General features: G+C 33.9%; 8 protein-coding genes across 22 annotated transcripts; 4 read left to right on the top strand and 4 right to left on the bottom strand.

Annotated features, from left to right (window-relative positions):
* Positions 1–807: 807 nt before the first annotated feature.
* On the bottom strand, positions 808–32,274 carry LOC134235790 (uncharacterized). 12 transcript variants are annotated; one of them, XM_062717939.1, is made up of 11 exons: positions 32,182–32,274; positions 31,910–32,069; positions 30,829–30,899; positions 30,614–30,697; positions 29,502–29,555; positions 27,029–27,181; positions 26,346–26,384; positions 5,064–5,114; positions 2,229–2,399; positions 2,036–2,147; positions 808–1,944 (listed from the first exon to the last, which is right to left on the bottom strand). In XM_062717939.1, exons 1-11 carry the CDS (start codon positions 32,231–32,233, stop codon positions 1,182–1,184), a joined length of 1,710 nt encoding a protein of 569 aa, XP_062573923.1. In that variant the 5' UTR covers positions 32,234–32,274; the 3' UTR covers positions 808–1,181. The 12 variants fall into 12 exon arrangements, with proteins under 12 accessions (XP_062573923.1, XP_062573924.1, XP_062573929.1 ...); XM_062717940.1 differs by lacking the exon at positions 26,346–26,384 and having other exon boundaries at positions 5,064–5,153; XM_062717945.1 differs by lacking the exon at positions 27,029–27,181.
* A 4,874-nt stretch (positions 32,275–37,148) lies between these two features.
* LOC134235793 (uncharacterized) lies at positions 37,149–38,719 on the top strand. The gene is made up of 2 exons (XM_062717949.1): positions 37,149–37,421; positions 38,121–38,719. The coding sequence occupies exons 1-2, from the start codon at positions 37,309–37,311 to the stop codon at positions 38,575–38,577; spliced, it is 570 nt and encodes a 189-aa protein (XP_062573933.1). The 5' UTR covers positions 37,149–37,308; the 3' UTR covers positions 38,578–38,719.
* A 3,373-nt stretch (positions 38,720–42,092) lies between these two features.
* Positions 42,093–53,861, bottom strand: LOC134235792 (F-box only protein 9-like). Its single transcript, XM_062717948.1, is given in 14 exon segments — positions 42,093–43,487; positions 45,611–45,690; positions 46,250–46,357; positions 46,616–46,734; positions 47,017–47,049; positions 47,052–47,105; positions 48,743–48,890; positions 48,982–49,083; positions 50,044–50,152; positions 50,389–50,419; positions 50,580–50,663; positions 50,945–51,002; positions 51,177–51,365; positions 53,750–53,861. Coding segments are annotated over 14 exon segments (1,230 nt in total). The 5' UTR covers positions 53,753–53,861; the 3' UTR covers positions 42,093–43,375.
* Positions 53,862–59,830: 5,969 nt separating this feature from the next.
* Positions 59,831–73,672, bottom strand: LOC134235789 (uncharacterized). Of its 2 annotated transcripts, none has more exons than XM_062717933.1 (17): positions 73,575–73,672; positions 72,782–72,899; positions 71,451–71,657; positions 71,221–71,327; positions 69,278–69,386; positions 68,977–69,134; positions 66,123–66,245; positions 65,931–66,030; positions 65,575–65,744; positions 65,274–65,369; positions 65,021–65,089; positions 64,568–64,697; positions 64,304–64,413; positions 61,852–62,025; positions 61,025–61,283; positions 60,528–60,821; positions 59,831–60,362 (listed from the first exon to the last, which is right to left on the bottom strand). In XM_062717933.1, the coding sequence occupies exons 2-17, from the start codon at positions 72,888–72,890 to the stop codon at positions 60,199–60,201; spliced, it is 2,379 nt and encodes a 792-aa protein (XP_062573917.1). In that variant the 5' UTR covers positions 72,891–72,899; positions 73,575–73,672; the 3' UTR covers positions 59,831–60,198. The 2 variants fall into 2 exon arrangements, with proteins under 2 accessions (XP_062573917.1, XP_062573918.1); XM_062717934.1 differs by having other exon boundaries at positions 60,528–60,818.
* Positions 73,673–74,195: 523 nt separating this feature from the next.
* Positions 74,196–78,246, bottom strand: LOC134235817 (E3 ubiquitin-protein ligase TRIM71-like). The gene is made up of 7 exons (XM_062717986.1): positions 77,359–78,246; positions 77,049–77,254; positions 75,929–76,109; positions 75,516–75,737; positions 75,328–75,366; positions 75,158–75,214; positions 74,196–75,029 (listed from the first exon to the last, which is right to left on the bottom strand). The coding sequence occupies exons 1-7, from the start codon at positions 78,230–78,232 to the stop codon at positions 74,353–74,355; spliced, it is 2,256 nt and encodes a 751-aa protein (XP_062573970.1). The 5' UTR covers positions 78,233–78,246; the 3' UTR covers positions 74,196–74,352.
* Positions 78,247–78,841: 595 nt separating this feature from the next.
* Positions 78,842–82,886, top strand: LOC134235787 (uncharacterized). Its single transcript, XM_062717932.1, has 6 exons — positions 78,842–79,462; positions 80,536–80,647; positions 80,731–80,847; positions 81,097–81,283; positions 81,706–81,877; positions 82,478–82,886. Exons 1-6 carry the CDS (start codon positions 78,937–78,939, stop codon positions 82,609–82,611), a joined length of 1,248 nt encoding a protein of 415 aa, XP_062573916.1. The 5' UTR covers positions 78,842–78,936; the 3' UTR covers positions 82,612–82,886.
* A 6,369-nt stretch (positions 82,887–89,255) lies between these two features.
* On the top strand, positions 89,256–101,674 carry LOC134235786 (uncharacterized). Of its 3 annotated transcripts, none has more exons than XM_062717929.1 (12): positions 89,256–89,460; positions 90,847–91,053; positions 93,555–93,642; positions 93,827–93,996; positions 94,638–94,947; positions 98,405–98,521; positions 98,754–98,914; positions 99,406–100,235; positions 100,415–100,533; positions 100,653–100,699; positions 101,185–101,279; positions 101,438–101,674. In XM_062717929.1, the coding sequence occupies exons 2-12, from the start codon at positions 90,906–90,908 to the stop codon at positions 101,552–101,554; spliced, it is 2,202 nt and encodes a 733-aa protein (XP_062573913.1). In that variant the 5' UTR covers positions 89,256–89,460; positions 90,847–90,905; the 3' UTR covers positions 101,555–101,674. The 3 variants fall into 3 exon arrangements, with proteins under 3 accessions (XP_062573913.1, XP_062573915.1, XP_062573914.1); XM_062717930.1 differs by lacking the exon at positions 89,256–89,460 and adding an exon at positions 90,443–90,591; XM_062717931.1 differs by lacking the exon at positions 100,653–100,699 and having other exon boundaries at positions 89,257–89,460; positions 101,438–101,571.
* Positions 101,675–107,738: 6,064 nt separating this feature from the next.
* Positions 107,739–116,177, top strand: LOC134235816 (uncharacterized). Its single transcript, XM_062717985.1, has 2 exons — positions 107,739–107,845; positions 113,989–116,177. Exon 2 carries the CDS (start codon positions 113,989–113,991, stop codon positions 115,795–115,797), a length of 1,809 nt encoding a protein of 602 aa, XP_062573969.1. The 5' UTR covers positions 107,739–107,845; the 3' UTR covers positions 115,798–116,177.
* The last annotated feature ends 5,719 nt before the right edge of the window (positions 116,178–121,896 follow it).

The following is a 121,896-nucleotide window of genomic DNA, read 5'->3' as shown; positions in this document are numbered from 1 at the left end:
AAATGTATTGACAGCTTATCATTAGACAGGGCTAATATTGTTGTTCCATGTGTAAATTAAACAGACAGTCTAATGCCTGACAGGGCAGGTTCTAGGAGATAAAAGCAATTACCTACATAAAGAAAAATATCAATTATAAAAGTAAGTTATTGATTAATGTTTTTTTTAATTCTATGGGCAAATTGAACTTTGTTCCAATGCACTGTTATGGTTTGTAAATTGAATTGGTTGAGAGGCATGGGAAAAGTCTGGAACTTCTTGATATCCAACCGAGAGCTCATCCAGTAAAAACCTCACACAAAAATTCATAGACTGTATTAGTACTGAATCTAACATAATTACAGTTAGATTTAGTCTAAAGTTCACGAAAGATTATATCCATTGAAATTAAGTTTGGGCGTCTTTATGCTCTTTTTCCTCTTTTGGAAACTTTTTTTTCTGGTTGCGTTCAATTTCCTAGCGTGCACCCTTACTGGAAAAGAGGAGTTGACCCTGTGTGTTTGTTTTGCTATCTAACATTTCAATTCAGATTTTTTTTTTTATGCAATCCATAAAGTCCATTTTCTGTGCCCTTATTTAATTCTATTAAATGTTACTGTGCAAAGATGCAAAGATATATGTGGCAATTGTCTGGGTAAAAATATGCATCCTATATGTAAAATTTTTGATTTCATAAAATTAAAGAGTTCCTCTGTAGTTTGTTGGGTATGCCAGCTCATTTACACGACACTCCTTGGGACTTGTAACCGGAGTTAACAATATATCCTCCTTCTTGTAGCAACCCCATAAATAAATCACAACAGTAAATGACTTTAAAAACAACCGAATTATATGCTTTATAAATAACAAGTTAATGCCTCAAACAAAAGCAAAATGAAGTATACAGTTTGTAAAATAAATAAAAAATGAAAAATACAATATTATTGTGCATGTACATAAAATCCAGATAAAAGAATAATCTCCTTTCTACTTTTCTTTTTCTTAAAGGGTACTCTTTATAAATTCTTATTTAAATAAAGGATGGCACGTAAAAAATTGAAAGCATTGCACCAATCGTACCAGTAATTATGTTGAGAACAGTATATTTGGCTTATCTCTGGTAGAATCACGTAAACCATTTCATCCTGACCGTAATCCTCTATGTGACCTTTCTTAATAAACCCAAACCGTGCATTGAATCTTCACATGTAAGGGTTCTCCCCCTCCCCCATAGCCTTTATAAACCTTTTCACTTTGGCATCTCCATCAACTGGAAACACGTGATTTATTTCCGCGTAAGGACTGTCTCGTGATGTATCTGTTTCCGGTGGTTTGGATTGAATAGGTCGTTCTTTGTCACATTCTGGAACAGCATAAGGATTTTCTGTTAAATTTTTCTTCTCATTGTTTCTCACTTCACAAACTTTGTTGTTTTTGTCTTTGTCTGGTAATGATTCATAAGGGGAGTCTACCCTTTCTTGTCTCGGAGAGGGTGAACTTAATTTTTGTCTTTCCTGGAGACCACTATTCGGTAAAGTAAATCGAACACCAGTCTCTTTTTTGTCATTATCTCCCCTGCCATTGGATTTTCTGTCAACTTTTGAATATGACGGGTTGCTTAAGGATTTTGTTACATTTAATTTTGTTAAAGGAATCTCCATATATTGGGCCTCTTTACTTTCCATTTGATCCTCCTTTCCTGACACTTTGCTTACGTCACTCTCTAAAAGATCACTAAATCCTGAATCATTTTCACGCCTTCTCCCTCTTGGTCTAGAACTGAATCTCTGACTTAATTTCTTACGAAGTGATACTTTGTTTTTACCCGCTCCCTTGGTTTTAGTAGTTACCTTGACTACCCTATTTCTCGCTTTACATGTGTCATACGGCGTGGAATATTCCGCTCCACTACTGGATGCAATGACGTCACTAGGGTCTGCGTATTCCACCTTATACGAAGGACGCCTATACACACAAAAGTGAGCATATTTAAATCTAAACATCATTATTAAATTAGTTATCTGAAGATAATGAAACAGAACGAAGTAAAACAAACCGTTTTGGGGTGCAGCAAATTTTACAGCACAGGAAAAAAAGACATAAGACAGCGAAAATGGCACCAATGAATATTAGCAATATTGTAATGGCGTAGCCTGCTCTTGAATTGTCTGGAAAAAATGGAACAAAATGACAATCTTAATAACTAGTTTTAATTTTCAATCTTGTATTTGTGTTAGAGGTGTGGTTACCTGTTGATTTGGTGGTGGTTATAACTGTAGGTGGGTGGAGTTTACCTTGGGGAGTGGTGCCCGGGTCAATTGGTGTAGAATCAGTGGTAGACGGCCTTTCACAGCAAGACTTGATTTGAACCGAATAGTTTTGGTATTTCATGACACGAATTGTCTTGTGTAGGAGCGAATCTGAAAATGAATGAAACCTTGATGCAATTTTTAAAAGATCTGAGTTATTTAACTCTCCCTCTTCTCTCTCTCTCTCTCTCTCTCTCTCTCTCTCTCATCTAAGTCATTCTCCATTGAAATGTGCTCCAGTGCATTTCACTAGCTTTTTTTGGATAAATATACTTTGGTTTAATTGTTCTTCTTTGAAAAGTTTTAAGAAAGAAGTTTCCAAATTTATTTTCATGACATTTTGACGATATATTGTTTTCCAACACACCTCAAAAGAGTGTATGGTTTAAAGGTATTTTGACCTCGATTTTAGCTCTATCCTGATTTCTGGGCTCACTTTTGCAAATTTAATTCCACACAGCTATGTAAGGAATATTTTGCATATTGGTATGATTACCGTATGAATAAGTGTTGTCCAGTTGTTTTCTGATTATATATAAAAAATGAAATTCTGATTTTTTGGGTCATACTTTTATACTTTCGTGGCAACACCCTACCCCGGGACATGATTGGAGCAAAATTGAATCTACACTATCTAAGAATGCTTGAAAATTTACATACAATGTACCGATATTACCGGTACTTTGTTCAAAGGATTCTGACTCTATCGTGCCATCAGGGGCCAGAAATTGAACAGCTTTAAACTATACTGTGTCTTCCAATACAGTATCATTTTTTCTGGCTTTATAGCCCTAAAAAGGTTTGAAAATCCCTTCTTTTGCCTGATCTAGATAACCCCTCCCCCAACCCCTGCCCTTTAAGAAAAGGTGATCATTAATTTGAACAAGCTAAAATTTCCTTTACTTAATGATGCTTTCTTCCGTTGATATTGGATAAGTGGGTCTCTAGAGAGAAAAAAGTTGAAAATGATAAAGATTAAGAGTTGGAAAGACAGACGGACTGACAAACAAGCAGGACAGGATCCGTGTAAATAGAAGAACTCAACTGAGAAAGATATTTAAACCAAGGCAAGTAGTGGAACTCTTAAAAAAATCATAAACATAATCAGTTGTGGTATACCACTTACTCCAAATATCAAACAAATTTTCAGCCAGATTTATAAATTAATGACGAATAAATTAATGAGAATATTGATTTAATTTAATAAAAATGATGAGAAATACGATTTAAGTGATTATACTGAGTTTAATGATAATATGGAGTCAGAAAATTTCATCTTAAGATCAACGAGTCGTACATTAAGTCTGATTTTTTGACACAATATTAGCCGGATTGTACGAAGGCTCTTCAATAAAAAAAATGTCATGAGCTCTATGACATACAAAATATAAATAATACGACACTAAGCTTGACTTTCTCTCATGAATGAATCTTTAATGAATTGATTACAGTTTATTTGACCACTTTTCACCACAAAGTTTCATTGTGAGAAGCTGGAAAACAATGCTATTCGAGACACTGCATTATAAATGAATGGTAAAGAATCAGTACACTAGAGTGAAATTAAACGCTTCATGAAAACTGCTGTTAAACTCGTTAGGAATCCCAAAGAAATATTTACTAAATTATGTGACATTAACAACAATCATTGTTTGCTTTAAAGACACATGAGCAGGTGGATTTCAATGAACAAAATTAATTTAATGGGCATTAAAATTGGGTACTGTCCTTGGCGACAAAAACTTACCACAACCTATGTACGTTAGCCAAAATTCAACAAATAACATGGATGATGTTTGACTGCCTTTAGTACATATAGCAAAATTGATAGGCATCATTTTGGGGTTGTTTACACTGTTTTAAAGAAACATGTGACAGTAAAATAGCTTAGTACTCAATGGCCACCCTATGTTTTGAAAACTGAGTGAAAACGACAGCGTGTAAGCATATCTAATCAATTATTTTAAAAAATCAAAAATTGTGGGTATCCAGTTTTTTTTGGAATTCAAACAGATAGTGAAACTAGAATCTATTACTTTAATTTAAACCCTCAAAACAACTTTACAATAAGATGCACTTGACAAAAAAAAAAAAAAGCCAAGGTCTGAGAAGAGCAAAGAACTGCAAAAGCATAAAAATAGTTTTATATGCAATTTTTCTAAAAATGAGTGGTCTTGTTGGTGAAATTCTTATTCATGAAGGCAATGCAATTTCTGAATAAGTCTAGCAAGAAAATGTTGGCAAAAAAAAAGAAACCCAAAGGTTTATGAGACGATGGAACCAGAATCAGGAATCCACTACATTAAATTTCAACTTAACAGAGTCAAAACCAATATGCCATAAAGAGTAAAGGAGTTTTGGAGATAAACAGAAAGTTAATGAATTGTTACACCGACAATATTAATAGATCTTTCATCTTTTGACTTGTTTCATTTTCTTAACTTGAAAAAAAAACACCTTTTAGAAAGAAGAAGCAAGTCCAGGAAATCAGAGGATTTGCCATAATCCAGTATACGAAGTGTCATACTCAAAAATGTGTTCTAAAAACGATCAGAAATTGGTTAAAAATGTTACGAACATGTGCTTTAATTAAAAGAGAATATATAAGTCAAATCATTAAGGATACATAATTGAAAATCATTTTTTGTTTCTTTTCGAGCACCAAGGACATTATTTATTGAACAGCCCTCGAATGATAATATTGAGTCCTATATTATGACAATACTGAGGTATATTTTATAGCAATATGGAGTTTGATTTAATATGGACACCCACCTGTAGCAGCCATTGTTGTCTTTTCGTTGCGGTCTATTCTATAACATGAACCTTCATTTGTTCTCATCTCATAATTGTAGAAAAGTGCCACTGTCAAGTAACAGAATAATTTATATAAAGAACAGGTTATCATGTTGTGCTTTAAAATACATTCATCCCAAAATATTTACATTTCCAATGTCTTTGTTCGAGATAAAATTACAAATTGTTAATGCACTTTATTTCTCCATCAATGTACTGGTTCATCGATAGGCGCGTTTTAAACAAATCACGTGCGGGGCGGGACAAATAGAGACAAGAAGCGGGGCTTCTAGCACGTGGATTGGCGGAATCAATACCATGTAAATATAAGGAATAATTCAGATTTTTCGATTTCATGACGATGATCAATCGATTGGCTTGCGTGATAATTTTATGCATGAACGCGTTTGTGCAAATTATCACGCAAGCCAATCGATTGATCACATCATGAAATAAAAAAATAAGTCGGTTAGTCCTTGAATAAAGGAGAGTGAATATCTTTAAAGTTTTTTGTTATATGTCTATACATTTTCTAAAAAGAAAAATACGAATTAACTACCGCGTATTAAAAAATTATGACAAAATTACTACAGGCTGTCCTGTTGGCCATGTAATCAACAGTACAAAAGTTTCAAAAGTTGTTTATTGTGAAATACATTTTATTTGAACTCTTACTTTTTTGATGAAGGATATGGAGATAAACGAATAGTATTCAATATCAAAGTCCATAAAAAAATACAAAATAGGAGCAGAGCAAACACGGATCTCCGAAACATCAGACGGGATCAGGCGCCATAGAGTGAGCATCCCCTGCTGACCGGTCAAATCCGCCGTGTGCTCCTTGCCAGGATCGGGAAATAACGGAAAAATCCGTCGTCACTTCAGTGTTTAAATAATAGACTTACAATTAATATGAAAAACGTCATTCAGCATTTGACTTCTTTTCACGCATAAGATTTTGCACAAATTCTGCTTCAGATGAATACAAAAATATGTCTGCTAATAACGGTGCGCAAATGTTACCCATGGGAATTCCAATAGATTGTTGGAATGCATGGTCTCCAAAAACCACATAGATATTGTCAATCGGAAACTCAAGGTCTCTTTGATGTAAACTTCAGAGTACTTCACTACATACAATGTAGTTATAATTAGTGAATTCTGTAACTCTGTTGATTGGAACGCATAATCCGTAACATACCTGGCTTGCACTTGTTTGTGCAATCAGAATGTTTTAACAAAATAATTTTGGAAATGACCAATTACCAGGTAAGTAAATTTACGAGTTCCATTTTTATTGAAAAAGCAGCTGTCAATGATACCAAAAAGCCTGGACTTTAATTTATCGTGGGGAATGGTTGTGTATAAAGTTGATATCTGTTACTGCTTGAAAAGCTAAATTATGCTTACAAATCATTGATGTTTTAATCATAAGATATTTTTTTTAAAAAACCCACATAATTTGTAATATCGTCATTAAATTGGAAAAAAAAATATATTAAAGATTAATTTGATAATGATTGATTTATCACATCTTAAGCAATAAACTGTACCTCCTTTTAAATACTCCATCAAAGGGACTGTACGAATGTATGCGAATGTAGGTTGTAGAAAGGATTACAAATTAAGAACCAGATTCTGATTAGTGTTATGGACAAATGAAACATTAAATTACAACGCATGCTCAAGGACAATCAGCTGCTAATCTTAATATGTATAGGAGGGATGTAAACGTATAATCGAGTACTCGACTATCTTTCAATCATACCGACTATGGACTTAATTTGTCCACTCGGTTGGTTGTTTTAAAAAAAGTTACTTAATGAAATATATGGAGAACACAAACAGTATTCAAACTCAAAAGTCTATTAAATAATACAAAATTGGAGCAAGCGAACACGGACACCCAAAAGAGCAGAGATGGGATCAGGTGCCATGAATGAGTGAGCATCTCCTGCCGACCGGTCACACCTGCCGTGTGCTCCTCTTCATGATCGGGAAATTACGGAAAAATCCGTCGACAATTCGGTGAGTATATAATGGTCTAACAATTAGTATGAAAAATGATAAATTGTATATGCTGACAATGTTATTTGTATCGAACAAAGAACTTATGAAATGATGACTTTAAATGAGACTGCTGATAGTCTTGTTTCAGCTATTTATCTTTCAGTAACCTACCTCATTTATAAATTGTTTATACGTAGAGCATGCTCTTGCGTATCGAATCAACTGAGATATATTAAAAACATGTGCAAGTGATGAAAGTATATTGCTGCATAAGTAAGGGAAGATAGAAAAATTAAAGTCATCATGTTTATCATAAAACCTTGCTGTCAGATAACTATTGCCGTTTTTACCCAGTAAAAATACTAGTATCCAAATATGAAACAGATGTGTCAGACCCTGTGGTATCTTTTATCTCAAGCACACCAGGATATATCATATCGAATTCTGCTTCATATGAATTATTCTGCTAATAACGGGAGTAACAGGTACCCGAGGGAATTCCTATAGATTGTTGGACCATAATGACCGATCACATTTATAATTGTTCAAAGGAAATTATTTGCCTAAGCTAGTCAATTTTTATTTGCCAAACGTGCCTACTAATTCTACTAATTCTACAGTTTTGTCGTTTTTTAAAAAATGTCAGGATGGAGAAAAACTGTTAAATGTATTTATATAGTCACGGTTATGTGAAACTGAACTTGCATTCTTGCAGTGAAAAATCAGTTCATCGATTTCAAATAAATCATGGTGGTCAGCAGCTTTTATACTTTTTTAATTTACCTGATCATTCTATTGTGTCAATAAAAGTTAGAATTCTCGAAAAAATTTATCACCACACAAATAGTCCGTCGCAGTACACCTTTCCGTAGACAACGAAAAGAAATTTTGGAGTAGAAAACTAGGGACAGCCTTTCCCTATAGATGTAATGACAATGTTGATAGTGTTGAAATCATTCCAGTCCAAAGTGTAACAATGTAAATGTGGTGGGACTTTTTAACCATACACAGAGACGTAAGCGTAGTCATAGACATCGATCTTACAATAAACCTGCAATACACAACGTCTCTTTCGATTCATTACTACCTTATGTAAATCAACATTTAGGTCTTCATCATATTCGCACCAAACTTTACTCTGTTCCTTTACACTGTTTACTCTGTTCCTTTGAAACTTTTAAATACAGTAGTCTTCTTGAAAACGCCAAGAAAAGTCCAATTTTTGATTCTTTGATACCAGAAAATAGGCTCGGATCTGTGATTATGGACTATCTGAAACATAATCCTCCATCATGTTCATCTTCGCCCTTTAGCTATAGTCCTGCAGGACACGTTATTGCAGGTGACGTAAATATACTGTAGAAGCACAAATTTTTGTGGGGATAAAATTTCGTTGATTTGTCATCAAAAATAGTTTCGTGGGCATTTAATTTCGTTGTTTTGAGAGGAACCCTATTTAATATATAGTCATATAAAATTTATTATTTAATAACGAGGACCATAGATCACTTATTTTAAAAGGTCCTAAATATAGGGAACCCCGATCCTTCAATTTCATAAATATATATTCTGTTGAAAATTACGCCAGACGATGGGTCAGATATGAAAAAGAAGACGTTGACACTTTGTCAGAATGGATTAAATGTATATATCTGATCCATGTAAGAGTCGCTTATTAAAAGATTGAGGGGCAATATGAAAACCATATATATCCTTCTGTGTTCAATAATCCAGAAGTGAAAAAAAGAATTAGATGATTATTACATGATCAGTTCGTACTGGTCCCTGCCGATAAAGCAGGTAACAACATTGTCTTCGTTTGCAAGGCTCATTATATAAATTGTATTTCAGAAGAACTTGGATTTAATTCTACAAGTGGTATCCTACTTATACTCATACTTCCCTTTCTAAGGAAGAAATTATTCAAAATCATGTCAGTTTTAAATATTCCACAGAGCCAAAATAAATTTGAACTACCCTATATATATATATTGGAATCCGAAACTTCATAAGAATCCTTACAAACAAAGATACATTGCGGGTTCCAGTAAATGTTCGACCAAGACTCTTTCGATATTGACAGTAGTGAAGTAAAAACTCCAGGAGAACTGTGCAACAATATATTCAAGAAGTGGTGTGAATCAGATGTGGATACTCTTAAATTCCAAAGAACTTTTGGCCAATTTGAAACCACAAGATTTTAACGAAATCAACAGCTTAAAAACTTTTCAACTTTATACACAACCATTCCCCACGATTAAGTAAAGTCCAGGCTTTTTTTTATATCATTGACAGCTGCTTTTTCAATAAAAATGGAACTTGTAAACTGGCCACTGGTCATTTGCAAAATAATTTTGTTTAAACACATTCTGATTGCACACACAAGTACATATACTCTGAATTTGACATCAAAAAGATGCTTGAGTTTCTGATTGAAAATATCAATGTGGTTTTTGGAGACAAGATCTTCCAATACTAATAATCTATTAGAATTCCCATGGGTACCAATTGCGCTCGGTTATTAGCAGACCTATTTTTGTATTCATATGAAGCAGACTTTGAGCAAAATCTTATGCGTGAAAAGAAGAAAGCACTTGCTGTGGCCTTCAACTCGACATTTAGATATATCGGCGACGTATTATCAATTAACAATTTTAATTTCCATCCCTACGTCGATACGATATATTCTGGTGAGCTTGAGATAAAAAATACCATAGAGTCCTAAAAAGAGGTAAATTATTTACAAGCAAGTTGATGAAACAAGAATATCAACAGTGTCGTTTAAAATCATTTCGTAAGTTCTATGGTCGATACAATGACCTTGTCAGCAAATATAATTTAGCATTAAATCAAAAGCTGACTGCCGTTTTTCATTCTAATTGTTAGTCCATTATTTGCACATTGAATTGACGTCGGATTTTCCCGTTATATCCCGACCATGACAAGGAGAACACGGCGGGTGTGACCAGTCAGCAGGGGATGCTCACTCCTCCATGGCACCTGATCCCACCTCTGATGTTTCGGAGATCCGTGCTTGCTCTGCTCCTATTTTGTATTGTTTTATGGACTTTGATGTAGAATACTCTTCGTTATCTCTATATCCATTCATACGTGTATCATATACAATAAACTGACACCTCTCAAACATATTAAAACCTTAAGCCCTAACAAGTACGTGAACCAGCGTATAGATTTATTGATGAAATAGATTGTTCGTCCAGAATAAGAAAGTTTCAGACCTTCTCTATCTATGGTCTCGTTCTGTATCCAGCAAGGCTCTCCTATGCTGATATTGCTTAAGTAACCACTATTCACTGTTGTAATGTTTCGAAGGGAACACGATTTCGCAGCGGACGAGAAGTTAGCAGGATCAGCAGAAAGTGTTCCATTTGCTAAAATGAAGAAAAAAAACAAAATCATTTTACTAAATTTTTCAACAACTATTCCAGTTTGTTTTGATCTTAACTTTTCTTAAATGTTTAGATCCTTTACTAGTATTTGTTTACAAATATACATATTATACCAAGTGTACATACAGTCATGGAACATAAATATTCGCCACTTTCAAAATGGCCAACAAAAACGCACGTCCGCTTTATGAAGTTTCTTCACTGTTTGTAATCAATAAAATCAAGATCTTACCTCAGTATATCAGTATTTAGTCAAATTTATTTTGATAACTTCCCTTACTCGTCCTGGAATGGAGTTGTAAGGGTCTTTAATGTAGTTTATCGGAATGTTTTCTCACACGGTCTGAATTTCAGCCATCAGATCTTATTGCGAGTGTACGACATGAATAATGCTCTTTTCACACGTAACCAAATATTCTCTATAATGTTCAAATCTGGTGATTGTGCTGGCCATTTTGATGTATTAACATTGTTATTTACCACGTAATCTTTAACACTTTTTGCCCGATTGTCGTCCATGAAAACGTAATCGTTGTTTGGGAAATGCCTCGCAATAACTGGCAAAATATTGTTTTCAATAATATGTAAGTATTTTTGAGCATTAATATTACCTTATATTTACATTTCCAATGTCTTTGTCCGAGATAAAATTACCAAATGTAAATGTACTTTATTTCTTCATCAATGTATTGGTGCGGTTCCAAAAAAAAAACACGTGCACGGCGGAACAAATAGCTAGACATATAAGCAGGCCTTGGAGCACGTGGATTGGCGGAATCAAAGCATGTAAATATAAGGAATAACTGTCAGATTTTTCAATTTCATGAAGATGATCAATCGATTGGCTTGCATGATAATTTTATGCATAAACGCCTTCGGCGTTTATGCAAATCATCACGCAAGCCAATCGATTGATCACTTCATCAAGTATATACATCAGTTAATGTGCCCACACCTTAATAACATACACATCCCCAGATCATGATACTAAGCCTGCACCGCGGGGCAGGGCACACGAGCTGTGGGTTATCCTTCCCGTCCGCTTTTCTCCACACATACACTGTAAACATTCTTGTTGTTCCCAACAACGATTTGATAAATCGCTAAATATCCATTTACACTATTTTTGCTGAACTGTCCAATTTTTTTCTATCCTTAAACTATTTAACACGTTCTTTCTTGTTTACTTCACGAACTTCTACCTTCTTCTTTGAAACTCCGTACATATCCCAACTGTCTGATGTTTCTCTCCACAGTCTTTGTACAGAATTTACGATCCCTGTTTTCATTAACTATGCCTGTAATATCTTTGTAAGTCCTTTATAACCCGAGAAAGCTTGTTAGTGTCTCTATCCGTGAATAAAGACTTCGTCTTCCAGGACGATTTTTTACATCAAGATAATTATTAAATTTCTTAATAACACTTCTCGCAGTAGATCTGGGTATTCCTAAAGTACAGTACTTGATAAATTTGACACATTTCTGTTAACTTTGTACGAGTTTATGATCAGTTCCCTTACTTCAGTACCGAATTCTTTTCCCTAACGACCCATTTTTAAACACCGGTGTTTACATTAACTATTCTGACAGCAGACGAAAAAAAAATGTGTATACGTACGTCATTATTTTAGTTGTTTGACACGGTAACTTTTATAAGAAGGGAAAATCTTTTTTTCTATTTATAGCGCGGAACCCCCACTTTCGTTTTGTAAGCGAAAACACGGCGCCATTTGCATACAAGGTGGCGAATAATTATGTCCCATGACTGTACATGTATATAATTCGAAGTATATACACATCTTTCTATGACATAAACACAGCAATAACAGAACAAAAGATATGGAATAACATGATATAAAATCGAAAGATTCAGATGAAATATATATAGAAACAAATGTAAGTGTTGATAGCCTTGGTAGTAATTTTCTGACCATTAAAACGTCTTTGCACAATAATTCACCTTATCTAAATGTATTTATCATAGTTATGAACATATCAGTTTGAGAATTCCAACGCTTGTGAATTAATGCAAATGACAGAAGATCAAGCTGACCATTTAATACAAAAACTTTTGTTCTAAGAAAAAGTTGCAAGATTTCATAGATAAAGACACAAAGTGACTAAAAAATTTCTGAATTTACTAAAGATTCTACCGTTTTATCCAAGAATTATAACTATATGTATTCAATATAGTAAGAATGACAGTAGACACATACCACACAGATACCGCAAGGATTCGTTGATAGGATAACTCTGTATAATGATGATCACTGTGAAATAAAGCAACAAAGACGGCTGTCAATATGTCGTTAATCCGAAAACGACTGATACGAGTTTTAACGAATTAAAATACGTTTGAGTTGAAATATGAAGATAAAAACAGTATAATCAAACTCCAATGTTAATTGTAACTATACAAAGTAGGTCAGAGCAAACATGGTCTCCAAAAGCATCAAAGACAGGATCAGTTGCCATGAAGGAGTATATATCCCCCAGCTATAGATAACACCTGTCATGTTTTCCTTGTTATGTTCGGTAAATGGGGATAAATCCGTCAACGATTTGGTTAGTAAATAATGGCCTAACAATATGGTCGAAAGGTCAGTCGTCATTCGATTTAATATTGATAGATTAAATTTGCTGACAAGGTCATTGTATCGACCATAGAATTATCAAGAAAGTAATTGACTTTAACTGAGATTGTTGATATCCTTGTGTCATCAACTTTTTCCTCCATAGCTTTCCTTGATTCAAAAATTGTTCGTACGTAGAGCATACTCTTGCGTATCAACTGGGAAATTCTGACACAAACTCCATACATATGCTGATGATAGTGGTATATTGTTATTTGTTATTTAAATAAGGGAAGGTTCACGAAAGAAAATTTGAAGCCAATATAAAATTTAAGTCGCTGTCTGTATGCTTGTTCAATAGCTATTTAATTTTTTGTGAGCTTTACTTATATTATATAATCCAATAAAGTAAAAATAAATAAATGAATTAATAAAAATCCTCACCGTTTTCTGGCAAAATGGCCAGACTAAATGTTGGTGCTCCTTTGATAGACATATCTCCTATCTCCTTCAAAAACTTACACTCATCTACAAAACAGAAACAGACAATTATTAAACCCCCAACGAATACAGAAGTCATTGAATTGCTTCTACTTTTTGCACCTTTATGGTTGCATCAAAGTTACAGTGACATATTTAGTCAATTTAAAGGGTCATTCACGGTAATTGACGTCACATTGATACCTTCAGCTGACCTCTCCTGAATGGCGTTGGGATGACCTTCTTTGACCTTTTTTGACGTTACCGGAAGTTCACTTGAAACAAATAAAAATATCATTCTTTGAAACATGAAAAAAGTCAATGAGTAATTTACAAAACATGTTCCCTGTGTGAGTATATGATCTTGTTTTATGAATAAAACAAACTGATACAGTACGACAGAGCAAGGAGTGTAGTGCTGACTGTTAATTTCCGGAGTGAAAATGCAAACAACTTACTGAACAGCTAGTGGAAGGAAGACTATTTTCGCGGATAAGATATAATGTACTTTATTTTCTAAGAAGAAGAAAGACGCTTTAGTGAGGCTATCAGTATTCTATCACAATTTTACCTTTTCCTTTTTAGAAAATGATTAATTCCTTAAGTGAAAAGGAAATTTTCAATACAATACAACAGTATACAATTACATGTTGTTTAATAAACAAAAGTTGCACAATGTTTCAGTTTTTAATTTCAAATATATCTTTTTTAAACGTGGAAAAAATGGTGGATGGTTTTTACCATGATGGTGATGCACAGAGGGTAAAACTGTGTTATAAGAAGATATTGATACCACAATACAAAAGTCTTTGTGTTAAAAATCCCTCAAAGCCAAGTTTAATTTTTATATTTGTCCAAGTGTTTTTGTCTTTATCTTTTTAAGTTTTAAAGCTTTCTAGTTTGGTAGAATATCCATGACTGAATTAAAATGTATACGAATTAAAACATAGTGTTAAGAACATACACATACTAGTATTTCTTGGCTATGCTCAGTATATTTATGTTTGCTAATGAACTTAGAATTCTCACATTTTCTTTGACTGGAACAGGTTCCTCCCCAATGTGACCTCTGGGGCTTCTGACTCCCCATGTCTTTCATCCCAAGGAGTCTGAATTTCCACCTCGACTGAACCATTTAACAAAAATAATTGAGTGGGTCTTTGTGTTGGAGCGGCAGCTGAAATATGTGTCACCGTAAACAATTACTAGTAATTATACTAGACTATACAAGTACATAACTATTATGCCTGTATTTATCTGTATTCATTTCTCACTACAACCCTTTGTCAACACCATTATAAAGAGCTACACATATAAACAAGGTGCCATTTACATGGGTGGTTCCTTTTTTTGGCCTTTACCGTATTTTCCTCGTATCGACAATTCTCTCTGACTCATTTATCTGCACATGTACAGGGATTGAACAATTTGACTGTTTGATGAAATAGAATGACAGAAAATGTCTACGTATGATGAAGGCTAGTTTTCTGTTTGATATGTTTCTGTGTACAATTACAATGAGCACAGTAAAGTCTTACCTATCAGGAGACTCCTGTACGGCCCATTGAAACGCAGAAAATATAAAAACACAAATAGAATCTCCTCAATAAACAGCACAAAAGTAAATATGTAAGTCCTCTTCATTATGAAACTGTGTAAGATGTAACTTTAAGGAGTGCAGATTCACTAACAAGACACAAGGATAAGTCTGTTTTAGGCGCATCTTCTTACATGAACACAGAAAGGCTTTCTCAAGGGGCCAATCTGAGGGCAATCGCAAAATATCCGAGGATTGTTACGAACACGTGAAATGTGACCGGTACAGACGAACAAACATTAAATCCTGGGTTCTGAAATTCTAGAACATGATAAAATGTCACCGTACAAGAGTTTCTAAACCTTCCTTCCTAGTTGAATCACCCTTGGGGAGCCTCTTCCGTCAGATCTACTATGGAAAGAATACTTATATAATGCGTGCAGCTCTGAGTGAAATAACACCTACTAAAACAGAAGTACAAGTCACTGTAAACAAAGGCAGTTTATATTTGTATGTATTAGTCAATCAGCATGACAGCATCGCCGAACAAGGGAAGGGCTCAGCAGCAGTGAGTTGTTGTGAGGTATGAATATACCGAGACTCGAGACTGCCCTCTCCAAGGGCCCCTTAAAGTGGCAGAATAACGTGAAAAAAAATTGTCAAACCACTTCCTGCGATGCTGGGTCGAAGTTCAGAACTGTGGTTGAGGAGGGACAGATATGGGTCAGATTTCTGTAAATGTTTCAAGGTTAAAATTTGCAAACGCGTCCAAGAAATAGGGACCATTTGATAACGACAGTCTTTAATATAAGTCCCGGAAGAAAATAAAAACTCGTTTTTTTTTTTTCAAGAAAGAATCTCAGTTAAACAGTTATTGGAAAGGAAATCAAATAATCTAATCAATCTTATCATTTGATAATGAAGGTCTTCAACATCAGAGGCGAAGAAAGTCCCGGAAGAAAATAAACTGTTGGTTTTTTTAAAATAAAAAAAGGAAAGGAAAGGAAAGGAGGTTGTCTAATTTTAAGAATTTTAGATATGCTACGTAGATGAATTAGCGGCTAAATTGGCAAAACAATTTTCCAACTTTCTATTTCATTTTCTAATGCTTTTTTCGAAATTTTCTTGCGAAAGGGGACTTATTTCTTTAAAACTGTGTTTTCCAATTATTCTACATTTATTGCTTTTACGTCCCATTCAAGAATATTTCACTCCTAAAGATGCGTATACGGCGGGTGCTCAAAGGGCTTCAAATTTAGTCATGTACCTTTACTCGATACTCAGGGCCATTTAGCAACTGTTACTTACTCTAGTATCGTGTCAACGCATGCCTAACAAAGTACCTTAGTTTTGAAATCGCATCCGAAAGACCATTGACTATCACTTTCAGTGTCGGGCACTTCATTAAGGACAGGCCACTATCTATACTTACGTTTTAGCTTTCAAAGCAGCACGATGAACAAGAATCGTAGGCGGTCTTCCTGTTAGGAAGCGAACGTGCTCCTACTAGGAAACCAATATAGACATAAACAGTATAGTCTATATCTGTCGCATCCAAACATGCCTGTTCAATTCCAGTATACTTTTTTTTATCAACTATATGTCTGCAATAAACTCAATGTTAGGCCCTTGAAAGTAATTTGACGGTTTAGTTGAGCAATGTGAATGGACCCATTTTTGCACTGCATTTTTAATTCAATATTTTGATCACTATGCAATGATTCGGAGTGAGTTGATGATTAAAATATTGCATGAATTTAATCTTCGTTCTTTTTTCCTAGGTGAACTCTATTGGTTAAGAAAATCAACATCTATTTTTTTTTATTACACAAGATGATAGTGTATTTGGTGCCCTGTACAAGGATCATAGACAAGTCCTAGGTTTATAAGTATCTTTAACTTGTATGCAAAACATAATCTATATAATTATTGAGCTGAATATGTCTTGAATTAATTTTAGTTTATTTTAAACACTGCGCTCCCAGACTTCTGTAAACAATTAACGGTAAATTTCGAGTTTGAATTAATGTGGTTAGAAAGCATCTTACCAGTAAAAACGTCGACTTAAAGTCATTTAATATTTACCATTGTGCATAATATATTTAGATTGACAGCGTCTGAAATGTGCATCATCATATACATGTATAGTCATTTCTAAACAAGCTCTAGATAAACGTGATGACTTTAACTTTTCTATCGTCAACTTCCCTTACTTATGCAGCAATATACCTTCATCACCTGCACACGGAGTGTATACATCTTAGTTGATTCGATACGCAAGGGCATGCTCTACATATGAACAATTTTTAAAACGATGTAAATTATTGACAAACAAGTTAATGAAACAAGAATATAAGCTGTTTCGTTTAAGTCATCATTTCGTAAGTTCTATGGTCGATACAATGACCTTGTCAGCAAATACAATTTATCCTTGAGTCAAATGCTGACTGACGTTTTTCACACTAATTGTTAGACTACTAGTATTATTTAACACTGAATTGACGACGGATTTTTTCTATTATTTCCCGATCATGACAAAGAGTACACGGCAGGTGTTACCGATCGGAAGGGGATGTTTACTTATCCATGGCACCTGATCCCAATTGCGATATTTTGGAGATCCATGTTTGCTCTGCTCCTATTTTGTATCATTTAAATGGACTTTTAATCTTGAATACTGATCATTAACTCAATATGTTTCATAAATAGAAAATGCTTGGAGAGGACCTTTATACATGTAGGCTGATGCCTGATATTCAATCTAATTATGTAAATTGATTCTATCTAATTAAATACTGAATTAAAACTAGAGGTACTATGAACACTGAGCTCATTAAATGATACACCGCCTCCCTTATGATTATAATGGCAAAGGTCATGTTTTTTTTTCTGGGAGACCCAAAAGAAGTGTCCGTCGATCAAAAAGTAAAACAGGAGTTATTTAACGGTATTTTGTTATAAGGAATCTTTGAAAGCATCATTAAATTTTATTCTGTGGTATAGGGGGAATTGCAGTTAAGAGTTGGGTACTTTTCAATATTGTAGAAAAAAATGGCAATGTCCATGTTTTGTTATGGAAAATCTGAAATATATGTCGGATCAAAAAGGAAAACAGGAGATGCACAATGGCACTATGTAGCAAAGATTCTGTGAAAGTCTCATTAAATTTTATTCAGTGGTAACAGATGAGCTGCGGATAAGAGATGGATGTCCCAAAGCGTCACAGATAGACGGACGGACATCCTGATCACTATACTCGCTAGTATACCATCCTAATTCACAACGAGGGAGGGGGGGTATAAAATAGAAAAATGCTTGAAATTTTTCTGAAACAGCCGCTAAATAACTGAGTATGTGTCTCATTAAGTGATCTGACCCAAATCCTCACAAAGTTATTCATTCTTTTCTGCAAGAAAATTTCTATATTTAACTGAAATCTCGACAGAACTGACCATCTCAGTGTTGCATTTATCGGAATAGCCTTTCTTGATGAAGAAGGAAAGCAGTTCGCTATTTAGCGTTAACTGGAGGAATAGTCGCGTTCACAACTTATATTATCCTAATTTGTTTAATTTGTTACGATCATAGAAAGAGATTTCACTAGTATATGGATATATCGTATTCTTCAAAACTTCTAGTTTAATTTGTTACGATCATAGAAAGAGATACTAGTATATGGATATTCTTATTCTTCAAAACTTTAGGAGGACTGCCGTACCAGAAATATCAGGCATCCCTTTTAAACTATCATAATGGTTTCAGACATCCCTTTTAATGCTTTCAGCATTGAAAGACCAATATTAGCTTTTAATTCTTATAAGATTTTTTTCTGCATTTTTTCAGAAAAATGAATTTCAAAAAAATGCAAATAAGATGCTTAATGGGTTTAAAGATTTGCTATAAAATAAATTCATAATATGAATGTCTAATTAAATTTGTCAAGAAAGACTGGATGGTCGTTATATTTGTAACTATAAAAATTATTTATATGAAAATAAAACCTATTATTTGTAAATAATATATTTACTAAATGGCATAATTAGAGTCAGTGCGGAATTTTTGCGAGACACCTCCTCTTGGCATAAACAGATTTACATAATTTGTAGTCCCGATACATGTACATCTCTTGTGAAGGAAAATGCAAAAAGATCCTCAATATTTACTCAGTTTAATGGTATTTGGCAAGTAGTTATTGAATAATAGTTTGGTTTCCAAACACGCAAGAAGACAACATAAACAAACTGGCAATACATCAAATATAACAGAAATAAACCGTTTAACACTTTGTAGTCAGTAGGTTTTCATCATTCCTAAAGGCACATTAAAAAAACATATACACTTGTATTTCAGTTTTTAAATGTGTATTATTTACATTCCTGTATGTTTTAACTCTATTAATAATGGTTATTTCCATTGTACGACGATACGATATATCCAAGTGAGCTTGAAACAAAAGATATCATAGTCTGACACATCTGTTTCATATATAGATATTCTACTTGAGAAAGATGTTAATGGTAATCTAACAATCAACTTTAACTTTTTAATCGTCATTTTCCCTTACTTATGCAGCAATATACCTTCATCGCCTGCATACGGGGCTTATAACTCCCAGTTGTTTTGATAAGCAAGTCATTAGAGCATGCTCTACATATGAACAATTTTTAAAATGCGATAAATTAATGACAAACATGTTGAGGAGACAAGAATATCAGGAGTCTCGTTTTTAGTCATCACTTCGTAAGTTCTATGGTCGAAAATGACCCTGTCAGCAAATGCAATCTATCATTCAGTCAAACATTGACAGACTTTTTATACTTATTGTTAGGTTTTTATTAGCAATCTTACGAATTTTCCCTTCATTTCCCGATCATGCGGGTGTGCCCGATCGGCAGGGGATGCTCACTGCTCCATGGCACCTGGTCCCACCTCTGAAGTTTTGAAGGTCTGTGTTTGCTCTGTTCCAATTGTGTATTTTTAATGGACTTTTGAGGCTTGAGTACCGTTCTATCTACATGTATTTCAGAATGAAACAAATGGAGATAACGAACAGTATTCAAGATCAAAAATTCATTAAACAGTACAAAATAAGAGCAGAGCACACACGGACCTCCAAAACATCAGAGATGGGATCAGGTGCCATGGAGGAGTGAACATCCCCTGCCAACTGCCCACAATAAACACAATGGTGTCTTTATAACTTGGGTAGGCTGACCTTGTACATAAAGGTTTAATACTGATACAAATTAAACAAGCTAATTCAGAGAATTCGTGTCCCCCGCTAAGGGAAAAAATCGGATCCCCCTGACTGAATTTGTAGAATTATTAAATGTATACATGTATACTGAAGCAAATAAAATACATGTATGTCAATATGCATATAAAAATTTGATTGCTTATTCTTTATTATGTGTATAGAAGATTCTTTTTATATGGAATATTTATCACACTGTAATGATGATTTTATAACCTCATAAATTTTTCATTTCACATGCTGAATACTATCATTTAGTAAAAAAAAAAGAAAAGTATTTAAAAAAAAAAAAAGAAAGGATCGGCCGAGATTCGATCTCGGGACCTCTTACATTTGAAGCGAGTGACATATCCACTAGACCACGGAATCAATATACACGGAGTAAAGTATATGCAGAATAGAAGTCACATACATGTATATATTCATATTTTCATGTTCGGTATTCTCAAAATTTTACACAATCCATGGTGTTTTATTTATTTAGCCTTTATTAAACAGTTCTAATACATGTAATAAGAACATAAAGTCCGCCGAGAACCTGTTTTATACGCAATAACTCTCCTCCATGCCCCTGCGCTAAAAATAGCGACATGTAATACTATAAATACTAATAAAACAAACGGGGTGGCGCACTTTGAGAGGGGCGAGAGACGTCCTAGGGAGTTTTGGTATAAAATTACATTGCATAAGCTCAAAATCTTCTTGAAATATCGTCCGGAAATGATAGTATTACACACAGACAGAATGTATAAATTTACGACCTTGAACTTTGACCTTTTGACCTCAAAATCAATAGGGGTCTTCATCAGGCCACGGGGAGTTGTTATGTAAAATTTCATTGCAATAGCTCAAATGGTTCTAGAGATATCGTGTGGAAACGAAAGTGTTTTAACAGACAGAATTTGCTTATTTATGACCTTGACCTTTGACCTTTTGATCTCAAAATCAATAGGGGTCTTCTTTAGTCCATAGGGAATTGCTATGCTAAATTTCATCGCAAAAGCTCAAACGGTTCTCGAGATATCAAACGAAAGCGTTACAGACAGACAGAAAGACGGACGGACGGACGGACGGACAAACCCAAATTAATATCCCCCACTTTTCAAGCGGAGGACAATAAAACAAAAAATCAGTGACAGTGAAATCAATGTCAGAATCATTTTCAGAAATGCATTTTCAAATTTAACATTACTAAAATATTAGAGATAATTTTATTCATTGGGACATAAACATTGCACAAAAACCTTAAGTCTACATATTTTAGAGAACAGTATGCAGGTAATTCCTTCAGCTGTTTAACATCATTATATACCCTCAAAAAGTACATGGAACTCAGAATAAAATTGATGAAATAACATTCAAAGTAAATAATAAATAAATAAATGAATACCCAAAAAATTAAAATGAATCATTTGATGAAAGGATGAACAAAATTCTATTATGGAAAAAAACCCAATATCATCTGTTTCAAACTTCAAAGTGCAGTATAAATATTATTATATCTGTAAAACAAATCAAGATATAAAACAGAGCAGCGAAACAAAATTCATATAACAAATGAATAATGTACGTTTGCTTAATTTTAATTTTGCACAGATTTCAAACAGCTCGGTATGTGAGAGTCGTTGTTACGGAGCTACATTCGCTAGGAGGACTTAAGCAGAGGTGTGTGATGTAGAGGTATAGCTTCTGATTACCTTTCCCATACAGAAGGTTGGAAGTATTCTTCAGTCATCTTGAAGAAATCTGCAAATAATAAAGAAAAAATCCTGCGAAAACAAGGTTCACTGATGAAATTTCCATCCTTTAGACATGTACAAACATTGTGAATTTTTCATAATTTTATAAAAAGAAAAATAAAACATGAGAAACAAGTATAGTAAATCATTCAGGACATGTAAGGAAGATAACTTAATTTTTTTCACAGAAACATTCAGTATTTCTGCATTACAATGTATTACAGTACTTACCCTGACAGTATCATTATAACACCTATAAAATGGTTGGCAGTATCTTTATTACACCTGCCTAATAGTTGTTAGAACATGTATCTTTATTTGACCTATAATAGTTGTCAGTATCTTTAGTTCACCTGTGGTATGGATCATAATTACACCTGTATAATAGATAAATGCATTAAAACAAGTAAGTGGCATAAAATTTACCAGTACATCACTACTTACTATTGAAAAGTGGCTTTGACAGTCCTGAAAAACACTGATGTTGTAAACAGAACACTCACTGTACTCCTGTAAGATAGAAAATAAAATTACAGTGAAAGTAGGCTCCTCACTAAAAATTTTAAGTTTACTTACTGGCTATTATTGCGTCACATTTAGTGAAACTCATTTAACTTTTATAAAGTACTTATACCGATATGGATGCTTTTTAAATGAAATTATATATATAATCCTCGTTAGCTTTGGTGATTGCAAAAGAACCAACGGAAATCATAATGTACATTTACATGTGACACTGCATATTTACTTACGTTGCTCATCTTGGTCAAATGTAAACTAAAAATAATAAACAGACCTTTTATCGTAGTAATAAGATGCCAGTCAAATACATTTCACATCCTCCTCAGCACTGGTTACCATTCTCCTCCACCGCTACATCTTCTTACGCTTACATTGGTATTTTCTTTGTTTCGATTACCGCTCTAATTAACGTTCAAATATATACCTACTTTCCGGTAATATAACTGTACTTCAAAGAAAAGAGTTCAATTTTACAACACTTCATCTAAACACGTGTTATATTTAAGCGCATCAATATAACACATATTTAGACTTAAGTGTTTAATTGTTAAAGCATAATATTAAACATGTTTTTGTTTTCTCTAAACATATTTTAACAGTGTAGAAAGGGGTAAATGATTGTCTGAATTACTATTTTTAATTGTCAGTCATGGTAGAAGTGTGGTTATCTGTTGATTTGGTGGTGGTTATAACTGTAGGGCGATGGGGTTTACCTCTGGAGGTGGTGCCCGGGACAACCTTTGTAAAATCTGCAGGAGGCAACCTTTCACAACAAGGTTTGATTTGAACAGAATAGTTTTGGTATTTTGTGACACGAATTGTCTTGTGTAAGAACAAATCTGAAAATGGATGAAACCTTGATGCAATTAAAAACAAGAGGCCCAGGGCCCACAGCGCTCACCTGAGCACATCGGCTAGGAAATTTCTTTTTAACTTGTATATCAATGATTTAGAAAATTATTTATTGCAGAATAATATTGAAGGGATTAAGAGTTTAAGTGAAACAAGAGGCCCAGGGGGCCACAGCGCTCACCTGAGCACATCAGTTAGGAAAAAGCACAGATCAGATCAGAACTGAAAGGTTACTGAGGTGGTGGGAGCTTGAATTTTAACCCCCCCAGGGGATCATGAATTGAACAAACTAGAATCTACACTACCTGAGGATGATTCCATATAAATATCACGAATCATGGCTTTGAAGTATTGAAAAGAAAATTTTAAAAGGTTTCCCCATCTTTTCCTATGTAAAACTTACACCCCACCCTAGCCCTGGGGGTCATGATTTGAACAAATTTGAATCTACACTACGTGAGGATGATTTCACATGAAAGTTTCATCTTTCCTCTCTCAATGGTTCTTGAGAAGAAGATTTTTAAAGATGTTTCCTATATATTCTTATGTAAAACTATGATCGGCCATTTTGGTCCCACCCTACCCCCGGGGGTCATGATTTGAAGAAACTTGAATTTACACCGCCTGAGGATGATTCCACTTGAGTTTCATCTTTCCTGGCCCAGTGGTTCTTGAGAAGAAGATTTTTAAAGAATTTTCCTATATATTCCTTTGTAAACTTTGATCGGCCATTTTGGCCCCACCCTATCCCCGGGGGTCATGATTTGAACAAACTTGAATCTACACTACCTGAGAATGATTCCACACGAGTTTCATCTTTCCTGACCCAGTGGTTCTTGAGAAGATTTTTTTAAAAAAGCCATTATTTTTTCTTTAATTCATAATTATCTCCCCTTGGAAAAGGGCATGGCCCTTCATTTGAACAAACTTGAATCCCCTTTACCCAAGGATACTTTGAAGCAAGTTTGGTTGAAATTGGCCCAGTGGTTCTTGAGAAGAAGATGAAAATGTGAAAATGCGACAACGACGACAGACAACGGACAAATTTTGATCAGAAAAGCTCACTAAGCTAAAAAAGAATCACACAGTTCCAGGTTCTCTTTTTCTTTCACCCAAGTCATTTACAATTACAGTATTACTTTGTTCACGGGACTTTGGCCCCAGGGCTATGAGTTGGACGTTTTTAATCTACATTATGTCATAAATCTTTCACACAATTTTATCTTTTAAAAGAACCCTTGTTGGGCTATTCTTGATTGTTCTCCTTTCAAAAAGAGACTGTGATCATTCAATGTTAATAAAACTAGAATTTTCTTTTCACAGTGATGCTTTATTCTGTTGAGATTTGACCAGTGTGTCTGGTGAGGAAGCCGAATTCTTTTAACGTTGATAGATGGACAGACTGACAGACAAACAACAGGACAGAATGATGTGAACAGATAAGCTTAATTGAGTCAAATGACCAAACCAAGGCAAGTAATAGAACTTATAAAAAAATAATTATAAATGTAAGTTCTCTTGCTACACTAGTAACTCTTAACTAATAAAATTGTTGAGCTGGATGTAATGACCAAAAAAAAAAATGAGTTCGAATTTGATGACAATATTAAAAAAGTATATACTGACAAAACGTCAGAGATACTCAAGCTGTAGTAAGTCAACTAAGAAGTGTCGTTAATATCCTAAAATGGTATAAGATGAGGGCTATTGAGTTCAAAAATCTGTTGAATAAAATACATGTACTGGAAAACAAAATTCATATATTAAATTTAGAATAAATATAATTAATCGTACTACTTTTTAAAATGTATTTAGCCATTGTGGTCTTCAGCGATTTATTTTATGGCGCATAGTGACCGTTTCTTAATTAACTGAAATATTTTTTTTATGTCGACATTCAGTATTTATACTTTAAACTACTACGTTTTTTTTTTGGGGGGGGGGGGGGTATTTTTGACACATGACGAACATTACAACATTTTATAAACAAATCCAAATAGCTTGTTACAAGCCTGTAACAAAATTTTCAAAGTGAAGAAGGGGGCTCATTAATGAAAAATCCACGTGAGTACAATTGATCTAGCTGTGCGACATGTGTTTTTTTATATATATATTTTTAAACTTCATTTTTAGAATTAACTGTTGTATATTTTCCGTTACCAAAGCTGGAGATGGTTCGATTTTTTTAAATAAAAAGAAACGTATGAAGGAGGATTTAACATTAATTTTGTGTTAAGACACTCAAAATGAACATCAATTGCAGGCTCGTGGGAAGCAATTTCAGTTTGGGGGGTTCAGCCATACATCTTCTGGCTATGCATTGTAGAATTTCTTAAAGATAGGGTAACCTGCGTCACCTTTCAGCGTAACCAGTGGAAAACCAAAGATGCTTTTTTGTCACTAAATAAATTTACGCAGAGGAAAGCGCGAAATCTTATCAAAAAACTTTAATTGCGGAGCTTCACTCATTGTTCATACGTTTTAACAATGAATCCGACATTTAACACTTAATATCTTTTAATATACAGGCATTTTCAAAAAGTTTCATTTTTCTCTGTCTATAAATGTTTTTATCCAAAAATAATAAGTTCTCTGTTTTTAAATTGTCACTAAATCGTACCTAGCATCGTTTTATATTTATATCCAATGTTGTGATGTTTCGAGGGAAAAGATTCAATGACAATATAAGTATGATTTCATCTGAAGGATGATATTGATTCCTTTATATATATATATTGAGTCCTATCTTTTTTATCCATCAAAACTTATCCGTCGGATTGTATGAAAATATTGGGTCCTATTTACCGACAATATGGCGTTGGATTTACTGGTCACCCACCTGTAGCAGCCATTGTGGTCTTGCGATTTATTTTATAACATGAACGTCCATTTGTACTCATCTCATAATTGTAGAATAGGGCCACTGTCAAGTAAAAGTATGATGCACGTAAACATACTATGTACTATTTGATTTGGGGGGGGAGTGTCTAGTGTGACACACTAGACATGAATAAAATTATAGAGAAAAAAACCAACAAACTACGTATGCACAAAAAATATTCATAAAGAACGCCTCATTAATGAATTGCTATATTTCGACCAAGGAAAATGCATGTGAGTGTGCTACATGTTTTTTTAATATATATTTTTAAACTTCATTTTTACTTATTCTTACTGTGTATTCTTTATTGGTCCATGCCAAAGATATAGCTACTGTCTAAAGCGGGATGACGAATTTTACTTACGGCTAAATTATTACAAAAATATATATCATATATATCATTTGATCATATGAACAATGTCTTTTTTTAATTTCCAATCAAAAATTATAATATTTATGAAAACATTTTATTAAAACTCAGCATTCAGTTATGTCTATAACTGCTTGGAAAACCAAATTTATCTGTTTTTGTCACTAAATAAATTTGAAAAAAAAAAAAAAAGATTTTGTGTTATCCTCTTATAATTTATCAAAAATATTTCATTAATGTAATACTTGTTTTATCATGGTTTTAACAATGGTCCCCTTTAAGCAAAATTTTCAAACAGAATCAAAAAGTTTCAGACCTTCTCTGTCTATGGTCTCGTTCTGTATCCAGCTAGGCTCTCCGATACTGATATTCCTTAAGGAATCATCATTAACTGTTGTGATGTTTCGAAGGGAACACGATCTCGCAGCGGACGAGAAGTTAGCGATATCTGCAGAGAGTGTTCCATTTGCTAAAATGAAATTAAACAAAACAAGTAACAGCTTTTCAAAAAGCTTGATTAATTGTTCAATAAAGCAATGTTCATCTGTAAGAGAAGCAGGCACGATAGCATCATTTTGAAAGTGGGGGGGCACAAAAATGCGCTAAAAATTTTTTTTTTTACCTAAAAAAAAGTTGACAATATTCGAAAAAAAAAAAAATTTTCGGCAAATTTTTATCGCCCAACAAATTTCTATTTCGTGTGTGTGTGTGTGTGTGTGGGGGTGGGGGGGGGGGGGGGGTAGTAGAAATTTTTTCAGCAAACTTCCTTTAACTTCCAGTTTTTTCCTATATTTCCTTGCTATGAATGCACTCGGTTAAAAGCAACGATTACTTTTGTTAATGGACATTTCCTATAAGAAAGTTCAAAAAATTGGTTATTACTTCAGAAAAATACATCTTTAAGCCTATTAGAAGTGATAAACCTTTTGAGCAATTTTTTGTGTTTGAAATATGTCTTTTTATTATGTGAATTTTTTTTAGCGTATAAAAAAAAATTTAATTATTTAACTTGTAGAAGAACGATGCCTTTGCTGCATTTGCCAGTTGTTAACAGAATGGTTAATGTATGTGGGTTTTCTGCCAATCTTTCAACTCCTCGGGCATTTATCTGTTAAAAAAAAAATTTGTAATTTATAGAAGTCATTTTTTAAAACTTTGAAATGAAAGCATGGATGATGTATATAGACCTATTATTGTGTGGAATTATGGAGTTAACTTTTTTTTAACGTAATGATATTATCTAAAATATACATAGAAGGGACTTCTGACTCTTTTTACTATGAACAGGAAATGTTCGAAATTTTTAACATCCGATGATGTCGATATATATCGAGTTGTTTTATGACTTGAAACAAAAGATGATGCGTTGACTTTTCCGTGAAATAAGTTAAGTACCCCTTCTAAATTTAAAAACATGATCCTACATCTATTCTGAAATCTGTTGTCAAATCATTCATTGTGAACATTTCAACAGTGTGGGGATATAACTAAATACATATGTTGTAAGACAAACTTTTCAAAATGAAGTAAACAGTAGTAGTTTGTGTTCATTGATCTTTTTTTTCTGAAAGGTGGGTACACAAATTTTTTGGGTGAGTATTATATCTTAAAACCAACATTAAGGCCTTTGTGGAAAAGAAATCCAAAATTTCACACAGGTAATTTCTTTCAGTCAAATAAACACTATTTTAACTGGAAAAGATATATTGGATGTACCATTAAAATTTGGAATAAACCAACAGAGGGGAAACAAATTGGAGAAATCATTTCTTTTTTTTGCATGTCCATATTTTACATATGATTTATATTGCTTTAAGAAATTAATAAAATTTGTAGAGAGAATTTTTACTGTATCATAAAAGATTTTTTTTTTTGAATAACAAAGTTAACTTTATTTAATTCCATGGAAGTTAGCACCCCCATTCATCTTTTACAATCCAAGATATATAGGCGCGAAGATCGCTTACTCGTGACATTTGGCGCGAAAAAACACCCCTGATGTAAATTAAATTGACTGATCCAGTAGCATTCTGGAAAAATAAGATACACGGACACGTTGAAACGGTAAATCACTGTGTCTTCATTTATGTTTCATGTAAACAGAAAACAAAGTAAATACTGCATTATTTTGCATGCGCCTTTTTCTCTGAAAAATGTTTCTTTTAAAATAAAATGCAGGTAAAAGATTTTGTACACACACCTTGCACAAAATCTAGCTCTCTGTATTCTTTATCATCAAGCAATTATCAATCCTTATACAGCCTGACGCCGTGACGTCAGGCAATAACGTTGGCAAATATTGCTTTTACGTTTGTTTTGATTTAAACATTTCTCAATTGTTTTGATGCTTTTATCTACTTTGACACCAGAATAGACTTAATCAGGGCACATTGTTTTATAACAGAATAAAAGCTAAGAAATGATATCCTTTTTATTTCAAAGATTTTGATGGAATGGAAAATAATGACTTCATTGTGCTGGGGTTTCTTGGTCAGGACACTGAATGAATCTCTGACCGTAAATTTATCTTCGTGCAATAGGCCCTAATTGACACTTCCAAGCCTATCATTATATTTGATGATAGGTCAATTTAAAACTTCCAACGCTTGCTAACTTATGCAAATAAGCTCAGATCAAGATTTTTAATTAAAAAAAAACTGTTGTGCAAGGTAAAGGTTTATCAAACAAAGAGATAAACTGACTAAAAGTTTTTAAAAATGTCTATCGTTTTGTCAAAGAATTATTTAATATTTGTTTTAAAAAAAGTTAAAATGACTGTAAAAACGTACCACACAGATATTGCAAGGACTCATTTTTAGGATAACTTTGTATAATGATGATCACTGTAAAATAAAGCAATGATGATCACTGTAAAAGAAAGCAATGATGATCACTGTAAAATAAAGCAATGACGATCACTGTAAAATAAAACAATGATGATCACTGTAAAATAAAGCAATGATGATCACTGTAAAAGAAAGAGATGATGATCACTGTAAAATAAAGAGATGATGATCACTGTAAAATAAAGCAATGATGATCACTGTAAAATAAAGCAATGATGATCACTGTAAAATAAAGCAATGATGATCACTGTAAAATAAAGAGATGATGATCACTGTAAAATAAAGAGATGATGATCACTGTAAAATAAAGCAATGATGATCACTGTAAAAGAAAGAGATGATGATCATTGTAAACTAAAGTAATGCTCATCACTGTAAAAAAAAAAGCAATAATGACCATTGTAAAATAAAGAATTGATGATAACTGTTCAATAAAGCAATGATCATCTCTGTAAAATAAAGCAATGATGGTCACTGTAAAATAAAGCAATAATGATCAAGGTAAAATGAAGCAATGATGATCACTGTACGATAAAGCAATGATGATCACTGTAAAAGAAAGCAATGATAATCACTGTTCAATAAAGTAATGATGATAATTGTTCAATAAAGCAATGTTCATCACTGTAAAATAAAGCAAAGATAATCACTATCAAATAAAGTCACAAAAATGCGCTAACAATTTGTACGAAAAATCAGTCAATATTCGATTTAATAATAAACTGAATTTTCTGACAATGTCATTGTATCGACCACATAATTTGTGAAATATTTACCTTAAATAAGACAGTTGATATCTTAGTGTTATCCACTTATTTGTCAAAAGCAACGATTACTTTTGTTAATGAATAAAATAAGAGAAGTACAATAAAATTGGTTATTACTTCAGAAAAATACATCTTTAAGACACCAAATATTAGAATTAACAGTATTAAGGTAATCATTATGAAAGTTGCCATGCATACACTTGTTCAGTGGCTCTTGGATTTTTATGTGAATTTTATTTATAGCGTATAATTAAAAAAAGCAAAAATAAAATTTATAAAAATCCTCACCGTTTTCGGGCAAAATTGCCAGACTTAATGTTGGTGACCCTTTGATCGACGTGTCTCCAATCTCTTTCAAAAACTCACATTTATCTGTTAAAAAAAATAATTTGCATAAAACAAAGAAGTCATTTTTTAAATTTTGGCCTATATTGTATTAAGGTTATTATGCAGTTATTTGTTGTTTAACGATTTGTTCGAGGTTAATGACGTCACAGTGATACCTTCAGCTGACCTCTTCTGAATAGTGTTCGAGTTGCCTTCTTTGACCTCTTTCGACATTATCGGATGTTCACTTGAAACAAAAGATAGCATGGTATGAAAGGTGAAATAAGTTAAGTATTTAAAAAAAACATGATCCCTGCATGAGTATTTGATCTTGCATATCGAATGAACTGGGAGACACAAACTTAACAGTGTGGGCATTTTATCTTGCACATCGACTCAACTGCAAGGCACAAACTTTACAAAATAAGTATATGATATTGCATATCGAATCAACTGCGAGACACAAACTTCACTGGGTGAGTATTATATCTTGCTCTATGAATAATTTCCTGAGTGAAAATGCAAGCAAATAATTAACAGTAACAGAACAGCGGAATAAACACTATTTTAACTGGAAAAGATATAATTAATGTACCATGTTTTCTAAGATAAGATATGATGCTTTAGTAAAGATGTCAGTATTTTTTTCACAATTTTACTGTTTTATACTAGAAAAAAGAAATTAATAAATTTGGACAGATGAGGAGGAGGGATACTTTTTACTGTATACATCTAAAGATTTTTTTTTTTTGAAACTAAATTGTTTAATAAACAGAGTTTCGCAATGTTTTATCTTTTACGTTCCAAATATATACATTCCGATTATTAAAGGTGAAAAAACCCGTGATGTAAATTAGTAAGGTGTATAGCATTTTAAATATGATTGGGATATATATATTTTAAAATTGTTTTAAGGACCATCATTTACATATATTACATATACTTGCAGTGCCCTTTGGTTCTGTGTATTGATATACATGCAGAAATACTTAATAAAATATTTTTACACACCTTCATGTACAAATAAAGTAATGTATTCTTAATCATCCCAGAATTAGCGATAAAAATATAAAAAAGTCTCTGTGACCGAGGAATTTTATCTTTTTTAGAAAGTTTTAAAGCCTTTTAGTATAGTAAAATATCGCTGACTGTTTTTGTTAATATACAAGGTCATATCGGAAACATACACATACTAGTATTTTTGGGCTAGGTTTGGTGTGTATAATACATCATTGCTAATGAACTAAGAATTCTCACATTTTCGTTGACTGGAACAGGTTCTTCCACAATGTGACCTTCGGGCCTTCTGACTCCCCCTGTCTTTCATCCCAAGGAGTCTGAATTTCCACCTCCACTGAACCATTTAACAGAAATAATTGAGTGAGTCTTTGTGTTACAGCGGCAGCTGAAATAATTACTACTCTATATAAATACATAACTGTTAGACGAATTTATCTGTATTCACTTTGTCAACAACCCGTTTTCAGCACCATTATAAAGATTCATTACATAAACAAGGTGCTATTTACTTGGGTGGTTCCCTTTTTTGGGCTTTGTTGATATTTTCCTTGTATCGATCATGCTCTCTGACGTAATTGTTTGCAGATGTACAAGGATTGAAAAAAAAATGCTTGATAAAATAGAATGTCAGTAAAAGAATAGTTATATAAGAGCTGGGTTTCTCTTAACTACATGTATGTTTCTGTCTTATGCCTATGTACAATGCACAAAACCTTACCTTTAAGGACTCTGAAACGATAAAGATTTAAAAACACAATAAAAAGCACAAACGTAAATATGTAAGTCCTCTTCATTATGGAACGGTGTCTTTAAGGAGTGCGTATTCACTAACAAGACACTTGAATAAGTATTTTTTTCATACTTTAGGCGCATCTTCTTACATAAACACCGAAGGGCTTTCTGAGTGGGCCAATTTGAGGACAATTAATCGCATTTTGTTCGAGGATTGTCAAAAAAGAGGCTGAATGTGACCACTACGGACGAACATTAAATCCTGGGTTCTGAAACTATAGAATATCATAAAACGTCACTGTACAAGAGGTTCTAAACCTTCCTTCCTAGTTAAATCCCCCTTGAGGAGCCTCTTCCGTCAGATCTACTATGGAAAGAATACTTATATAACTGATAAATATAAAGAGACTCGAGACTGCCCTCTCCAAGGGCCCCTTAAAGAGACAGAATAATGTGAAAAAAATTGTCAAACCACTTCCTCCGATGCTGGGTCGAAGTTCACAACTTTGGTTGAGGAGGGACAGATATGGGTCAGATTTCTGTAAATGTTTCAAGGTTTCAAACGCCTCCAAGACATAGGGACCATTTAATAACGAGGGTCTTTAATATAAGTCCCGAAAGAAAGTAAATTCGGTTTTCTTTTTCAAAAATAATCTCAATTTAAACAGTTATTGGAAATCTTACTTATGAATTATAAATACGAGTGATTTTGAATTATCTAATAAATTGGCATTTTAACAAGTTTCCAAGTACCTGAAATGGAAAAACAACTCCCACCCACCCCAGATAAGACAAAAGTTAATCATAAGAATACTAAAAGTTGCTCTGATGGTTCTCAAACTACGACATCATCAGAGGAATTTGAAAATTCTCTTTTATTGTCAGAAATATCAAAAACGTCACTAATTTATCTATATGGGGAAAAAAATGAACAAGAGGCCCATGGGCCACATCGCTCACCTGAGCACTGTGGCTAGGAAAAAGTACAAATTGGTTTTATTATTGAAAAGTTTAAATCCAAACACCATTTATGGTTTTGCTATTCTTGAGAAGACGATTTTTAAAGAGTTTTCCTATATATTTCTATGTAAAACTTTGGTCGGTGATTGTGGCCCCGCCCTACCCCCGGGGGTCATGATTTGAACAAACTTGAATCTACACTACCTGAGGAGGCTTCCATATAAATATGATCAATCATGGCTTTGTTATTCTTGAGAAGAAGATTTTTTAAAGAATTTTCCTATATATTTCTATGTAAAACTTTGGTCGGCCATTGTGGCCCCGCCCTACCCCTGGGGGTCATGATTTGAACAAATTTGAATCTACACTACCTGAGGATGCTTCCATACAAATATGATCAATCATGGCTTTGTTATTCTTGAGAAGAAGATTTTTAAAGTTTTCCTATATATTTCTATGAATTTTCTGATATATTTCTATATAAAACTTTATAAATATGATCAGTCATGGCTTTGTTATTCTTGAGAAGAAGATTTTTAAAGAATTTTCCTATATATTTCTATGTAAAACTTTGTTCACCCATTTTGGCCACGCCCTACCCCAAGGGGTCATGATTTGGACAATATTGAATCTACACTACCTGAGGATGCTTCCATACAAAAATGATCAATTATTGCTTTGTTATTCTTGGGAAGAAGATTTTTAAAGAATTTTCTTATATATTTCTATGTAAAACTTTGGTCGGCCATTGTGGCCCCGCCCTACCCCCAGGGGTCATGATTTGAACAAATTTGAATCTACACTACCTGAGGATGCTTCCATACAAATATGATCAAATATGGCTTTGTTATTCTTGAGAAGAAGATTTTTAAAGAATTTTCCTATATATTTCTATGTAAAACTTTGGTCGGCCATTGTGGCCCCGCCCTACCCCTGGGGGTCATGATTTAAACAAAATTGAATCTACGCTACCTGTGGATGCTTCCATTTAAATATTATCAATCATGGCTTTGTTATTCTTGAGAAGAAGATTTTTTAAAGAATTTTCTGATATATTTCTATGTAAAACTTTGGTCGGCCATTGTGGCCCCGCCCTACCCCTGGGGGTCATGATTTGAACAAACTTGAATCTACACTACCTGAGGATGCTTCCATACAAATATGATCAATCATGGCTTTGTTATTCTTGAGAAGAAGATTTTTTAAAGAATTTTCTGATATATTTCTATGTAAAACTTTGGTCGGCCATTGTGGCCCCCCCCCCTACCCCTGGGGGTCATGATTTTAACAAACTTGAATCTACACTACCTGAGGATGCTTCCATACAAATATGATCAATCATGGCTTTGTTATTCTTGAGAAGAAGATTTTTAAAATAATTTTCCTATATATTTCTATGTAAAACTTTGGTCGGCCATTGTGGCCCCGCCCTACCCCCAGGGGTCATGATTTGAACAAATTTGAATCTACACTACCTGAGGATGCTTTCCCTTAAGTTTCATCTTCCCTGGCACAGTGGTTCTTGAGAAGAAGATTTTTAAAACATACCACCAAATTTTCATTAATTCCCAATTATCTTCCCTTGAATGAGGGCATGGCCCTTCATTTTAACAAACTTGAATCCCCTTCACCCAAGAATGCTTTGTGGCAAGTTTGGGTGAAATTTGCCCAGTGGTTCTTGAGAAGAAGTCGAAAATGTGAAAAGTTTACAGACAGACGGACGCCGGACAAAATGTGATCAGAAAAGCTCACTTTAGCCTTCGGCTCAGGTGAGCTAAAAAAGAGAAGGAAAATAGTATACACATTTCATTTCTTTTAATGCGCGGTCTCCCGAAAAAGCTATTTCTTTCGAGAGGAAACGTTTGCTTGCTTGATTGATTGTATTGTTTTACGTTCCACACGAGATTTTTTCACTCAGGTAAAGACGTTGCCATATATCGGTGTCATTGGGCTTCAAATTTCATCAACTGTACCAATGCTCGGCACTCAGGGCCACTGAGCAGATTTTTTTTTATCGTGCCATTGCCTGTCTAACAAGGGACTTTAATCTAAGGTCTCATCCAAAAGACTAGTAATTTTGACTTTCATTATCACTATCTGTGATTATATTTTAGGTTTGAAGCGGCATGGGGTAGCGAAATCGAACCTAGTCCTCCCAAGTACGAAGCGAACGTGCTCCTACTACATGTAGAGTACCTTTCTAGACATCAACAATATCGTTTTCCGGGATTCATATTTGCATAGTCATTGACAGTACGTTTTTGTTATATTTAAGTTGTCTATGTCTGAAATTAACTCACTATCTAAGGTCCTTGAGAGAACTGTGACGCTTCGAGTAAAGTGAATACTAAATTTTTGACACTACATTTTACATTCTGTATTACTGTTTACCCTTACAACCTTAATTGACAACACATTTTAGATCTGCGGCTTATGTATAATCTGGTGGGTGTGCAATCAGACACCTTCAATTCTATCCAAGGGTTCAGAGAAAAATGATGATTTAAACTAATTGCATAAATCTAATTTTCGTCCTTTATCTCTTGGTTTTCACTTTGGGGAGGTGGGAATTAAGAATAAAATCAAATCACAAGGAATACTTTGTCGTCCAAATGTGATAAAATGTAAAGGCCAAACAAAAACATCGAATGAAAAAATAATAATCAATAAAATTATATATACAAATAAAATAAAGTAAATTGGAAACAAAAAATGAATACTTTTAAAAGGCCGAAAAGTATTTACATTATCAGGTGTTTGTGGGAAGTATCAAGGACAGAATTTCCATGGTTTGCTAAGATGCTGAATTTCCCATGGTTTGCTAAGATGTTGAATTCCAATGGTTTGCTAAGATGCTGAATTTCCATGGTTGCATGACTAAGATATTGAATATCCATGGTTTGCTAATTAATAGATGACTGATTGATTGTATATTCCCATCCAGTATTTCACTGATATGGAGATTCACCATTGCCGGTGAAGGGCTGCAAATTTAATTACATGTCGGCACTTACGGCCTTATAATACAGGTAGACGATTCTCGTGCCATATATTCACTTACAGGATCATAAGGGGACCACCCCATCACCGTTTTTAATTAAAATGTTGAATTTTTGATTTGATTTGAACATATTTTGTTATGTATCAATTACATAAATGGATTGCATGGATAAGATGATTAAGCTTCTAATTACATGGGTGTGTCTCGCAATTATAATAAAAACAAAATAATTCACTTACTTTTAGATGGAAATCAACCGTTTTTAATTAAAATTTTGAACTTTTTGATTTGATTTGAACATATTGAATTATTATGTAACAATTACATAAATGGATTGGGCAGCAGGCATAGTCTATATAAGCCCTCTCCATAAATTTAATGTTCTTTCTTAAACTTAAATTTTGAATTTTTTGAACTAATTCTACTTTTGTATTACACCAGATGATGGTGTATTTGGTACCCTGTCCCAGGATCATAAACATCATAGCCTTATTTGCAAGGCATAATCTGTATATTGAGCTGAAATGAAACGATCTTTTAAGTTTTTATCAGGTGCTTATTAACTAAATAAAATAGAATTCAAGATTCTGAATTTACAGGAGTCTGATAGCGCAATCAAATTGACTTCAACATTTATTTCTAACAGATTTTTAAGGTACACGGACACGGCCTCAATTCATTTAATTCGGTTGGCCCATACAGAATCCATTTTGGTGTTGACAGGATCCGCGCCTGAAATGTACATCGTCATATATAATATAAATAGGAAATGCTTGAAATTTTTACGGAAACAGCCGCTAAATAACTGATTACGTTTCTCATTTTGTTATCCGACCGAAATCCCATCAAACAAAGTTATTTATTCTTTACTACATGCCTCATAAAAAGTCTATTCAACTGAAATCTCGATAGAACTGACCATCGAAGTGTTGAGTTTATCAGAATGGCCTTTATTGATGGGGAAGAAATCGCTATTGCTCTAATTGGAGGGATAGTAGTGTTCACAACTTTAGTTATAATCCTGATTTGTTTCCTTTGCTACCGACAGAGAAACAGGTATGTGTCTATTCTTTTTCTTCGATCTGAAGAAAAGCCTTTTTAGGTAAAGAAAATCTTAAATGTATGAATGAGAGAAAAGAGAACATATATGTAATATTCTTAAAGTATTTTCATTTAAATAATAAATATTGGGTAAAAAGGAAAGAAAATATTGTTATAATTTATGAGCTAAAGTCCAGATTGTCAGACTCGAAAATGATAAACCAAGACTTTTAAGGTTTTTCTGTTTATTGGCAATAGGCAGGTTTTCGATCGAATTCAGCCATCGACATATTGTTTCCTCCCTATATTAAATCATACTCAAGTGTTTTAAGCTGTGGAAATATTTCTATAAAAGGAAGAAAATAACAAACCATAGGTCTACATGTAACATTGTTTACTGTGAAATATGCTAATAAAAATATCTCGCTGAAAAAAGAACATTTGGGTGGATCCAGGATATAAAGTCTGGAGGGGTGGGGTGATGGGGGACTTTAACGAGAATAAATGGCAAACTCCCAGTACTTAAATTCATATAAGATTAAGAACCAAATTCTTTAAAGAATTTCTTAAACTTAGAAAAGGGGGCATGTTTTAGAAGGTTTGGAAGCTTTGGCTTGCAAAGTACAAGTTTTAGAGCTGTTTTCTTATTTTTATGTCTCTGTGAGATGCATGAACTGAAATCTGTAGTAAGTACTTATTTTCTGCTTTATTTAGAAATATAATAAATAACAGCGAGGTAGCCCAGACTAAGACTAACTACACCGACCCTAGTGACGCTATCACCACCAAACGGAGTTCTACCTATGCCACGCCTTACGATCAGTGGAAATCTCAAAACGGGTTCCTAGCCGTCCGCCATATTTCACAGAAGAAAAGCCCCGGATATTATAATGTAGATGTACAAGATGGACTTTGTGAGCGAGTACGTCCGCCAAAAAAAGCCAAAAAGGGCTCACATCGAGAATATTTTAACGTTCAGGTAAAGGCGACTAAGAAGAATCAGAAAGATTCACAAAAGGAATATTGGGACGTTCATGTTAAGAACGATTCGATAGAACCGGAAACACCCGGAAATGGGCCAGGAAATGCACAGAATGACGGACTTCCGGTTCGACAGGAAAGCCGGCGTAAAGACCTACCAACACCTTACTCCTGTATAGAACTCGATTGAAAAGACCTAATTTTAAGAGAAATATATTGATAAGTATTTATTGAGTGAAGAAAAACGAGAGTAATCGTGAATCCCTCATTTTCATATGTGACAGTGACTTACTTTGAGTTTTGTTTTTGTTTTTTATATAAAATCCGACTTTCGTATGTAACTGTGAAACCATACATATCACGTTATCATTAATGCTGAATTCCGTATCTTTACTTTTCAGAAAAATATTTCCTTGATTGGGATTTATCTCTTTCCTTGCATAATAAAAATTGCAACTTCACATGTGTGATGACTAGAAATGTTGGTATGCTCAACTGTATAGTAACAAGAAATTCTGTTATCACCTGTATGGTAACATGACATGCTGTAATCTTCACCTGTATGGTAACATGACATGCTGTAAATACACTTGTATTGTATTACATTGTATGTTGATGTGTGGTGATATAAAAAGAAAAGCTGTTCTGTCTGTGTGGTGATATAATAAGCTGGTATGTGTGTGTGGTGATATAATAAGCTGGTCTGTTTCACATGTGTGATGACTAGATATGTTGGTATGCTCAACTGTATAGTAACAAGAAATTCTGTTATCACCTGTATGGTAACATGACATGCTGTAATCTTCACCTGTATGGTAACATCACAGGCTGTAAATACACCTGTGTTGTATTACATTGTATGACATGCTGGACTATTCACTTGTGAAGAATAATGAACTGCTGGTATTTTCACCTCTGAAATGATTTGATATTCTGAGATGTTAAGCTTTTTTATAAGCTGGTATAGCCTGCCAGGTGATAAAAGTATAATAAGCTAGTAGGTCTGTGTGATGATATAATAAGCTGGTTTTTCTGTGTGATGATTTAATAAGCTGGTCTGTCTGTGTAGTGATATAATAAGCTGGTATGTTTGTGTGGTAATATAATAAGCTGGTCTGTGTAGTGATATACTAAGCTGGTATGTTTGTGTGGTAATATAATAAGCTGGTTTGTCTGTGTGGTGATATAATAAGCTGGTATGTCTGTGTGGTGATATAAGCTGGTATGTCTGTGTGGTGATATAAGCTTGTATGTCTGTGTGGTGATATAATAAGCTTGTATGTCTGTGTGGTGATATAATAAGCTGGTATGTTTGTGTGGTGATATAATAAGCTGGTATGTTTGTGTGGTAATATAATAAGCTGGCATGTCTGTGTGGTAATATAATAAGCTGGTCTGTCTGTGTGGTAATATAATAAGCTAGTATGTGTGTTTGGTGATATAATAAGCTGGTATGTCTGTGTGGGGATATAATAAGCTGGTCTGTCTGTGTAGTAATATAATAAGCTGGTATGCCTGTGTAGTAATATAATAAGCTGGTATGTCTGTGTGGTGATATAATAAGCTGGTATGTCTGTATGGTGATATAAGCTTGTATGTCTGTGTGGTGATATAATAAGCTGGTCTGTTTGTGTGGTGATATAATAATCTGGTATGTTTGTGTGGTAATATAATAAGCTAGTATGTCTGTGTGGTGATATAATAAGCTGGTCTGTCTGTGTGGTAATATAATTAGCTGGTCTGTCTGTGTGGTAATATAATAAGCTGGTCTGTCTGTGTGGTGATATAATAAGCTGGTATGGGTGTGTGGTGATATAATAAACTGGTATGTCTGTGTTCGTATGTGTGGTGTGGTGATATAATAAGCTGGTATGTCTGTGTGGTGATATAAGCTATATAATAAGCTGGTATGTCTGTGTGTGGTGATATATAATATGTTTGTGTGGTAATATAAGCTAGTAAGTCTGTGTGGTAATATAATAAGCTGGTATGTCTGTGTGGTGATTTAATAAGCTGGTATGTCTGTGTGGTGACATAATTAGCTGGTATGTGTGTGTGGTGATATAATAAGCTGGTCTGTTTCACATGTGTGATGACTAGATATGTTGGTATGCTCAATTGTATAGTAACAAGACATTCTGTTATCACCTGTATGGTAACATTACATGCTGTAATCTTCACCTGTATGGTAACATGACATGCTGTAAATACACCTGTGTTGTATTACATTGTATGTTGCTGTGTGGTGTTATAAAAAGAAAAGCTGTTCTGTCTGTGTGGTGATATAATAAGCTGGTCTGTTTGTGTGGTGATATAATAAGCTGGTCCGTTTGTGTGGTGATATAATAAGCTGGTATGTTTGTGTGGTGATATAATAATCTGGTCTGTCTGTGTGGTTATATAATAAGCTGGTATGTGTGAGTGGTAATATAATAAGCTGGTCTGTCTGGGTAGTGATATAATAAGCTGGTCTGTCTGTGTGGTGATATAATAAGCAGGTCTGTCTGTGTGGTGATATAATAAGCAGGTATGTTTGTGTGGTAATATAATAAGCTGGTCTGTCTGTGTGGTGATATAATAAGCTGGTCTGTTTGTGTGGTGATATAATAAGCTGGTATGTTTGTGTGGTAATATAATAAGCTGGTCTGTGTAGTGATATACTAAGCTGGTATGTTTGTGTGGTAATATAATAAGCTGGTCTGTCTGTGTAGTGATATAATAAGCTGGTATGTTTGTGTGGTAATATAATAAGCTGGTCTGTCTGTGTAGTGATATAATAAGCTGGTATGTTTGTGTGGTAATATAATAAGCTGGTATGTCTGTGTGGTGATATAATAAGCTGGTATGTGTGTGTGGATATATACTCTAGTTGGTATGTTTGTGTGGTGATATAATAAGCTGGTATGGCTGTGTGGTGATATAATAAGCTGGTATGGCTGTGTGGTGATATAATAAACTGGTACGTGTGTGTAGTGATATAATAAGCTGGTCTGTCTGTGTGGTGATATGATTAGCTTGTATGTCTGTGTGGTAATATATTATGTTCACATGTGGTGACTTGACATACATGTATATGTCAACCTGTGGGCTCTTATGACAGTTCATCTGTGTGGACACATATGCTTTTTGTTTACCTGAGTAGTTTCCATTCTTTTTTAAAGCAACAGTTGTGATGATATCAAAAAGAGTTAACATTAAAAAACACGATTTTTCAGCTCCAATTTGCAGTTGTAACATAATTATGAGTATGATGTATCAATACTTAATATGAGAAACTATTCAGTATTATAAACTCAAATTTTTAAGACATTTCTTATACAGCTGATATTAAAAAATAAATCAAGTATAACCTTTTTGATTGTAAAATCCTTTGAAATATGTAGATCTTCAATAGGGCATATTGACCTCATACTAAGTGGTCAGTGGATATTTTTCCTCTTAGGCCTTGACCTCATCAAAAGTCTATATTTGTATAGCATAGCGAGAGTCAGTGTGAGATTTTTACAATATACTTCCTCTTGACATGAACAGGTTTACATATAAGTACTGGTACTTCTATTTTGCAGGAAAATGTAAAATGCTCCTCAAAAATCACTCCGTACAATGATGTTCAGCAACATTTTCACATACAGTGGTCACTGAATAACGCACTGGTTCCCACAAAAGCAAGAAGACAGCACATAAAAATCAGGCAAAAACATCAAATAACAAGAAATCACCTATTTTCAAGTTCATATTCAGTAGGTTTTATCATTCCAAAGTTACATTAAGTAATATTTACATTGGTACTCATATTTCAGTTATTTTTTTTTATGTGTATTATTTACATACATATATACCTTAATTTTGATTGTCTTTTATCCAAAGATAACTGCCAAATGCTACAGTAGAAAAAAGTTTTTAAAAAAATCACCTGGAAAAAAGAGCACCTCGCATAATTTGAGAGACGGGGAGTGCAACTGATATGTTTTTATTTCACTTTTCAAAATAGTTTAGACTTTCTCCAATAATCCCAGTATGTTATTTCACATGGTGAGTATTTTTGGTGTCAATAAAATGCCAGTAATAAATAAATTACCTCTCCAGGCTAACTAACATGAAGCTATTTGCTTTATATATTCACTGTTGTATACATGTGGTTGTCAACATTTTTCTACTTCTGTTTCTCTAAAATGGGGACATAATACAAACACTAAAATCCTCAATCTGTACATGTGCTACTTTGACTACCTGGTCAAAAAGTTAAAAAATAAAATAAACTCACTTTAAAAATCAGAGATTTATAACCCCGTTTCTAATCACATATCTAAGGGTTTGTGTGTTTGTGTATGTAATAATCACAACTAATTCACAATTAACACAGTCTCTCATAAGCCTGGGGAAGGCGGACTGTAATACATTGTACATAAAGGTTTACAACAAATACAAACTAATTAAAACAAAACAATCAGTCACATTGTAATCTTTGTTACATGTAGTTCTGGTCATGTTCAGACAAGACAAAGAGACATTTTCAATTTTAAAATTACCAAAAATTAGAAAGCATTTTATTCATGGCACATAACCATTGCACAAAAACCTTAAATCTACAAAGGTATTCTAGAGTACAGTATACAAGTATATGCTTCGGCTGTTTTACATCATAATAAACCCACAAAGAGTACATGGAATTTCAGAATTGAATTAATAAAAAAATATTCAAAAAAAATTAATAAATACATGATTAACCAACTATTAGTACACCTCATTTGATTAAAGGAATGATAAAATATTCAAAGAGGAAAAAAATACATCCATAAATCACAAACTTCAAAGTGCAATATAAATACTGTTAGATCTGTTAAAACAAATCAAGACATAAAACAAAGCATCAAAACAAAATTCATAGCAAATCAATAAAATAATAAGTTACTTATTCTTGCATCAATAACGACAGATTTTCAACAGTTACGTGTGAGTCGTTGTTCTGGGTATCTTGGTAAGGTGGACTAAAGCAGGGGGGTCTCTGATGTAGATGTGTAACTTCTGACGCGGGAGAAAATCAATGGAGGATAACCTTTCCCATCCAGCAGGCTAGATGTGTTCTCCTGACCAGTCATCCTGAAGAAGTCAAAAAACAATCAAATCATCAGGTTCAAACATGGTTTACTGATTCCAATGTATTTTTCATTCAGTTTACATGTAATTTTTTTTAAGTAAAATAATAAGTAGTCAAAATACATAAGAATGAAGTTTGAAAAAAAAAGATGCACAAGTTTTAGATTTTTCAGGAAACATTAAAAACAAGAGGCCCAGGGGCCACAGCACTCACCTGAGCACATCTGCTAGGAAAAAGCACATTTTTTTACTGAGGTGGTGGTGGGGGGGGGGGGGGGGCAAAGGGGTCATTTAAAAACAGAATCTACACTACCTGATTTCCATATAAATATCACTAATCATGGATTTGAAGTACTTGAAAAGAAGATTTTAAAAGGTTTATATATATTAAAACTGTTTCATGAAGAACAAACTGAATCTACACTACCTGAGGATGATTCCACATGAGTTTCATCTTTCCTGGCCCAGTGTTTATTGAGAAGAAGATTTTTAAAGATTTTTCATATATATTCCTATGTCAAACTTGGGTCGGCCATTTTGGCCCCACCCTAGCCCCGGGGGTCATGATTTGAACAAATTAGAATCTACAGTACCTGAGGATAATTCCACATGAGTTTCATCTTTCCTGGTGCAGTGGTTCTTGAGAAGAAGATTTTTAAAGATTTTTCCTATATATTCCTATGTAAAACTTGGGTATTTTGGCCCCACCCTAGCCCCGGAGGTCATGATTTGAACAAACTTGAATCTACACTACCTGAGGATGATTCCAAATGAGTTTTATCTTTCCTGGCCCAGTGTTTATTGAGAAGAAGATTTTCAAAGATTTTTCATATATATTCCTATGTCAAACTTGGGTCAACCATTTTGGCCCCACCCTAGCCCCGGGGGTCATGATTTGAACAAACTAGAATCTACAGTACCTGAGGATAATTCCACATGAGTTTAATCTTTCCTGGTCCAGTGGTTCTTGAGAAGAAGATTTTTAAAGATTTTTCCTATATATTCCTATGTAAAACTTGGGTCAGCCATTTTGGCCCCACCCTAATGATTTGAAAAAATCACACTACCTATCCAAATGAGTTTTATCTTTCCTGGTCCAGTGGTTCTTGAGAAGAAGATTTTTAAAGATTTTTCCAATATATTACTATGTAAAACTTGGGTCGGCCATTTTGGCTCAAATTTCTTGCTACACTACATGTGGATGATTCCACATGAGTTTCATCTTTCCTGGACCAGTGGTTCTGGAGAAGAAGATTTTTAAAGATTTTCCTATATATTCCTATGTAAAACTTTATTGTTCATCTAGCCTGATTTGAATAAACTTGAAATTGAGATGATTCCACATGAGTTTCATCTTTCCTGGCCCAGTGGTTCTTGGAAGAAGATTTTTTTATAATGCCATAATTTTTCTCTAATTCATAATTATCTCCCCTTGAAAATAATCTCCCCTTTACCCAAGGATACTTTGTAGCAAGTTTGTTCAGAAATTGGCCCAGTGGTACATGAAAATGTAAAAAGTTTACGATGACAACGACGACAACAACAACGACAGACAACGGACAAATTTTGATCAGAAAAGCTCACTTGAGCCTTCGGCTCAGGTGAGCTAAAAATAACTGAAGCATTTTTTTTTCCAAATCAATTAAACATTCAAATTTGGCCTCATCTCTAAATAGGTTTTGTTTTTATATTATGTTTCATGAAGAACATGATACTGTATACAGGGCTATTTTCGCCCTTTCACACTTTAAAACAATTTTGCCCCGTTTTATATTCGCCACGTCACAGCTTTGTTAAAGAAATTGTACTGTATTCTTCAAATTCACCCCCTTTTTAAATTCGCCTGGGTTAGGGCGAAAATAAAACAGGGGCAAAAATATCCTTGTATACAGTAATATGTTATTTAAAGATCGATTGTTCTAAATTTGAAAAAATCACTATATCCTTTGTAAAATTTTAAATCTTCAATGATCTCAAATTTTTGCAATGTTGTATGCTTAGTTTTTTTATTTCTTTGAATTTAATGTTCATCTACTTCTTCTAGGAAATTGTGATAAGCCCCTTCGGGATATGGGGAAAGTAATTACACAAATTGAAAATAATCTAAAGATGTTAAAACAACTCACAGATATCTGGTGGTGACAGAATATTCAATCCATTCAAGCTTGACAAAGCTTTTTCTGCCCACATTACACAGCTCCAATTCCTGTCAGTGAAAGAAAATTACTTCAGCAAAACTCCGTTAAAACGAAGTCACAGGGACCTATGAAATTACTTCGCTATATTTGTAATTCATTATAACCGAATAAGAAATTCATTAAATTTATATAGCTGGGGATTCGAGATGACTTCGCTATATCCGTAAATTCACAATATCCGTGTTTGTACTAAACAAGTTTTGCTGTAAGTGATCATAAGCCTTCATTCATTTTAAATTGCTTTTCAATAGAAAGAATTTTTTTTTATATCCCGGTAATTACATGAGATATCTGTTCATGAAACTTTAATCTCCCATATTCTTGATATTCATGAGTGATTATTTTCATGGTTTTTAATTGAATTCAACTTTGACTTCAGCATATATTAGCCATTATCAAACTGCCCACTAATTCTTCTTAAAGTATGTCACACCCCAGTATTTCAAAAGGTATCCCATACAATATTTCATGTTAAGGACAGTTTGCCAAAATACATTAAATCTGAAGAGACACTGAGAGCAAATATTTGTGCCCTGTGTTTCTGTTGTGTTAGTAAGATAGACTGACCACGTGGAATGTCATTTCCATGTCGTTCTGGTTTCGCTGACGCTGATTTTTCTTGTAATACGGAATAGACTGGTCCTTATTCCTCACTCTCTTCAACGCGGCAGACACCTGTAAATTAAAACTAAACTTGTCAAATTTGAATTCTCTATAAGACACTTCTGATTTTTTCTAAAATTATCAACATAATAAAGAAACAATATCTAAAATATATAAAATACAAAAATAAAATCTGATTCATTACAAATTTTAGTGAAAGTAAGATGTCACTGACAAGAATTCATACATTCTTGCCTATTTGATTCACTGTTAACTGAGCATGACTCCTTCACTTATTTCTGCATTACAATGTACTACTACTTTTCTTACCCTGTCCCCACTCAGTTTATACACGCCCTTTAACATCCCTGGGTCCTTGGAAGACTTCATCTTCAGTTTGGGAATCACGTTATGTGGATCATCGGGGCTGGTCAGTATCATTATTACACCTATAACCAGAAACATCTTTATAGGGAATAACGTTTACATCACAACATGATATTGAAAAGTGGCTTTGACAAATACTGAGACTTCTAAACAGTAATATTCAATTTTAATGGTATCCTTACATTTCATAATATACATCTAGATGTGTAAATATGATATTATCATTAAAGTTTTGTCTTGAGCTTTCAAAGACACACATACTGGTCCTATATATCAAAACATTAACAAGGAGACGGCACATACGCTTTTCCTTCCCAATCTCCTTGTAATTAATTTAGACTGACCATCTGGGAACAATCTGATGTATCAACTATATATGTTGTTAAACTCTTCTCTCCAGCTCTGACATAAGACAGCTTACTGATGTAAACCCCTACAAATGATATAATAAAAACTGGCATTAAGTTTAAGTCTCATTCAAATGATAAACATGGGTATATGAAAGAGTACATAGCCCATCTGAAATCAAGTTGTCATAAGTCTCATAACTGATGAAATTTAAGTAAAATCCATTTAGTTACATCTATGTCCATTTTGCAAACAAAAATACATGTTACTTGCAGCATCATATAAGCATACCTCTTTCCAACTTATCATCAATGAAGCAAGTTAGATTTAGTTATAAAAAATAGTCATTTGAGAATGGACTTGCTCATAAAAATTTAAAATAATTTATCATGAATATATTTGGGCAGCTCCGCAGCTCCTTGTAACATCGAAAAGTAAATCAAATGCAGGAATCTTCTTATTGCTCCAGTGAGAACTAGAACTGTCCAAACTACAAACAAAGGAATTTTTTTCCAAAATATGTTTCAAACAGGAAGAAAGTTTTTCTTCCAGTGACCTTGAACTTCCCCAAATAACCTTGGGTCAACTGACACACCCTTTAACTTTGTGTGAAATCAAATTTTTATCCATAAGTATGGACCAGACACTAATTCAAATTTTTCTTCCAGTGACCTTGAACTTCCCCAAATAACCTTGGGTCAAGGTCATGACACACCCTAGGTCATGAATCTTTGTGTGAAATGAGAACCTACCAAGTTTATCCATAAGAAAGATAATCATGAAATTTTTCTTCCAGTGACCTTGTCTTCCCCAAATGACCTTGAGTCAAGGTCATGACACACCCTTAATGGGCAATCTTTGTGTGAAATGAGAACATCCATTTATCCATAAGTTGGACCGGACACAAATCATGAAATTTTTCTTCCAGTGACCTTAAAATATATTGACACACCCTTGGGTCATTCTTTGTGTGAAATGACAACCTTCCAAATTTATCCATAAGAAAGATATGGACCAGACAGAAATTATGAAATTTTTCTTCCAGTGACCTTGAACTTCCCCAAATGACCTTGGGTCAAGGTCATGACACACCCTGTCATGGGCAATCTTTGTGTGAAATGAGAACAAAAATACATGTTACTTCCATTGACTTTGAACTTCCCCAAATGACCTTGAGTCGAGGTCACGACACACCCTTGGGTCATGGGCAATCTTTGTTTGAAATGAGAACATACCAAGTTCATCCATAAGAAAGATATGGACTGGACACGAATTATGAAATTTTTCTTCCAGTGACCTTGAACTTCCCCAAATGACCTTGAGTTGAGGTCATGACACACTCTTGGGTCATGGGCAATCTTTGTGTGAAATGAGAACATACCAAGTTCATCCATAAGAAAGATATGGACTGGACACGAATTATGAAATTTTTCTTCCAGTGACCTTGAACTTCTCCAAATGACCTTGGGTCAAGGTCATGACACACCCTTAGGTCATAGGCAATCTTTGTGTGGAGTAGTAGATTCTAAAGTCCCTCTGTATGAAAGATATGGACCGGACACGATTGCACAGACAGACGGACGGACGGACAGACGGACAAGGTGATTCCTATATACCCCTCCCCAAACTTCGTTTGCGGGGGGGGGTATAATAAAAAAGAACAACTTGAAGAAAAAACAATATAAACCATAAACCCAATAGAAATGACATCTCGACACTGACCATTAAACAAGAGATGTGGTCGCTGAATAAACATGTTCCTCCAGCCCCCGTACTTCTTACACTTTCCAGTACTGGCCCCGTAGGCTTTCAAACAGGCTGACCGCCAAATTCCCTCATCCCTAGCGGCAAGATAAAAACCCCGACACACCTGTAACATACATGTTCATTAGCAAACCTAGAGAAATATACATTCATGTATTAAAACAATAAACGATAAATCCCTGTAATACGATCTCTACCTCGGAGAAATTTTCCAGGGACTTCATGTCCAGGTCTACAGAGACGACCCAGCGTAGGATGTAGTTCAGGAGTTCTACTGGTAACACAGAAATGTGGGTCATCTGAAACACATAATCAGGTTTGCATGTAACATCAGCTTAACTGGTTTGAAACACTTTGCCCAAAGCTATTTCAATGGTTACGCTTGTGCACTTATTCTTTATTCATGTGACTTGCCCCCCTCTCCCCAAAAAAGGAGAGGGCTATATTATCGCAGCTAACTCTATATAAAGTGACATACAAACTATTAATGTCACCCATCCAAGCCTTACCCTATATTAATGTGACATGCTTTTTGTTTATTTGACTTTACCTCTGTGTATATTACACTGTACTCGCTCTCTGTTCATATGACTTACCCTCTGTTTACCTACTTGAATTATCCCCTGTTTATTTTTTAAACTTACCCCTGTTTATTTGACTTACTCCTTGTTTGTTTGACTTACCCTCTGTTTACTTGACTTACCCTCTGTGTTTGACTCACCCTTTGTTTATTTGACTTGCCCTGTGTTTATTTGATTTACCCTTTGTTTATTTGACTAATCCTCTTGGTTTTTTGACTTACCCTTTGTTTATTTGACTAATCCTCTTGGTTTTTTTTACTTACCCTTTGTTTTTTGGACTAATCCTCTTTGTTTTTTTACTTACCCTTTGTTTATTTGACTAACCCTCTTGGTTTTTTTACTTACCCTTTGTTTATTTGACTAACCCTCTTGGTTTTTTGACTTACCCTTTGTTTATTTGACTAATCCTCTTTGTTTTTTGACTTACCCTTTGTTTATTTGACTAACCCTCTTGGTTTTTTTTACTTACCCTTTGTTTATTTGACTAACCCTCTTGGTTTTTTGACTTACCCTTTGTTTATTTGACTAATCCTCTTGGTTTTTTTGAGTTACCCTTTGTTTATTTGACTAATCCTCTTGGTTTTTTTTTACTTACCCTTTGTTTATTTGACTAACCCTCTTGTTTTTTTTGACTTACCCTTTGTTTATTTGACTAATCCTCTTGGATTTTTGACTTACCCTTTGTTCATACTCTGGGTAACAGGACTTTCTATGGTTGACTTCCTCAGATAGCTGTAGATTCTGTAGGTACCCCACCAAGTTATCCTCAATGTCCTCATTCTCCACACTGAAACAGAGAATCACAATCTACACTAGTCTGTCTGTAGGATTATGTACTAAATTATCAGGAAACTTAACTATTTAACCTCGGAGTAAACAAAAACAAGAAAAGTATCATAAATGATATTTACATGTACATTATCAGTTTATATGAGTTTTAATATAGTGTTAACATTATACAATGTAACTATATAAAATCATTAAAAATTTGTTTAGATTGTTGTCAATTATTGATGAACTGACCTTCCAACTGAACTCTCGCTCTCTTGTCTCTCTGTAAAATAAACAAACAGCAATAAACACAGGCCAATATTCTCTATATCTTTATGCACACTCATTTGCAAAGAGATGATATATACAATGGGTTTTCAGATTTATCTGAGTCTGATTTTATTGTTCTCCGAGACTCGTAAGTCCTAGAAGACAACCTTTACCTCTGGGACTGTGGAATGATGTGAAGTCAATCTGAAACTCAATATCTGGGACAAGCTGGGTTGCTCTCTTGTAAAACTCAACAGCTGAAAAAATTCAAAATGGTACACTTAGTTCCTGGCATTGATTTCATGAATTTACTTTAAAGTCTTAAACAGATTATGGATCCAATGATTAATTAGTATGCAGCATAAGTTGAAAACATCCATAGCACAACTACATCTCAGAATATGTTCTACAATGTTTACATCTAAAGTCAAACTCATTAACATTGAAATTACATCACACTGTCCTGTTGTTCATATTTATAGCACACCTATATCACACTATGTTCGTTTCACCTACAAGCAGTACGGATGACACTCACCTTCATATAATCTTCCAGACTGTTCCAGCTGTGAGCCCTTCATAAACAAGACCTTGGCCTGAACACAAAATACAAAATCAAATCAAAAGGTCAATCTTCTTCAAAGTCATATTCTGTACATTCATTCTCATTTCTACCATTTTTTTGTCTCAATAATCTTTTAAGGCACATATTTATTAATTGTTATTTAGTAAGACAATAAAATGTTGACCATGCTGTAAGAACAACAAACCTGTTCTACTATAAAGTGGTCTCCCTGTTCATCATTGACATGATGTCTACCCCTCGGTGACCCCTTCTTTATCTCCTGTTGCCACTGACAACGGAAGTCACTCAGCTCTTTCTCTAGATTAAGGGGGTTGGAACCCTCCTGGGTATCACTGCTCAACAAGCTAGGTATGGTAGCTTCCTTTGATTCATCCTTCAAAGAAACATGTACTTTGTTTTAGCAGTAATAGCAGTGCAGGAAGATCTTTGAAGTAAGTCAAGTAACAATACATATGAATATGTAGGAAAATCAAATTGTAATATGGACACTTTATAGTTCCAATCATAATGAATCATTCCTGAGCTACCGTAAACTACTTCAATATCCTGATATAAAACAAGAGGCACATGGGCCACATTGCCCACCTGAGAAGCTTTGACCATTCTGTTCTTTACCAGATTTCCCCTTTGTAATACATAATGCATCCCCACCCTACCCCACAGATCATAATTAAGACATTTTGAAATCTACACTACCCCATGATCTTTCCATGCATGTGCACATAAGTTTCAGCTTTTTCTGGCCCAGTGGTTCTTGAGAAGAAGATTTTCAAAGATTTTTCCTATATATTTTTATGTAAAACTTTGATTCCCCATTGTGGCCCGCCCTTCCTCCAGGGGTCATGATTTGTATTTTCATTTTTCATATATTTTTATGTAAAACTTTGATTCTACACTACCCTGGGGGTCATGATTTTTATAATTTAGATGCTTCCACATAAGTTTCAGCCAGTGGTTCTTGAGAAGATTTTAAAAGATTTTTCCTATATATTTCTATGTAAATCTTTGATTCCCCATTGTGGCCCCGCCCTTCCCCTGGGGGTCATGATTTGAACAATTTAGAATCTACACTACCCTAGAATGCTTCCACATAAGTTTCAGCTTTTCTGGTCCAGTGGTTATTGAGAAGAAGATTTTTTTAATGACCCCACTCTATTTTTCTCTTTTCTTGATTATCTCCCCTTGTGAGGGGACTTGGCCCTTTATTTTAATAATTTAAATTCCCCTTCACCCAAGGATGCTTTGTACCAAGTTTGGTCAAAATTGACCCAGTGGTTCTTGAGAAGGAGTCAAAAATGTGAAAAGTTTACAGACGGACAGCTAGACGGACGGACGGACGACAGACAAAATGTGATCAGAAATGCTCACTTGAGCCTTCGGCTCAGGTGAGCTAAAAAGGGAAAATGTTTTAAGCACAGCTAGTCTGTACAAACAGTTGTAACTTCAAATTTTCACTAGACTGCAAATTTATGCATTTGATAAGTCTGCACTTAATTTGCAACTTTTTAAAAGAATTTTTATGCGATATAAAAATTCAGATATGGAATAAGAATTCCATACTTCTTCAAATCTAGCTATACAAAAATACCCGGTAGTCCCTAAAAATTTCAAATAATAAATATTGAATGGTATATTTTCAAGATTATCATAATCACTAATTAACAATACAAAAAAACCCCGTGATATTACCACTACAATACAGTGGAGCCTCATTTATCCAGATGCTTTGGTTCCAAGTCAATTTGTCCGGATATGTGAAGCGTCCGGATATCTGAATTACCAGATAAACAAGACAAAATAACATTAAAAAAATTCTGTTCCGATGAAAAGTCGTCCGGATACTGAAGCATCCAGATATCTGACGTCCGGATATCTGAAGGTCCACTGTACATTTAAAAGTTAACATTACTGCTACATTGCCTCTTTCACTAGTCAGCAGCTTATGCATGTTCAGGTTAATTAAAAGTTTAAAATAAAGTAATTGAAAATGTGAACATGGTGAATGTAAGACTTTGAGCTGGATGTTTTTTATTTCATTTTTTTTTTATTTAAAAAAAAATCTATTTTATGTAATAAATCATTTCAGAAACACAGAGTCTTTACATAACTGGCAGAGCTTTGAAGGCCATTTGCTTGATGGAAAACTGGCTGGAATTCTCTTTATGTAATGATTCATAATGAACAGAACTTAAATTCAGTGGCACTGCTGGCTGATTTGATAAGTATGATAGTGAATATACATGTGATAGACATGTCTCCCAATAGCTGCACATTCTAAGAAAAACTTCTTTAATCATGATCATGTTTTCACCACAAATTCATAACAGACTTTCTTATTGGTTTTAGAGCTCTACACAGCTTGTGTACAATATGCCAACTTAAAATAAAATTTACTTATTTTCTTTATCTGTTTATTTCAAGCGATTTGGAAAGAATTCCTTGTAAACAGGATGAAAACTTTATCATCATGATCATTGAGTAATGAATTTGATAAACAAGATGTAAACAATCTGTACACACTAATCTACGCATCTCTGTTTCACACACAATAAGTCTCAAATCAGTTCAATATTTAAACCATTTTCAACACCAGGTAAATGTACTGACTACTTGAAAAAAAAGCACAAGTATTTCAAGAATTGTTGTGAATGGCATCATGCATGTTGCGGTGAAATTACGCAATTTCTCGGGTGGTTTTCAATATTATTATGTCAAATACAAGTTTTGACAACTGCCTTTTATGAAACTCTATCTTACCATTGTTGTAGTAGCAACAGCACTTCAAACAAATAGGTCGCGGAAAGAATATACCACGGCAGAAGAGGATAACAGTTTTGCAAGTTTCACAGCTGCCATTTTTCCACAAACTTTAAAAATAAGGACTTTGATCACCAGTGTCGGAAAAAAAACAAAAAAACTGGTGGGGGATTGTAAGAGATGTAATGGAACTTAAAGGAAAAACATATATATATCGTTTATTTGCAAAATAAATACCAACAGAGATGTTATGAAGGCAATTTAAAGAACTTCTTATGAAAATAAAGTGTTATCTTCAGCATTTCAAAATATTGCACCTTTCTGGCACATGAAGCCCTAAATACCGATCCCGACCTAAAAACTGGTCGTACTTGATCTTACGACAGGCAAGGCCAGTCTAATTTTTTTTTGGGGGGGGGGGGGTGGAAAAAATTCCACAAACTTTAAAAATAAGGACTTTGAACACCAGTGTCGGAAAAAAAACAAAAAACTGGTGGGGGATTGTAAGAGATGTAATGGAACTTAAAGGAAAAACATATATATATCGTTTATTTGCAAAATAAATACCAACAGAGATGTTATGAAGGCAATTTAAAGAACTTCTTATGAAAATAAAGTGTTATCTTCAGCAGTTAAAAAAAATGCAACAATTTGGCAAAAGAAGCCCAAATACCGATCCCGACCTAAAAACTGGTCGTACTTGATCTTACGACAGGCAAGGCCAGTCTAATTTTTTTTTGGGGGGGGGGGTTGGAAAAAATTCCACAAACTTTAAAAATAAGGACTTTGAACAAAAAAAAAACAAAAAACTGGTGGGGGATTGTAAGAGATGTAATGGAACTTAAAGGAAAAACATATATATATCGTTTATTTGCAAAATAAATACCAACAGAGATGTTATGAAGGCAATTTAAAGAACTTCTTATGAAAATAAAGTGTTATCTTCAGCAGTTAAAAAAAATGCAACAATTTGGCAAAAGAAGCCCAAATAAAATGAAAAGGGTAGAGGGACCGGGGATGCTTATATCCATGTAAAATAAGTAAAAGCGAATAAAAGTAAACTCAGTTCGCAGCTCACTGACAAAAAATAAGATCGTGAAATAATTCAATTTTTTATGTCTTGATTATTGGTACTAAAATGTGTGCGTGTCCAAGTACTAAGGAGGTTTGCATCCGAGATTACAGTGCATGGCCTTACTTTCTTACTGAATACATTCTTGTCCCTGAAAAGAATCGCAATCCTGACCTTATTTCTGTTTGCATGTGTACAACTTAAAAACAAGCTTTACACTTTTCGCAATCACAGCCTAAAAGGTCCTGCTCAGCATTATTAAAAATACATGCTTACCAAAAATTTCATGATAGGATAAAATTTACAAATACATTGTACATGTGCAACTGCACTGAAAATTTACAAATAAATAAAAATTAAAGTAAAATAAATTATTAAAATAAAAAAAAAAATGTCAGATCAAACCTGGATTCGAACCAGGATCTTCCGAATACCTGTCGAAGTTCTTTAATCCTGAACCAATTCTTCAGTCCCGCCTTGACGCATACTCACATTTCCTTTGGCCGCCAACCCCGGCTCTAATGGAAAGGAGAACACTTGACGCTCCTGACGAGAATCGAACTCAGATCCCTCCGAACTCGGGCCAGACGCTCTACCGATTGAGCTATTTGATCTGACAATTCCTTGAATGAATAATTTCTCACAGTTGACCTTGAATCAGGAAGGGTAACCTACCCGAACACTACTCAAGTGTCACTTCTTAAACACGTGATTCAGCTGGTCAAGCATTTTAGATTGGCGACACAAATGCTTTATGTATTTTGATGAATAAAAATAAAGGAAATAAATGAAATAAATCTTAAATAAAGTAAGTTCAGCAAATGTCCTCCTATATTACTGGCGATATGAACCAGTGAAGAGACACAGTACCGACGAGTCAACATTCCTGACTTGACTTGATACAGGATAACCCGATTTGCTGTTTATCAAGTGCTAAATTGATTCTCTCATTTTAAAAATGTTCAATATATTGTTTTGATAAATAAGTATATTTTATAGATCTTAAAACAAAGAAAAAAGTAATTCTAGCCTTCAGATAAAAATGCGTTTCATATTCTTTACAATAAATCAAGTACTATTAGATTACGCGCGTCCCCGAAGGATTTCGCATCGAGTGTGGTCAACATCAATAGCTCAATTCGTCTACAAATGAAACGGGCGAAGATTACAAATAGTGACCAATATAAATAAAAAACCTGATAGTGTAAAAGGACATAAAACACAGACCCTCCCTGGAAATAAAATATCCCATAGTGGGATCAGGTGCCTAGAAAGAATGAACATCCCCTATCGACCGGTCACATCCTATGTATGTAGGTATGACTTCTGTGTATTGATCAGATAGACAGAATATTCCGTCGTTAATTTTAATTTGAAATAAAGGCCTTCTCAGTTAACAATAAGGATGGAAAGGTAAGAAAAACACGGCCAAAATATAAGTTGAATTTACATACAGTCATTCCTTTTTACGAACTACTGACTTTGAATGAAGCTGCTACGGTTCTTGTAATATCTACATATTTGTCAGTAGCCTATCTCGGTTTAATAATTGATCTTACTCAAAGCATGCTCTTTAGATTCAAATAAATTGGCAGACGTTTACTACAAAACCTTTTACAGGTGATCGTGGAATATTACTTCACAAATTAGGTAAGTTGACAATGGAAAAGTCGAATTTTTCTCGTGTGTCAACTTCTAAAAGTTTAGGTGTTAGTTAATTTTTATTGCCTTTGGTCAGTTTAAACATACTTTGTTGAATTTTTTAATCAGTGGGAAATATCTAACTGCAGAATCTGTCCGATTTTTTCTCAAACAGAGAGCTACAGTTCTGCAACTAAGATATATCAAGTAAAATGATTTTTGGGCCAAAAAAAATGTTCTTCTTTAATACAAGCACTTTAATTGTCTCTTATGTGAACATGTATATTGAACATGTGCGTCAAATAAGACCATTTTCTACTCTTTTGAAATTTGCTGCCAGTCATACTAAGAATAAATGTATATATTTTATTTATATTAATAAAGATCAGTGAATTATTTCACCTAAATCATTCTTCAAATTCATATGTATATTGATTATCACCATCTTTATACATCTGTACATGGGTTATAAATAACACGAGTCATAATATTTGTAGATAAAAATAACACATGTCAAATTTCTTTAATGGATACACTGTAAAAAAAAATAACTAATTAAAGTCACGAGGAAAACTAGTAAATTTACTGTCCATACAATCACTACCTTAAAAGTAGTTTTACCAGATATTGGTATATTTACTAGATAAGATTAGTAAATTTAGAATTGATAAGTAACTTTCACTAAGTATTTAAGTATCTATACGACCAACGCTTTACGAGGCACACTAGTTAAATTCACTAGGTTTTTCTTTCAGTGTAAAGAAAACCTGTCAGAATCTTTTTGCGGTTTTGTAATAACTGAAAGAATCTTTGTAAAGATAACGAAAACCAGTCAGAATTCTTGTAAGATAAATAACATCCTACCCAAGAATTTTTTTTGATAGTAACACATGTAAGAATATATGTACAGTTAAAACACCTGTACGAATCTCTGTACAGATATGTTACATTTTGTCAGAATCAAAACGTACTGTCAGAATTTTTGTACTGTTTACAACATCTGTCAGAATTTACAATCAAAACGTACTGTCAGAATTTTTGTACTGTTTACAACATCTGTCAGAATTTACAACCAAAAGGGTATTGTCAGAATCTTTTTACAGTTAAATAACATTTGTCATAATCTTTGTGCAACTAAATAAGATCTGTCAAAATCTTTATACAGTTTAATAACATTTATTAGAACATTTATTAGAATCTTTGCATATTTAAGAAATAAGATATCATTTTTAAACATCTATCGGATTATAAATACGGGTTGGTCACGAGATCAAATTCCATAAAGCCCGAACGTCACATGTTTGAATTGTTTTGAAATGTAAAACGTCTGAAGAAATAACTAAGAAAGCGCTTACGTTTTACTAACATTGTTGCCTTGTAATTTTTTATTCTAATATACGGTTACAGATACGCATTGCTTTCAGTATTGTATAAAGGAAACATTTGCAAATGTAAATACTTGAAATTAAATGACATCTGTCAGAATCTTTGTACACTGCATAACACCTATTAGAATCTTTGTACATTTAAAATTAAATAACATCGTTTAGAATCTTTGTACATTGCATACCACGTATACCTATTGGAATCTTAGTACAGATAAAAACACCTGACAGAAGATAAATAACATAAGTTAGAATCTCTGTGCAGAACTTACAAAAACACCTTTCAGAAACTTTGTACAGTTGAACAACACCTGTTAGAATCTTTATATGGCATCATTAAAAACACCTTTTAGATTCTTTGTACAGATGAATAACACTTATAAATAAGGGTATTTGTTATTCATATAAAAAGTACTTGTCAGAATACATGTACTTGTTTACAGTTAAATAACAGACTCTTTGATCATTTATGGATAAGTAATGTAAATCAAAGTACTCAGAAGTACAGAGAGCCGGGCTCATTTACAGAGTGAAATGAATTTCTTACATGAATCATACGTTTATATTGCATTAACAAATAAATAACAAGAATATCAGATTAAAAATTCTGATGAAAAAATTATTTTAAATCTAGCAATATAAATTATAAGACACTGACAGTGAGTTTTCGATCCAAATACCACGGTCCGATTTTGTCAGAATCAAAATTAATCTGGTACATGTACTACGGCTGAATGTAAACAAACAGGCCAATCTGGTTCCCTCTCCTATTTTTCCTCGTTAGTGTAGAGAGCTACGATAACACTAATTATCAGAAATCCTTACGCTAATAAACTATGTTCTTTGACTTAAGGTAGGATTCTTCTCTGGTTTCTGACTAGATGAAACATTCAAAGTAAATTTGCTTATATGTCATATATTTAGGTGTAAAGGGTTTAAAAGATCATATTTTTCTTTCCTCATCACAATTGTACAACTTAAAATAGAAATGGTAAACTGCGTTTGAAAACTAGCAGGGACTATATTTTTGGCGGAATGGTGGCGTATGAAAATATCTGCTTTTCTGCCTCTCAAAATTATAACAGAGCAATGAATTTAGTTGTAATCTTTATACAATCAAAGACTTGAAGAAATTTTCAAATGTAAGTTAAATTAATAATAATGGACTAAACTTTCAAAATATATAAAATAAATATGATTTTTCAAACAAACTAGAATTATGTTAGCTTTTAAACGCTTCCAGTCAAAGTCCAGATTTGAGCCAAAAATCCATAAAAAGTATTTTTTCTCTCTTAGTAAACGATCAAAACTTTTTGTTTTTGTGTCATTTTGTATATTTATAAGACTACTTTATAATATGTGAAAATAAGAAAAAGTTAAATATAGGAAGCATATGAAAATAACTAATATATCCTAAAATATTAAGAAAAACAGAAAAAAATTCGGATTAGCCAATATCCAGTTTAGTTAAATTATTCATGAAAATTTGCTAATATCGTGCTGAAGATATAGTAATATCCTTTTATGCAAAAAGAACAATCTTTAAACTTTTGAAATAGAAGTAGGCATCACATGATTTGCAATAGTATTTTTATTCTAAATGTCAAGGAAAAAGACCTTGACCTGACCTTGCCTCTCATATAAAACGGTCAAATTTCACTGATACTATCACTTACTGATGTTGTCTTCTTGACTCTGTGAAAATTTCATTAATTCTTTAAATACAAGAAATATGAGAAGAATCCTACCTTAAGACTGAAGTTTTCAAAGTCATTACTACTAACGTTTATTTATTTAGATAAAATTTCGTTTTATTTATGTTGCTTTATTTAGCGTTTGTATTATCTCAGAAGCGGTTGAGAGTAAGAACTATATTTTTACACGTAGCTTTAAAATGGCGACTATGGGGTCAACATCCTGTCTTGAACAGGATGACATAAGCCGGCAATTGCTCTTTGAGCAATAAGCCCGGCTAAAAATAACTATCAGAATCTTTGTTTAGACAAAATATCACCCGACAGAAACTTTGTACAGTTGAAACACCCAGCAGAAACTTTGTACAGTTTAGTAACAGAATCTTTGAAAGATTAGCATCAGCTAGGCTATCAAACTATCAGAATCTTTATCCAGTTGAATAATAGCTGTTAGAACATTAATGAAGAAATCTTGTCAGAATCTTTGAAAACATTTAAATAACACCTGTGAAAATTGAAAATCTTTGTACAATAAAACAACAACTGCCAGCATCTTTGATAAATACTTTTATAAGTAAAACAATAAATAACAGTTTATTTGTATATAAAAACACAACATAGCAAAATATTGCACAAAATGTTTGTGAGTAATTGATCCTAGTATTTGTTATAATTCGACTCTCCATCAAAAACTGGATTTAAATATCCATCATCACTGTTTCTGAATCCATTTGGAAACTTTTTCTGAAAGACATACAGAACGACAGCACCTATAAGGGCTCCCAAGAATAAACAGGCAAACGCAATACCCACAGCGCCACCTGTAACGGAAAAAATAACCATCAGTTTGAAAATCATATTTTGTATTGTCAACCAATCAAAGGCTTGGTTGCTGCAGTTCAAGTTATTTCATGAAAAAAATGAAATTAAAAAAAATGTATTCTTTAATCTTTACATATCATAAAACGATTTCACAGAAATTCTACCTGAAGAAACACCGTTGCTTGATTGCTGCGACTGCGCACCAACATTATTTAGTGCGGTAACGCCGGCGACACTCGGAGTGCAAGGTGACGTCATTGGTTTCAATGTTGTCACTGGACAGGTGACTTTCGGACATTTCGGTGGTCCGAGTGTGGGTCTTGGACACGTGACCTTTGGACAGTTGCACCCTTGGGTAGTACACGGCTTGGGTGTTTGTGACTTGGGCCTTGTTACCACTGGACACGTGACAGTCGGACATGTTGATGGAGGACATGTTGCACATTTACAAGGACCTGCTGAATAAAATACAAGTAAATCTAATTAACTGAATTCAATATACATGCAACTTGGTACTAGCAATAAAAGCAATGAAAATACCAGTAAAAGAGCAAAAGCGAGATCCCATTTTTATTAACTTAACTGGTTGACAGAGCCATTGATATACAATTTTAACGGCAAAATATATTGATCGATACTAGCATAAGAGGAAACCGCTCACCTGGGCTTTGTTTGGTTGGTTGTTTGGTCGTTTGTTGGGTTGTTGGTTTGGGTGTCTCCGGCGACTTTGTGGTGACCTTGGTTGTCTGAGTTGGCCCGGTAGGTGGTGCCGGTGGTGTGGGTATAGAGGTGGTCCCCTTTGTCAGGACAGGTAAGGTCGGGACAAGGTAAGTTCCGGTTGTCGTCGGCAGTGTGGTGGTTGTCGTGAACTCATCCGGGTAGTAGAGCGGAATGATCCCCAAGGCAACCAACTGGAAGCTCTGTTATAATTTTCAAAATTTAGAAGTACATGTCTGCTCATGTTCCAATTGGTTATAAAATATTTAGGAAAAGTCCTTGACGAGATCTATCATTTTAACTGAATAAATTGTTTCTTATTCCACATAAAATGTTGAACAAATCTTCAGATATTGCTATAATTAAATTTATAGATATTTCAAGATATGATAAATACCACTTAAAGATAACTGAAGAATATCTAAATCTTTTTTTTTTTGAGGGGGGGTCTAATAAGACCAAAATAACCAATTTTCTAAAGTTCCTGTTACTGCTAACAGACTACAGTGTCATAGTACATGTATTTCTGTAAGTGACACCGGCTTATTCTGATATCAAACTAAAACTATTAAGCAGTGGATATATTGCAATTGTTGGCATCGGAAGAGTAGAGTTCGGTAGAGTTCGACATACTGCCTTATGTTCTACATACTTAAGATAAAAGGCTCTTTGTTATATGTAGAATCCATAATTGTCGGTTATATAATATGCCCTATGTCCTTATTTTACAATATACATGTGTAGCTGTATAAAAAAGAGAAATGAACGTACTTGTCCGGTTGTGTTGTACACCCACGGCGTGTCTACAAACCCCGTGAGGAAACCAAAGGCGCTACTGAGTGGCTCCTTCATCAGAGGTGGGGGGTAGATATTGGGGTTATCTACGGGGGATTTATCCAGCAGCACGCCACTGAAGTACCACTGGTTGTAACCAAGATTGTCAAACTGTTGGAGGAAAAACACATCTAGGTAAAAGTATCAGTCACTGCATTTTGAAGACTTTCAAATCAGAACCCACGCCCCTATAAAACCTAGCTGCAGCACTTAAGCTTTATGGTTCTATATATTGGTTTTTGACCATCTGTGTGATAAGTCTCGTACCGCAAATAAGGTGCGATTTAAGTCGCAAAATTGTCTGCCCACGGTTGGGAGAATTTCTCCACTTTCCAGTATTGATAGGGTTATTGTGGAACCCAGTTCGGTACATTACCGTTACAATGCTGAACATGAAGTCAACATTACCGCTACATTGCTGAATCAGAAGTTATCATTACCGCTACATTACTGAATCTAAGGGTTAACATTACTGCTACATTGCTGAATCAGAAGTTATCATTACCGCTACATTACTGAATCTGAGATTAACATTACCTCTACATTACTGAATCTGATATTAACATTACCGCTACATAACTGAATATGAGTTTAACATTACCGCTACATTACTGAAATTGACGTCATCATTACCGCTACATTACTGGATCTGACATTATCATTACTGCTACATTGCTGACCCTGAGATTAACATTAAAGCTACATTAATACTGAATCTGAGATTAACATTACCGCTACATTTCTGAATCTGAGATTATCATTACCGCAACATTGCTGAATCTTATATTGACATTACCGCTACATTACTGAATCTGACATTATCATTACTGCTACATTGCTGAATCTGAGTTTAACATTACCGCTACATTGCTGAACCTGAGTTTAACATTACCGCTACATTACTGAAATTGACGTCATCATTACCGCAATGTTGCTGAATCTGACATTATCATTACCGCTACATTACTGATTCTGACATTATCATTACTGCTACATTACTGAATCTGACATTATCATTACTGCTACATTACTGAATCTGACATTATCATTACTGCTACAATCCTGAATCTGACATTATCATTACCGCTATATTACTGAATCTGACATTATCATTACTGCTACATTGCTGAATCTGAGATTAACATTAAAGCTACATTACTGAATCTGAGATTAACATTAAAGCTACAATACTGAATCTGACATTATTATTACCGCTACATTGCTGAATCTGAGATTAACATTAAAGCTACATTACTGAATCTGACATTATCATTACCGCTACATTACTGAATCTGACATTATCATTACCGCTACATTGCTGAATCTGAGATTAACATTAAAGCTACATTGCTGAATCTGAGGTTACATTACCACTACTGCACATTGCTGAATCTGAGATTAACATTGCTGCTATAATACTGAATCTGAGGTTAACATTAAAGCTACATTGCTGAATCTGAGGTTAACATTACTGCTACATTGCTGAATCTGAGATTAACATTATTTACCGCTACATTGCTGAATCTGAGATTAACATTACCGCTACATTGCTGAATCTGAGGTTACATTACCATTACTGCACATTGCTGAATCTGAGATTAACATTGCTGCTATAATACTGAATCTGAGATTAACATTAAAGCTACATTGCTGAATCTGAGGTTACATTACCACTACTGCACATTGCTGAATCTGAGATTAACATTACTGCTACATTGCTGAATCTGAGATTAACATTAAAGCTACATTGCTGAATCTGAGGTTAACATTACCGCTACATTGCTGAATCTGAGATTAATCATTACCGCTACATTGCTGAATCTGAGATTAACATTAAAGCTACATTGCTGAATCTAAGGTTAACATTACCGCTACATTGCTGAATCTGAGATTAACATTACCACTACATTGCTGAATCTGAGATTAACATTAAAGCTACATTGCTGAATCTGAGGTTAACATTACCGCTACATTGCTGAATCTGAGATTAACATTAAAGCTACATTGCTGAATCTGAGATTAACATTACCGCTACATTGCTGAATCTGAGATTAACATTAAAGCTACATTGCTGAATCTAAGGTTAACATTACCGCTACATTGCTGAATCTGAGGTTAACATTACTGCTACATTGCTGAATCTGAGATTAACATTATTTACCGCATCTTCGCTAGCCAAGGGTGACAATCTGCTCCTATCCATTTTTCACGAGGAGAGGAGCGGATCGTCACCCTTGGCTAGCGAAGATGTATTTACCGCTACATTGCTGAAACTGAGATTAACATTACCGCTACATTGCTGAATCTGAGGTTACATTACCACTACTGTACATTGCTGAATCTGAGATTAACAGTGCTGCTATAATACTGAATCTGAGATTAACATTACCGCTACATTGCTGAATCTGAGGTTGTCTAGTTGCGCCTGCGTAGTGAGGATTTCTTGTATCTGGTCTGTGATGTAGTACTGACTGACTTGAGTCAAGTCCAGACCACTCGCTGTTAACATAAAAAAAATATATCAAGAAATAAAAATATAATTTCAAAGTGATATTCAGCATCGGCTAAAAAATTTCCAAAAAAAAATTCTGTTGCAATTTTGCACAATTTTGATCAATTTTGTAAATCATCAATTAGTAAGAAAATGGTTTACCCATGAACTTGATGACAAAGTTTTGCCTTTGATTTCCCGGGAAGCAGGGTCCAATGTCGAAGGAGGAGAGATACGGAGTGGAGGGGTTCAGTTTGTGTACATTATGAATGATGGCGAAATCCGAATTCTCCTGTAAGTTTTCAAATACAACGAAGTTAGTCTGAGATTGACGATCTGAACTCTGATCTTATCTGATAATTATACTGGTTCACAATTGGAAATCTTATTTTGAATTCAAAGTAAAAATTACAGACTTTCAGTGGTCATGAATTACATGAAGGTGTACATAACATTTCTCAAACAAAGATTTGATGTTAAAATAAATGTAACTTTAAACTAAACAAAAATTGACACCATCAAAAACGAAAACAAAACAAGAAAGAAAAAACAAAAGCAAAACCAAACAATTAAAAAAACAGAGACAATTTAACCAAATATTAGAACTGTACTCACCGCCCACACATCAAACCTGACCAGACTCCCGGGGGTGATGGACGTACCGATTCCCTCCTGCCACCCCTCCTTTAGAAAAAAAATACGGCGGGTGTACTCGATCAGTATAACAAAGACATGCTTCACCATTAATTGTAATTTATTGAACTTTCATTTCTGACTACGTATTTTACCATATTGTTTATATATTAACCCCCTCCCCGGTTAATACAATACTCCCCAGAGTTTACATGTAGTTATTTATAGAACTTACTCCCAGGAAATACCACTCCACGGTTTGGTTTTGTCCTATATTTAAATCATAATACAGCCCGATCCACACATCACAGAATATTTTTCTTGTGTATCTCTGAAACATCATACAGTAATTATATTAGCATTATACGATATTTTATTATTTACAAATAATATATTCGATACACTTGAAAACATTTTTTTCTATCGAAAGAAATTGTTCAAGTGTCGGCAGACCAAAGAATGGTAATCAGAAAAAATAAGCGAAAGGAACCCAAGTGATTTTTTTCTGGGTAAAGTGAAAAAAAATAAGTTCTTGCCTTTCCAACATACTGAATGGTGGCGTTTTGAATCTTAAAGAAATCTAAAGAATTCTGCATTTGTATCCGGGTCCCAGGTACCGCTGTCTGATCGACAAACTTATCTCCCCTTTCAATAACCGTCACAGGATCGCACGCACCAGTATAAGGGTCCATAGAGTATCGAACACCTTGGGGGAAAGAAACACAAAGGTTTGTTAAAAATATAAACATTAGGGTTCATATGGGAAACATAGTTGATGGACCTCTAATTATTCTTGAAGCTTATAAAGAAATTTAATTAGTCTTTAAAGTGGTCAATTTTTGTACAATGAAAATTCCCATATGTCCTAGCTGCGACTAAAATGTATGAATACCGTCATGAAAATCGAACACGATCTTGGAGGGATCAGTATCGTCGCCGCCGGCTGACTTTGTCTCATATCGTACAAACTTCCTTTGGGAATCAAACCAGATCTGAAGCAAACCAGAAACATAAGAAACTACAAAAACAACAACAACAAATAGCATTAAGAAATCAGGGATAACGGAAGGGAAATACGATTTACCGTTTCGAACGTGACTTGTTTGTCATGCGTGTTGACCCGTTCTATGACTGCTGAGAAGTCGCTTGGAACAGGCAGCATAGGCTTTCCAATATCTTTCCCAGCGCAGAACATACCCGGCTCTGTCTATATATTAACAAAGAAAAAACTCTAATAAAAATGCGATGAATTATTAAGTATAAACAGTTTATATTATAAGAATGAGTCTGTTTATAGAGTCGAGGAAATTTCTGTTGAATATCAAATCTATAGATATCCAACATAAGGTTTTCCTATTTCCTATTATTAATTCTGTATGAATGAAATTTCGCTCCAAAATTGAAAACACAGGCACGTAGCATCGATATTGAAAGTGGGGGGGGGGCAGCCACAGAAATTTTTTTTTTCACTTACCTGAAAAAGTTGACAAGCAAAAAAAAAAAAAAAGGAAAGGAAAATTGCCCAAAATCCTATTTCGTGGGGGGGGGGGGGGGGGGGGGTTAAGAGGCAAACTTTTTCCAGTACCAATTCCTTTCGATATCCATTTTTTTAAGCTTACAATATTATATTTCCTTCATATTACAGGTAAATATCAGTATCTCGAACATGGGATATCTCGAATACCCTGCTTATGTCGAAGTCAGTCGCCGGTCCCGGCCGTTTTCTCTCTATATATGATTCAAAAAACACCTGATATCTCGAACACGGTAATCTCGAATACCCCGCTTATGTCGAAGTATATTCAAAGTCCGAAGCCCTTTTTTACCTGGGGGTCGTAACATAAAGGCTACTTAAGTCTTAGACCGTGCTTAAGTAGGACTTAAGTACAGTCTAAAACTTAAGACCGTAACTAGAAGCGTACTTAGATTTGGCAATCTTAGCAAAACTTAGGCGGCCGGTAGAGGTGACTTAAGTATATCTTAACTTTCTTGTACATATATTTAGAATTATTTAATGTTGACTTTCGATGTTTAAAGTTTCCTCTATTCATATTATGCATTAAAGAAAATAATTATCTATATTTGACGCTGATTTAAGAATTTTATTTTTTCGTTGGGAGGGGGTGGGGTGATCACTGATCCCAATTTCACTCACAGCACAGCACAGCGCTAGCATACATGTAAATACAAAATTTAATTTTAGGGATATGTCTGAAATTAGTAGGACTTCGGTTATAGAAATATCCCGATTTTTGTTTTGTAACCTTGATTGTAAGTATATCATTAAACTTCTGCATTTTTTGCTTCTGACATACGTGGCATTATACATAGCCGGGATTCAAAATGTATCGAACTTTTTAGAGTATCAATTTCAAGTGAATAGGCGGTCGGTTATCTTTTCTTGTCTGCGATAATAACAGGGTAAGTGAACATTTATCAAAACAAAAGAGTTACAAGAGGTAAACTGAAAACACCTCAGGTGATATAAAACAATTGTCGTGAACATTTACAATGAATCACAATTCGCCTCCTTCTGACCGTGCAGTATTTGTTTTCAAACATTCCGAATAGTTTACAATATAATTATAATTTTAATACGAAATCTAATCTAACATAACTTAAACCGATAGGTAAGGACGTCAACTTTAATATGTAATTAATTAAAACCCTAACTGAATCACATTTAGCAATATATCTATATAAAATCAAAAACTATAGGTTGACTCATGTGAAATATTTTTAACATAAGTCTGACTTAGCTAGGACCTAGCTTAGTTCGCTTTATGTTACGGTTTAAGACATACTTAAGCAGTACTTAGACAGGTCCTAAGATTGTGCCTAAACCGTACTTACGACCCTACTTAAGTCAAAAACTTAGCAAGCTTTATGTTACGAGCCCCTGGCTTATCTCGAAGTGCAGTGAATTTTTCGGTCTACTGAACACACATGGCGTCGTGACTTCACACACTCTCGGCAGTGGCTATTAATTACACCTTCAAACTTGGGGAATCTTAATTAATCCCAAGCTCATGTTGATGTCGGGTATTTGTAACAGGTTAATTGGTTTGACAGCTTGGGTGTTTGGTATAGTCTACGACCGATAAAACAAACCACTTCACAGCAACTCAGAAATTAAATTACCGATATTGCATTTAATAAATATGCTCTGTATAATTAAATTCCTAAATTCATAAAACAAAAATATATTTCACAACAAACTTAAACAGTTAAGTTGCAGTGCATAACGCACAGTGATTGATTACATTCATGTTTATCTGCGTATAAATAGATAACCTTGACCGCCATTTGCATTGTTAGTTTCGTAAACTATGTGTTCCTTAGTAGTACTTCGTAATGTTATACATGTAAGCTATTAATATCAAGTACACAGTTTGAATACTGATTATTTTTTTAAAAACATTTTTCACTAAATTTCATCAAATTATGTTTTTAAAAAATTTTTATTTTCTTACAGAAGGTTCTTCAACTATAACGCTAATGATACCTCCCGTTTGACCACGTAAGCATGGCCTGGAAAATGTAAATTCGCTGAATATGCAATAAGGCATGCATATTAAATTGTTTTACAATTATACACGACAAAGAAAACAACAACATTGTTTTTCTTAATATTTTTTGTGCATATGCCTGAGACTTTACCATAAAGACTGCATGTTTTGTAATACAGGATAGTGTTACGCATGAAGATATAAAAAAACGGGACATCGTTGAACTTTTCTTTGTTTCGAGATAATGATATTTCACTGTACTTTACTTTCGTATAAAGTGGGGGGGGGGGGGGGGCAACCAGCCTTTAAAAGAACAATTTAAAAAGTAAAAGTATTTTTGGCAAAAAAAGTGGGGGGGGGGGCAGCCCCCCCTGGCCCCCCCCCTGTTGCTACGTCCCTGAAACAAAATTGAGATTTATGACTAACTACCTGGACGCTGTCAAGATCTGAGGGAGGGGAGGGGAGGAAGTTGACGTAATCCCCCACGGCGTGGAATCTGGTCTCGTTATTGTTGTAGGACCCCCGGAGTTCTAACCGTACTGGAACCATAGCATCGGGGGCCGCGAATGGCATCGGCCATCCTTCAGCTGGGGGATAATCCAAATTGAAAATACATCAAAGTATTTTGTCTCATTAAAATTGATTCAAATATTAAACATGCACGATACTAGCATCAAGAAGATTAAACAATTGCTCAACAAGTTGTTAATTGTAAACATTGGACACTAACCTGCAAAATAAAGAGTAGCATCCATCGTGACGTTGTACTGGAATAAATAGACACACGTTGTCCAGGTCTGGACAACTGTTGATCTGATGAACTGAGTTCCTTGGTTTACCTAAAACCAAACAAGTTAACATTGCTAATATTAGGACCATCCCCAGCTTAGTTTGGACTTTCAGTAAGGCGCAGCATTCTCGACGTTACATATACCTGGTATTAACCTCTGAAATTTAGACAGTTTTTTTCATCACTGTTGAAATATACATGGGATAGAAATTCCCGAATCGTTGTCAACAACAATTTAAAGTTCCTGATGTTATCAATTTCTTAACCAATGAGAATCTATTCGCCATTTGACAGGCGGTAAATATGTAGCGCCGAGAATGCCACGCCTTATTGAAAGTCCAAACTAAGCTTGAAATGGTTCTACTTAAAACTGTATTTTTTAAAACTTGGTTTTAATTCAACATAACCATCAGATTCACCTTATTTTTTTTTTATAGGATTTGATATCTTAAGCTTTCAACAATCATTTTGCAAAGAAAAATTTTATACATTTTAGTTTTAAAATTTGATCAATTTTGTATATCTTTATATGGAGCTCATCTTCTAAAGGAGATCGATCAATATAGTCTAAAAATGGCCACAACCACCCAAATTTCTTTACTATTATGCCCTGTTCACACGGAGAGTTTAATTCGCAGTAAATTAATGCGAAGTAAACTAATGCGAATTAAAATAATGCGAATTAAATTGCGTTCACACGACAGCTAATTCGAAGTAAACTAATGCGAATTAAAATTTTACTTCTGCAGCCCGGCGTCAGCACGGCTATCATGACGTCATTTGCAGATCACGTCACCTTATGCAGAAGCAGATCCGTTTCACAGGGGCCTGTAACATACTGTATTTGATTTTACGTAATCACTATATGTTTACAAAAAGATTTGTATATATATATATATATTGATTACGTAAAATCAAAAACAGTATTTTACCGGCCCCTGTGATCCGTTTGACATAATGGCAAAGTGTCTGTATGCACATTTTGATGATTAACAAAATTTTCCATAGTTTTTCACTCAAAAATAGCACATGCACCTATAGCTGACCACCGACAAGTGGCATTTAAAATTTTGCCATTACGCATGCGTCAGAATTTGATATAGCTTCGCTTAGCGTTCACACGGAGCTAATGCGAAGTAATTTAATGCGCAGAAAACTAATTCGAATTAAACTAATTCGCATTAAATTCTCCTTGTGAACGCTAAGCGAGCTAATTCGCAGTAAACACTTACGTTCTAAAAATGGCCACAACCACCCAGTCGTCTTAACTATTACATGTATTTGCATGATACTTTATGTGTCCCAACTTTGAGCATGCTCTGAGATCGATAGAATTTTAACACCTAGATGGGCTACTGACAGATAATTTGAACAACCATGATTTAAGTCAGCATTTCGTGAATTCTATTTTAGTTAAAAAGTTAGCAAATACTAAAAATTATTGGATTCTATTAATTGTGACTGACATACATGTTTTTAAAATAAATTGTTCGATCTTTGTTTTCTACTTTATTTGACAACGGATTATGTCGTCTTCCCTATCAATACGTATGTCTAACAGTAAGTGTGACTCGGCATGGAATACTCCCTCCTCCTAGGCGCCTGAACCCTAGGAAATTTCGAAGGATATGTTGTTTATGTTCAAAGATATGCATTTTTGTATATTTTTTTTAGAGATCGATCACTGTTTGTTACACATATCTTCAACCTCTGTATTTCATTTACATGTACCTAGCTATGTAAAAGTGACATTCGCTTGCATTTTTGATTACATGCCTGAATAACATATGAAATTACAGGTACATTTATTATTTTATGTACAATTGAAAATGTCCATAAAAATAACAGTTCAAAATATTGCATTAATGATTTTTTTTACTTACAGTAATGGATTGTTTAAATATATCGTATAACTGTTTTGTTGTTGATTTCCAAATTTCTTTTCCAAATAAAACATCATCAAGAATATATTTGTGTGTTTTACATTTACCTGAAAAAAAAAATCAAATACCATGTGACATCTCTTATTTAAACAAATAAAAAGAGTAAATTTTAAATATGCATTTCTCGTATTTCTATATTCGCAGCCTTTATTTCAAACAATTTTACTCACTATTTACAATATCAATTTCTGTATATTCTTGAGCGTTTTCATCATATATAATCCGTGACGTATGACCTTCCTGTGTAATTCGTATACTGCTCAACTTCTCCATTCCTATGACGTATTCCTCAATACTGACAGTGCTGTTGTTATGTAATAACTTCCATTCCACTGTCGTAGAATAGGAAGGCGATAATGCAGGTAGTGGAGAGGCATCTGCAGAAGTAGAACTTTATTTTGTCACGCATTCATTGATATATTAGGACATGTATTCACTGCACACCAAAGAGTTCTAAACATGTGGAAAGGACAAGATTGATCATGACTAATACTTCTTTTTGGTCCTTTGTTTATCAGTCTTTCTAAGGACACATTCGAAATGACATCACTGAAAATAAGAATTATTGACAGGAAACACAGAGTTCAAAGGAATTTCCAAATGAATGTCCAAAATTTCTTATTTTTTAATTAAAAATTCTCATTTTTTTAAATTCAAAATTCCATCCATTTTTAAAAAGCACATCTTGTTCAGGAAAAAAAAAACATTGAAGAAAAGGCAACTCATAGTTGTAGTCATGAAAGAACCTACATTTTATTTTTTATTGGACACTATCACAACATTTACCTAGTGTGTTAATTTTTTAATGCCAAACGGGGGGGGGGGGATTCCATTGTTATCAGATCTTGTCCTTTATGCATTTGTAGTCATCTGTTCGTAATTATAAAATACGGTATATTGATATTTACAGTGCATTATTACTTAACTTATAACCAATTTAAGATTTCTTCTTATCGCGTAAGTTTTATATATTAATATGAACTGCATTTTTTCAAATGTAATATATTTTGCACGTCTTTCGATTGACTCTCTGCTCGACAATATACTGCAGTACATGAATTGTGTTTTAACATTTTTCCTGGAATTATATGCATTGTTGGTACTCTGTGATGAAATGATTAGTACATTAACTAATCAATATACATGTAATTCTACCAATGCTCAAATTAAAACACATTTAATTTACAATTTCATAAGAATATACAAAGTCCTTATTTTAGGAAAAAATATACTATGTAGTCTGACTTTCCAACGCCAAACAGTTTTTAAAAAATGTTCATTTTTAGCCTTCCTGGTAAGAGACAAGAGAAGCTAATGAGAAAGTACTGTGTCCAAAATCCGTTCGTTTGTCTGTTTATTCAGTCCTCTTTTTACAGTATTTTTTCCCCAAAAACTAAACGCATCAGTTTCGTTTAGAAGTGAATACTGATATACATCATACGAAATTATTAAAGTTGAGTGGTGTTTGCTTCGCCACACTTCACCTATAGTTGTTCCTTACCCGAAGTATTGGTGACAGGAATACAGATACTCGTGTCAATCTGGCCTCGAACAACAGGAAAAATAATCAAACACAAGCTATACAAAAAGAGGGCTCCCGCGGGACGCATTATTAAGCTCTGAAAAAGAAGTAATAAGAATTTTAAAAATAAAAATGAGTTCAAAGTCAAATGTTATTTCCAATTCTATTCATCAAACTGGAATGATTTCATTACGCAAAATGTTCTTCGAAATACAGTTTTGTCCAAGTTCGAAATGTAGTGTACTACAAGTATATACATGTACATGTAAATGTATTTCACATTAAACGTAGAATACTAGAGAAATATTCGATTTTCTCTCTCTTAATCCGTTTCAATAAGTCTTTACAGTACTGGAGCCGGCCCGGCGAAAGCAAATTTGGCTTGGGGGAGGGGGGCTTGAGGGGGAGAGTTTCACAATCAACTATCAAAAATTCCTCCTTGACAATTTTTTATTAAAAAGTCATGAGCCATTTTTATTTTGGGGCACAAGCATAGAGCAGGAAGAGTAGAATTGTTTTCTACAATTTTTTCAAAATTATTGAGGGGACTTCCCCCCCCCCCCCCAATCCGAGGGCAAGCCCTTCGCTTCATACGACCATGCACTGTATTACAGTAGTTTATACAGGTCATATTTTGTAAATATCCGACTTATCTCTCTCATGTGACCTTAGATTTTATTTTACCTATGCCCCTCACTTTATTTCTGATACTGGAAGATATGGACACAGATTTTACAGCATTATGTGTGAATTATATATACGATATACTTACATTGGTAACACAGGGATTCCTGATATTATTTTGTTGTGTAATAGAGAAACGTATCCCGATTAGATCTATCAGACATCATACCCAGTTTGTTATCTAGACTACACCATCATTACTATCTTATCACAGTTATCGTAAGGACACCGAGGTTCAGTTGACAAAATATATAAATATATACGTGTTTAATTTGGAATGTTTATTTGTAGGTAAGCCTTTGTCTATCGAAATATCAATATCCACTTTCGAATCGGGAAACTCACACGTGCTCACTCGGTTTGAAAGTCTACAGATTGGAGACGTAGGATAAATAAAAATAATTTAAGTTGAAATATGTGTCTCAAATAGTATAATTTCATTCATACTAGTACATGTGGTTGTGCATTTTCGAATCTATGAAACTATCCACAATCGTCATGTTGATATATCATCAAACTATTCATTTTGTATGTATACCTGTATAGAAATATGAGAAAGGAGTTTGTTTAGGAAACGCTATTTAGGCAATGAATTGTTTTTAACTACTGGGTGTAAATAACAGTGTGATAGTGCCATCATCTCATTGTTTGCCAGCAACACTCAAAATTTCAAGGCCCAATCTATTTATTTATTGTCTTAGAATTAGAAATACACACACAAGCCCTCACACAAACACGTGAAAGAAAAGATACAAGAAAAGTAAAATAAACACTGTATGTACATGCACGTAATCTGAGAAAACAACTCAAGTAAAAGGGCAATAAAGCGTACTATCGTTCAAACGACTTCTTGAAAATGACATGACCTAAATGACCAAGCCGTCAGTTGCGGCCTCTGGTATGCTATTTATGTCACTTCCGGTGAGTAGCTGAAAAGTGACGCTGACAAGTTCCGGATTGTAAATTCCAAACAACGGCCATAGTGGCTCTGACAACTCCGAAACCACAAGATTCTTGAAATGGAATACGATCTTATTGGATTTAGCATCCACAACGATCCAATGACGTTTGACGGTATCCAACAGAAACCCATAGCGCAGGCGCACACTGGTTCCAGGAGGATTTGGTGTGCGTGGAGACAGGGCATTGTGTGCCAGGAGTTGGCCATTATGCCAGGTCTGCAGACATACTTTTCCACACACGTGACACCCTCTAGCACTCACTGCCCATGCGTATGGATAGCAGTCGACAGAGTAGTGTTTGTCAACTACATCTAGTCTGGCCAGGGCAATCTCAAACAGCATGGTTTGTCTGATAAGACGGAGGACCTTATACTGGACAGCCACCTCAAAGTAAAACAGGCCTGTCTTATACAGCGGAAGGTTCGCCATCGTGCCGCGGTAGTTGATCAGACGACCGGACTCTTTGGATTGATGGCTTCCAAAATAGGGACGCTTGACTGGTTTTGCTTTCATGTGTTTGGCATTTTCTGAAATCTCGATGCTGGCATGAGAAATGGAGGAGTCGAAAACGAATTCAGGACCTAGCAAAAAGGAATAAAACTGTTAAAAATCGACAAACTAATTTTGTGCTTTATTTCAAAATTATTCTCAAAATATTATGCTCTCCATATATTCAAATTACACGTAATGAAACTACAAATTTACGTACAGATGACGTCACCCAATACAAGATCCACTCCAGGCGTGAACGTTCGATCCCCTCCATCTGAGAGGAATGTGATAAAACAATTTAATTTACCTGTACTAAATACTGGAGTATTCATTTAATCTTATTTGCTATAATAACAAAGGTTAAGTAAAACAGTTGCGGTTTGATACCTGTTGTGGACGTTGATGCACTCTTGATCCTGTCTTTGTCTACAAGTCCAACAATAGAAAAAATCTGAGTTACAGTAAAACATGGTTATAACGCGTCATCTGTGATGCTAAACCTTTTGGTTATATCCATTATGTACCAATTCAATAGTTATATCTATAGTTACATATGTAACAGATAAGTAGCTTACTAAATGTGGCTCCGGAGTCCCCTCTCCCAGTCAGGACGTAGAAGGAGTAACCTTCAGTGTTGACCTGCTCTCCCATAACGTAGATGTAACAGACGTGTTTCCCCGTCTTGTTCCCCACGAACGGGACGCTGTAACATCCCTCTGACTGAGCGCAGTCCTCCACCAGGGGCTGGGTCAGGTTTCCCTCGGGGTCCCTAACCTCCGCTCTTACTTCAACCTCCCCTGGAAAAATGAAATTAAAAACAATATGCATGTAGCTTTATTGGCGATGTACAAAAGTTTCAACCTCCTAAAAGGGTGAATTAAGATAATCATTATTTCCAAAAAAAGTTAGCAATTTACAAAAAGTCTAAAAGATTTCAGTGTCATTTGCTTAAATGACTTTAAGGAGGGATGCTCACTCTAAGTCTTACCCTCGTTTTGTTGATTTCCATCTACATCAAAAAGTCGGACGACAACCGCGACTTCCTCCTCGTCAACAATGACGTCATTGGTCACGACCTGTGTGTTGGGGACATACGCGGATGTTGACCAAACATGCCCACAGCTGTTCAGGAATTCCTGAAACTCGTCGCCTAGGCAACTCTTTTGGAACTGTAAAATAAAATGAGAAAATAATGCAATGTTTCATGTTTTGGATAAATGTCATGTTTAAAACAAGACAAGACAGTTTCAAAGCAAAATTAAAACAATTGCAATGTAATGATAAAAAAGATAAACCAAATGCACTTTTAAGCCATTTATTCTCATTTTCGGTAAATACTTGAAAGTATACAAGTATAAAATTTCTGTATAAAATTATAAAAGATAAGAATTTTGTGGCACCAGAATCCAAAAAGTTAAAATGGGAGATTTACTTAAATGAACAGAAAAACACTGGGAATTTTTCCTTCGGAATGCTTCAATATGTACAAAGGACACCAAAATAATTTACTTTCAATATAGAATTCTTATGGGCTTCCTTGCCACAAATTCTTTTCTTCACAAGATAAAAATTGCTGAAAACAATTTTTGTTCTTTCTGTAAAACAGATCCAGAAACATTGATTCATCTTTTATGATTGTAAATAACTATTTTTTGGAAAGATTTTGAAAATTGGTATCAAACATTTGAAAATGATTATGTAATTTCAAAACAAAAGGTGATGCTGGGTAATATTGAAGGAAATTGTTTAGAAAATTTTCTCATCTTGTTAGGAAAAAAGTATTTGTATTACTCAAGAACTCAATGTACTATACCTAAATTTACAGAAGCTGTTAACATTTTTAAGTATTACAGGAAAATTGAAAAAATATTGTGAGAGCAATTTTCATTGTAGAACTAAAATGTATAGTAAATGGGCAATGTTTGATTTGATTTGTCATACACAATTTCAATTATTACTTAAGGTGTAATTATGAAAGCTGGTATTTTGGGAAAGGTGCACAGAGTGCGTGTGGTATGTGAGGGTGTGTTTGTGTGTGTATTTTGTTTTTTGTAAGTATGAAAATATTCAAAAATAAAGCATTAAAAAAATACTTGAAAGGCTTGTACCTTGATATCAGCATTTTCGTGAGGAGTAATGTCGAATGGTTTTTCTTTGAGCTCTTTCAGTCGTCTTTTAATGGCGTCTTTCATGTTTAGGCACTCTGACGGAGTACTGTAGGTAGAGACACTACCAGCCACCTCGTTGGCGTCGTCCATATTACTTCTATGGTTGCTTAGTTCCTCCGTCTGCTGCTGCAGTCGTATTTTCTTTGCTTGAGTTGGAAAAAAATATTTGAAGAGAACATAATTACTAGTACTTGAAAAAAACTTGGCGTTCAAACATAAATATGTTTTCTTCTAAGATACTATATCGTACCTTTAACAATGGCGTGAAGTTTGTTTTTCAGTTCATTCCGCCGTCTGTCAACAATTTTCTGACATCTATCAAACAAAACGTCGATCTCTTCCGTTACGGAAGTCTGGAGAGTGTCCATTTTCTTGACGATTTCTTCGATGGATGTAAGAGTGTCGTCTGCTGAAAGTTGGCGATGTTTAACCTCAGACACTAGGACCTCGATAGCCCGTTTGTTCTCTAAGTAAACATCTTCAATATTCCGAATCTCGTGGCCCTTGGATTCCTGGTGCTCTTTAACAGCACAGAGAGCGCAGACTGGTTTGTCACAGGACTTTGAATAGCAGTAAAACGCAAACGGTTGGTCCTCATGACCATGGACCTTGCAGGTGTGTGTATGCTGGTATTCCTCTAATGTGGCCTCCTTGAGATCTTCAATGTTGACCACGTCGTGTGTTTTGGTGATCTTTGTCCGTTTGTGGGCGTCAGTGCATTCCCCACATAGGAACTGTGAGCACTCCTTACAACGATTAGTAGCCTTCTTCTTCATGGCACATTCCTCACACAGAATCTGTGAGGACTTCGTTTGCACCTTTAGGTAGTTAATGAGGTACTCCCGACTCTCGTCTACCGGAAAGTTGTTCATGTCGCCCCCTGGGATATCGTGCGATTCGTTACATTCGGAACATTTGATGACGTCACGTGTCCTCATGGTTTTGATGCACTGGTCACAAAAGGAGTGGAGGCAGGGCAGAACACGAGGTCTCCTGTCTGTGTCGTTGTATTCGTTCATACATATGCCGCATTCGAGGAATTTCTGTCGCACGTGTTCGATTTGGGGACGCAGTGACACCTTGCTGGAGACGCGTGGAGACTGCGTCATAACCGGAAGGTACATTTTAGAGGACGGTTGATCCCTGCGTAAAAAAATGTGCCAAGCTATGAAAAATGTTTCCCCTAAAATTACTGAGGTTCAAAATTCGAAACATTTATCAACAAAATGAGAAAATATTGATAGTTGAAGGACACGCAGTCGCTAACTGTTTAAAAAACTGGGAATTCTCTTCAAATTTTTTTTTACATTTCATTAAATTGATAAAAAAAAATGCATTGCATTTAATGTGTAATACATTATAAGGTCGAAACATAAAGTCATGGAATAAGTTAATCTTTTGTACAAATATTTTTTAGATGTTTCAGAATTTCGAGAAATGAATTTTGATGAATAAATCAGAATTAAAATTTTACTTTGGAACGGAATTCAGTAAAATATACTTACATGGCGGATTTCGACAAGTAAAATAAAAACAGAAAGTATTTAGAAATACCAGGTTGTGTTTTTCAATTGAATGCACTGTCTATTGTTTTAACTTTTTCTATTTAAAAACGTACAATAGCTTTTGACTTTTCTAAATTGTGCGTGACTTGGCATGTTCTTTAAGTTATCCGGGATTTAAGTTTCCTTTTCTAGATTTTTAATTTAGTTTTACAATATGGCTGCGCCCATTGGTTGCAAGGTCAAAATCAAGAAAATGCCTCATACTTGTTAAGCCGGGATTTATTATTTATTCGTACTTTGGAGTATTGTTTTAGAGATGAAATATGATACGTTGTTTACAACATGCTGTGCATCGGACCTTTTCTCTGACTAGAAACACTCTGTCATCTCGTTCCTTCTCGCAGTTGATAGGCAGACGAAACTGGCGAGGATGTACTTGTGTTTGTCCGCATTTATTGCACCACAACCGACAGGTCCAGAGATCACACACCAAAGAAAGTGTAGGAGTGGCTATTGAAGCACCATCGGGAAATTCCCCGTCCTTAAAATCTTTGTATGAGAGTGTGACACAGACATTAACTGCTGACCAGAATGAAACAATCAGTGAGACCTCCGATATATCTCTACGATACATCACTGTGCACTCACTGTATGACTTCTACGAGGAGTGCCCTTTTGGGATTTTGTTTGATGTTTGCTACATAGACTCACATCCTGATGGGGTAGTCGGGAAGGGCATAAAGACGGTGGTTTTCTTACCGGGATCCCCTGGGTCACATTTAGATGTGTTACCCCTCATGAAACCTTTAGCAAGAGCTGGGTATAGAGTCATTGCAGTCAACTTTCCAGGTCAGATAAAAATATGTTTAGAATATGTGAAGAGATTTGTTGAAATTCTTTTTTAATGCTACAACATCCTGCATGGTTCTTCTCTTCATAATATGTGACCATTGGGGTTGATCACAGTTGTGCCTTCATTCAGAAAATGTCAAATGAAACAGCTTACAACTTATAACTTTCACACTTCAAATTGCATGAGCTAGTCAAGATTGTTGCATCACTGATGTCGTATGTCAATCTAATTAAAATTGGTTCAGGTTTATATTGTGAAATTTTTTAACAAAAGATATTGCAGTCAGTAGACTCAATTATTTTTAGTTTCTCCACAAGAACTAAATCAAGTAAATGTTCATTATAACTTTTAAAGGACCCATAAATATATTCACCATTATTATGCTTCCTGTCAGTTTGTGTTATATTGCATTTCCATAGCCAAGTATAAATAGACATACCTGGTTCAGAACTTAAGGTTGTTTAATTTTTTAACAAAAGATATTGCAGTGTAGATGCAATAATTTATTTGTTTCTCTGCAAGAACTAAATGTTCATTATAACTAAATATTAAGGATTTATAGTTATATTCACCAACATTGCTTTTAAGGAAATCGGGGAGGATTTCATAAAATAATTTGCTTGACTAGATTATAAAAATTTCAATAATAAATTTTCTGTGTTTGTGTACTGAGCTCGCTGCACTCGCTATAACCACAACAGATACAAATACATGTAACTCTAATGGAAATCAGTGTGGTATATTATATTTCATTCTGAATTAAAACTGTTCAATAATTATATAATTTGTAAGGAAATAACACAGTTTTTATAATTATTACAAATACAAAGAGAATTTATTTTTAAATCATTAAAAATTGTTTTAAGTATTATTTGAATGACAGTAAATATAATAAAACACTTAATTGTTATGAAATTCATGAATTAAAATGATTTAGAAGCCTTTTCTGATGGACTTGTTTTAGAATCCAATATATCGCATATCGCTTTAAAAAATATTGTATCGTATCGTATCAAAATTTTTGACTCAATACACAGCCCGACTGATAATCATAAAAAATTCTTTGCAGGTTTTGGAAAAACCAACCCTTTTGTCAAGGCCCATGAGTTCATATTTAGGGGAGCTACAGATGAACGATCAGACTTTGTTCTACGATTTCTCCAGGAGCTGAGCATTGACAAGTAATATTGGAAAATCAATTTCACAGGTAGAGATATCTCTAGTGACAAACATGACATTGTATTAATTTCCTGTTGTTTTGTAGGGTAGACATGTTAGTGGCTCAGGGGTCTGGGTGTTACCCCGCTCTGGATCTGGCGGCCTCCCACACCTGGATCAAATCTCTTGGTCTTGTTTGCCCTGGAGGACACAGAGTATTCAGGTAATCACAATCATCAATAAATATATCACTAAGGATTACTTCAAACAATAAAAATATTTATTTTGTGCAAGTTTTCAAAAATTGGAACAATTTTGTTACTTTAATAACAGTTTAAGATTTACTTGTAAGATTTGTGAAATATTCAGCTGTTCTTAAACGAGATAAACTGTAAAAAAAATCTGACTGTCCTATCAATGAAAATATTACATTTGTATGAACATTAAAAAAAAATGTGAATTTGTGTTGTAGAGGGATTTCTCCATATAAGGGTGTTCAGAGAGTGGCCAGGATGTATGATAATAAATTGTTACGATTTTTCCTGTTATTACGGGTTATGATTGACAAGTACATATTTCGGAGGATTGGAACACGGAATGTCCCATTGCTTCACATCATCAAGTCCACTGTGGAGGCAGCCAACTATCAGTTTGAAAATGTAAGTTAATCTGTACACATTTAGGTTTATCTATACAATGTATCAGTAATCTTTTAGTTTGTTTCTAGCAGTACAAAGTTTTATTTAAATCATTTATGTTCATAGTGCACCTTCTTGAAGCAATGTTTATCTCTGATAGATTGTCTTTCTAAACTCACCAAATATCCTCATTAATTTCTTAAGTTTTGGTTAGATGCTACTTCCATCTCTTCATCTTTGATCTGAGCTGTGATAAGTACCAGAGTTATCCCCCTTAAATCCATCTCCTACCCAATTGGATCACCTGGCCCTTTTCCATTGCACTCTAGAAAAAGGGTGAGGTGATCCAATTGATCTCCTCCCCTTTCTTTTTCTGTACAATATTCATAAAAGCTGTGTCAGTTATTTTTTGCACCAGACTGATGACTTGTTCTCATTGTCAGATGGAGACCAATATATTTGCCCTGAGCAGTAGAGGCATACCTGTAACGTTTGTTTACTCGGGTCAGGACTCGGTAGTAGAGACTGATATATCAGAGGAGCTCGCTCAGAAAATGAACCTAGAGCCTGCGGAATTCGCCAAAATGGATAAAAATGATAATTTTATTTTCCCAGGTACACATACAGAGGGATATGTCTTATTTCCTATCTAGCTTGTAACAGGAGCTTTGATTGGTTACAAAGTCGGGTGTAAATACCCGATTTGTAAATAAATCGTGACGTCACAATGCATTGTAGGACGTAGTAAATCTTATATCGATAGCTTGATACACAGCTTTATAAAGAATTATTTGGGTACATATGTCAAATTAATGATTGGACCTGGATAACTAATATTATTTCCTTTTTTTGATTGGTTACAAAGTCGGGTGTAAATATCCGTGCACCCGACTTGAGCCGGGTGTAAATAAACGTGACGTCACAATGCATACATTCTCTATGATAAAAGCAAAAAATCATGTTTACAAAGCATTTTTATGGGTACAAAGGAAATTATTTGTATTCCATACACCCTTCGGCCTTCGGCCTCAGGGTGTATGGAATACAACCCGGGGTAATTAATTATAATGTCCCTAAAGTGTTTAAAAAGATAAATGTAATGATTATTTGTTCAGGCCATGCTGATACATGTATCCTATAGTTAGCAAATTATACATACTAAAACATATAAATATTGTGTAAGAATGTATTTTTATTTGATTTCTTTTTTTTCAGACAAAAAGAAATCAGTGAAAGGTCTATATATAGAACAAGGGAAACACAACCCAATAAAAACTCAGAGACACTGTGATGTGATAGCACTGATGTTACTAGACGAACTAAAGAGAACAACAAGGAGCCAGTCCTGATAGGATAAAAATTGATTAAAATGATCAGATTGTTACTGTAACACAGTATACATGTATGTTCTGTTGAATGGATTGAGAATATTTTCATTATTTATGCTATAAAAATACCAAAATTAAACAACAAAATCAATAATCACTTCTGAATTTTCTGACTGGAGATTATATCATTCAGAAAACGGGATTATGAAAATTATTTGTGAGGCTGGAGTGGAGGGAAACTGATTTTGGAATTGTGTTCTAAGATTTTTTTTATAAATAAAGGAAATTTGAGTTTATTGTAATTTAAACATCACATCAGATGATCATGTAATAGGCTTCATATATCTATCTTTTCTGTCACCCCCTCCTCCCCGCTCTTCCTAACCCCTCTTTTTTCCTGGAGTCTGTTCTTGGTGGAGGAGAATATACGCCTCTCTCCATTTATTATCCCCTTGCAATAGAATTAGAAGTGATATAGTAACGGTATTGTGTGTTTGTTTGTGGTTTAGTGTGCACTGTGCGAAACGGAAGTGACCTAATTTGCATTGGGATCGATGTCGAGTACTGCCTCTATTTATAGATATGCTCTTTGTGAGGGGATGCTCCGCTTTTTGATGCCCTTATTGTGGTTAGAGACACCAAAGAGCGAAGTCAGGAGTGCATCTCTGTTTACGTAGAGTGGTGTTTACTGTTTATTTAACAATGAACGCCATAACTTCTCAACAATCAGACAAATCACATAAAATTATTACTCTGGATCTTGTGATGTAATTATTTCTCATTTAAAGAATTGGAATTCTTCGAGGCCTATAAATACATACACCGCGGCCCACATAGGGAGCTCCGTCTTTGTAGCTGGGGTCACCAAACATAAGAACGGATATGCATTGTACTGAAATGTCATTAAAATCATTTATGCAGGTTGAATGTACTTTTTTTTTTTAAATCGCTAATTTGAGAAACCCGTTATGTTTGACAGAGAGTTTTAATTCAGGGATACAGTGAAAAGCCTATTTCTTCCCAGGTACTCATTAAATGAATCCCCCATTGCTCTTTCTGAGTGTCAAGCTATGTATGTCCTATATAATAGGATTAAAATTTTAAGCATCATTAGTCTCATATACGTACATTGAGAAGTGCGTTTATAGACCAGTGCAACAAAATATCGAACATAGATCGGGTTTTCAATTATTTGATTGTAAATATTTTTATACCGTTTTTTTGAATGACAGCTAGCTGCAGATCTGTAGCTCTCTAGTGTGAAGAAAAGGGGATGGCCATTCATCCAATTTTATTCTTTGTATGAGATATTTACTAAAACATGCAGCAAGTTATTAATTATTCATTTAACTTGGTGCTTCCTGACAGCTCGGAACACTACAGCAAAACGGTGCAAATAAAATATTGGTTCTCCGAAAGTTACTCATACGTGGTTCCAGGAGGTATCTTTAAATTAGCAAAAGCTATAGCCTCTCTTATTTCCAAAGGAAAACTACATGTGCCTTTCAGTCAACTAATATTAACCAAAAAGATCGGGAAATGAGAGTGACTAAAATCCGCCATACAGTCCACAGGCACTTGTTTCGGTAATTATTTTATAACCCATAGTATAATAATAACATTATTAATATACATGTACTATGGGTCAAAAATTTATTATGGTTAAAATAAATGGATTTATTCCGTCTTTTGGTTGTGTCTTATCCATAATTGACAACTAGGAATACAGAGGATATTAAAGATTAAGATTAAATTCATCTCTAAAAAAATGTTTTGTTAAAAATAAGGTGACGATTTATTCCAACTCCAGATGTATATTTGACAAGTCGAGAACTAGGCTGTCCATGCATGTTTTGTTATATGTTGAATATTTACGGTCTATAGCTCATGGTGTTTTTTGTTTATTTTTTAACGCCCTTTTAAATGCGGTGGATCGTTTTCGTGCCAGCATCCACTGCGACAAAGGACCTCGGTTTTTACTTCGTTTTCGAAGGCCCGCAGTGAGATTCGAACCCACGATGGAATGTTATTCGTAAACTTAAGAAGCATTTTTAAATGTCCTTAATCAATTTTAATTAGAAAAGGTAATGTTGATTGAAAAAAATTAACTGCTATCTTTTGGTGATAATAGCGTTGTAAACATGATCGAATTTCCAATAAAAGAAGAAAACCTTGCACTTTTGGAGCACTTTTAATAATGCTAACAATGAATTTATTTTGTATTGTCATATGAATTTAATTGTGATGTACCAAATGCCATCAGATTGTTCCTTTTTCGCTGATTCCATTTTGTTGTGCTCTATACGACGTCGCTTTGTGATTTTATCTCATTCATAACAAAGAAATATATATCATTTTCGGATCGATAGAAATTGAATTCAATATATCATAACTTCAATGAAATGCTATACTTCCCAATGGCAGCTTTTTCACTGTCAAGATTATTTTGATCACGTAAACATTTTCTTCGCGAACCCTTTAAAAACTGCTTTTATACCAGGGAGCTTTTCATCTTCATTTGTGAGATTTTAAAGGAAAACTGTTGAAGTTCGTCGTTTACTTTTGCACTTTAAATATTTATTTTTTATTAGCGATTTTTAATTTATTGGAATGTAAAAAGGAGGAGGGTGAACGTATGTGCAAACTAGGTAAGTTTGACTATTTTACGATATATATCAAACATTTTCAGAGTTTGGTATAGAAATATATGTCATCTGCTGCTCCCTCCCCGATCCCTCCCTTATTCCGATCATTGTGTGATTTGTGTATTTATTCACTTTTATCTATTTATTGTTCATTGAATCATTTAAATTATTTCTCTATAAGAGGTTAGTATGTAAAGTAACAACTGTCTAATATGAATTCAATAATCTTTTATTACCAAATATATGTAATCGAGGTGGTATTCATTTGAGAGAGAAAGAGAGAGGTTAAAAATCATTTCAAGACGCATTTAAAATTAAGAATGATAAAAATCTTGTTCAAATTTATAAGTAACAAAAAGTTTTAATTGTCATTAGCTTCTAAAATTTGACAAGTTGTTTTGATCAAAACCTCACAAAATCCTAAGTAGGGTTCACAATCATATATAAGCATTATTTATTACATTAAATATCATACATATGTATAACCATTTAATCACAATTAAGTCGATTCAGCAACACTTGGCAAAAAAGTTAATTCACTGAATTTTAGCATAGCATTTAATGTCCGTTATTTCGACAATTAAAATATCTATGTGAATTTATAAGTTTACAAGCGAACAAATTAAACAAAAATCAAACAAAATAACGACCACGCGTCATTTTGGGAATCGTTGACTTAGAACTACCCGGTTAAGGAACTAGCAATCACTTAAGTCGATTAGGAGACGGTTTCACAGGTTCGTAATCAGGTTTTAAAATAAAAAAAAAAAATACTCAATTTCAATTGCATGCATTATAGTCTTATTAGCACATAATCTTGTAAATGAATTGTATAAAGAATTTTCTTTGAAGTTCATTGATTTGTTTTCATTAAGTCGAATTTAATCAGATTTGATCCATTTGATACAAACTTCTACCAAAAACAGTTAAAATAGTGAAGTTGAAAACATTTAGGGAATAGGGAATAAACGTCTATCTTTTACAAGTACATTTGGTCATTCCCCACAAAATTACGACCTGTGGCTGTTAAATATATTTTTAGAAATAAATAAGCTTTCTTTAACTGACATAATTGTTAAATATGGAAAATGATGGAATATGGTGTAATGAACCCAATGGAAATAACGATTTTCTTAACATTTATAGCACTTAAATACCAATCCTAACTCTTCACCCCTACCCACCTCAACGCTCCTTGAACTCACACCTAAATCTTTGATCTACCCTTATCTACCATTCATAAGCTTAAGGACGTTCGATCCTGAGATTTTGAGCGTATTTTGGTCAGTTCCTTTATTTATAAAATTCTGCATCATTTTTAAGTTCTAACATTAAATCTAAATTCTACAGTGCAAATTTAACTATATTCAATGAAAAAACCGCGATTAAATTCCATTCAAGTAGAATTAAGCTAGGGACTATATTTTGTGGCGGAAGGTTTTTTAGACGAAAATGATCAGTTTTTCCAGTTTGAACTAAAACAGTACTGTTAATTTTGGATTCCTATTTTTCCATCCTGGTTGCACACAAAGCTGTTTTGTTGAGTGAAATGTGTTATGCTGGTTCTGAAATATCTATTAAATTATTTCTTAAGAATTCTATCAAAAAAGTGTGACAAATATAGTCAATATAATCTGAAAATCCGGGAAAAAATTGAGCCAATTCCAACGTAAAAATGACACTTTTTTAGTAATATCTGAAAATTTACATCATATACCCCCACTTTTGATGTTCTTTTCTAAATATTCAAGACAAATTTGACCTATTTGCTTAAAATCAGAAAACGTTTAAGACTTTGAAATAATTTTCTTGCTTATTAAATTTTCAATGCCAGAAAAATCACGTTTTATTAGTGCAGAAAGGTCAAATAATTGATTATGCGAAGCAATTTGAAACTTTTTCTTAGGCACAATTTTTAAGTGTCTTTTTTTTAAACAAACTGAGAGTTCATTTTGTTTCATGCTTTAATTGGATAAAAATATTGGAGGGAAAACGTCAAATATTTAATTTTTGATTAAGACACAAATTTCAGTGCAAGAAAGTCATAATTAATGTACTGTAGCACCAAGAGAAGCGTATTGACCCCCATTTTTTGATCTGAATTTTAATTAAGCTATGTATGTAGAAACTAAAAATATACTTGGCAAAAAAAGTTTAAGACTTTAAATATCAGGATCGAACATCGTTAAGGATGTTAATTGTCTGGTCCAGAAAACATGAAGACAAACAAGCTTTACGTAAAAGATGCCTGTGTAATACTGTATACGATTTGTAGTTCGATAATTGGGTCAATACTTTCTCGTTCAATTATTCGAAGACTTTTAATTAATTACTGAACGTGTTTAATGGCAATGCGATATAAATGTGGACTTGCACGGAAAATAGAAAACGAAGAGACGAAAATAGTTCTCTAAAGAGGATTAGAAAGGCTTTTACAGGTTTAAAACTCGTAAACACAAATACCTGATGAATACATCGACTCCTGAAAAACGAGTAAAAATTAGTTATAAAACATCTCCACACCACCATCACCAACTATCTTACCGACCTGACTTTGTGAGATATATAAAAATGAATTGGAATCTTAAAAAAGTAATGTTTAAGTCAAAGTTAATGTGATAATCATAATATCAGACCAGATTAATATTTCTTTTGGGCAACGTGTTTCTATTTTTCTCCCTCTTTAATCCTTTTGATCTTAATACTTTTCAGATTTATTTTCGGAAAAAAAATATCTTGTACTTTAATTTTCTGTAAATAGTTTTGAAATTAAATAATATTTGTGTCATTTATTTAATGAGGGGACTTTCATAGCTTTTATACATCCATTCCCCACGATAAATTAAAGTCAATGCTTTAGCATCATAGAAAACTGCTTTTTTTCAATAAAACACGACTCGTTAAGTTAACTTAACTTTGTCATTGGTCATTTGCAAAATTATCAAAGTTTTATTTAAAAACATTATGATTGATATTGTACAATCATCAAACAAGTACTCTGAAGCTGTTATTAAGATGTTCGAGTTTTAGACAGAAAATATCTATATTGGCTTTGGAGATCATGTCTTCCAATAATCTGTTGGAATTCCAATGGGTATCTATTGGGCGCCTGATAAAAGCAGGCTTATTTGGTATTCATACGAAGCTAAAAGTATCAATAGACTGATACATGAGAAGAAGAGATCGCTTATGCCTATCATCTCAACAATTACATGTAGATAAATCTGTAACAGAGACATTTTATTGACTCTGCTGTGGATTGAACCCGGGCCCCTGGCTTGCCAGTCCAGTGCTCAACCAATTGAGCTAAAGGGTAAACCCACTAGACCAAGCCAGTAGGATGCCGTTCTTACACTACTATATTGGCCCCCTTCCAGAAAATGCTATGGTCTCATCTCTTTTGGAGTGCTGACGCCTGTGGGGCGAAGTTCTGGGGCCAATCACTTTCACCCGCCAGAGAACACCCGGGTCCCAACGTGGGCGCCAAATGTAACAGAGACATTTTATTCCCTCTGCTCGTGATTGAATCCAGAGCTTGCCAGTCCAGTGCTCTACCAGTTGAGGTTAAGGGTTAACCCACTCGCCCAAGCTAGTAGGATGCCGTGTATCTTACACTACTACAAATCGACAAGTGTTTTCATGAAAAAAAAAGCTTCATTGACATGACGATTTGACAGCTCCCAAGAATGAACGGATTTTTATTAAATTCGTAACAATAATTAACAAATTTCTGAGAAGTAATGTTCTAAATGATATCACTATTCTTATCATAATTAATAAAATGAATAAAAGATGCCTTATATGATTTTTTTTCAATCTCCATATTTCTGCAGACCTTAAATTATAAATTTCTGTGGATGACGGCGTGAAGTACACCATTAGGCAAGTGTTAGCGTACCTAAATACCATAAAGCGGGGATTACCCGCGGGAGATTGAATTTCACCTTGAAATATTTGATCTTGTTGTTTTTGCAGGGATTATTGATTAAAACAGATTAATACTAGATTAATTAATCGGCATGAACGCAATGAACGTTCAGTTCGTGTCAATAGTCTCCGGGAACTCTATGACTGGGCTGATTTCATTATAACTCCGCATCGCGTGCACCATTCCAAGTGTTCGTTTTTCCCTTTACGTGATATCGCAGAGTGTTTTCATTTTTTCCTGCGGATTCTTTACGTAATATATTCCTGTGAAGGACTTTAATGCACATTCCATACTTATGTAAGTCTAAACGTTTTTTTTTTCATTTTACCGATTGATAAAAATTACCGGTTATTTTTTTGAAAGAATTGAATTAGGAAAGCCAAAAACAAATTCTACAGAACAATACAAAGTCAGGAATCAATTAACATTCAAAACAGGTGAAAATATTAATATAGAAGGTGAAAAAAAATCAGCTCAATATCTACAGCTTCTTCCCATTTAATTTTCTTAAAGTTTCAAATGATTTTCCATTATTATAATGAAGTGCCTCGAATTTCTGAATTTGCATACAACTCTTCGTCATAAATTGCATTCAATGAAGCATTTGTAAAATTTGTATATGCAGAACATTTGATTAAACGCCGTTTTGAACCATTTCGCATTGCAGTACATGTAAATTGTAAAGAGTTGAAACAAAATTTTATTGCTGCGTTTGTCTCCGTTTTACTTCCAGGCTAGCTGCAGAACTGTAGCGTTATGGTTTTTATATATAATAGTCGTTGACCATAACGTTATGGTCAACGACTAATACGGTACATATTAAACCATAACGCTACAGTTCTGCAGCTTCTTTCTCAAGCAATGTTTTCGTTTTCTTCTGCTGCCAATTCAAGATCTTGATTTTTCTGTCTTGGTTCTTCAATAGATTGATAAGGTGCTCTTGTTTTAAAGGTTATTTCTTGATTAATTTTAAGTGATATGAAAATGCCTTTTTTGTCTGGCGTTTTAAATGTTACACGATTTACCTCCATTTGGAAAATAATGGAACATCGAGTTTTATGATGTAGTTCAATCATGTAAAAAAAATCAAACTGTGACGGTATGGCTGTTTATTAATTCACTGAAAATCGCCGCCAGTGGCCACTTTATTAATATCTCTCTAGCTATTAGGGTGGTTCCGTATTTTTATCATTTAAGATTTTTGTGTATCAGGCAGTGAAAAGAATACTGACACAGAACGTGGGGAAACTGGCTGCTATTCTAAAACGCAATCACACTAAGGGTAATTAACCTGCACTTCTGTCACAGAGAAGGTTAACAAGTCGGGATCGATCTCCTATTGAGATGCTTTGACGGACCAGTCTCTGGCATCCTGTCGTGAACAAGAACCACTTCTCTCGAGACCATTTGGAAATCAGAAAATAACACGTAATTACTGGAATATGCCAATAGCATATAAATGTCGCAAACACAAATCTGGCTGTCAATTGGTTCATTTCACGAACAGAGGTTCCTTGCATTATTTCATTGCCCGTGGCTCTTCAGATTTATTGATGCGGATGTATATATATAGATGACACTTTAATGATTTTTCCATTAATTTTTTGTTCTTCTTCATTTTCCGTAAGTAAGAACTTGGTTATCGCACCGGATGTTCTTGACCACGTGATTTCAATCTTTCAGAGTTCCGTGCCATGAGGATGAAGAAGGTTCTTTGACAGGAAAGTAAAACAAAAGGAAGAATGGGATCTAACGACATTTCTGCCCACGTGTACGAGCGTGTAATCAGCATTATAAGTAAGCCGCCCCACAGAAGGACTGAACTAGAGATCTGTCAGATCCTATCCTGGTTCAAGAAAAAGTCGGAATTATTCAAACAACTCAAAGACGGTAAGTATCTATGTACCTAGCAGAACCCGGAAGCCAAAGTAGCTTATTACATATGTTCGTAATTTTAATAAAATTAATGGTGAACTTTATATCAATTTTGAATGCACCAGTGATACTCAAGGGTATATTGTTATTTCTAAAAATGTTTCTTCATTGGTAAAATTGGTGATGTTGTTTTTTAAATTTTCTAAATGGTTGGGAAAATAAAAATATCAAAAAAATATTCTTTATACTTTATCAATTGTAGAGCATGTTTTAAGACGATTTTGAATGTAAGAAATGCTATTGAGAACAACAATATAATAAATGGCTATTATCCACCGAAGAATGCCTACCTTTGTGGATAATTTGTCTAATTAAATATGACATATCATTGTACTGTCGTGTTATGGTCAGATATTGGTTCTATCTTATCAAAAGTTTAAATATTAAGAAGATAAATTCTCGATTTTCTGTGGCTCTCTAAAATTAAAGACGAACTAAAATTGGATGAAAATTGTCTGACGTTTCAAACAATTCTGTTCACAAATTAGAGAAATACCCATTATAGTTATTTTGTTAGGAAGAGAAAGGTGCATATGATTCCTTGTGTTCATGTGTGAAAATGACATGAGTTTAAATTGCATATCTATGAAGAAATAGCATCGAAACAACGGGAAAAGAAATTCATTTAATAATTCATGACAAAAATTGTTTCTTATCTCTTTTCAACAATTCAGTACTGCTATTCCCCAACAGGTACACTTAGGTTTTTATACGCGTCGAAAACTTAAATGTTTTTTCAAGAACAGGGTGGCGCAGTTTGGAGAAAACAGAACAAATAAAAATCTTCGCATGTTTTGAACGTTTTAATAGAATTATTGTGTTCAAACAAATAATTGATATTAAAAGCGTATACCGCCAGGACAGACATTATGATTTAGGAGTGAAGATTACCGGGTTTTTACGTCGCCTAGATAATCAGTTATTGTCGTTTAATGATTGAAAGGCCATAACGGTGATTGATTTTCCCTAGATTTAATTATCTACTGACAACATGTTGATTTCATTTTAAACCCCTTTTCGTAATTCTTTTATCTTCTGATATTACTAAATATGAGAAAATAGGTGGACATCATATTTCAGTGATATTTGCACACAATCCCATAACTATACTATTCATTATCGACCTGTTTGGATTAACGGGAAAAGAAGGTGACAAGGGCAATATTAAATACGGATAAAAACGGATGTCCCGACAGCATTAAGTGTTCACAACAGAATATATTGGCCTCTTCTCCTAGTGAGATTGGAAAAATAATTGTTTCATATCGTTCTCTATGTTACGTTTAATCGACTGCTTTCCTTTTTCTATAATGGGCGTTAAGGTGTAAAATCCTAGTCAAGTTCCTACAGAGACTTTAATTCAATCGAGTAAGTTACAAAAAGCGGGAGGTGTCTCGCTCCTTTTGAAATATCCTTTGATGCATACACATTTATCTTGCTACAATACGAGATATCGACAGAAATATATTTATGAAAATTACACGACAGCCTTCAGTTTTTTAACTTCTCAAACTTTCATCCATTCATAAATCCACCGAGTGGCTCCTGATAAAGAATGGCACTTTAAATGGCCTACAGTTGCCTAACGGAATGTGAATCACGTAGACTTTCTTTCTACATACACGTATATAGACAGAGTCAAGTTGAAAAAAGAACATAATGTATATCTTTCCAAATGATTTATTTAAAATATTCAGATGACGTCCTTCAACTCACGTTTCCTCTATTCTTGCAAACCTAACACTGCTATTTGATGAAGCTTTTAAAGAGAGGTTCTGTGGTAAGAACTTTTCTATGACGTAAAAAATGCACCAATTAGTGGTGAGGTGTCTCAGGGCCGTAATCTTAGAACGCTCACTGACACTGAGTATATTGTTACAACTGTATATCACTATCTTGTTTCAAGGTCGTATCTCCGAGGTCAAGGCCACACGGCAAATAAATATTATACCAACACGAGGGTAGTTCGCTTCACACTTGATTTTGTTCGCTATGTATGTAATACCGTCCGCCGATTTGCTATCGTGTGAAAAAAGTAGTGAAACAAAACACCCTCGTTAAATATAAAGCACTGAAACTGAACGCTTTCTAACTTTATGTGGTTGGGCTGAGAGGCGTCCCAGAATTACATCGAAAGTCTCGAGAGATAGAGATTGGCGCAGTTTCTTGTTTTTCCATGCAATGAAGAAAGAATTCATACAATTTGTCATATTCAAGAGATTTTAAAATTCGAAATTTCATGGGTAATTTTTTTTCTATTCTTAAGAAATCGAATAAATTGTAGGCCTAGATAAGGGAACCATCATGTTGTAAATTTTGAATTTACTAAGGGGAGGTAAATGCAAAAATTAAAAGATGATAGCTAGTCATCATGTTGTAAATTTTGCATTACATGTACCACCCCCTAGTTCATTTAAAGTTTAGAGCTTAATAAAACACAGTTTTTTTTAATTTAGAGATTATTGCTGACATAGTGAAGAACTGTGAATTCGAGACAGACGACAAAGATGACGTCATCATAAAGCAAGGAGATAAAGGCGAATGGTATGGCACAAAAGGGTTTAAACAATTATCATTCAAACACTCTTAAATGCTATTTCGTGGACTTTGGTGCCTTCGTCACAATAATTTGCAAAAGATTATTTAAGTTGACCCTCGGTGGGTTTTTTTAAATGTATCATTCTACTTTTAAAAATTATTTTCCCTTAATTTTTTTTATTGTTTTCAGTTTCTTCATTATCCTAAGTGGAACAGTATCTATTTATATCAATACAAATTTTGGTGCTGATGATGACGCGGGAAATACGTCACCGGAAGTTGAAGTGGTGAGAACTAAAAGCGGAGTACGAAACAAACCACTTGATAGGTCTATTTACGGGAATTATGTGGGCAAAATTGGTGAGTTCTCATGATTTTGATTTTTAAAATTTTTTAATTAATTAATTGAAACCCGAACCGTTGTAGATCGATAAACCTACTCTTTTAAAATTCCTAAAAGCTAGAAAACAAAACAATCAGTAATGATTGGTAGATAAAGTAATTTTTCACTATCTTGTTTTAATTAAATTGATGCATTTTCTCACAGAATGCAATTGACTGAAAATACAATGTTTTAATCTCAATGAAACAGCTGAAACAAATCTATTGTGTCGCGTGAAGGATTTGTCCTCTGCAATAATCGAACACAATTTCATCTCACTGATGAAAGGATTTTTTTCTCTCTCAATACTTTGGTCCTATAATATCAGCCCTCATCAAACGGACCCCATTCTTTATAGGACACGGGTATAAGAAGGTCGCGGACCCCGGATTATGTGGAACATTAACTCTGTGTTTATCTGGTGCTAGGGATCCATCATTATATAGTCACAAACAAATTAATCGGCAAAATGGCCGACGATTTCTTTCTTGATAAGCCAACTTTTCTCTAATCAAAAACTTAAACGAAAATCAAACTAAAGAGTTCACTGTATAACCCGCTTTAAAACACAAAGTACATCTACAAAGAAGAATATAAAATTTTTTCTTTTTGCTTATAGATGCTGGGCGGAGTTTTGGAGAGCTAGCTCTGATAAACGCCGATTGTATACGGAATGCCACGATCATTGCCGATGAGAAAACCGATCTGGTTATTGTCAACAGGGACTTGTACAAGAGATCACTCCATGAATTTCAGGCTAAGGATTTTGAAGATAGGAAGCGGTTTGTGGACAGCCATGCCATGTTCGATAACTGGATGCCTAAGTACAAAAAGCAGATGGCAATGAGTCTAAGGCGGGAAAAAGTCCTGTTTGACTCCACCATTGTCCGCCAGGGGGCGCCCGTTGATGGCATTATGTTTTTGTTAAGGTGAGATACCAAAATATACAGACCTACAAAAATTTGTGTAAAAAATTAAATGTACAGTGTATAGAGAAAAAGAACAATATTCAAGCTCAAAAGTCCATTTAAAGAATACAAATCAGGAGATGAGAAAACAAGAATCTCTAAAACATCGAAGTTTGGATCAGGCGCTATGGAGAAGTGAGCATTCCCTACCGACCGGTCACATCCGCCGTGTGCTCCCTGGCATGATCAAGAAATAAAGGGAAAATTCTTCGACAGTTCAATTTATAAATAATGGCCTAAACAAAAAGTAAGAAGAACGTAATTCAGCATTTGACTTTAATGATTAATTGTATTTGCTGATAAGGTCATTGAATCGACCATAAAACTTTAAAAAATGAAAACTCTAAATGAGACTGTTGATATTCTTGTTACATCAACTTGTTTGTCAAGAACTTACCTCGATTTAGAAATTGCTCTACGTAGAACATGCTCTTGGGAATCGAATCATCCGTGAGATATACTGTTAAACCCTGTATTCAAGTGATAAGTATACATTGCTGCCTACGTAAATGGAGTTGACGATTGAAAAATTAAAGCCATAACGTTTATCATAAAGCTTTGTCGTTAGATTACCATTAGCGTTTTAGATGTGTCAGATTATGTGGTTTCTTTTATTTCAAAATCCTAATTGACGATACATATTTATCTAAATGTCGGATTGAAGGCCAAAGCAAATGTTTTCTCGTCACGAATTAGATTTTGATACATGTTAATACAAAAATATATCCTTATTTCAGAAAGGTAAAAATTCTGACCAAGACATCAAAAGTTTGTTTAATATAGATTAACTTCAGTGTGACCTTGGGAAGAACGTACATTGAAACTAAAACACTAGCATTCAGGTTTGAGTCTCTAAATCAGTTATCTGTGCCTGATACATAAGAACTCACACTTTTGAAAATGAAATGGCAAGTCATTTCTTTAATCTTAATTCCATTTGTAAGGGCAAAATGTTAGATGGTTCTCATGTCTCGTTCCAACTGTAAAGGAAAGCGGTATTTCTAATCTTCCTGTCGCCACTCTGATTATGCGGTGGTGGGAGGCTATTGAGAGAATTCAATGTTAATTATCGGGAGCGGCAAAAGGGAAAGCCAGCTTAATGCACCGATGAAATAATCCAATTTCTTACAGATCATTAAACCAAAGAAATAATCCAATTCCCAGCATAAGATTAAAATGTGATTGGATTGGAACTCGGTGCGAAAAATGCAAATGTCTTGCCGACTTTTTAATTTGTTCATTTTTAGCTCTACTGGTCAGAGACCAGAAGAGCTTATGCGATAAATGTCTTCCGTCTGTCCGTCTGTCTGTCTGTCTGTCCGTCTGTCTGTAAACAATTTTTCAAAATGCTACTCCTTTTACAATTTTGATCTGATTTCAATATAACTTGGCACACAAGTAGACTACACTAAGATACATAATTCTGTGTATCGGTTTTTGATTTTGATAAACGGTGTTGCCGTGGTAACTAAAAATAGAAATTTCTGTGAAATTTCTTTAAAATGCTACTCCTCCTACAGTTTTGGTCTGATTTCAATATAACTTGGCACACAAGTAGACTACACTAAGATACATAATTCTGTATATCGGTTATTAATTTAGGTGAACGTTGTTGCCGTGGTTACTAAAAATAAAATTTCTGTGAAATTCTTTCAAAATGCTACTCCTCCTACAGTTTTGGTCTGATTTCAATATAACTTGGCACACAAGTAGACTACACTAAGATACATAATTCTGTGTATTGGTTTTTGATTTTGATAAATGGTGTTGCCGTGGTAATAAAAATAGAAATTTCTGTGAAATTCTTTAAAATGCTACTCCTCCTACAGTTTTGGTCTGATTTCAATATAACTTGGCACACAAGTAAACAACACTAAGAAATAATTCTGTGTATCGGTTTTTGATTTCGATGAACGTTGTTGCCGTGGTTACTAAAAATAGAAATTTCTGTGAAATTCTTTCAAAATGCTACTCCTCCTACAGTTTTGGTCTGATTTCAATATAACTTGGCACACAAGTAGACTACACTAAGATACATAATTCTGTGTATTGGTTTTTGATTTTGATAAATGGTGTTGCCGTGGTAACTAAAAATAGAAATTTCTGTGAAATTCCTTTAAAATGCTACTCCTCCTACAGTTTTGGTCTGATTTCCATTTAACTTGGCACACAAGTAAACAACGCTAAGATACATAATTCTGTGTATCGGTTTTTGATTTCGATGAACGTTGTTGCCGTGGTTACTAAAAATAGAAATTTCTGTGAAATTCCTTTAAAATTCTACTCCTCCTACAGTTTTGGTCTGATTTCAATATAACTTGGCACACAAGAAGTTTACACTAAGATACATAATTCTATTTATCAGTTTTTCATTTCGATGAACGTTGTTGCCGTGGTTACTAAAAATAGAAATTGCTGTGAAATTCCTTTAAAATGCTACTCCTCCTTCAGTTTTGGTCTGATTTCAATATAACTTAGCACACTAGCAGACTACACTAAGATACAAAATTCTGTGTATCGGTTTTTGATTTCGATGAACGTTGTTGCCCTGGTTACTAGAAATAGAAATTTCTGTGAAATTCCTTTAAATTGCTACTCCACATACAGTTTTGGTCTGATTTCAATATAACTTGGCACACAAGTAGACTACACTAAGATACATAATTCTGTTTATCGCTTTTTGATTTTGATAAACGGTGTTGCCGTGGTAACTAAAAATAGAAATTTCTGTGAAATTCTGCTACTCCTCCTACAGTTTTGGTCTGATTTCAATATAACTTGGCACACAAGTAGACTACACTAAGAACATAATTCTCTTTATCAGCTTTTGATTTCAGTAAACGGTTTTGCCGTGGTAACTAAAAATAGAAATTTCTGTGAAATTCCTTTAAAATGCTACTCCTCCTACAGTTTTGGTCTGATTTCAATATAACTTCGCAAACTTGTAGACTACACTAAGAACATAAAGAGACTTTATCAAGGATCATTATTCTATCTATTGCTGTTGTTAAGTTTCAATTCCCAACTGCTGAAGTACTTTTCTCTTCCTTTGCTATAAGTACAAACCAGTAGAGCTTCAGTCTCGACAGAGACTTCTGGTTAAAATTTCTTAATGATTTATTTAAATCTGGTGCATTTAAGTAAACGTAAAATCATAAAAACAACTTGAGATCATAAAGCATCTGCTAAATCAACTCTTTATCACATTTATATAATAACAAATTTCTAATATCCAGTCCAATCAAATGTTTATGTAAATAACTTAATAAGATACATTTATCCCACGGTTGGCCTTGAAAGGTTTAATGTAAAAGAAGCAAAACAAATAATTGTACAGTTTTATACCGTATAAAACATTTCTTTTTTACAGTTAATGAAGCATGATTATTTGTTTGTTAACGTTTGAATTCTTTAATAGTGGTCAGGTGAAATTGCTGATGGACCCTGTGTATCACACAGTGCAGTATCCGAACTATTTCCCGATAGCGGATCCCGAAGACTTAGAGCGAACTCAGGCCAGGGAATTACTACGCAGGTAGTCACAAGGAAGTGAACCAGTGAAATAAAGCTGCAATTTTACTTAATTTCAAATAGTGAAAATATTAAGGAAAGAAACAAAACCAAAAATAAGAAAGTTAGTTTTGAAAACACTATTTTTTATTGGAATAGAATACAAAGACTATCCAATCAGACCTTTTCATAAGAATTAAGGTTTGGAATATTCCGTTTTACAACAGGCACTGTGCAGACTGTGTTTTCTGTTACAGAGAGCTGAGCATATCTCCGTCCAAACTCGAGGACTATAAAAAGTATTCACCCTCCACAGTGTCCTCAATGTCCTCCTCCGAGAGCCGGTGTAAAACTAGGACCTCCCAGGTGCCGAGACACGCCATGGAGGTCTGTAATCTGGGGGCCTTCGAGATAATAGGTGTGTCTTCATCTGCTTTTAAAAAAATAGTCTAAAGATTCATTTTAAATCTGGGTGAATAAATCATTTTTTTTTCATAATTGCTTTAAAAACGAAAGAAGGAATTGGCAAAAGTTTGTTTTTAAATTGATTTTAACAAACCAATAATTATAGCTTTTGTAAGTATCCGTTAAAATTTTTCTCTTTTTGTAACTAAAACACAGCATAATGAGATTCAAAAGAAATTTTAAATTCATGAACATTTACACATTTGAATTAGATTTATTAATGATCAAAGTTAATAAACATGAATAACAGAGAGTCGTAAGACTCTCTTTTCTCACGTGATGAAATGGAAAAAAATGTGTTCAAAATATCTTCCTTTTCGAGACGGAGGTACATTTATAAATTCATTCAACTGCAATTTGAAGAAAGTGAAAAGAAACTGAAGCAACAGAAGGTACAACTGATTGTACTAATTTACTGATTTTACTGATATATACTTGTGACAGGTGACCTGGAGGCGGTGATTGATTTACCTACATACTGTTACACGGTGAAATGTTCCCAGGAAGCGGAAGTGTTCATTCTCGACCAGAAAAACTATGACAGACTGATAGAAAAACGCAATCCTAAAGTTATTGAAATTCTTAAAGAGTCAGTCAGAGAAAAATATAAACTGAGACTATCATGGCTTCCAAAAAAGGAACTTCCACTTATACGATACTTTCTGTTTATGCTTCGGGAGGAGGAACGAGCAAAAAAGACTCGTCCCCAGAAAACAATCAACAAAGAACCCACACAAGATTGGAGTGTGTCCAACCTTAAAAAAGGACCCTTAATAGACATGTTTGGACCCGGGAGTGTGTTCTTCCTGATTCGAATGAAGGAAAAACAACGTCAACTAGAAAAAGAACGTTACCAGGGTGCCAAAAAGAGGCTGCAACAGACACGTCCAAGGAACCCGCCAAAGATTGCTCCTACAGTAGAAACAATTATGTACCAGAGTTCAAACGAAGGAACATTTGTGTCACAGTTAGGGCGGGCGTCCACACTGGACAGCGGGGTTGGTTCCAGTAGAACTCCAGATAGAATGGAGGATGTCTCATGGGATGACAGTGGCAGAGAGTCTTCCCACAGTCGACTTGTCTGTGAAAGTTCACAGGGTCGCCATGGAGATATGTCGCCTAGTCACGACTTCACCTTTATTGACCCGGAAATTAACGATGATAACCTTTTACGACTTGAACAAAGACTTGAAGCTTGGAATAATAAAATGTCTTCCGAAACTCAGAGGAAAAAGAACACGAAACCTGTCAAACTACCTCGATATGTGCATGAGGTAGGGGGCTAATGATTTCTGCTAAATGCATATAGATGATACTCTGTAAAACTTACTCGAGAGTAAAACAAAATTCTAGAAGTATTTTTAAAGAACTTTGGAAATACAGATTTCAAACAATGATATCGAAAACCAGACCTCTTTAATTGATTTATTATTTCTACTTTATATTCCTAAAGGGTCCCTTGGCTCCCATACCTGGTAAAAAGGTGTTCATAAAGCCGATACGGAGGAAAGACATTGATATTATTGAGACTATAAAAAAGAACCTGGAGGACAATAACTCTAGTTCACTAAGGTATGGAAATACAAATTTAAAATTTGTTTTTATATATACGCAATTTGTTGGAGGCACATTCTTTAAATTTTAAATAATTTCTAGACATTAAAAGAGATTCCTTACTATTTCGATAACAGCAGTTACAGAGAGGCGGAGTCCCTCGATCGCAGCGCCCCGCAGACAGGTTCGACAACTCTCGCTAGTTTTAGTTCTGCTTTTTGATAACGACATTGCGAAAAAGATTCATTTTTATCATCACATAAAGCAGAAAGGATAGTTATATATGTGTAATACAGATATACATATCCTCTTCCTTTTTAATATCATCCCGTAGAAACACTGCTTTTTCCCCTTACACTGCATTATCACCATATGCCTTTTGCTATGTAGATATTTGATGGTTTTTATTCAAATTTAAATAAAACACTGTGGATATCATCTGGTAGGATTCATTTAGGATTCATTTATGTGTACAGAAATACTACATTTATTTAGATAGATATATTTACTACATTCCATGTAATAAAGTTACCTATAGTAATAGACCACAAAGGTAATATTTCCTCAGAGATTCAGTGAGTTGTGTTGTGTCATATATGTAGTGACATGTCATTGTGTATGTAGAAAAATATAGTAGTTGATTTTAAGTATGACTTGTTTTTTTAACAGCATCATCGGTCAGAATCCAAACAAACGGAAAGAAAATTCGACATCGGCCCTTTAACGTTTCGTTTGGTCAGCATCCTATTGTGCGCCGGAAAAGGGTAAATCAAGTTCTCCTTAATATTAAACACTTTCTAAAAAAAATTATGAGAAATTGATTAAAATAATCTTCCACGTTAGAAAGATAATTAAAACGTAAAACGTAGCAAGATAAGTTGACATTTTACCAGATTTTCTTTGAATATAAAATGTTTTTCAGGCCGCAAAAGCGAGACAATACACCGCGGAAGAATATGACGCGCTGAAAGAAGAACTTCGCCGGAAACAACAAACATTTAAGTCGATTTTTACCCGACCCCAGTCGGCGTTTGCCTGAAGATTTTTCGACTGACGACCTGGAATAAGAAGAACACCCTCTCATCATTGTCCTCGTATAGAAGATATTGATTCTTGAATTAACATTAAAGTATCTTATGAAAATCAATTGTCATACAGAAAAAATGGTAATTTAAAATTCATTAAAAATTAATACATCTCTTGTGTCATTTTTCTTGTGTCAAGTTTTCCTTTCTTTTCGTCAATGATTTATATATTTTGTATGTATGCACACCACCTTTTCTCTCAATAACAACATGTGTACTGTTCAGCTGCTTAGAAAAGGAAAATGAATTTTCTTGGTTAATATACATGATATACATATACAACACTCGTATGGTCCGCTAACATCTCTCTTCTCTGCTCGCTATTTTGCTATTCAAAATAAAAATATGTACAGAATAGGCAGTAAGACTTTATTTACACTTCCTATGCAAAAATATTTCATAACCTCAAAAATTGTTTTGAAATTCAATCTTGTACGATGACGACAAGATGTATTGATGACTCAAAAATGTTGATGTAGTATATCAGGAGTGGGATCAGGTGCCAGGTAGAAGTGAGCATGCCTGTTAACTGGTCACAGGGTCCTTGTCAGGATCAAGAAAACGGAAAAGTATAGACAATTATGATGCATAATTATGAGGATATTCGATTTAACCATAGATTGCATTTGCCAAAATGGTCATATTATCGAACATTGAATTTGTGAAATTTTATCTTATTTAATCATCTATGTCGGAAGCTTGTCTCGTTTTAGAAGTTGTATGTACGTAGAATTGAACATGCTCTTGCCATTCAACTTGATTAAGTAGGCCCTATTTAGAAGCTTGTTCAGTTATTTTTAGGTCAACTGAGTAAACTCATGTGACCTATTGGTATCTGTTTTCGTCCGTCGTCGTGCGTTGTGCCTTAACATTTGAACATTTTCAGCTTCTTCTCTGCAACGGTATTATGCCAATGATCTTAGTACATATTTATGAAGTAGAAAGGTGCCTATTCCAAAATGATTAATTCAGGGCCCCTGGTTGAGGGATACTGGGGATGGGTGGGGTTACATATTCTGAAAATAAATTAATGAAAACTGCTCTTTAGTATTATAATCAAACATTTATGATGAAATAAAATTTATGATTTAATTTCCAAAGTTTGAAATATGGGCACCAGGGTCATTGGTTCCTGTGGGGTAGGGTGGGGTGCATAACTGGTTTTAAAGTGGAAATGCATTTTCTCTTTGGTACTCTGATCTACCTCTGAGTATTAATTAAGTAACCAGAGTAAGCATGCTAAGTGTATAGACGTTATGATAAGTAATGCTGCCTTTTTCAGAATTGTGAATTTCATGGCCACTGCTTTAAAACACGAATCAAATTCAATTGTTGTAACATAATACTCAGGTGACCTATAAGTCCAGTGGGCCTCTTTTCATTCTTTTCCAAGGAACATTTGGAAAATTTGAAATCCAAGATTTTACCAAAAATCAACAGCTTAAAAACTAACGATTTTTTTTATCTATATACACAACCATTGCCCGCGATCAATTAAAGACCAGGCTTTTTAATATCATTGACAAATGCTTTTTCAATTAAAATGAAACTCGTTAATTTTATTTTCCTTTTCATTAGTCATTCGCAAAATAGTTTTGTTAAAAAAACATTCTGATTGTACACACAAGAACTTTGAAGTTGACATCAAAAAGATGCTTGAGTTTCTGATTGACAATATTTATGTTGTTTTTGGATATCAGGTCTTCCAACAATCTATTGCGATTCCCATGATATAGCCTAGGTAGATTACCCGGTATTCTGTTGAGCTTGAGATTTAAGATACCACAGAGTCTGAATATACGTAAATCACCTGTGTAGGTGGTTTACGTCTCCGTATTGATTGGATACGCAAGAGCATTCTCAATGTATGTACATGTGTGTGTATGACAGTTTCCAAACCGAGGAAACGTATGGACAAAAAGGGTTGAGAAAACAAAAAATATCAGCAGTTTCGTCTAAATTCAACATTTCATATGGTCGATGCTTTGACCTTGTCAGAGTATACAATCCGTCATTAAGTCAAATGCTTACTGTCGTTTTTATACTTATTGTAAAAATATGGTGATAACACATATTTACACATTGAATTGTGTAAAACATAAACATTTTGTATCAAACTTTGATATGAACCTTTGTCTACCCTTTATTTTGATAATTTAAAACTATCATGACAAGGAGTTTACTTCCGGAAAAATTATACGATTCAGGGTTTCCAGTGACCGAAAAATTTGAATGTATATTATTCATAGTTTTGTTTTTAGTATGTTAATGAAAAAAATAAAGTTGTTATTAAAACTCGTAAGAAAAAAAATCACATTTGTTAAATCTAGCATGAAGATTATTTTTGACCCCGTCTTTCAGTACTGTCTCAGTACTTTGATTATACTTATTGTTATGGGAATATTTACACATTGATCCCACATCAAGTGTATTATTTTAGGGATAGCCTGTGTTTGCTCTTCTCCTGATTGTTATTGTTTCAATGACCTTTGAGCTCATAAACGTTCGTTATCTCAATAATTTATACATAAAGACAAAATCTCAAAATCTTGAGTTCAGTGAAATTAAACATATGGAAATAACGAACAGTATTTAAGATCAAAAGTCCATAAAACAATACAAAATAGGAGCAGAGCAAACACGGACATCCAATACAGCAGAGGTGGGTCCAGGTGCCATGGAGGAGTGAGCATCTCCTGCCGACCGGTCACACCCACTGTGTACTCATTGTCATAATCGGGAAATAACGGGAAAAACTGTCGCCAATTCAGTATATAAATAATAGATAACTATTAGTATGAAAAATGTCAGTCGATCAGCATTTGACTCAATGATAAATTGTATTTGCTGACAAGGTCATTGTGTCCAGCATAGAACTGGCTACTTTAAACAAGACTGCTAATACTACTGTTTCATAAATTTGTTTGGCAATAATTTACTTCGTTTTAGAAATATTTTTTTGTTCATACGTAGAGCATGCTCTTGCGTATCAAATCAACTGAGATATACAAACTTTGTCTGCAGGTGATGAAGGTATATTGCTGCATAAGTAAGGGAAGTTGACGATAGAAAAGTTAATGTCATCATATTTATCATGGAGCTTGGTTGTTAGATTATCATTATTGTCTTTTTCGAGTAAAATGTCGAAATATGAAACAGATGTGTCAGACTCTGTGGTATCTTTTATCTCAAGCGCACTAGGATATATCGCATCGACATGGGAATGGAAATTACCATTGTTAATTGATAATGCGTCGTCGATACATGTATATCTAGATGTTGAGCTTAAGGCCACAGCAAGTGTTCTCTTCTTTTCACGCATAAGATTTTGCACAAATTCTGCTTCATATGAATACAAAAATTGTTGGATGACCTGGTCTCCAAAAACCACATTGATATTGCCAATCAGAAACTTAAGCATCTTTTTGATGTTAACTTAAGAGTAATTGTGGGTGCAATCAGAATAAGTTTTAATAAAATAATTTTGCAAATGACCAATGACCAAGTAAATAAATTTACGCGTTCCATTTTATTGAAAAGCAGCTGTCAATGATATCAAAAAGCCTGGACTTTAATTTTTCGTGGGGAATGTTTGTCTATAAGTTGAAAACTCGTAGGTTTAAAATATTTTTTAAGCTGTTTATTTTGGTAAAATCTTGTGATTTCAAATTGTCCAAAAGTTCTTTGAAATTTTTGAGTATCCACATCTGATTCACACCACTTCTTAAATATATTGTTGCACAATACTATTGACGTTTTTCCTTCACTACTGTCAATATCTTAGTGAGGAGTAAAGAGAGAGGCTTGGTTGAACATTTACTGGAACCTTCAATGTATCTTTGTTTGTAAGGATTCTTATGAAGTTTCGGAATCCTATATACATATGGTAGTTCAAAATCATTTTGGTTCTCTGGAATATTAAAAATATTTAAAACTGACATATGATTTTGACTATTATTTTTCATACTTATTGTTAGTCCATTAATTATTTACACTCTGAATTGTCGACGGATTTTTGTTATTTTTTGGTCATAACAAGGAGTACACAGCTGGTATGACCGGTGAGCATCCGGTGTTTTAGAGGTCTGTGTTTGCTCTTCTCCTGATATGTATTGCTTAAAGCAATGTTGAGCGTGAATACTGTTCGTTATCTCCATATATTTCATATACAAGTTTTGTTAAAGTGAAAAAAGCATCTGTCTATGATATGTAAAGCCCAGGACTTTTATTCATCTTGGGGAAAGATAAGATAAATTGTTTTGATGTTATTGATCTTGGTAAAATTTTTGTAATTTCATGCAAAATATATCAAAAAAGCTAATCATCTATTGAAATACAATATACAATGTATATTGTATGACTGCATTTGCGGTTATTTTTCTTGTGGTGCACATCAACTTGCCTTGGATTAAGTTACAGTAGTGTTTCTTTTCGTATACATATACGAGGCTGTTCAACAAATAACGTCCTCTGTGCTGGGAAAGAAGCAAAAAACGGTATTCAATTACTGTATTTAGTATTAATGATTTCACTCAAATGTTCTCTTTTAATAAAAATACATGTCCGTAACATTTCTAACCACTTTCTGATTGTTTTAAGAACACATTTTTGAGTATGACCCTTCATATACTGGAATATAGCAGATCCTATGAGTTCCTGTACTTTTTATTTCCTTCTGAAAGGTGTTTTTCCATGTTTGGAAAATAAAACAAGTCAAGTACTGGAAGATCTGGCGAATAGTGTTCGTGTGACAAAACATTAACTTTCTTTTTATCCCCCAAAATTCCTTCACTCTTAAGGACGTTTGGATTTGGACGCTGTCATGAAGATATTTAATGTAGTAGGTTCCTGCACTTTTTTTCAAAAATTTTGCTTTCTAGACTCCTCCAATAATAAAACATCATCAGTTATAATTTGTTGAATTTTGGTAAACAGTACATTGGTTGTTGTATGTTTTTGTCGCCAAGGACGGAACCCATTTTTAATGCCCATTATATAATTTTCGTTCATTGAAATCCACATGCCCATGTGTCTATAAAACATATATTAGATATTGGTTGCTGTAAATTTCCCATATTTCATTGAATATTTCTCTGGGATTCTGACCACGTTTTACAGCAGCTTTCATGAAGCGTTTAATTTCACTCTAGTTTACTGATTCTTTACCAATCATTTTAATGCAGTGTCTCGAATAGTCCTTGTTCTTCAGCTACTCACAATAAAATTATGCGATGGAAAGTGGTCACATTAACTGTTATCAATTCATTAAAGATGAAATCATACGAGAAAGTCAAGCTTAATAACATATGATTGCTAAAGTGTATGTCATAGGGATCAGGACATTATTTATTGAACAGCCCTCGTATGTAATACAATCACGATTTATACAGTTTTCGATACCATCTCACATTTTTGAATTGTGAAAACGCACAATAAACAAATATCAAAGGAAACGCTTTTAACGAAGCCTTTATCGTATTTTTGTAATTTTAAAAATAATTAGATTTCTCAACTGTTTATATCCATTTATAAAATCCATTCTGAAAGGAATGAAGTTGTCTTCTTTTTCTTTTCTTTTTTGTATCAAGAATTAATGACATATAAATAAGAAAAGAAAGAGCAGATTTACGTCAAATAATAATACATGTATAAAAATACTTAATAGCTAGAAGACATAGAAGAATTTTTCGGAAAAAAGTCAGGCATTGCACATCTTTATTAGTTTTTATAAATCTAAGAGTTATCTCCCGTGAAGAATTCTAGATACTTTAACAATTCACTGTATATGAGAATCAAGTATTGTCTTAGATTCGCAAAGGTAAATTAATTTTCCTACTTTGTCACTCTATTATTTCAAAATACTCGTAAATGCAAGCACGAATGCTATTTTTAATATACCAATTGTAAGGTATTGTGCCTGAAATTATAGATTTTACGAGTTGCCGAATAAACAGTATGAATTTCACTAGTTTTGAGAGTACATAATGTAGTTATGTTATGCGTTAAGGTATCAATATATGTTATAGAGTAGAACTGAATGACCTATGCTCTTAGTTGTCCAGTTATATTCCTAAATAATTGAGCATATAAGTTGTGAAGATCAAATCTGTGGGATTAAAAAAATGGTAGTCGTCAAGAGAAATTAGAACATGAATGACAAGGAAGGAAAGTAAAAAATAATATCACGTGTATCGCCAGGAAAAAATAATATCACAGGAAAAATAATATCTTCAGGAAAGGAAAAGGTATGGTATTGGCCGAATCTGGCTCCTTATTTGATGTAAAAATCAGAGCAGAGTTAAAATTTAAAAGATGATTCTTCCTTTAAATGCAGTACTATTTTTGATTCAAAGCTTGCACAGTGATCACTTGAGGGTGCAGAAGTGGGACATTTTCCCGAGCTTCCTCAATTCTGGTGGAATTTCGTGAAATTTGAGATTCTTTTCGAATCAGGAAATGCTCAAGCTTGCCTATCTGAGATTTTTTAGACATAAGATGCATCTGATACTGGTGACTGAAATACATGTATATAAATCTTGCAGATAGGCAAGCTTGCACTCTTTGTTTTCTGAAACAAAATGTGCTCTAATATCGATAAAAATTTGCATAAAAATGAGAAAATTCAGATAAAACAAAATTGTTTTATTTTCCTGTGGCGTCTGTGTATCCCATAACTTTGAACTAATAGTATCTATGTTTTCTGTGTTAAGAAAATGTTAATTACAACATAAAGAGGAAAAAATGTAAACTATGCAAAAAGTACAAAAAGTGGAATCATGTTTATTATTTTGCTTTCTTTCGTCATTTTCATTGTTTTAATTTAGAGATAGAAATACTTGTAAATGAATTTATCGACTGTATCAACATTACATCCTGTATTTTTGATATGATGTACCATTCCTTTTAATTTCCACGGCATGTACATACAATGAAAAATGATATTATGTGTTTAATGTTACTGGTGGGTTAAATGTTTCCTCTTCCTTGTAAGATCAATACCACGGCTTTTATTTCACTATTTCCTTAAATCTTTTCTTTTTCCTTTCAGCTAAAAAGCAGGAAGTGTTTCTAAGTCTCAAATCAGATGCCTGTCACTAAAAAAAAACTTATCAAGAAATAAAATAAATAATAAATTGAAAAAATTTTACACTAGGACATTGCACTATATGTTATAATTTTCAGTAGGAAAACAAAATAATAAATTTACATACTCTCCGTCTTTTTAACAGGTTTTTAGCATTAACATTGCTAATAAATATATACACATTTACATATTTTTAAACAAATTTATGACAGGATTTTCATTCATTCATTTTCATTAACAATCATTAACAAGGAGTAAAGTTACACATCATGTATGTTGACTTACAGATAAGAATTATTAGTTTATCAAATTTATATGTACATGTATATTGTAAATATAATATGTTACTGGGTTTTTCCGTTAAAAAAAACAAAACAATTTTATGACATGATTTAATTTTATTATTAACAATCAGTAAAATCACACATCAGTTATATATACTTACATAAAAAAATCATCAGTTGTAAATTTGTACATGTGTATTGAATTTATGATATGTGACTGGTTAGGACACATGTACAGAAAACAAGAAATCCGCTTGTTCAAATATGTTTTATTAGCTCATCCTAGCCAAAGGCTCAAGTGAGCTTTCCTTAATTATCGATATTATCCTTTTGTCTTTCGTCGTTGTTGCCGCCATGTTGTCACAGCGATGGGGATACAAGAAAGCCGATCCTCTGAAAGTTATGCACAAGAATTTATACATGTAACAAATACATTGTCTTCTCAGGTAACGTACGTAAAGCAAGATAATAAACAAAGTGTCAAGTTCTGCACCTTTAGAAAACGAATACATCTAAATCTTCATACTTATTCTTTCTGACACACGTCACACACAGTTACATGTATATTATAAATTATCTGGTATATCAGTGCCCCGTTAAAGTTTCAGGATTGTTTGTATTTGTACACATGTATGTAAATCTGTCTCAATTGAATCTCTGATTTCATCTTATATTTCTATATGGCGAAAACACACAAAAAGCAAGATATTATTTCAAACATCAAAGAAAACTTGTTCAAAACCTGGCAAAATTTTAAACTTTAAGTTTAAATGGAGATTCACATATTTTTGACATCTCTCTTATTTTTTTTTAAATTTTCCACAACATAAAGACAAGAAAGAGCAGTATTGCATGAAATAATCATAAACATGCCAATAAATTTTCATTCTAAAGGCTTTCGGACGTACATGATTTAAAAAGGGGGGATGGGGGAAATGCATCGCTTAACTTTCTTAGTTATAATGATTTTTTAGAGTTATTTCCCGTGACAACTCGTTTCACAATAAAACAATCACGTTTCAGAAGTACCAATGGTGAGTTCAAACTATTCTCTTTTTCTAATAATTGCGGGACAAATGCGTTTAACAAATTTGGAACATTTTTGTTATGATATTTTTTCGATAGTGACTTACCAAGATATTGCAACCGTGAATTCTTCTTAATTAACAAGGCAATATAATATCGATATTTATCACGGCTGTTTAAGCAAGCATAATGAATTAGCTAATTTGCAGTGTCACTGCATGTACATGTTATAGATTAATACTGGATGACCGATGGTATTATTTCTCCAATTTTCTCATCATATTCCTTTTTTATTGAATTGATCAGCTCAGATATTGAATTTAAAGCATTATTGATGACAAAACAGACTAAAACTTATATATCAAACATGTACTGTCAGGACATTCCTGTTTAAAAGGCATAAAGGACACGTTATAGTCTTTGTGTTCTAATTGTTAACTAAAAGATGAAGTTTTAAGACAAAGTGTAATCCGAGATTTAAAAAAAGGCAATTTGATTGAGTGGAATCTCGTATGCTACATCTAGTATATATATATATATATATATATATATATATATATATATATATATATATATATATATATATATATATATATATATATATATATATATATATATATATATATATCTTTTAATACCCCCCGCTTGAAAAGTGGGAGGGTATATAGTAATCGGTATGTCCGTCCGTCCGTCTGTCTGTTACGCTTTGGGTACCCATCTCTTATCTGCAACTCCTCTTATACCACTGAGTGAAATTTAACGAAACTTTCACAGAATCTTTATTAAATATTGCCATTGAGCACCTCCTATTTTATTTTTTGATCCGACACATATTTTGGGTTTCCCGGCCACAGCAAAACATGGACTTTTCCATTAAAATCATATGGGATGCGGGGGGTATCATTTAGTGAGCTCATTGCTCACAGTACCTCTAGTTTTTATATAAAAAAGAGGTACTGTGAACAGTGAGCTCACTAAATAATCCCCCACCTACCATATGATTATACTGGCAAATCCATGTTTTGCACCAGGAGACCTGAAATAAGATTCAGATCAAAAAGTAAAATAGAAGTTGCAAAATGACATTACTTATGTAATAAAGAATCTGTGAATAAGTATCATTAAATTTTATTCAGTGATATCGGAGGAGATGCGGATAAAAGATGGGTACCCTTCAATATTTTACTTAAAAAAAATGACAGTGTCAGTAATTTTATGGGAAACCCGAAATATGTTTCTGTTTAAAAAGTAAAATAGGAGGTGGACAGTGGGCTAAAATAACAAAAAATCTGTGAAAGTCTCATTAAACATTTCAGTGGTATGAGAGAAGTTGCGGATAAGAGATGGGTACCCCAAAGCGTAACTGACGGACGTACAGACGGACATCCCGATCACTATATACCCTCCCACTTTTCAAGCAGGGTATAATAAAAGCTTATTTAATTTGTTTCCAACATCACACCCTGCATCTTATCTTTAATTTTAACATCATTCCATTTTTATTTCTATGGCATGTACTGAATATTTTGACATTTTTGCTCCCAGTGCCCCATTTCAAGTTTCAGTATTGTACGATATGTATACATACATGTATATGTAAACTCGTCTCGATAGAGTCTCTGATTACATCTCATATAAAATTTCCATATGGCAAAAACACACAATAAGCAAAATATTATTGCAAACATCAAAGAAAACTTGTTTAAAACTTTATCAAATCTTAAACTTTATAGAGAGATGAACATATTTTTGACATCTTTTTTAATATGTCAACAGGACAAGATAGGGCAGTATTGCATGATATAATCACATACGTACCAATCATTTCAAAGCTTTAGGACGATGACAATTTAAAAAAAAATGCATCGCTTACCTTCCTTTTGTTAAAATGAATTTTAGAGTTATTTCCCGTGACAAAGTCCTCGTAATTTAGTTTACAAAAAACATTCACGCTTCAGAAGCGCGAAGCGATAATGGTGAGTTAAAACTTTTCATTTTTCTGCATATTGCGGGACAAATGCGTTGAACAAATGAGGAACATTTTTGTTATGGCATTTTCTTCAATAGTGACTTACCAAAATATTGCAACCGTGAATTTCGGTAAATTAACAAGTCAATGAAAAATCGATATTTATCACGGCTGTTTAAGCAATCATTATGAAAGCCGGTACGTGATGCAATGTCACTGCATGTGCATGCAATAGAATAAAACTGAATGACCGATACTCGTATTTCTCCAATTTTCTCATCATATTCCTTTTTTTATTTAATTGATCAGCTCAAATATTGAATTTAAAGCATTAATGATGACAAAACAGACTAAAAATTTTATATCAAACATGTACTGTCAGGAAATTCCTGTTTAAAAGGCACAAAGGAGACCTCAGAGTCTTCTAATTTTTAAAGAAAAGATAAAGTTTCAAGACAAGGTAATCCGAGATAAAAAAAAAAAGGCAAACCTATTGAGTGGAATCTCGTATGCTACATCTAGTATATAGAATTTTTTTTATCATTTGCACCGGGAGACCTGAAATAGGTTTCAGACCAAAAAGTAAAATAGGAGGTGCACAATGACATTACTTATGTAATAAAGAATCTGTGAAAATATCATTAAATTTATTTAGTGATATCGGAGGAGATGCGGATAAAAGATGGGTACTCTTCAATATTTCATATAAGAAAATGACAGTGTCAGTATTTAACTATGGGAAACCCTAAATATGTCTCTGTTCAAAAAGTAAAATAGAAGGTAAACAGTGGCCTTAGATACACTGTAACAAAGAATCTTTGAAAGTCTCGTTAAACATTTCAGTGGTATAAGAGGAGTTGCGGATAAGAGATGGCTATCCAAAAGCGTAACGGAAGGACGTACAGACAGACATCCCGATCACTATATATACTCCCACTTTTCAAGCGGGGTATAATAAAGGCAAATGAACTTGTGAATATGTAAATTGTTTCCAGCATCACACCCTGCATCTTAATCTATAATTCTAATATCATTCCATTTTTTTTTATTTCTATGGCATGTATGCACTACAAAAATCGACACTACATTGTAGATATTCAGTTTGACTGTTGGTTATAATAATTTATCTTCCCTGTTAGGTCAAAACAACGTATTGAATTTTACAGTTGGATCAAATGTTTATTTTCCTTATCAGCTAAACAGCTGTAAGTCTAGAATTAAATGACTGTCACAAAAAACCTTATCAATGAAACATATGGAGATAACGAACAGTATTGTAGATGAAAAGTCCATAAAACAATACAAAATAGGAGCAAAGCAAACACGGACCTCCAAAACATCAGAGGTGGGATCAGGTGCCACGGAGGAGTGAGCATCCCCTGCCAACCGGTCACACCCGCTTTGTGCTCCTTGTCATGATCGGGAATTAACGGAAAATCCGTCGTCAATTGTATAAACAATAGACTAACAATTAGTATGAAAAACCTCACTAAGCATTTGACTCAATGATAATTTGCTGACAAGGTCATTATATCGACCATATAGAACTTGATGACTTTAAACGAGACAGCTGAAATTCTTGTTTCATCAAGTTCACGCTCTACTTTGTTAAAAATAGGAAATTACTAGTACATGTACATTATAGGTGATAAATTTCAGGTGTAGTAAAACTAAAATAATCAAGTTCAATCTTTCACACGTTTGACATTTCTTGTCATTTTTTAACATAATCTAATTTTATGACAGTATTTTATTCAATTATTAACAATAAGAAAATCACACACCAGGTAATTATACTTATTAAAAAAACCATGTGTGTTATATCCATGTTATGGCATATGATATGTGTCGGGTCCCTTCTCTGTTTTTTTAAGGTCACACAAAATAAAAAAAAAAAACATTACTAGTATTTTAAGAATATAAATACGTATTGTATTTCGTATGCCTATTGCGAGGACTTCTAACAATATACAAAGATTTATGGAATTAACAATTAATCCATAATATCAGATTCTTATTTTTTAGATGCTGCGATCAGTGGTGTTCAAGAACTTTGTTCATTTTCGGGATGTTCAGGAAGTTCAGTTTGAGAGAGGGCCCACTTTTCTGTTCGGTGGAAACTCGACTGGAAAATCAGCAATATTGGAACTGATTCGACGCTCGATGACGACTAGCTGCAATGCAATGATTTCAAACCCCTTCAACCCAACAAAAATCGCCTTTGTTTTCTGCAAATTTGATTTGTCGACAGCAGATTTACATGTATGGTCAGGTGTACTTATGCTGAAAGAAACATGTTTTAAGCTTGTCATAGAAATAAGATCAAGTAGAAATATGTGCCAAGTATCCAAGTATTCAGTACAGAACCAAAAACTTTCATGTGATAATGTTGAGGTTTGCGATTTTGAACTTCATGAAAATGAATTTTCTTTGTTGAAAACAGGAGAGGAAGAAAATTATTTGGAAAACATATCTAAAGAGGTGGACGTACTGTACAAACGAATTGGGGACTCATCGTTTAGAACAATAAAAGAGGGTGATGAAATTCCAACAGAAAAGGTTTTAAAAGGAATCGAGGAGTCTTTTGTGGCTACATTTTCTGTGAGGTCGGTTAGTCCCCTGCAGTGGACGAGAAGTATTCCCCAGAGTAAAGCAGAAGATACCTACAAGGAGGCCAATAAAAGAGCTGAAATAATGAAGGCACTGCTTCCCAGATTTCAAAAGGATAAAATCTTCTTAGAAACACTAAATTATCTTTGCTATCCAATCGAGTACAATGTGGAGATAGTGGATTCTCAAATCACAGTTAACAATCAACCATTACTGAAGACACCTGTAGGCGTCATCGAAGCGATCCATTTTTGCCTGATTTTGGCCTGTAAGGAATTCAAAACTATTTGCTTGGAAGAACCAGGCACTGGCATGCATCCTGAAATGATAGAGCGCATGCGTGATATCCTTCTTCGGACGAGAGAAGCACGTGTGTTTATCATCGTATCTCATAGCCATGCCTTCATTAACAATTGGACTGTGCCTAAAATCAACGTTTGCTCCAGAAAAAGGGTTAAAAATTATAAAGGTGATATCGACATAATCCATCAAGTTCGCTCTATCAGAGGATTGAGTGACCAAATTCTAGATTTAGATGATATGAAGAAACTGTTGTTTTCTTTTAAGGTGATTGGCGTGGAAGGAAAAAGAGATAAAATATTTCTGGATGCCTTTTTCAGCTACATTTGGGAAACTATCAACAGCCCAAATGCTGATGAAAAGGAAACATCTAAATTTCAAAAAGCTGATACAGTACTAGGGAATCACATAATATGCATACAATCCAAGAGTGCAGAGAAGAATACAATAGATTATTGTAATCTAATCGATCGTCAGTGTTGCCTCATGCTCGATAGAAACGCTCACGTCAGAGTAATGGACGATAAAAAGAGAGTACAAAAAATTCGATTGGAAGAAGAATTTCTCTCTCCATTTTCCGAGCAGTATTTTAACTTCAAAAACTTTCATCATAGGTCTCTCAATGAATTCCTAAATAAGCCAGAGGGTTTTGAAAGGCTCTCTCATATATTAAAATCAAGGAATGTGTTTGTATGGCGTGAAGGGGATCTTGAAGACATGATTGTAGAATCGCTAAGCCCTGCACAACTACAAGCATTTAAGCCAAAAGAAGAAAGTGCCAACAAAAAGAGTAAAAAACGAGGAGTTGAAATCTTAGACTTGACCAGGGAACAACTCAGAAAACTTGTGATAGCTGTTTACGAAGCTGGTCCCCTAAAGAGGCTGTATGATTTCCTTTCATCTTTCGAAAACGGTCTTAAATGACCTCTTTTTTTAATTTTCTTTTGAATGAGACAATTATGTAACACCAATATTCTTTGCAAAGGTTTATTTGTAGATCCAATAAGGCATGCGGATTTTATGGATATAACTGACTTTTAAACTTTATACACAACCATTCCCCACGATAAATTAAAGTCCAGGCTTTTTGATATCATTGACATCTGCCTTTTCAGGAAAAAATTGAACTCGTAAAGTTACTCACCTTGTCATTGGTCATTTTTAATTTTTTTGTTAAAACATTCTGATTGCACACACAAGTACTCTGAAGTTGACATCAAACAGATGCAAGAAAAAGAAGTTTCTGATTGAGAAAATTTATGTGGTTTTTGGACAATCTTTTGGAATTCCCGTGGGTACCAATTGCGCCCCGTTATTAGCAGACCTATTTTTGTATTCATCAGAACGTGTCTAAAATCTTATATGCAAAAAAGAAGAAACACTTGTTGTGACCCCCAACTTGACAATTAGATATATCGACGACGTATACGTATTGTCAATTAACAATGGTTATTTCAGCCATCATGTCGATACGATATATCCTGGTGAGCTTAAGATAAAAGATACCTAAGAGTCTGACACATTTGTTTCATAGTTAGATATTTTACTTGAAAAAGACGTTATTGGTGATATAACAACCAAGGTCTACGATAAACGCGATGACTTTTACTTTTTCAATCGTCAACCTCCCTTATATTTGCAGCAATATACTTTTATCAACTGCATAGGGAGTGTATATCTCTTAGTTGATTCCATACGCAAAAGCATGCTCTACGTATGAACAATTTCTAAAACGAGGTAAATTATTGACAAACAAGCTGATTGAACAATAATATCAGCAGTCTCGTTTAAAGTCATCATTTTGTAAGTTCTATGGTCGATACAGGATATGACCTTGTCAGCAAATCAGCAAAATTGTCATACAATTCATCACTGAGTCAAATGCTTCCGTTTTTTTGGCGATCAAGACAAGGAGCATACGGCGGGTGTAACCGGTCGGTAGGGTATCCTGACTACACTCACTCCTCCATGGCACCTGATCCCACCTCTGATGTTTTGGAGGTCCGCGTTTGCTCTGATCCTATTTTATATTGTTTTATGGACTTCTGAGCTTGAATACTGTTCTTTATATCTATATACTGTATGTCCTTGTTATTTTGAGATCCATGTCTTTTTCTTGGAAAATAAAGTTTAAAAAATATATTGCTACTGATACATGTATTAGGGTTGAATAATATTAAGATTTGGCTTATAACCTTTTAACCGCATCCAATATGACAAAAACCCCTTTTGTCTACTAGAATGTCCTCAATTTCTTTGTTAAATACTCCACAGAACTTCTATAAAAATCAGCTACATGTATAGTTGTCTTACAAATAATCTACGAAAGCTAACAACAAATTTGATGAAAAAAATGTTGTTTTACTGTTCAACTTTTTTGCTAATTTTTGTTGACAAACAACTAAACTGGTAATTAAATATCGAGTACAGTTTTTTTTATTTGAGAGAGAGACATAGAAAAGAGAACGAGGGAGGTGGGGAAAGAGAGATAACTCATTTTTACCAAATAACGGTTTACAAAAACATGTCTTGCCATGTCAATTACTTGTTATGCTTAAGGAATTATGTTTATACATGTTTTAACAGTATTTTGTTCAAAAAGTACACTCACAATCTTTACAATGATGTAAATTGAAGAAAAAGTTTTCACTTGGAATGAAATCTGAACGTTGATTGAGAGAGAGAAACAAAAATTCAAATAATTCAAGTAAAGGAGATGGGGGGATAAGGCGGGCAGAATGCTTATTTCATAGACAAATATTTTGAGTCTTTGTGAGATTTTTGTAAATTATAGAGATTTTACATTAAGTATACTTTGATATTAGGTGAAATATGAAATAAAATTTAAATATAATTGAGATTAAATTTTTCACTTCCTATCTGTCCCCCTATAGGCATTCTGCCCTTCTTATCCCCCATCTTCTTTCAATTTCTTTTGACAAAGTCTGCACTGCTCAATGCCAAAAGGTATGGTACAACTCCCATGAATTAACTTTACTTCTTCAAATCTATTATTTCTAGTCTAAAGAACATATTTCAGAGAAATAAATGCTAAATGGTGTTTTCAGCGCCAGATACTCATTCAAAAGCTGATTTATTGATCAGAATAAGTCATAATAAAACATATATTCCAAGGTAAAGCATAAATAGCTAAAAAAAAAAAACCTAGACACTGAGGTGGAAATCTTACACATGAAATTTTATCTCTGCAAGATTTGTGGTGTTATCAAAGGTCTGTATTCTTTGAATAATTTAATATTTTCAATTCCTCTCGTAAATTTTCAGAGCGGACAGAAAATTGTGATTTTACATATATGATATTTGGAATTTGATATACATGTACATGTATGACATTAATGATACGCGCTGCATTACTTACTGATAGATTTAAAGTTAAACAGCTGTCGTGGAGTATATTTTCAAGAATATACGCTAAATGGGGCAATCTGGCGACATTTTAATATAAAATATGTAGAAGGCTTAGATTTATTTTTACAAAACACAAGTCAATATCTGACCCAAAGATAGACTGTACTTACAAATAATGTCATTGTATCCACAATTTAATTTGTGAATTGCTGATTTAAAGGCAGAGATTTTTTACCGAGTGGTAAAATTCAGGTGAGGGAGGGACTTATTTTGTACAGATTTGAATGCCTTAGGGGCTAGCAGTCTACCTATGGTCATCTGTTTCCTAATCCCTATACACAGGAAGTGATTTAAATACCCCAGGTGTCAAACTTTACCTGTATTGGGGATTTTGAGACAATTTAAAATTAGAATTAAAAAGTTGGAAGTAAAGTCTAAATAATCTGAGAGTACGAGGGTTGTCCCAAAAAGTCAAAGACAATGTTTATAATTCTTTAATCATGCAATCAATACTAACCAAATTTTGCATAGACATAATATATTCAATGTTCTTTAAAATTATGAATTTTTAAATATATACCTTTCATATTAATAATATTAGGACGATTTATATGAAGACCGATAAGGCCTGTCGGCGCACGATAATTTACGCATATAACTGTTACATTTGCTTTTATTTCTGTAGTACTATGTAATACATTCAACTCAAATTTAAAACACTGAAACCAGAATCAAAATCTTAATAATATGTCAAAATTTCATAGAAATAGCATTAGAAACAGACGATTGGTGTCATGATTTTCATAGTATCGTTTGAATTGAGGTTGATGAAAATGACGTCGTCAAACGCGTAAGCAGCGCACGGAGATGTAATAAATTGTGTTGGATATGCTTTATATACATCAGAGAGGGAAAAAAGAATAAAGAAATGACATTACACACCAGGTTTCAATAAAGAAGTTATTTTTAAATGGCACGATATTCAATGAGAGTTTTTTTCTCTATACCGACAATAGTTACGGCATGTAAGAAGTATATGTAGAGTACTGCTGAACACAGACAATTGGGGTCAATCTGGACCGCAAACGACGTCAAACAATGTGTTTTCTCTGCTGCCTACAATGTAAATAGATCTTTCGACTAAATTTTGACTGAAATTTGAATCTGCTTTAAAAAAAACAAACAAACGGACAGTAGTGAATTCAAATAAGTCAGTTGGTCAAGAGTGGTCTATTACTTTTTAAAAATATCGAATAGTAATAGACACGAGTGAAGCAGACAAAGAGATCATGACGTTATAAGAGACGTAATTTACGCTTGCTTTCGTGCGCCGTACACTAACATGCTTTCTTTATTTCTTCATAATTTTCTTATTAAATGTGATATCATCATATAACTTGAAATACATGATCATAAAATGTTACTTTTTATTATGACATGAAAAGAATTTTAATTAACCAAAGAGAAACTTTACTGTTTTCCCTGTCTACGACTTTTTAGGACAACCCTCGTATATTTATTTATGTTTGAATATTGAAAACACCTCTACCAATTAAAAAAAATATTTTGATATCATAATATAAATTCAAATATTAAAACAAGGATTATTTTAGATGTTAGTGCATGTGTTAATTAAATTAACTCCAGTAACAACAATTAAGAATGTATTCATTCATCCAAATGGCAGGGTGCAATCTATTAAAAAAAGAAATATAAACTACATTTTATGAAAAAAATATCTAGATTTATCCATGATAATCGATATTAAAAGAATTTTGTTACCGCCAAACATGCAAAAAAAAAAAAAAAAGATTGCTTGTAAATTAAATTCTTAATAACAAAGAAAAATATAAACAGCCCATAATTAGAAACATTTATGAATATTTTTCAAAATTTAATAACTTCACACAGTGCTGCTCTAAACTTAATGAGTAACATATCCACTTTAGCTTTACCCGTTTAGCATATTAAAATTAAAACCAAAATTTCATTCAAAAAAAGTTTCAAAAATTTGAATTTTTTGAAAAATGTTGATTATAATCCTTGTAAATACTAAAGCTATGTTTAATTCATACATTATCAAGCTAAAAATTTTCATAGCGTTACAGTTTCTCAGTTACCATGTTCGGTAAACATCAAAGGATCAAAAGTTAATTTGAAGGTCCCCATGAGTGCCAAACAGAGTGTACAGGATATACACAGGGACCACTGAGTAAATGTCAATCAAGTTCCAGCATCCAATGATGGACCTGATGTGTAAATAATGAGCAATTAGTATGAAAAACGTCACCGTTTGACTAAATTATATATTGTATTTGCTGACAAGATCCATGTATCAACCATAGAACTTACGAAGTGATGACTTTAAACGAGACTTCTGATATAAAATTGTTTGTCAACAGCTTACATGTACCTCGTTTCAGAAATTTTACATACGTAGAGCATGCTCTTGCGTTTCGAATCAGCTAATAAAGATATAGACCCCGTATGCAGATTATACGGGTATATTGCTGCATAAGTAAGGGAAGTTGACGATTAAAAAATTAAAGTCATCACGTTTATCATAGAGCTTGGTTTTTAGATTACTATCAATGTCTTTTTCTAGTAAAAATATCCAAATATGAAACAAATGTGTCAGACTCTGTGGTTATCTTTTATCACAAGCTCACCGGTATATATGAATTTGTCATAAGAATAGAAATATAATCATTGTTAATTGACAATACGTCGTCGATATATCAAAATGTCGAGTTAAGAGCACACAGTGTTTTCTTCGTTCCATGTAAGAGATTATGAACAAATCATGCTCCGTATAAATATAAAAAAGGTCTGTTTATGGGAATTCCAATATATTGTTGGAAGACCTTGTCTCCAAATATCACATAGATATTGTCAATTAGAAACTCCAGCATCTTTTTAATATCGACTTCAGATTACTTTTGTGAACAATCAGATTTTTGTTACGAAGTAATTTTGCAAATGAACAATTATGACGAATCTCCAAAACATCAGAGGTGGGATCACATCCATCTGATACTTTTAATCTTTTTGGACAAAGTGCCAAGGTCTTCTTTTTTACATTTGTCCCATTGCATGACGTAATCTTCTACAGAATTCAAATATTAACGAAGGTATTTTGGTTCCCTAAATTTTGTACCATCTAAATTAAGTGATTAAAATTCCTCTTTATTAGTTATATTCACTTCACCAGTAAAAGCGTGTTCAGCAGGACTATACTTAGTGCTTAATTGGGGAAGAAGAAAATGAACAAGTCAGAGTATTGTGCTTTGGACGTCGATTTCTAGGCTCCTCTGATTTTTTTTGTAATTAAACGTTTGGAACTTAGAGTAAATTTAATGTATATTTGTAATCAGATGTTAACTTCACCTAGAAATATGATTGAATACAAGACTGGAAACTTTAGTGATTATTAAGACTATTGCTTATATTAAGAATCAACTCCTTTGTTCGCATATTGAAGTTTAGGGGCTTATGTCGCTATGTTCTAAATTTCAATTAAAAAAAAATCGTTAAAAAGTTAATATCTCTTTATGACTTTATGAAAATAATTTTTTTCTTTCTTATTAAAAAAAGGCCGATCCTGCTTTTGTTTTTGCTAACAGTAGGAAAAATGGTAGGAAGGGGGTGGGGATG

This window comes from Saccostrea cucullata, unplaced genomic scaffold (genome assembly GCF_032062105.1).
Source record: "Saccostrea cucullata isolate Sc308-1 unplaced genomic scaffold, CSIRO_AGI_Scuc_v1 ctg115, whole genome shotgun sequence".
In the NCBI taxonomy this organism is placed as follows: Eukaryota; Metazoa; Mollusca; class Bivalvia; order Ostreida; family Ostreidae; genus Saccostrea; species Saccostrea cuccullata.
This window is presented reverse-complemented; position numbering and strand designations above follow the sequence as displayed.

Bases quoted from the DNA above. Each gene is read 5' to 3' on its own strand.
- LOC134235787 (XM_062717932.1), top strand. From the start codon at position 78,937: ATGATACGTTGTTTACAACATGCTGTGCATCGGACCTTTTCTCTGACT. The intron at 79,463-80,535 runs GTCAGATAAAAA...AATTCTTTGCAG, and splicing joins CATTGCAGTCAACTTTCCAG to GTTTTGGAAAAACCAACCCT. The intron at 80,648-80,730 runs GTAATATTGGAA...GTTGTTTTGTAG, and splicing joins CAGGAGCTGAGCATTGACAA to GGTAGACATGTTAGTGGCTC.
- LOC134235790 (XM_062717935.1), bottom strand. From the start codon at position 15,201: ATGAAGAGGACTTACATATTTACTTTTGTGCTGTTTATTGAGGAGATT. The intron at 2,400-5,063 runs GTGGGTGTCCAT...ATTCATTTTCAG, and splicing joins GACAACAATGGCTGCTACAG to ATTCGCTCCTACACAAGACA. The intron at 2,148-2,228 runs GTAACCACACCT...CATTTTTTCCAG, and splicing joins AACCACCACCAAATCAACAG to ACAATTCAAGAGCAGGCTAC.
- LOC134235786 (XM_062717929.1), top strand. From the start codon at position 90,906: ATGGGATCTAACGACATTTCTGCCCACGTGTACGAGCGTGTAATCAGC. The intron at 98,522-98,753 runs GTAGTCACAAGG...TTTCTGTTACAG, and splicing joins GCCAGGGAATTACTACGCAG to AGAGCTGAGCATATCTCCGT. The intron at 100,534-100,652 runs GTATGGAAATAC...TTTCGATAACAG, and splicing joins AATAACTCTAGTTCACTAAG to CAGTTACAGAGAGGCGGAGT.
- LOC134235793 (XM_062717949.1), top strand. From the start codon at position 37,309: ATGGCCTTTATTGATGGGGAAGAAATCGCTATTGCTCTAATTGGAGGG. The intron at 37,422-38,120 runs GTATGTGTCTAT...TGCTTTATTTAG, and splicing joins TGCTACCGACAGAGAAACAG to AAATATAATAAATAACAGCG.
- LOC134235789 (XM_062717933.1), bottom strand. From the start codon at position 72,890: ATGCGTCCCGCGGGAGCCCTCTTTTTGTATAGCTTGTGTTTGATTATT. The intron at 71,658-72,781 runs GTAAGGAACAAC...CTACTTCTGCAG, and splicing joins TCCTGTCACCAATACTTCGG to ATGCCTCTCCACTACCTGCA. The intron at 65,090-65,273 runs GTAAGTTCTATA...TTTTTTCTAAAG, and splicing joins TGGAGTGGTATTTCCTGGGA to GAGGGGTGGCAGGAGGGAAT.
- LOC134235816 (XM_062717985.1), top strand. From the start codon at position 113,989: ATGCTGCGATCAGTGGTGTTCAAGAACTTTGTTCATTTTCGGGATGTT.
- LOC134235817 (XM_062717986.1), bottom strand. From the start codon at position 78,232: ATGTACCTTCCGGTTATGACGCAGTCTCCACGCGTCTCCAGCAAGGTG. The intron at 77,255-77,358 runs GTACGATATAGT...TTCCAACTCAAG, and splicing joins ACTTCACGCCATTGTTAAAG to CAAAGAAAATACGACTGCAG. The intron at 75,030-75,157 runs GTACGTAAATTT...CCTTTTTGCTAG, and splicing joins TGTATTGGGTGACGTCATCT to GTCCTGAATTCGTTTTCGAC.